Source organism: Pinus tabuliformis, chromosome 2_2, assembly GCF_031772625.1.
Source record: "Pinus tabuliformis cultivar Carrire ecotype Pingquan chromosome 2_2, CPIR1, whole genome shotgun sequence".
Lineage (NCBI taxonomy): Eukaryota > Viridiplantae > Streptophyta > Pinopsida > Pinales > Pinaceae > Pinus > Pinus tabuliformis.
This window is the reverse complement of record NC_142300.1, coordinates 697697703-697841881: the sequence shown is the minus strand read 5'-3', so window position 1 is coordinate 697841881 and position 144179 is coordinate 697697703. Positions and strand designations below refer to the sequence as shown.

Sequence of the window (144179 nt, the reverse complement as noted above, 5' to 3'; positions counted from 1 at the left end):
ATCCTTCCTCTAATATTTTGCTCCTTGACTTTGCTAGTACCACCCTCGTGTCGATTTGGAGGAAGAAGATGTTGATAGATGGATTGAGAGTTTGGAGTAGGAATCAAACCAATAAGAGGATGAAGATGGAGTGATGTTTGTGGACTGGGGTGGAACCTTGAAGACGCTTAGCCATAACGATCTAGTTTCGATGAAGTTGATGGAAGAGAGTATGGGTAGGTGTTCCTATCCTCCTTTGGTAAATTGTATTGTAGAGAAGTATGAAGGGGTCATACGAGGTATGGGTGGATTCTTCTCGGAGACGAAGAGAGATGGCCATGTGATGTAGAAAGGGAAGTCGTATGACTTCCCCACACCACCATCTTTTTGAAGCTCATGAAGGAGATAGGCTCACTAGAACTTGCTTGAGATGGTGAGAACCCTGGGAGATTGAGATGCCATTGAATGGCACCTCATGATGAGCATAACTAGAGGAGAGATTGTGTGACAGGGAAGAGGTGACAATGGCTGCACATATTTGGGTGCATGTGTTCTTGTGGAGTTGATGCTACTGTCAAATTAGCTACCTAACTAGTCGATTACAAGAGGGGATCCAACACATGATATTCTTACAGGTTCCGGTACATGATAGACATGGTATTATGTTGGAGATGAGATTCTTTTGTATTGATGAAGACAGTTGATGTAGAGGTTGTTCATGATGAGGACAATCTTCGACCTTTGGTTAAGAAGTTTTTTAAGGGGTGCGTTGTCGAGGACGACAACCATTTTGAAGTTGGGGGGGGGCATATCAAGCCCTTAGGCTAGGCACTTGAGCATCCCTAATTTAGAGGCAATGAGTTCGGTGGAACGACCTAGTCGACATGAAGAGTGCGTTGAAAGTTGTAACTAGGTTCGGTCTTCATAATGACATGTAATTATGATTTTATGTAAAGAGATGTAAATAAATGAAAATTATTATATTGACTTGCTTCATGGGTTTCATGAGCAAGGATTTTGTTTTTGAGTCAAGACTCCCGTTGAGATTCTTAAGGATTTATTTGTCATCTAGTCATAAAATATAAGAGTCATTGTCATGTAAATGAAGTCATGTTACATTATGTAAAAGCTCATCTTGTCTATGTAAAGTATCCTCCAAAGAACTTGTCACCAAATCTCTTCAAGTCGACCTACAAACATCAAAGAAGCTACCAAGACAAGTTGGCCTACATCTCACTATAAAGTCGGCCTAAAGACCTAGAGAAGAGGCGTATAAGTAAGGGAAATCGCCGTCCATTCTAAGAATCAAGTTTGAACTCAATTCCAACAAAGAAGTGTAGATGGAAGTGCAAAAATGAGGTAGTAAGAAAGGGTTTTGTCTAGGATAAAAAGGAGACTCTTCTAGGGTATCGAAGGAAGAATCCTTTGGGAAAATCGAAGAAAAATATTTTGGGACAGTGAAGTAGATTCTTCTGGGACAACGAAGTAGATTCCTCTAGGGCAGTAGTATCTTCTAGGGCAGTGAATAAGGACTATTTTTGAAGGCAGTGAATAATTTTATTCTGGGATAGCGAAGGAAGGAATCCTCTGGAATAGTGAAGTAGAGATCGAGTTTCTCTAGAAGAAGCAAGAGAAGGAAGGACAAGGAAGACTAGGTTAGTGACAAGGTTCTTGAAAGAGGATACTAGGAGTCAAGGGTTAGTGGCATGGTCCTTGTACTTGTCAATTGAAGGTCTAGAAGAAGAGGTTTTGGCCCTGGCTGGAGAAGCCTATATTTTGTGTCACTTGTCTTTATTTTGGTAATTGTCTTGATGAAAAAGAACACACTAATAGACTAACAGAGTGAAACATCATAAGTAATTGAAGAACAAGCATATCACAAGCAATTATCATGCAGAGAAATTGTTAACATTGAATGCCCTAGATTTCTCAACAGAGCTCGCCCGAGAGGAGTTCGATGGAAAGAATTCGGTGAGACAAGCGCAAGAAGAACACACCCGAGATGAGTTTGGTGGAATGATTGGAACAAATTGGAGAATCAACACTACGAGGGTGCATAGTCAAGGTGCACCTGACCGAAGACAAGGCGTGGCTCGCCTATATGTGCTTGACCACAACAAGGTGTTCCCAACGGAGACGCGCTCGACTGACGACAAAGTGTGATCAGGATTTCATCCCGAGAACTTCTCACTTCAGAAATTCGATCTCTTGATCTCTTGGTGTGTTTTGCAAATAACCAACAGGATTCCTTAAATAATCTTCTTGTTGACATTCAACGACCCAGATTAAAAGCTAATAAATGGCTAAGATCATTTTAGCTTGATCCTTGTCTTCTTCTAGAAGTTACACCTACGATTAGATTAATACCCATTAATATTTTTAATTTCCTAAGTTTAGACTTAGGGGCCCATTGAAAATATTAATTATTTTAATAACATTGTTTTTAGGTGGAATTTCCCAAAACGTTTTCTGGGTTCTTTGGAATACATGTACCCGAGCCTCCTTGCAAAGTTTGAGGCCTAGAACACATTTGATGCTACCCCAAATCAACAATACCATGCCTTTAAGAGGGATATTGAGCCACTTGATCCTGAAAGACTTCATCCTTTGGGGGACGACTTTCTATCTTCAATGGTTTTGTGTACATTTGGCATACCTTGCTTATTATCTTAGTCTCCTTTACTTTGTGAATGAAAAGTGACTTTCTTGTAAGTTTTCTAGGCTTAGGAGTTGGTGTTGTCCTTGCCTCTACTTGAGCCAAACCAAAAATATTATTAGTGGAGGTATACAACTTGCTTCGACAATTAGATTACTATGTTTGAATTTTTATCATAGAATAATAGTCTCCCACTTCTGAATCATTCATGGAAATGGTGGGAATGTCTTTTCCATGTTTTCTTTGGTTCTCTCTCTATATTTTCTTATTTTGTCAATTCTATTTTTGGTCACCTCACTACTGATTGATTCCCTCTAAGTGATTGTCATGAGTGAGCCCAACTTGAGATGCCTCTTCCTAAATGGTTCTAGTCACCATGCTCGTTCCTCCTTGTTACTTCCTTGTAACGTTGGTTTTGGTTGTTTATCCTTTAGACTGCAACAATGGGGTTGCTTAATCATTTATCCAACACATCCTTCATCTAATATTTTGCTTCTTGACTTAGCTAGTACCACTCTAGTGTGGTAACCGATTTTCTCTCTTTTTATATCTACCTTTTTCTATAGTTTTCTTTCTTCTTTTCTCATTCGCTCATGTTACATATTTTTGTCTTCATTAGTATGTCACTAGTTCATCACAACTCACAACTTTGCCTGTTTTGTGATAGCATTGTCTCATGTAGCCTTTGCTTTTGCCTTTTGAAAGTCACTTCTTCTCATGCTAGAGCTACCATAGTGATCGTATTTCCAAATCTTGTCTTCATTGGTGCTTTACTAGTCTTTGTATCTCTTGCACCCTAGGTAGCTACAAGTGGGCATAACTATCTCGTAGTTTCATAGCTATTTCACGGACTTTGCCACTTTAGATGACCTTTATTTCTATATATTTTGCAATTGACGAGGTTGCTTGGATGATTATGAGGATATATTCTTATCTTGGAAACATCCTTGAACAAGCTCTAACATCAAGACATCTCTTTTTTTTAGTGAATTATAAGTATTGCAATTCTAACTATTCTTCCTTGGCTTTTTGTATTTCATATATACTTCTTGCTTAACACTACTATTATCTAGCTTGTTTAGCATGGACCCCATTTTATGTATTTGACATTTTTGGCTTGGGACAATGGGAGATGATTCTATGATTGTTCATGTGGCATCACATTTCATGGGGAATATCATAGTTGACATGGTAGTACACATATGCGACAACATTGGTCACTTCATTTAAGGACCATTTAGGAAAATTTTACATGCACGAGCATCCTCTTGATATTTCATGGTTAATATCCTTGAACGACCTTGGAATAGAATTCCCAACCCTTTGGGGACACATCTACTTGCTATTTCCGAACATGTAGCTTCGTTATTTTTGACTTGAGGGTCATTTCATAATTTTTGGAGGTCACTTTCATGATTTTTAGGATATGTTCTTATGTTCGAAACCTTTCCTTGAACTTATGAGCTATTTTGGAGGAGCGTTCAAGATATTTGGCCCTTTTCACTTGACACGTGTGGACCTCCCACCGTCAAGCACTCAGGCTTAGGCACTCGAATGTGCTCAAGTTAGGCCGAGTCGAATTTGGTCGAATTACTTGGACGACACGAAGAGTGCCCCGGGATGAGTTTGGTTGAACGTCTTTGGTGAGATGGGCACATGAAGAGCACGCCCAAGATGAGTTCGGTGGAACAATTGGAACAACTTGGTGAGTTAGCACGACAAGGGTACCCAGCCAGGGCACGCTCTATTGAAGAAAAGGCATGCCTAGCTGAAGATAAGATGTGCCCAATTGAGACATGCCCGTCCGATTTGCGAAGGCAAATGACCGAGGATCAAAGTGAAGAGGAGTATATTGCAGAAAAGTATGGAGGGTTCATACCAGGTATGGGTGGATTCTTCTCGGAGACGAGGTGATATGGCATTGTTCTGTGGAAAGGGAAGTCATATGACTTTCCTGCACCACCATCTTTTTGAACCTCATGAAGGAGATGGGCTTACTGTCACTTCCTCAAGATGGTGAGACCTCTAGATGCTTGAGATACCATTGAATGGTGCCTCATGATGAGCATATTCGAAGGAAAGATTGTGTGACATGGAAGAGGTGACAATGGTTTCACATGTTTGGGTGCATGTGTTATAGTGGAGTTGATGCTACAGTCAGATTAGCTGCCTGACTAGTCGATTGCGCAAGGGGATCCAACACATGTCATTCTTACAGGTTGTGATACATGCATAAACATGGGATATATGTCAAAGACGAGATTCTTTTGTATTGATGAAGACAATTGGTGTGAAGGTTGTTCATGATGAGGATACTCTTTCTGTTTTGGTTAAGAAATTTGTTGAGGGGTGTGTTGTTGAGGACCACAACCATTTTGATGTGGGGGAGGATGTCAAGCCCTTAGGCTAGGCACTTGAGCACGCCTGAGTTAGGCCGAGTCAAGTTTGGTGGAACGACTTGGTTGGCATGGAGGGCATGCTTGAGACGTTCAATGGAAAGACTTTGGTGAGATGAGCGCACGAAGAATGCGCCTGAGATGAGTTTGGTGGAATGATTAGAACAAATTTTAGATTCAGCATGACGAGGGTGTCTAGTCGAGGCGCACCCAATCGAAGACAAGGTGCACCTTGCCAAGATGCGCCTGACTGAAGATAAGGTGTGCCGAGATGAGACGCGTTCGCCCGAGTTGCAAAGGTACATGACCGAGGATGAGACGCGAAGGAACATGACCGAAGGTGAACTAAAGGAAAGTTTGTATGCGACAAATGATGCGATATTATTAGGAGTTTATGGTTGGCTCAAACGGTGGAAGGTCGGCTCGAATGCCAAATCGACATGTCTCTTGGAAGAGACATGACTGTTCATGGAGGGTGACTCATATATATAAGATGATAGGAAAGGAATTAGAACATCAATCAACCGAAGATCAACAACCTGTCATTGCTAGAAAATGAGACAACGAAAGAAGAAGAGAGTAGGATCTCATGAAGGTGCTCCTTCTCTAAAGAAAGTTGCGGAAGGAATTTGTTCAAGCTTGTGTATTGTTGAGAGTGGTACATCGTCGGGTATTTGTGTATTGAGGTTGTGTGTAGGTTGAAAGGCCACAACTTGGATATTTATTGGGGTTGGTTGTGTGTTGCTAGTTGAAGGGTTGTAACGGGGTTATTGTATATTTGTATCTGTGAGGGCTTGTGTTAGCGAATTGTTTGGATTTCTTCCCAATTGAACTGAAGTCCATTATAAAGAGAAATTTTTTGTACGGAAGTTTTGTAGTCACAGAGCAGTTGGGAATTGTTTTGGGAGTTCCCCCTCTCGTTTATTGAAGTGTTATTTATGTACATGATTCGTGTTTCTTATGAATGAATGCAATTATAGCTGAAATTAAGTTAATTGAAGTAAAATATAATTGAAGTTAAGCTTTGAAGTGGCTATTGTAGTGAGATTTAATTGAACAAGAATTTCGCAAGTATAAGATATCAGTATCGACATAGGGTACATGGGCTAGAGGCATAGTACGAGCATTAGTAAACTCAAGTTGGTTTCACCATTGAGGAGAAAGCGCGTTAGTGTCGCACACGTCAGGCGACTCAGGAATCTCATAGGTCAGAGGTGTGCCCTAGTGGTGTGACTCCTAGATTTTGAGGCTACTAATTAGCTTGCCTGAGGGAAGTTATTTCTAGGAGGGAAACCTCACCAGTAAGGACATTGACTTATTGTCACTTGCTCAAGATAGTGAGACCTCTAGAAGCTTGAGATACCATTGAATGGCACCTCATGATGAGCATAGTCAGAGGAAAGATTGTGTTACATGGAAGAGGTGACAATGGTTGCACATGTTTGGGTGCATGTGTTCTTATGGAGTTGATGCTACAGTTAGATTAGCTACCTGACTAGTCGATTGCACAAGGGGATCCAACACGTCATTCTTACCAGTTGCGATACATGCATAGACATGGGATATATGTCAAAGACGAGATTTGTCTGTATTAATGAAGATAATTGATGTGAAGGTTGTTCATGATGAGGACAATGTTTAGGATTTGGTTAAGAAATTTGCTGATGGGTGTGTTGTTGAGGACAACAACCATTTTGACGTGGGGGAGGACGTCAAGCCTTTAGGCTAGGCAACTGTGAACCCCTGAGTTAGGTGCAGTCGATTTCGGTGGAATGACTTGGTTGGCATGAAGGGCGTGCTTGAGACGTTCAATGGAAAGACTTTGGTGAGAAGAGTGCACGAAGAATGCACCTGAGATGAGTTTGGTGGAATGATTACAACAAATTTTGAGAGTCAACACGAAGAGGGTGTCTAATTGAGGCGCACCCAATCGAAGATAGGGTGCGCCTAGCCAAGTTGCCCCTGACTGAAGACAAGGCATGCCAAGCTGAGACACGTCCGGCCGATTTGCGAAGATACACGACCGAGGATGAGATGCTAAGGCACACGACTGAAGGTGAACTATAAGAAAGTTCGTACGCGACAAATGTTGTGACATAATTTGCAGTTTATGGTTGGCTCAAACGAAGGAAGGTCAACTCAAATGCATAGTCGACAAGTCTTTTGGAAGAGACACGACTGTTCATGGAGGGTGACTCATATATATAAGATGATAGGAAAGGAGTTAGAACATCAATCAACCGAAGATCAACAACTTGTCATAGCTAGAAAACGAGACAATGAAAGAAGAAGAGAGTTAGGTCTCACAAAGGAGCTTGCTCTCTAAAGCAAGTTGCGGAAGGAATTTGTGCAAGCTTCTGTAATGTTGAGAGTGGTACACCATGGGGTATTTGTGTATTGAGGATTTGTGTAGGTTAAAAGGACACCACTTGGATATTTATTGGGTTTGGTTGTGTGTTGCTAGTTGAAGGGTTGTAACTGGGTTATTGTATATTTGTATCTTTGAGGGCTTGCGACAACGAACTGTTTGGAGTTCTTCCCTATCGAACTGAAGTCCATTATAAACTGAATTTTTGTGTATGGAAGCTTTAAACTCACAAAGAAGTTGGGAAATTGTTTTGGGAGTTCCCCCTCTCGTTTATTGAAGTGTTATTTATGTACATGATTTGTGTTGTTTATGGATGAATGCGATTATAGCTGAACTTAAGTCAATTGAAGTAAACTATAATTGAAGTTAAGCTTTAAAGTGGCTATTGTAGTGAGATTTAATTAAACAAGAATTTCACAAGTATAGGATATTAGTCTCGGCATAGGGTACATGGGCTAGAGGCATAGTACGAGCATTAGTAAACTCAAGTATAGTACGAGCATTAGTAAACTCAAGTTGGTTTCACCATTGAGGAGAAAGTGCACTGGTGTCGCACACCTTAGGGGACTCAGGAATCTCATAGCTCAAAGTTTTGCCCTGGTGACGTGAATCCTAGATTTTGACGCTACTAAATAGCTTGCCTAAGGGAAGTTATTTCTAGGAGGGAAACCTCACCATGTTTTGAGGCTTATAACATGCCTTTTGGAGTGATATTGAGCCTCTTGATCCTAAAATATTTCATCCTTTGGGGGATGACCCTTTATCTTTGATGGTTTTGTTTACATTTGGCATACCTTTCTTATTGTCTTAGTCTCGTTTACCTTGTGGATGACAAGTGACTTTCTTGTGAATTTTCTAGGCTAAGGAATCGTAGTTGCCTTTGCCTCTACTTGAGCCAACCCAAAAATATTATCAGTGGATATATATAGCTTGTTTGGACAATGAGATTACCATGTTTGAATTTTTCGCATGCAGTAGTAGTCTCTCACTGGTGAATCATTCATGCCAATGGTGGGAATTAGTCTTTTCCGTTTTTTCCTTTTTGACTCTCTCTCTATATTTTCTCGTTTTTTCAACTCTATTTTTGGTCACCACACTAGTGTTTGATTCCCTCTAAGTCATTATCATGAGTAAGGGCCCAACTTGAGATACTTCTTCCTAGATGGTTTTAGTCAACATGCTCCTTCCTCGTTACTTTCTTGGAACATTGGTTTTGGTTGTTGCATCCTGTAGATTGCAGCTATGGGATTGCTTAATCATTTATCCAACACATCCTTCCTCTAATCTTTTGCTCCTTGACTTTGCTAGTACCACCCTAGTGTCGATTTGGAGGAAGAAGATGTTGATAGATGGATTGAGAGTTTGGAGTAGGAATCAAACTGAAGAGAGGATGAAGATGGAGGGATGTTCGTGGACCGAGATGGAACCATGAAGACACTAAGCCATAACGATCCAGTTTCGATGAAGTTGATGGAAGAGAGTATGGGTAAGTGTTCCTATCCTCCTTTGATAAATTATATTGTAGAGAAGTATGGAGGGGTCATACCAAGTATGGGTGGATTCTTCTCGGAGACGAAGAGAGACAACCCTGTGATGTAGAAAGGGAAGTCGTATGACTTCCCCACGCCACCATCTTTTTGAAGCTCATGAAGGAGATGGGCTCACTACAACTTGCTTGAGATGGCGAGACCCCTAGGAGAATGAGATGCCATTGAATGGCACCTCATGATGAGCAGAACCAGAGGAAAGATTGTGACAATGGTTGTGCATGTTTGGGTGCATGTGTTCTTGTGGAGTTGATGCTACTTTCGAATTAGCTACCTCACTAGTCGATTAGATGAGGGGATCCAACACATGTCATTCTTACAGGTTGCGATACATGAATAGACATGGTATATATGTTGGAGATTAGATTCTTTTGTATTGATAATGACAGTTGATGTGGAGGTTGTTCATGATGAGGACAATCTTTAAGCTTTTGTTAAGAAGTTTGTCAAGGGGTGTGTTGTCAAGGACGACAACCATTTTGAAGTGGGGGGGATATCAAGTCCTTAGGCTAGGCACTTGAGCACGCCTGATTTAGGGGCAGTCAAGTTAGGTGGAAGGTCCTGGTTGACACAAAGAGCGTGCCCAAGGGGAGTTCGATGGAAATAATTCGGTGAGACAAGTGCACGAAGAACACACCCAAGATGAGTTCGGTGGAATGATTGGAACAAATTGGAGAGTCAACACGAGGAGGGTGCTTAGTCGAGGCACAAGTGATCGAAGACAAGGCGCGATTCCCCTAGATGTGCCTGACCACGACAAGGTGTTCCCAGTGGAGATGCGCTCGAATGACGACAAGGTGTGCCCAGCTAAGACGCTCCCGTCTGGGTTGAAAAGGTATGTGATAAGGATGAGACGTGAAGGCACATGGCCGAAGGTGAATGAAAGGAAGGTTTGTATGTGACAAATGATGTGACATAATTTGGGTTTTATAATCAGCGTGAACGAAGGAAGATTGGCTCGAATGCCCAACTGACACATCCCTTGGAAGAGACATGACTGTTCATGGAGGCGACTCATATATATAAGATGAGAGAACAGGGGGTGTGCGAGCTTGTGGAATGAAGTATTGTTAAGGCTTATACCATACCTTTGGGAGGGATATTCAGCCACTTGATCCTAGAAGACTTCATCCTTTGGGGGACAACCCTCTATCTTCAATGGTTTTGTGTACATTTGGCATACCTTGATCATTGTCTTAGTATCCTTTACCTCTTGGATGACAAGTGACTTTCTTGTAATTTTTCTAGGCTGAGGAGTTGGTGTTGCCTTTGCCTCTACTTGAGCCAAACTAGAAATATTATCAGTGGAGGTATATAGATTGCTTAGACAATTAGATGACTATGTTTGAATTTTTATCATACAATAGTAGTCTCCCACTTCTGAACCATTCATGGCAATGGTGGGAATTAGTGATTTCCATTTTTTCTTTTTGCCTCTTTCTCTATATTTTGTCGCTTTTTCAACTCTATTTTTGGTCACCTCACTAATGATTGATTCCCTCTAAATCATTGTCATGAATGGGCCCAACTTGAGATACTTCTTCCTAGATGGTTCTAGTCACCATGCTCCTTCCTCCTTGTTACTCCCTTGGAACATTGGTTTTATTTGTTGCATTCTGTAGATTGCAACTATGGGATTGCTTAATCATTTATCCAACACATCCTTCCTCTAATCTTTTGTTTCTTGACTTAGCTAGTACCAACCTAGTGTGGTAACCAATTTTCTCTCTTTCTATATCTACCTTTTTCTATTGTTTTCATTCTTCTTTTCTCATTCTCCCAACATCTACATACTCATGTTAGATATTTTCGTCTTCACTAGTATGTCACTAGTTCATCACAACTCACACCTTTTCTTGTTTTGAGATAGCATTGTCTCATGTAGCCTTTGCTTTTGCCTCTCGAAAGTCACTTGTTCTCATGCAAGACCTACCATGGTGATCGTATTTCCAAATCTTGCCTTCGTTGGTGCTTTGTATCTCTTGCACGCTTGGTAGCTACAAGTGGGCATAACTATCTCGTAGTTTCATAGCTATTTCATGAACTTTGCCACTTTAGATGACCTTTATTTCCATCTATTTTGCAAATGATGAGGTTGCTTGGATGATTATGAGGATATATTCTTGACTTGGATACATCCTTCAACAACCTCCAACATCAAGACATCTATTGTTTTTAGTGAATTATAAGTATCGTAATTCTAACTATTCTTCCTTGGCTTTTTGCATTTCATTTATGCTTCTTGCTTAACACTACTCTTATCTAGCTTGTTTAACATGGACCCCATTTTATGTATTCGACACGTTTTGGCTTGGGACAATGGAAGATGATTCTATGATTATTCATGTGGCGTCACATTTTATGGGGCAATTTCATAGTTGACATGGTAGTACACATATGTAATGACATTGGTCACATCATTCAAGGCCCATTTAGGCAAATTTTGCATGCATGGACATCCTCTTGACATTCCATGTTGAATATCCTTGAAGGACCTCCTATTTCATCATCTTTCAAACTATTTTGCACTAGAATAGAGCTCCAAACCCTTTTGCGGACACATCTACTCGCTATTTGCAACCATGTGGCTTCATTATTTTTGACTTGGAGAGGGTCATTCCTAATTTTTGGAGGGCACTTGCATGATTTTTAAGATATATTCTTACGTTCGAAACCTATCCTTGGACTTATGAGCTATTTTGGAGGAGCTTTCAACATATTTGGTCCTTTTCACTTGACGCGTGTAGACCTCCCATTGTCAAGCCCTCAGGCTTAGGCAGTCGAATGTGCTCTAGTTAGGCCAAGTCAAGTTTGGTGGAACGACTTGGACGACATGAAGAGTGCGCCCGAGATGAGTTCTTTGGAACAACTTCAGTGACATGGGCACATGAAGAGCTCGCACAAGATGAGTTCGGTGGAACAATTGGAATGACTTGGTGAGTCAACACGACAAGGGTACCTAGCCGAAGCACGCTTTATTGAAGATAAGGCACACGTAACCGAAGACAAGGACGAGATTATTTTGTATTGATAAAGACAGTTAATGCGAAGGTTGTTCATGATGAGGATAGTCTTTAGGATTTGGTTAAGAAATTTTCCAAGGGGTGTGTTGTCGAGGACGACAACCATTTTGACATGGGGGACGATGTCAAGACCTTAGTCTAGGCACTCGAGCGCGTCTGAGTTAGGCTGAGTCGAGTTCAGTGGAACGACTTGGTTGGCACGAAGTGCACGCCTGAGATGAGTTCAATGGAAAGACTTTGGTGAGACGAATGCACGCAAAACGCACTTGAGATGAGTTTGGTGGAATGATTGGAACAAATTTGAGAGTCGGCATGACGAGGGTGTCTAGCCGAGGCGCAACTGACTGAATACAAGGTGTGCTGAGCTGAGACACGCCAGCCCGAGTTGCGAAGCTACACAATCGAGGATGAGATGCAGAGGCACACAACCGATGGTGAACTGAAGGAAAGTTTGTATGCGAAAATGATGCGACATAAATGTGACTTTATGGTCGGCTCAAACGAAGGATGGTCAGCTCGAATGCCCAACCGACACGTCCCTTGGAAGAGACACTACTGTTCATGGAGGGTGACTTATATATATTATAGATGATAGGAAAGGAGTTAAAACATCAATCAAACGAAGATCAACAACTTGTCATCGCTAGAAAAGAAGAAGACAACAAAAGAAGAAGAGAGTTGGGTCTCATGAAGGAGCTCGCTCTCTAAAGGAAGTTGCGGAAGGAAGTTGTGCAAGCTTGTGGAACATTATGAGGTATTTGTGTAGATCGAAGGGCCGCAACTTGGATATTTATTGGGTTTGGTTGTGGGTTGCTAGTTGAAGGGTTGTAACTCACTTATTGTATATTGGTATTTGTGAAGGGTTGTGGCAACGAAATGTTTGGAGTTCCTCCCAACCAAACCAAAGTCCATTATAAATCAAAGTTTTGTGTATTGAAGTTTTAGAGTCAAGGAGAAGTTGGGAAATAATTTTGGGAGTTCCCCCTCTCGTTTATTGAAGTGCTATTTATGTACATGATTCGTGCTGTTTATGAATGAATCTGATTATAGCTGAACTTAAGTTAATATAAGTAAACTGTAATTGAAGTTAAGCTTTGAAGTGACTATTGTAGTGATATTTGATTGAACACCAATTTCACAAGCATAAGATATCGGTCTCGACATAGGGTACATGTGCTAAAGGCATAGTACGAGCATTAGTAAACTCAAGTTGGTTTGACCATTGAGGAGAAAGTGCGTCGATGCCGCACACCTCAGGGGACTCGGGAATCTCATAGCTCAGAGGTGCGCCCTGGCGGCGTGACACCCAAATTATGAGGCTAGACATTGGCTTGCCTGAGGGAGGTTATTTCTAGGAGGGTAACCTCACCATGTTTTGAGGCTTATATCATGCCTTTGCGAGAGATATTGAACCTCTTGATCCTAAAATATTTCATCCTCTAGGGAACGACCCTCTATCTTCAGTGGTTTTGTTTACATTTGGCATACCTTGCTTATTGTCTTAGTCTCCTTTACCTTGTGGATGGCAAGTGACTTTCTAGTAAATTTTCTAGGCTAAGGATTTGGTGTTGCCTTTGCCTCTACTTGAGCCAACCCAAAAATATTATTAGTGGAGGTATATAACTTGCTTGGGGAATGAGATTACCATGTTTGAATTTTTAGCATGCAACAGTAGTCTCCCACTTGTGAATCATTCATGATAATGACAAAATTAGTCTTTTCCATATTTTTCTTTTTGCCTCTCTCGTTATATGTTCTCGCTTTTTCAATTCTATTTTTGGTCTGCTCACCAGTGATTGATTCCCTCTAAGTCATTTTCATTATTAGGGCCCAACTTGATATACTTCTTCCTAGATGGTTCTAGTCAACATGCTCCTTCCTTCTTGTTATTTCCATGGAATGTTGGTTTTGGTTGTTGCATCCTGTAGACTGCAACTATGGGATTGCTTAATCTTTTATCCAACACATCCTCGAAAACATTATATATATATATAAAATAAATTCCTCCTTATAGAGTGGTATATACATTTAATGAAAATAAAAGATAATTGTGAAATTTTTTATAGAGAAGTTTGTTTTAAAAAAGAATTGGGAAATTTTCTTTAAAATTTTCAATATAATTTAACATAGATTTATATCATGAATGTTATGTGGTTCTTGTAGAAAATAGAATCGACTAGCATTCTAGGTGGATTTTTTAAAGTTTGTATTAGTGTATTTTTAAAACAACATCAACAATTGTGTCGATTTCTATTTGTGTTACCCAAAGTTTGAAACATTGGTTGATTCTTGCCATATCTAGAGGATAACATAACCTTCCCTAGATAGCCTTTCTCTCATTGAGGCAAAACTAGCATAGCCATCTTCTCTATAACCTTCTTTTTTATACTACTATGATGGATGAGTTAGCAGTTTTGAAGAAGGTTGTTGGGAAGGGTTCGTTCAATAATTTTGTCCATGTGAAAGTAAAAGAACCAAAATCATACGATGGTGCGAGGAACACAAATATATTAGGCAACTTTGTTTGGGATATGGAGCAGTACTTGGACTGATTCGAAGTGAGTTCAGAGGGGGGAAAAATAAGAATTGTTGTATCATCCTTAACAAAGGATGTGACGATGTGGTGGAGAAGTTGAGCAAAACAAATTGCTTTTGGTAACATGACAGAGGCCATCACCACATGGGAGAAGATGAAGGAAGCCTTGATAGCTCGTTTTGGACCACAAGATGAGACTTGGGGTGTGAGAGTGAAGGTGAAGTTCATGAAGCAAAGAGGGACCCTGCAAGCACATGTGAGGGAGTATTCAAGTATGATGTTGGTGCTTCTGGATATAGCTGAGAAGGATAGGTTGTCCAATTTTGTGATTGGGTTGCAACCTTGGGCTCAAGTTGAAGTAAAGAGGCAGAAGGTTTAATCTCTTGAAGAAGCCATCACTGATGCAAACAAGCTTCTAGATTACCGTGAATGCAAGACATAAGGGAAGGAGCAAGGTGAGAGGAAGAAATCAGATAAAGGGAAAGAGAAGCTTTCGAAGGAAGATGGAATGAAGTTGGGTGGCTTTTTGAAGGGGGAAGAAACCTCTTGTGTGTTGGTTGTGCAGTGAAGAGCCCATGACTAAGCATTTTCCATTAATGCAGAAGGCGACAACTTTGCAACAAGTCGAGAAGGAAGAGAGAACAAGGTTCTCGTGCATTAGGAGTTATGTAGGTTTTAGGAGCATCTACGGTGAAGGAAGCTACCTCGAAACATGATCCGGAAAGGAGGAAGCTAAATTTCGTGAAGATGGTTTTAGTTGGGAGTCCAATGATGGCTATGTTGGATAGTGGAGCATCTCACAACTTCATGAAGGAAGATGTGGCTAGGAGATTGGGACTGAGGTTCGTTCCAACCATGCATCTTTTAAAATGGTGGATTAAGAAGGAAGCATAGTCCTTGGGATAACGACAACTGTTTTGATGAAGACTGGAAGTTGGCAAGGAAAGGTGGACTTCACTATCATTAGGATGGATGACTATGAAGCTGTACTTGGCATAGATCAGTTTATGATTAAGTAAGAGGGTGTGCCAGTACTGCACTTGGGGAAACTATTCATTCATGTAGGAATGACAGAGCCAACGATCGTTCCTACCATGGGAGCTATGGCAGGAGAATGCAAGATGATAGCCATTCATGTGGAGGTAGGAGAACAGTAATATGAGGTTTGTGAGAGGAGCCATTTTTGTGGAGGTAGGAAAACTAGAATATGAGTTTCATGAGAGGTTGGATTGGGTGGAGTCCATGCTCATGGTACACTCAAAATTGATAGCAGCATTATTATATGGTTTTCTAAGTTCATTAGATAGGCCAAAGATGATGGATGCAGGGCCTTGCACTAGAGAGTGCAAGGCTGTTGACGCCCAAACTTCTACTGTTGAAGAGTGTAGAGGGTATGAGGATCAACATGAAGAGGAGTATGTCGATTTGGAGGAAGAAGATGTTCACAGATGGATTGAGTGTTGGGAGTAGGAACCAGACCAAGAAGAAGATGAAGATAGAGGGATGTCCGTGGGTCGGGATGGAACTGTGAAGACAGATATACTAGGCCATAATGATCCTGTTTCGATGAAGTTGATGGAAGAGAGTATGGGTAGGTGTTCCTTTCCACCTTTAATAAAGTATATCATAGAGAAGTATGGAGGGTTCATACTAGGTATGGTTGGATTCTTGTCAGAGACGAAGAGAGATGGCCTTGTGATGTGGAAAGGTAAGTCGTATGACTCCCCCACACCACCATCTTTTTGAAGCTCATGAAGGAGATGGGCTCACTATAACTTGGGATGGTGAGACTGCTTGGAGCTTAAGATGCCATTGAATGGCACCTCATGATGAGCGAAACCGGAAGAAAGATTGTGTGACAAGGAAGAGGTGATAATGGTTGCACATGTTTGGGTGCATGTGTTCTTGTGGAGTTGATGCTACGGTTAGATTAGCTACCTGACTAGTCGATTGCACGAGGTGATCCAACACATGTCATTCTTACAAGTTGCAATACATGAATAGACATTGTGTATATGTTGGAGATGAGATTCTTCTATATTGATGAAGACAATTGATGTGAATGTTCATGATGAGGAGAATCTTCAAGATTTGGTTAAGAAATTTGTCGAGGGGTGCGTTGTCGAGGATGAAAACCATTTTGAAGTGGGCGTGGGGATGTCAAGCCCTTTGGCTAGGCACCGAAGCATGCTTGAGTTAAGGCAAGTTGAGTTCAGTGGAAGGACTAGGTCGGCTCGAAGAGCGTGCTCGAGATGTGTTCGATGGAAAGAATTCAGTGATACAATTGCATGAAGAGGGTGGATTGATTGGAACAAATCGGAGAGTCGACATGACGAGGGTGCCTAGTCAATGCGCAACGGACGACAAGGTGTGCCTAGCTGAGACGCGCTTGCTTGAGTTGCGAAGGTACATAATCGAAGATGAGACGTGAATGCACATGACCGAAAGTGAACCAAAGGAAAGTTTGTCTGCGAGAAACAGTGCAACTTAATTTGGGGTTTATGATCGGCTTGAACGAAGGAAGGTTGGCTCGAACGCCCAACTGACACATCCCTTGGAAGAGACACGACTGTTCATGGGGGGTGACTTGTATATATAAGATGAGAGTAGAGGAGTTAGAACATCAATCAATTGAAGATCAACAACCTCTCATTGCAAGACAAGGAGGAGACAACGAAGGAAGAAGAGAGTTGGGTCTCATGAAGGAGCTTGCTCTCTAAAGCAAGCTGCGGAAGGAAGTTGTGTGAGCTTGTGGAACGAAGTATTGTTGAGGGTGGTATGCCATGGGGTATTTCTGTATTAATGTTTTGTGTATGTCAAAGGACGACAACTTGGTTATTTTTTGTGTTTCGTTGTGGGTTTCTAGTTGAAGGGTTTGTAACTCAGTTATTGTATATTTGTATTAGTGAAGGATTGTGGCAGGGAACTGTTTGGAGTTTGGCCCAACCGAACCAAAGTCCATTATAAACCGAATTTTTGTATATTGAAGTTTTATCGTCAAAGAGTAATTGGGAAATTGTTTTGAGAGTTCCCCCTCCCGTTTATTGAAGTGTTATTTCTCTACATGATTCGTGTTGTTTATGAATGAATGTGATTATTGTTGAAGTTAATTGAAGTGAACTGTAATTGAAGTTAAGTTTTGAAGTGGCTATTGTACCGAGATTTGATTGAACAGTAATTTCGCAAGTATAAGATATCGATCTCGCTAACAGGGTACATGGGCTAGAGGCATAGTACAAGCATTAGTAAACTCGAATTGCTTTCTCCATTGAGGAGAAAGCGCATCGCTGCCGCACACCTTAGGGTACTCGGGAAGCTCATAGCTTGGAGTTGCGCCCTGGGGGCATGACAACCACATTTTGATGCTAGACATCGGCTTGCCTGAGGGAAGTTATTTCTAGGAGGGAAACCTCACCATGTTTTGAGGCTTATACCATGTCTTCGGGAGGTATACTGAGTCACTTAATCCTAAAAGGCTTCATCCTTTGGGGGACTACCCTCTATCTTCGATGGTTTTGTTTACAATTTGGCATACCTTGCTTATTGTCTTAGTCCTCTTTACCTTGTGGATGACAAGTGACTTTCTTGTAATTTTTCTAGGCTAAGGAGTTGGTGTTGCCTTTGCCTCTACTTGAGCCAAACCAAAAATATTATTAGTGGAGGTATATAGCTTGCTTGGACAATTAGATTACCATGTTTGAATTTTTATGATACAATAGTGTTGGAATAAATTCAAAATTAGGGTAGCTTATTATTTCATTTTCCATACATGACATTTATCTGTGATATTTAGTTCTTCTTTATTTGTTTATTATGTTTATGTTCTTCATCAAATAAATGTCAAAATAATGCTGATCACAACCATAAGAGGGAGACACCAGAAATAGGCTCCAAGCCATGTAAAAAACCCTCCACAAGGGGAAAACCCACGAGAACTTATTCTTATAGAATCAAATCAAAGGAGACTTCCAAGACCAAAGGCTACACCTTTGCTTCCATCAATCAATCAACCAGACTTCCTCCACAAGTTCTCCAAGGATAGCGAAATTAGGGCTCTCTAAAAGAACGAGTTGTAGTACTTCCTTAACCTCAAACCTGAGGTAACCCTGGATACTGCATATGTAGAGTAGAACTTACCTCCTTTGCAGACCTTTTTGCACCTTCGCACCTCCTTTTAGCCGCAGACCCAAAACTCTTTCTTATGCGAGTTTCTTGTCTGCCTAATGAAGGTCAAATTGGTAGCTTTATATAGCCTTTACATGAGGCCTTCGAGCCCTCATAAGGCCGACTAATACAATTATGAAGACTGACACTAGTTACATTTGAACACTCCCTCTTAACTAGGGAGGTATTCATAATTAACAACAGGTACAAGGACAATACTTCCATTGAAAAGTTCTCATAAGAAGAGCCAGATTGGTAACACATTTGTATAGCATCATATCACATAGCAAGGCCTTGACTAACAGCTCTATATCTCCACAAGATCGCAACACAATGCTGGCGAGACCAATGATTTATAGACAACTTCAAAAGTCTCTTGAGGAGCATACCCCACCCGGGTGTTCACAAGGTATGTCCTTTTAGGACTATTCTTATCTTGGATTTCCAGTCCTCAAAGAATATCTGTCCTCTACGACTACTCTTATCTTGGATGCCCTACCATATCCTCAAAGAGTATTGGATGCTAAATGCTTACCTGATCGTCCATTCTTTTCTTCCCAAGTGAAGACAAGAATGACGTGTCTATCTCTCCCTCTCAAGTAGGGAGGATATACCCATTTCAATGAAGGAATATACCCATTCCTACAAAAGGAATGTACCCAAGTTCCCTGTTAACCAGGGACTTGTCCCAACTCCCTCTTAGCTAGGGACCTGTTTCCAGCAATGATTCTTAATTCATTGGTGGAGATCATGGGATCTTCAGCTATTTTTAGCACTCCTCCATTTGATGTCATGAATTTCATTTTCAATATTATGGAGCCTTCATGTTTGGGACTTCTATGTAGGGCGTCGACCATCCATCACTTTCCTTCTAGCATCAGGGCAGTCATGTCATCCTTCCTTTCATCGGAGAGTGATCTATTGGACCATATATGGCTTTTCCTCATACAACTACCTTTTTCACTTCATGTCTTCTTCAGGATCTTCTATCCTTCCACATGAGTGTCAGATGTAGATGACATCCACTGTTCTCTTTTAGGTAGCCTTGTATTATCCCATCCAGATATTACTCAAAAATCTGAGATGAACATCAAGTCAAAAATTACCTTTTGTGATGGCCCTTCCTCATGACATCTGCTTGCTGCAACATCAACATCCGACATATATATTGACACATCTCCAAGATATTCATTTGTCAAGGGTCTCCCCCCCCCCCCTTTTTTTAATAAGACTTTTCCAAAGTCTTCATATCTTTCCCATGGAGGTATCATAGTCAATCCTTCTAGTCATAGGATGTTGATTGCCTTCTCCATAGTTGCATCCTTTACGATCTCATCTTTTCTCTTTATTCACATATTACTTCCCAGGAACTCCCAACCATAGTTCCTTCAATTCTTGTCAACCACCTCATATACCATATGAGGACATATTATGTTGATTTCATCTAGTTAATATGTGACCCATGCCTTTATGCATCCTTCAATTATTGTCAACCACCTCATATACCATATGAGGACATATTATGTTGATTTCATCTAGTTAATATGTGACCCATGCCTTTATGCATCCTTTTGATGAAAGAGATCCTTTTCCCTTGATCATGCTCATGAGGTAGAGCTTGCATCCTTACTATCTGCAACTAGATAATGACATGCCCTGACTCATTGAACATATGCATACATACCTTTTTTCTTCTTTGGTCATCTAGGCTTCCTTCAACAACTTCCTGTCCTTGATTGAGAGTGCTTCAATCATATTTGACCTGTTGCATTCCTTTGTCATCATACCATCATTCTTCTAAACAATGAACCCCATCCCAAGTGGAATTCTTAGCGATGCATCTTTCAAGAGATGAACCCTCTAAAGACGATTCTAGCAGAGGATCTAATTATCCTCATCTTGCAGATGCTCCTTCCCAATGATGTATGATGAGATTCATACTAGATGATTCTCATTTTACCCATAAGTTCTCCTTATGCTTCTGATGAGGTTACCAAGAGCTACTTCTTTTCTATTGGGATGACTGCAATAATCATGTAGACTTCTATTTCAGCAATCTTTCGAGCTCTTGCTTTAATCGTATGCTTTTTATGCCATTTCCTCAAGACGGGTTCCAAGTCATCCATCACTCTGATCTTGTCTTTATTCATGAATGCATTATGTCGAGCCTTTCCAGAGTGATCATAGTTTGAAAGTGATCTTCAAACTTTTGACCTTTAGGTTATCTTCTCGTGTTGCTACCTATCAGCCCCAACATGATCACTTCTTGACTTTACAGTTGCCATGTACTAGATGGTTACTTTTCTTCAACAATCCATTTACTCGGTGGAACTTGCCTCAACTGTCATTTTGTGTGTACCTGTAACATCTTTTTAGGTCCGATAACCAAAAACAGAAATAGAAAACTTACCTCATGATGAACATCTTCAGCATCCATCCTACATAAGTCTTCTTTCATATATCCTAGGGCCCAAGGATTCAACTTGATTATCAAGTTATCATTCTCTTCCATCATGCTTATCATTACCAAATATAAAGATTGCCTTGCTTATTCATCCTTCTAATTCCTCTTTTTTCATTATGTACCTTTTTGGCTTTCACTGTAGTAGACTGCCTCATCTAATATAGACTAGATGCCTTTCTTCTTACTGATGGAAGATTACAATGTTTTCCTTTGATGTTGCTTATGATGCAATACCTTCTTCTTTGCCTTCAAAATTGAAACTTCTCAAGCTTTTACTACAAGAGATATCCTGAAGCCATGTGTTGGAGATATTGAGCCTCTGATTAGGGTACTTCGAAACACTAAAATATACTGGATGTTGCTCAGAATTTGGGATTCCCAGGGAGAAGAGACAACTGATATATACCGATCAAGAAGTGCTGCTCAAGATGCGAGCCTTTCAAAACAAAGTAATATCGTTGACAAACAATGATGGGATTTTTGTCACTGAATGTGCTTAGAACGATGTAAAGAAATACTCATCTTCTTTTATGTGACAATGCACAAGACTGCCTCCTTTCTTAGTTAGTGCTACTTCTTATTACAAGAAAGCTTAAACTAATTTTAACTTAGATATCTGAGGCTAGAGTCTCCTTAAATCACAAGGGTCGGCTTCCTTACGACTACTGGGAAGATCTTCACATGTCAGCTCCTTGCCTGATGATCAAGCTTTCTTACTATATTCATAGATTTCAAAACTACATTCTGGCTACAATTCTTTGCCTTGAATACGAATTAAAAACATGTATAGAACTACTTGTGATATTTTTCAAGCATGACTTGAGGAAAATACTATTTCGATTCTTCTTCTATGGATGGCAAGCTTCAAATTATTTGATCTTCAGATTATTTTAATGAATAGGCCTGGAAAGGATCTCGGCCCTTTCACGTTGTGACTATAGCTATATCTAAGCTTGTCATACTGTACTTATGCCCAGAGATATGGTGGGGGTCTTGGCTCCTTTTACAATGACACTGTAGCTTTACATTAGGCTCCTTCCTGGGTACACATATGCCTAGAGCCTTTCAACGGAAAACTCGATTCTTCTTTTCGAAGCTATTTTAATGACATTGGAGATCTAGACTCTTCGTTGGCTCAAAAGAATCATAACTATATGCTTAGTGGAATTTTGGATCTAAGGGGGCACAAAGATTCTTAATAATAATTTCAGCCCTTAAATAAAGTTCCCAGAACTTCGATCCTTATGATGAGGGACTCAGTCTTCTTTTAGCTTGACGGTTAGCCCTTTAGAGAACAGAGCCTCACCTTACCTTGTGAAGCTTGCGGTCTTATTTTTGTGGATAGGACTAACAAACGTGCTTAGAGCTTCGATCTTTTCTTCAATGAATTTTGTCTTGAAAGGGCTGCTTCATCATATATTCGGTCCTCTTAAATGATCTCAAAACCTTTGTTCTTTTCTCGTTTTAGATCTGCGACCTTAACTTAGTGACTAAGACTTCTAGATGTCCCCAAAATTGTAAAACTTCTTTTTCCGAAGGCTCGATCTTAGGATATCTTCTTATTTGACACCTTGAAGCCTTGATGTGACCCTCTATTTGCTCTTAAGTCAAAGAACCAAGCTCTGATACCATGTTGGAAAAAATTCAAAATTAGGGCAACGTATTATTTCATTTTCCATACATGACATTTCTCTGTGATATTTAGTTCTTTCTTTGTTTATTATGTTTATGTTCATCATCAAATAAGTGGAAAAACAATGAAGATCACTACCATAAGAGAGAGACACCAGAAATTGTTAAATTGGCAACTAGGGCCAAACTCCATGTGGGTTAGCTTATTTATGGCAGCTGATATTTTTATTGGATCCCTCTCGTCGAGAGGTGTAGGATTGATCCAAAGATCATCTGATTCCGATAAGTATTTATGGAGATATGAATTTATTTTGTTTATGTAATTATTATCAAGCCGACCAACGCTTATGTAGGCTCTAGAAGCCCAACCGACGTGTCTATTCAACCTCTGCGCTTTTAGTATAAATAAGAGAGGATGTGAAGTCTTTTAGACACACTCTTCATGTGATCTCCTCCTCACCACGTCTTGGGTTTTTGGTGATGGAGAGACACACAAGAAGTTACATTGGATGATGCCCCAACTCATACGTGAAAGATGCCCTAGCTCACACGTTGTTCAAGAAGCCCTAAACATCTCAACGCAGTCATGAATTCCAACGCAGATATGAAGACATATTTACTCGCTGATCAGGGAGACAGTTATACGTTGTTCATGTAGAGATATGTACGCTGCTCATGGAGACATATATACGCAGGACATGAAGACAGTTACACGCAATACAACGTAGTCATGGTAACATCCTAACGTTGTTCATGAAACTCTTATACACTGGGTAGCCGCAGGCACTTATACGCTGTCATAAAGGGAAGCCGCAGAGGTATTGGGTCAAGGCATTAAGCCATAGCCAAGGTATGAAGCCGCAGAGAGCTGCAGCCACTCTAAACGCTGTTATAAAGACTCTAATACGCACAACAAGGAGACCTAATACGTTGGTCTTTGAGACACTAATACGCACAACATGGAGACCTAATACGCTGGTCATTGAAGACATCTAAACGCAGTCTAGAAGAGACTTAATTCCACTAAGAAAGGAGGTTCTAAATGCAACCATAAGATGCCCTAAGTCACAGCAAAGGGAGGCTCAATATGCAGTCCATGAAGGCACAGTAATTAGATTCTTATACGCTGTTCTATATGTAGCAAGAAGAGGGACTTTGCTGTCCCTATAGACACAGTCCTAGGAGACCCTTTAACGCAGGTAAGAAGATGCCCTAGGTGCAGTTCAGTGGGTGTCCAATCCGCAGTCATAATGTGCCCTAGCCGCAGGCTTATGAAGAATCCGATACGCTACATAAAGGAGGTCTAAACACTGGCAACGGAGACCTAATCTTATGCTGTCCTTAAGTGCCCTAAACGCTGTCCTGAAGGAATCATGTAATCATCTAGCCGCAGTCAAGGAGGATGTATATACACAGCTAGGACAGACCTATATATGGTGTTCTAAGCCACAGTAAGAAGGACTAGAAGACTCAGACTTGAAGGTGCTCTTATTTGCAGTCACAACTACAACTATCTAAGGGAGCTTCTATACGTTGCCAAGGAAGTTGAGCCGCAACATAAAGAAGACACATATCAGCGTAAAAGAGCAACATGGAATACTGCTATTCTAAGGCATGAATAAGTTACGTTTGGGAGCAGCAGTCACTAGATTAGAAGACAAAGGGCAACGCTGCTATTTGGGATCTTGTTTAGGCTTGTTGAAGAAGTCTACAGCTACAACTGGCTGCTTTGCTAGGCTGCAAGCCATAGCAAGCAGCTAAGGCTGTTCCAAGGCAGTACTACAGTTTACCTTGAGTTCGGATGCCAGCATGGATTAGGAGAAACTCTCCTAGGAGGACTTGAAGTCATGAGATCTTGTGCATGGGCAGCACAATGATACATTAGCAGGGGCAGCAGCGTGATGATGATGCACATTAGTTTGTGCAAGATCATGGACATGGACAGCCGCATGATGTAGTATGTAGTGGTGCAACTAGAGAACCAGAGGCAACATGATGATAGGTATCAGTTGAAGCAAAATGTCTTCAACTGATCTCATTGTTATAGGAGATGATCTATGCTTAGATCTAGATAAAGTCAAAGTGTTGACTTCTGTTGCAAATGTACTCTCTCTCTCTCTGCTGAACTTTGAAGATAAAAGAAGATTTGATCAAAGGGTTTCCCCACACATTGTGGGGTTTGTCCCTGGCTCGCGCCATATCTTGTGTCCTCTTGTCTTGGCTTGTCTTCTGCGTTTTATATTTATGTTCTATCTGCAGTTTATCGTAATGCTGATGTGATTGCTAACTGTGAAAATTTAAATAAATTGCTCTAGCATAGAACATACCTAATATTAACATGGTATCAGAGCTGAGGTGAAGACAATGCCCAAGCAAGAGTGAAAGAGCAATCACCGAAGACAGTTGGGACAAGACAGAAGGATCAATGGGTTCTTCGTAATTCACCTAAGGTGAAGTCAAAGCAGAGAATGTTATCAGAATGGCGTAGCGGAAGATTCTGATGGTCCATCTTAAGATCACTTCATTGGGAAGTTCGGATCTAAGGGTGGAAGGAAAGGCGGATGCCTTGTTGAAATAAGTTCAGTCGTTATGCGAAGGAGTGTCCGAGTGGCAGAGACACATCTCTTGATGAAGATAACAATCATTCCTGGGACATCTTCAATGATCAAAAGAATGGCTGGTAATGTAGGTCATCAAGGAAATGGTCGGCTCTTCCACGAAAGCAAGGAACCCCAAAATCTCTTTTATGTACCTGATCGAACCTGGTGTCCATCTCGGAAATGGAAGTCAAAGGTTACAGGGTGGCACTTATCGATGGAAAGGTACGTGTTTGAAAATAGATCTTTTAAAGATGTTTTTGAATTCAGGGTTGTATCAAGGTGCAGGAAGTCCACTAGGGACCATGTCCATTGACTCAGCTTCGGAGGACTGTGAGTCAGATGGTGACTAGGATGCCTTAATTCAAAAAGAAGCATGAAGGTACATGTCTGAAATGTACTGAAGGAAAATATTATAATGGGACCATTCCCCTCATGCAGCAGGTTCATAGGTTTGGAACAACCCAAGGAGTTTGAGAATCATGATCAAGGAATGTCATGTATATAGGTGGAAGAAAGCCCTCTATGACTTGAAGAAAAACACCTCGGGCATAGTATGAGAGGATTGATAGCTGCTAGGAGTGAAACCAATCCAAACCATTTCTCGAAGGTTGTGGATGATAAACCTCTCGTACCGGCACCTATGTCTGACAGGTGCAGACCCTCTCATTTATAGGAGACAGAGGGAGTTGGATTATGAATGTGGGAAGATAAGTTGCAAGCTTGTGGCTGCCTCGAGGATCTTAACTTTCAGAAGTTATATGGTAATGATGTCGGACCAGATTTGGGAAATGCCTTTGAGTTTCATAAACTCATTCGCGTTGATGTTCTTGGAGAACCTCCATCCGGACATCTGTGTTGCAGTTAGCATGGTGAGCTCATATTTGGTTGAGCCTCACTAGATTGGTGCCAAGAATCTTCTAAGATATCTTCAGGGCACAATCTCTCATGAATTGAGATACACTGCCGCAAATATGTAACCACATAATTATTTGAATGATGAGTGGGCAGGCAGTATGGAGGATCACTAGAGCACTTCCCAGTGTTGTTTCTCTTTGGAATCTGCCTTGGTATCCTGGATGAGTAGGAAGCAGAAGTCGGTGACTCTGAGCACCACCAAGGCAGAATACATTGCTGATAGTATGGCCTTCTGTGAGGCAGTCTGGTTGCTGAAGCTCTTCAGTGAGCTGTTTGTACACATGATGAATACCACTATGAATCTCTGTGACAACCAGAGATGGGATTCGATTATTGAGGAATCCCGTATTTGACAATTGCTCCAGCAGATAGACATCAATTACTGCCTTATCTGGGATATGGTAAGTCGATGATCAAGGAGGCTCCATCACACTGAGATGATGTACAGGACAGAGCCCTGAGGAAAGATCAAATTTGTGATTTTCCCGAACGACTTGGAGTCGTTGAGAGACCTTTGTAAAAGGGTCCTCCATGCTGCATACATTGAGCTCTAGGAGCTTTGGGGGGCTTGCAGTTCTATTGGAGCAACATACAACCACAAGGTGACTCACCCTCCCCTGGTGGTGCGCACTGAAACAAGATGATTCGCTCTCTTGTGGGACAAGATGATTCGCTCTCTTGTGTAGCAGGATGATTAGTTCTCCTGTGAGGCCTGGATTGATGTGTTCTCCATGGCGATTGTAGCAGGATTGATGTGTTCTCCTGTGAGGCCTGGATTGATGTGTTCTCCATGGCAATTGTAGCAGGATTGATGTGTTCTCCTGTGAGGACAGGATTGATTAAGTTCTCCTGTCGAGGCATCCTACCCATGCAGTCTGGGACTCATGGGAAGTACCTCTCATCTGATCAATGAGCAGGGAAATGAAGTTAGGGACCATAGTAGTACCGATGGACGCATCGTTGTATCTACTGTACTCCCTACGCTAGGATGTCCTCCATTGATCTGGGATCAATGATATTGGTCTGGGACCAGTGGTAGGAGTTGTACATGCTATGACGCTGACTTCGGGTCGGCTGAGACTGGTCTGGGACCAGTGGTACATACTCCGAGACTGACTTCGTGTCAGTACAGTACTGGTCTGGGACCAGTGAGAGTGGTACATACTATGACGCTGACTTCGTGTCGGTTGAGACTGGTCTGGGACCAGTGGTACACTCTCTGAGACTGCGATACTGGTCTGGGACCAGTGGTAGGAGTGATACTTACTATGAAGCTGACTTCGGGTCAGTTGAGATTGGTCTGGGACTAGTGGTATGCACTCTGAGACTGACTTCAGGTCAGTGGAGAATGATATGACTCATTCTTGATCAATTCTTCTTCTTCATAGTTCAGCGGAGATGAGCAGAGCAGAGCAGAGCCAACAGAGCAAAGCTAGCAGAGCTGAGCTGAGTAGAGCAGAGCCAGTAGAGCTGAGCAGAGCAGAGCCAGCAGAGCCAGCAGCGCTGAGCAGAGTAGAGCCAGCAGAGCCAGCAGCGCTGAGCAGAGCAGAGCTAGCAGAGCCAGCAGCGCTGAGCAGAGCAGAGCCGAGCCAGCAGAGCTGAGCAAAGCAGAGCAAAGCCAGCAGAGCTGAGTAGAGCCAGCAGAGCTAGGCAGAGTAGTGCAAGGCACTAATGGCAGAGATAGTACAGTCGTACATATGGATCAGCGGATGGAGTTCTCCCTAGTTGAGAGGGAGTGTTAAATTGGCAACTAGGGCCAAACTCCATGTGGGTTAGCTTATTTATGGCAGCTGATATTTTTATTGGATCCCTCTCGTCGAGAGGTGTAGGATTGATCCAAAGATCATCCGATTCCGATAAGTATTTATGGAGATATGAATTTATTTTGTTTATGTAATTATTATCAAGCCGACCAGCTCTTATGTAGGCTCTAGAAGCCCAACCGACGTGTCTATTCAACCTCTACGCTTTTAGTATAAATAAGAGAGGATGTGAAGTCTTTTGGACACACTCTTCATGTGATCTCCTCCTCACCACGTCTTGGGTTTTTGGTGATGGAGAGACACACAAGAAGTTACATTGGATGATGCCCCAGCTCATACGTGAAAGATGCCCTAGCCCACACGCTGTTCAAGAAGCCCTAAACATCTCAACGCAGTCATGAATTCCAACGCAGATATGAAGACATATTTACTCGCTGATCAGGGAGACAGTTATACGTTGTTCATGTAGAGATATATACGCTGCTCATGGAGACATATATACGCAGGACATGAAGACAGTTACACGCAATACAACGTAGTCATGGTAACATCCTAACGTTGTTCATGAAACTCTTATACGCTGGGTAGCCACAGGCACTTATACGCTATCATAAAGGGAAGCCGCAGAGGTATTGGGTCAAGGCATTAAGCCATAGCTAAGGTATGAAGCCGCAAAGAGCTGCAACCACTCTAAACGTTGTTATAAAGACTCTAATACACACAACAAGGAGACCTAATACGTTGGTCTTTGAGACACTAATACGCACAGCATGGAGACCTAATACGCTGGTCATTGAAGACATCTAAACGCAGTCTAGAAGAGACTTAATTCCACTAAGAAAGGAGGTTCTAAATGCAACCATAAGATGCCCTAAGTCACAGCAAAAGGAGGCTCAATATGCAGTCCATGAAGGCACAGTAATTAGATTCTTATACGCTGTTCTATATGTAGCAAGAAGAGGGACTTCGCTGTCCCTATAGACACAGTCCTAGGAGACCCTTTAACGCAGGTAAGAAGATGCCCTAGGTGCAGTTCAGTGGGTGCCCAATCCGCAGTCATAATGTGCCCTAGCCGCAGGATTATGAAGAATCCTATACGCTACATAAAGGAGGTCTAAACACTGGCAACGGAGACCTAATCTTATGCTGTCCTTAAGCGCCCTAAACGCTGTCCTGAAGGAATCATGTAATCATCTAGCCGCAGTCAAGGAGGATGTATATACACAGCTAGGACAGACCTATATATGGTGTTCTAAGCCACAGTAAGAAGGACTAGAAGACTCAGACTTGAAGGTGCTCTTATCTGCAGTCACAACTACAGCTATCTAAGGGAGCTTCTATACGTTGCCAAGGAAGTTGAGCCGCAACATAAAGAAGACACATATCTGCGTAAAAGAGCAACATGGAATACTGCTATTCTAAGGCATGAATAAGGTACGTTTGGGAGCAGCAGTCACTAGATTAGAAGACAAAGGGCAACACTGCTATTTGGGATATTGTTTAGGCTTGTTGAAGAAGTCTATAGCTACAACTGGCTGCTTTGCTAGGCTGCAAGCCATAGCAAGCAGCTAAGGCTGTTCCAAGGTAGTACTACAGTTTACCTTGAGTTCGGATGACAGCATGGATTAGGAGAAACTCTCCTAGGAGGACTTGAAGTTATGAGATCATGTGCATGGGCAGCACAATGATAGATTAGCAGGGGCAGCAGCATGATGATGATGCACATTAGTTTGAGCAAGATCATGGACATGGACCGCCGCATGGTGTAGTATGCAGTGGTGCAACTAGAGAACCAGATGCAACATGATAGGTATCAGTTGAAGCAAAATTTCTTCAACTGATCTCATCGTTATAGGAGATGATCTATGCTTAGATCTAGAAAAAGTCAAAGTGTTGACTTCTGTTGCAAATGTACTCTCTCTCTCTCTGCTGAACTTTGAAGATAAAAGAAGATTTGATCAAAGGGTTTCCCCACACATTGTGGGGTTTGTCCCTGGCTCACGCCATATCTTGTGTCCTCTTGTCTTGGCTTGTCTTTTGCGTTTTATATTTATGTTCTATCTGCTGTTTATCGTAATGCTGATGTGATTGCTAACTGTGAAAATTTAAATAAATTGCTCTAGCATAGAACATACCTAATCTTAACAGAAATAGGCTCCAAACTAGGGCAAAAGCCCTCAACAAGGGGAATACCCACGAGAAATTCTTATAGAATCAAATGAAAGGAGAGTTCCAAGACCAAACCCCAGACCTTTGCTTCCATCAATCTATCAACCAAAGTTCCTCCACAAGTTCTCAAAGGACAACAAAATTAGGGCTCTTAAAAAGAACAAGTTGTAGTACTTCCTTAACCTCAAACCTGAGGTAACTAACCCTAGATACTACATATGTAGAGCAAAACCTACCTCCTTCGTAGTCCTTTTTCCACCTTCACACCTTCTTCTAGCCGCAGACCCAAACTCTTTCTTATGCGAGTTTCTTGTTTGTCTAATGAAGGTCGAATTGGTTGCTTTATATAGCCTTTACATGAGGCCTTTGAGCCTTCATAAGGTCGACTTCTTAACTTGTCGGCCAACTTGATTTATTAGAGCATCTAGATATTTCTAATATACAAAATACAATTTTCTTCTCTCGATATATGAGCCCTCCAAGGGACTTTGCATCATGAACTTGACTCTGACTTTTTCTTCATAACCCCTAGAGCACTCAATGGGCGCTTTGACCTAGGACAAATAACCATGGGCAAGAAATTCATTTTTAAATAAATATTTTTTTTTCTTTTACAAAAATATATATATTTTTTCTTTCTTTTGACAAGTACAAAGATTACATCAAGTCATGATACAATTATGAAGACCGACACTAGTTACATTTCAACAAATAGTAGTCTCCCACTTCTGAATCATTCATGGCAATGGCGAGTCTTTTCCATTTTTTTCATTTTGCTTCTCTCTCCATATTTTCTCGTTTTGTTAACTCTACTTTTGATCACCTCACTAGTGATTGATTCCCCCTAAGTCATTGTCATGAGTGGGCCCAACGAGATACTTCTTCCTAGATGGTTCTAGTCACCATGCTCCTTCCTCCTTGTTACTTGGAATGTTGGTTTTGGTTGTTCCATCTTGTAGACTGCAACTATGGGATTGCTTAATCATTTATCCAACACATCCTTCCTCTAATCTTTTGCTTCTTGACTTAACTAGTACCACCCTAGTGTCGTAACCAATTTTCTGTCTTTCTATATCTACCCTTTTCTATTGTTTTCATTTTTCTTTTGTCATTCTCTCAACATCTACATACTCATGTTAGATATTTTTGTTTTCACTAGTATGTCACTAGTTCATCACAACTCACACCTTTGCTTGTTTTGCGATAGCATTGCCTCATGTAACCTTTGCTTTTGCCTCTCGAAAGTCACTTCTTCTCATGCTAAAGCTACCATGGTGATCATATTCCAAATCTTGCCTTCATTGGTGCTTCACCAGTCTTCATATCGCCTGCACCCTAGGTAGCTACAACTGGGCATAGCTATCTTGTAGTTTCATAGCTATTTCATGAACTTTGCCACTTTAGATGACCTTTATTTCCATCTATTTTGCAATTGACGAGGTTTCTTGGATGATTATGAGGTTATATTCTTACCTTGGAAACATCCTTCAACAAGCTCCAACATTAAGACGTTTTTTTTTTTAATATATTCAGTGAATTATAAGTATCGTAATTCTAACTATTCTACCTTTGCTTTTTGCATTTCTTTTATGCTTCCTCCTTAACACTACTCTTGTCAAGCTTGTTTAGCATTGTCCCCATTTTATGTATTCAACAAGTTTTGGCTTGGGACAATGTGAGATGATTCTATGATTGTTCATGTGGTATCACATTTCATGGGGCAATTTCATAATTGACATGGTAGTACACATATGCGACGACATTGGTCACATCATTCAAGGCCGATTTAGGCAAATTTTGCATGCATGGGCATCCTCTTAACATTCCATGTTGAATATCCTTGAATGACCTCCTATTTCATCATCTTTCTAGCTATTTTGCATTGGAATAGAGCTCCAAACCCTTTGCGGACACATCTACTTGCTATTTGTGAACATGTGGCTTCATTATTTTTCACTTGGAGAGGGTCATTTCATAATTTTTGGAGGTCACTTGCATGATTTTTAGGATATATTCTTACGTTTGAGACCTCTTCGTGGACTTATGAGCTATTTTATAGGAGCTTTCAACATATTTGGCCCTTCTCACTTGACGCGCATGGACCTCCCACTGTCAAGACCTCAGGCTTACGCGCTCGAATGTGCTCGAGTTAGGCTGAGTCAATTTTGGTGGAATGAATTGAACGACATGAATAATGCCCATGATTATTTTGTTGGAACGACTTTGGTGAGACGGGCACATGAAGAGCGCGCCTAGCCAAAGATGTGCGTAACCGAAGGCGTGCGTAGTTGAAGACAAGCTGTTCCCAGCCAAGACACGCCCATTCGATTTGCGAAGGAAGACGACCAAGGATCAACGTGAAGAGGAGTATATTGTAGAGAAGTATGGAGGGTTCATACCAACCTCCAGGTATGGGTGGATTCTTGTCAGAGATGAAGAGAGATGGCCTTGTGATGTGGAAAAGGACACCGTGGCATGACACCCAGATTTTGAGACTACACATTAGCTTGCCTGAGGGAAGTTATTTCTAGGAGGGAAACCTCACCATGGTTTGAGGCTTATACCATGCCTTCGAGAGGGCTATTGAGCCTCTTGATCCTAAAATATTTCATCCTTTGTGGGACGACCGTCTATCTTCGATTTTTTTGTTTACATTTGGCATACCTTGCTTATTGTCTTAGTCTCCTTTACCTTGTGGATGACAAGTGACTTTCTTGTAAAGTTTCTAAGCTAAGGAGTTGGTGTTGCCTTTGCCTCTACTTGAGCCAACCCAAAAATATTATCAGTGGATGTATAAAGCTTGCTTGGATAATGAGATTACCGTGTTTGAATTTTTAGCATGCAATAGTATTCTCCCATTTGTGGATCATTCATTCCAATGGTCGGAATTAGTCTTTTCCATTTTTTTCTTTTTGCCTCCCCCTCTCTCTATTTTCTCGTTTTTTCAACTCTATTTTTGGTCACCTCACTAGTGATTGATTCCCTCTAAGTCGTTGTCATGAGTAGGGCCCAACTTGAGATCTTCCTCGATGGTTCTAGTCAACATGCTCCTTCCTCCTTGTTACTTCCTTGGAACGTTGGTTTTGGTTGTTGCATCCTATAGACTGTAGCTATGTGATTGCTTAATTGTTTATCCAACACATCCTTCCTCTAATTAATATAATGACCTGCACCCTTAACCCAATTTACAATATTGCAAGTGTTTGATTAGGCCCAACCCACATGTTTCGACATGCATGATATAAATTCTACATGATTTTTTGCAAACATAAAGAGTGCATCTACACTTTTTCACTTTCCTAATAGCTGATAATTAATGCAAGCATTCATCACTTAAGAGACACTTATTTTTTGGTCAAATTGACTCTGGAAAAACCACATAGTCTCTTGGGGAAAACCAGTCTTCAAAGGAGGATTTTATTGCATTTTAAAGAAATAATTACACAGCGGAAATAAATGACTTATCTCCCTTTTGTTTCCTTCTCAGAGGTTCCTGTCAATGTAATTTCTGGGATGATGTTTTCTTCTCATAGTCCTCTCATTTCAGTGAAGAAGTCAACCTCCTATCAGCTCAAAGTACACAGGTATTTGTATTTCTGAATAGGCTCCTCTTCACTTAGAAACTCAGTCTGTCTGCATGGCTTTCACACAGGCTATTAGATGGTTGTTCTCACACAAACACTGAGCTAAAACGCATTTAGAAACAACACACAAAAGCCTCGTCGAGTTTTGCGCTGACAATCCCGAAATTTTCGGGATACTAAGAGTCCCAAAATTTTTGGGAGCTTGAGATTTACGTTGCCCAAGACCAAAATTCTCGGCCTCTTATCTGCTGACAAATGGGTGAGAGGAATAAACTCTGTACGCTGCCTCTAGCTCAGAAATTAATTTGACTTGGGTGCTGAAGGTTAAGAAGCTGCTCCCTAGATATTCGAGCCTCCTCCAAGGCTTAAGCTCAGCCTCTTGAGATTCGAACGACAACTAAATTCTTTGTTGTTCAATTTCCTTCACACAAAACCCTTCCTCCTTTTCTCCTTTCTACTGCACAGTCTCTTCTCAATGCTCTCTCAAGTGTGTAGTGAAGAATGAACTTCCCTTTTCCTCTTTTGTCTCCTTGGAAAAGATTGAATCCCTAAACCTAGGATCCAATGGCTGAGATTTCATCCTCAAATCTCAAGATGTGTGGTTGAGATCATTTCTCCCAAATGACCCCCCGCATACATTGACCACATCACTTAAAAGTCTCCTAGTATCTTTTTTAAGTTGTGTACCTTTATAATTTCTCTCATAAAGTGATTTTTCTCCTCACTTTAATATTAGAAAAGTACACTTAGTACTTTTAACATAAAGTCACTCTATAAAGTACAAGTGAGTTTAACATTAGAAAAAGTACATGGTACAACACTTCTAAGTACTTTTTCCCACCATGACATTAATATAACTGATAAATGTCATCAAGACAAAAGCCATTAATGTGCTCACTAGGCGAAAAGGGATAAAATGCTAGTAACACTTCTCATTGGTACTATTTTCAACACTCCGTCTTACTGAGGAAGGTGTTTCTCACCACTCCCATCCCATCTTTGAAAAATATATGCTTTCCCCTTGGCAATGATTTGGTGCGAATTCATGCTACTTGTTCATTAGCGGATATATACTCAAGCTTCACTGCCCCTCGCTGAACCTAGTCTCTAATGAAGTGATACTTGATCTCAATATGCTTTTACCGGTCATGAAATACTGGATTCTCAGAGAGTTTGATACAACTCTGATTATTACAGTATATCGTAGCTGGTCTCAACATCTGGTCAAATAAACCAAAACGCATCTTGCGAAGTCACAATGCCTTGCACCCTGCCTGACTAGCTACCATATACTCTGCCTTTGCACTACTCAATGCCATTGACTTTTGTTTTGCCCTGAACCATGATACAATTATTGAACCCAATGAGAAACAACACCCAAAAGTACTCTTCTGGTCAATAACACTACCACGCCAATCTGAGTCTGTGCAACCAATCAATCTAACTCCATCAATCTTGACATAGGCCAAACTAAAATCCATTGTGCCCTGTAAGTACCTCAACACATGTTTTACAACCACCCAATGTACTCTCCTGGGATCCATCATAAACCGACTCAATGTGTTGACTGCAAAAGTAATATCCGGTCTGGTGTTGACCAGATACATCAATGAACCGATCAGCTGTCGATACAGAGTGGGGTTCACCAGCCTAGAATCTAAAGCATGCAACTTCTTCCAGTTGGTGATCATAGGAGTAGCCATAGGCTTGCAACCCTCCATACGAAATCTCCTCAAGATATCACCTGCATACTTTCCCTGGCCCACGAAGTTATGCCCATCCTACTGCTAAACCTCGAAACCCAGAAAGTAATGCATCAACCACATATCTGTCATATCAAACTTTGAAGCAAGATCTCTCTTTTAGTGTTGGATGAGTCTGTCCTCCCCTATAATAACAATTCATCCACATAGAGAACCAGAATGAGTGGATTTTCACCTGCCATGATAAAGTATAGGTTCGGATCTGCATCACTCTTCTGGAAACCCATTTGCTGCAGGTAGGCATCTATCCTCTCATACCATGCCCTTAGTGCCTGCTTCAGTCCATACAAAGGTTTCTTAAGCCTACACACATGAGACTCCCTCCCATGCAACTCAAAGCCCTCAGGCTTCTCAATGTACACCTCCTCCTGTATAACACCATTGAGAAAGGTAGTCTTCACGTCCATTTGGTGAATCCTCCATCCCATCTTAGCTGCTATAGATATCACTGCCCTAATGGAAGTATAATGAGCAACCGATGCAAAGTTCTCCTCATAGTCAACTCCCTCTACCTGTGAGAACCCCTGCACCACATATCGAGTTTTGAACTTCTCCACGTTGCCATCCGCAACATGTTTGATCTTATAGAGCCACCTGGAAGTCACCATTTACTTCCCCTCCGGACGTGGCACTACCTCCCAGACATCATTATTCATGATAGAGGCATACTCCTCCACCATGGCATCCCTCCAGATCTGCTGACTGGCGGCCTCCTCAAACTAGTTGGCTCTGTCTGCCACAAAGCCACCCCACCTCTCTGGTGGTCTGTTCTCCCTCACTGACCACTTGGGTCTCCCCACTGCCTCCTGAGCCTCCTTCAGGGTCTCTCGGGGCCATTTTGGCTTGCTCTTCCTTGTAGTAGTCTCCTGTGGTGGTATGGGAAAATTGTCAACTGGTGCCTCTCCTCTTGACGAGGAAGGCTCTTCTATAACCAATGGAGATACTAGACTCTGAGATCCTGTGCCTGATGAGACTGGACCAGGTGATTCTGAACCAAGTGAAACTGTACTTTGTGAACCTATCACCCCTGAAGAAGGTGAACCTCCTAATCTTGATGCACCACCTAATGCTCCTGAAACCTGTATTGTGGCCCCCTTCTAAGGATCATGCTGCTCTACCTGATCAACCTCTCGAGACCTCCTCAAAGCCCTCTCCTCCTCGAATCTCACATCCCGCCTCAGGACAATCTTCCTTTGTGCAGGAATATATATACGGTAGGCTCTGCTGGTCTCACTGTAACCCACTAGGATACCCTTCTCTGCAGTGGGTTACAACTTCGTCCTCTACTCCTCAGGGACGTGTGAATAAGTAAGGCACCCAAATATCCTAATGTGCCCAACTTTCGGCTTCCTGCTGGTAAACACCTCCTCAAGAATCTTGCTCCCCAAGACTCTGTGTTGACTCATGTTCTGCAAATATACAACAATGTTAATGAATCAAATCAAGGATACCTGCCTGTCACTGCTCGGGAAAGGTGTCTTGGTGTACTTTCCCAAAGCACACCCCCTACACACATCATGATGCTTTGTGCTGAAGTCAGGGAAACCTATAACCAACTGCCTCAACATCCTGAAAGCTCCATGGTGCAAGTGGGTCATCCTCATGTGCCATAGCTCACACAACTCACTGCTATTGGTCTACGCTACCATAGCTCTAAGAGGATGAAACATAAGTCTGTATAGTCTCCCACTACGATCTCCAACCACACGAGCATATTTGATACTGGATCCTCTGGGATATATCAACACTTGTCCTTTTCAAAACAGTACCTCAAACCCCTTGTCCTCCTACCTAGAGACTGATATCAAAATCTTCAACCCCAGAACACAAAGAACATCTGTCACCTTCAAAGGAGGTGATGACTCCCTCTGAAATGAAACTGTCCCCACTCATGTCGCTTTGACTTTGGAGTTGTCTCCAAGCACAACCTCCAATTCTACATCATCCTCTAAAAGGCTCATGAAGTGCTCTCTCACTCCGGTCATATGGAAAGTTGCTCCACTGTCAATGAACCATGCACGGGAAGATGTAATATGAGTGGCTAAACTAACCACCGATGCATACTCTGAATCAAATCTAGCCGCAAAATCATCCACCTCAGCTGAAGTTGCAACTTCCTGTTTCTTCTTACTCTTCTGTTTGGGACATTGTACAACATAGTGACCCATCTTTCTACAAGCAAAGCATTTCACTTTACTCATGCCCTTGTCCTTAGCCTTCTGCTTCCACTTCTCCTGCTTTGCTCCACTAGTAGAACCCTTCTTGGCCTTCTTCTTTCCCTTTGCCACAAGAGCAACATTCTCCTTTTCACCTCCTCCACCACTCTTGTTGCCCTTTGCACTCCTTTTGGTCTCCTCCTGGATGAAATCGTCCCACATCCTCCAACCAAGAAAATGCTCTCTAGCCGCCATGCCATGGTTAAAACCATCCCACTTCTCGTGGAACCCATCCAAATCAATTCTAACCAATTGTTCATCTGGATTAGCCTCTCCAATGGCAGCTAACTCATCCTTCACTAGTGAGATCCTGGTGAGATATGAGGTCACACTGTCCATCTTGGTCATCTTGGTGTTGCGTAGCTTTTGTCTAAACACCATATTCCTGTTCTCATTAGAACTCTAGTGTAAAGAGACCAAGGACTCCCACATCTGATAGGCAAATCTCATCTCGAACACGAGGGAATAAATGGTCCTTGATGGCATCTAGAAGGATCCTCTTTCCCTTCACATTATTCTTGTTGAAATCCACCAACTGAGCTAGATCAGTGGGTGTTTGCACAACTGCTTCAACAACATCCCACACTTCAACTTCCTCCAGTAAAATCATGATTCTCTCCTTCCATGGGCCAAAATTTTCAGACCTTGCCAATTTGTTCTCTACTCTCAACCCTGTTGCCATGACCCCACAGTGAACAATTTGGAGCAAATCTGTGAGCTAGAGCCTTCTTCCCTCTGAACTGCTGAAGTCTTTGGGTTTCTGACAAATTTTCAAAAGGTTTTGGTTCACTGTTAGCAAGATTTAATTCTTGCTTCCCTCTTTATCAGCTGTATGGAATTTTAGATCTGAGCCTTCAACCTTTCTCTTATATCATGTAGAAAATTTAATGAGTTGCACCCTTAACCCATTTTACAATATTGCAAGTATTTGTTTGGGCCCAACCCACGTGTTTTGACATGCTGATATAACTTCTACAAGCATTTATTGCAAACATAAATAGTGCATCTACACTTTTTCACTTTCCTAACTACTGATAATTAATGTAAAATTATTGCAATCATTCATCACATAAGAGACATTTATTTTTTGGTCAAATTGACCCTGGAAAAACCCCACAGTCTCTTGGGGAAACCAGTGTCCGTATTAAGTTGGCAAATTCTGCTTTAAAATATCACTGTTTGAATTTTGAGCATCGATTTTATTATTCTTTCGAAATTAGGGCTATGAGTCAATTAAAAGTCTCGATATATTTTCTGGAATGGTTTAATTTAATTTCTAAATTTAGGGCTCAAATTTTACATATCTGGTTAATTTCTAAAAATGGGTATCACAGTATTTGTGTATTGAGGTTTTGTGTAGGTTGAAGGGCCGCAACTTGGTTATTTATTGGGTTTGGTTGTTGGTTGCTAGTTGAAGGGTTGTAACTCAGTTATTGTATATTTGTATTTGTGAAGGGTTTGTGAAAATTCCTACATTCAATGAACCCCTACTGCAGCAAACTGAATTTACTTCTACTTGATTTTAATATACATTATCAAGTTATTTTCTGAATAATATTGAAGTAAATTATTTTTGTAGCCTACACCAATTTAATTTGATTACATGAAACAATAAACTGAGCAAAGAACAAGATACATAGGACACCGTTATTTTTGGACAAAATAATCCCCGGAAAAACCCAATGCGGGAAAACCAGTGCAACAACTCTGAGGGTTTTATATTATTAAGCAGTAGTTCTGAATACAATGCTGCATGCCCTCTTGACAATCCAATTATAGAGAAAAAATATAATGGCAGAAAATTGAGTGAGATTACATCACTTCACTTGGCAGTTTCCAGCTGATCTGACAGTAGAATTGGCTAACCCTGGCTATCTCTGCGCTGGCCCTATGTCAGCCTTACAGACTCTGCGTCAGCCCTGCGTTGTCTCTTCTACCTCCTGGAGCTTCTGCCTCAACCTCTCCCTGCTGTTCCGGTAGCTCCCCGTCTGAATTCCGAATTTCTGTGTGAGGTCAGCTTCTCCTCTGCGCTGGCCCTTCTGGCTCTGCGTCAGGCTTGCGTGGGCCCAGACTGGCCCAGCGTCAGTCCCTCTAGATGTTGCGCTGCCTCCACTAGTGGCTCTCTGCCTCTCTACCTAGTATTCCCGAACTATCCTTGCCTCTCTGCTGTAGAATGATCACCTAGTTCGAATTTCTCATCTTCCTAGCCCCAAAAATCGAACTCCAGATCAATTCGTTCTCTCCGTGTGTGTTTCTAAGTGAACCCCATGACTCTTTCTTATACTTTTCTTTTTGAGACTTTAATGGCCGAGATTAAGTCTCTAATCAACAACTAAGATTAAAACTTGACTTGATTCGCTTTCTAGAACATTCTCACCCATATTTTGATTAATGCCCATTAATACTTTAATTTCCCTAAGTTTAGACTTAGGAACCCCATTAAAAATATTAATTATTTTAATAAAATACAATTCGGGTGGAATTTCACCAAATGGTTTTTGGGTTCTTTAGAACTCATGTGCCTTAGCCTCTCCACTGATTTTCATGGCTAGAGCACATCCAATGCTACCAAAAACTAACACTCCCTCTTAGCGAGGAAAGTGCTCTAGCAACAATGTTCAATTGCATGCTGCTTTGTCTCTGAAGCATCTCCTCTCCACACTGTTGCTGCCACCAACATTGTGTTGTTGCTACTATACTGCTGCCTATGACACTGCCACTGCCACTGCCGCATCTGTACTACAACTCCCTCTGCATCTGCTGCTAACACTGCCACTGCTAGCTCTGCACTGTGTCATTTTCTAATTGCTACTGCTCAGCAACGAAAAAGCATCAAAAATTTCTGAATTAACTGTGTTTAGCATAATACCATGTGAATGTTGGAATCTCACTGCTACTAGTCTCTGACCCTCTGAATCTTCTGCGCTGCTGTTGACTTTTGCACTGTGCCATCTGCATTGTTGCCAACCTTGCTCTGCGCTGATCAATCTCTGGTCTTAGGCTACTGCATCTATCTCTCCAAACAACCCATTGCATCATCTGACACTAAGTCCGTCTCACTACTGCTGAATCTCGGGCTCTTGTAGCAAGGAATTGATCCAAGGGGTGGACTCCTCAAGGATCTTGCCCACATGTAGTCCTCCCTACTAGAGTTCAATATCACCCCATTTCCCTCCCAGAGATGCATGGGCATTCATGGCAAACTCATCTTCGTCATTTTTTGCTGGAGTAGCCTTAGGATCATGTTTCTCATCCTTATCCTTTTGTTTCAAAGGACATTGGGATGCAAAGTCGCCCATCTCGCCATATCTGAAACATTTCACCTTCAAAATGTTCTTCTTCCGCTTCTACTTTTGCTGTCCCTTTGATGCTAGAGCTGCGTTCTCTTCCTCCTCCTTGGTCTTCGTGCCACTCCCACTACTGCCATTGAGGTTGACCTTAACCAGATCCCTCCTTAATTCTTCCTGTTGAAGGGCTGCCCACATCTCCTCCCAGGAAGGTAGTCTTTCCCCGCCTAATATACTTTGGACGAAGACTTGCCATTCATCCGAGACTCCATTTAGGGTCGTCCTTACCATTGCGGTAGACTGAGGAGTAGACCCCACTGCAACAAGCTGGTCTCTGGTGTCCTGAAGACGTTGAAGATAGGAATTAACCCCTTCCCCCTTCTGCATCAATGTCCGCTGCAGCTTTTGTTCTAAGTACATCTTCCACTGTTCGAAAGAACCTTCATACAATGAAGACAAAGCTTCCCACATTTAACGGGCTGTATCTTTGCCCTGCAAGTGTGAGACCACATGATCTTGAACTCCATTGAGTATGAACCTCTTTGCCTTTCTCCGCTCTGCCTTGTACTTCTTCTTCTGATCATTGTCTGTGGGAACAACCAAAACACTCTTGACGTAGGCTTCGAGATCGTACTCCTTCAGAACAACTGAGACTCTTGCTTTCCATATGACATAGTTGGAAGCTCCTTCCAACCTGTCTTGATCTCTGAGCCCATGTGATGCCATCTCACCCAAATTGTCGAATTGACTCCTATAGTCACTGCACACCACTGGTCTGCTACTCGACAAGTGAAAAATTTGGACTTTTGGCGAGAAAAGTCCTCTTAGGAGAAAATTCCCCTTCTATGTGTCTTTGCTCTTTTTCGACAGGTTTCTTCCCCGGCAGAAACTACGCCCTTCAAGCACTACGCTGAGGCTCTACGTCACTCCCTATGCCTCTGCAAGCTTACGAACTGGAAATGGTACCTCTCTATCGACTCTCTCAGAGAGGGATTTCCTCAGAATCTTTGCTTTCCCGGCAAGGACTGCGCAATCCCTTCAAGGGGATTCGAATTTCTGCCAAACACAGCTATTGGTCTCTTTGCTCAGCGTTGTATCTACTCTTCCTGTTTCAAAATCAATGCTCCAATACCATGTGAAAATTCCTACATTCAAGGAACCCCTACTGTAGAAAAACTGAGTTTACTTCTCCTACTTGATTTTAATATACATTATCAAGTTATTTTTTGAATAATACTGAAGTAAATTACTTCTGCAGCTTACACCAATTTAATTTGATTACATGAAACAAGAAACTGAGCAAAGAACAAGATATACATAGGACATCGTTATTTTTGGACAAAATAGTCCTCGGAAAAGCCAAATGCGGGAAAACCAGTGCAACAACTATGAGGGTTTTATATTATTAAGTAGTAGTTTTGAATACAATTATGGATGCCCTCCTGACAATTCAGTTACAGAGAAAAAATATAATGGCGGAACACTGAGTGAGATTACCTCACTTCACCCGACAGTTTCTGGTTGATCGGCAGCAGAACTGGCTAACTCTGGCTATCTCTGCGCTGGCCCTGCGTAGGCCATGCGTTAGCCTTACAGGCTCTGCGTCAGCCCTGCGCTGTCTCTTTTGCCTCATGGACCTTCTGTGTCAACCTCTCCCGGCTGTTCCGACAACTCTCCGGTTGAATTCTGAATTTCTGCGTGAGGGAATTTTCTCCTCTGCACTGGCCTTTCTGGCGTTGTGTCAGGCCTGCGTGGGCCTAGACTGGCCCAGCGTCAGTCCCTCTAGATGATGCACTGCGTCCAGTAGTGGCTCTTCGCCTCTCTGTCCAGTATTCCTGAACTATCCCTGCCCCTCTGTTGCAGAATGATCACCTAGTTCGAATTTCTCAGCATCCTAGCCCTAGAAATTGAACTCCAGATTAATTCGTTCTCTCCGTGTGTGTTTCGAAATGAACCCCAAGCCTCCTCCTTATACTTTTCTCATTGTGACTTCAACGGTCGAGTTTAAGTCTCTAATCAACGACTAAGATTAAAACTTGACTTGATTCGCATTCTAGAACATTCTCACCCATATTTTTATTAATACCCATTAATACTTACCCCATTATAAATATTAATTATTTTAATAAAATATAGTCCAGGTGGAATTTCACCAAACGGTTTCTGGTTTCTTTAGAACTCATGTGCCTTAGCCTCTCCACCAATTTTCATGGATAGAGCACATCCGAATCTACCAAAAACTAACAGGGTTGTGGTAGTGAACTGTTTGGAGTTCCTCCCAATCGTATCGAAGTCCATTATAAATCGAAGTTTTGTGTATTGAAGTTTTATATTCAAAGAGCAGTTGAGAAATTGTTTTGGGAGTTCCCCCTCTCGTTTATTGAAGTGTTCTTTATGTATATGATTCATGTTGTTTATGAATGAATGCGATTATTGTCGAACTTAAGTTAATTGAAGTAAAGTGTAATTGCAGTTAATTTTTGAAGTGGCTATTGTAGCGAGATTTGATTGAATACCAATTTCGCAAGTATAAGATATATGTCTCGGTATAGGGTACATGGGCTAGAGGCATAGTACGAGCATTAGTAAACTCAAGTTGGTTTCACTGTTGAGGAGAAAGCGTGCCGGTGCCGCACACCTCAGGGGACTTGGGAAGCTCATAGCTCAGAGGTGTGCCCTGGTGGCATTATACCCATATTTTGAGGCTAGACATTGGCTTCCCGAGGGAAGTTATTTCTAGGAGGGAAACCTCATCATGTTTTGAGGCTTATACGTGAAGAGGAGTATATTATAGAGAAGTATGCAGGGTTCATGGCAGGTATGGGTGGATTCTTCTCGGAGACGAGGAGAGATGGCCTTGTGTTGTGAAAGCGAAGTCGTATGACTTCCCCACACCACCATCTTTTTGAAGCTCATGAAGCAGATGAGCTTACTATCACTTGCTCGAGATGGTGAGACCGTTGGGAGCTTGCAATTCCATTGAATGGCACCTCACGATGAGCATAATCGAAGCAAATATTGTGTGATATGGAAAGAGGTGACAATGGTTACACATGTTTGGGTGCCTGTGTTGTTGTGGAGTTGATGCTATGGTCAGATTAGCTACCTGACTAGTCGATTGCAAGAGGGGATCGAACACATGTCATTCTTACAGGTTGCGATACATGCATAGACATTGGATATAGGTCAGAGATGAGATTCTTCTGTATTGATGAAGACAATTGATGCAAAGGTTGTTCATGATGAGGACAGTCTTCAGGATTTGGTTAAGAAGTTTGTTGAGGGGTGTGTTGTTGAGGATGCCAACCATTTTGACGTGTGGGAGGATGTCAAGTCCTTAGGCTAGGCTCCCGAGCATGCTTGAGTTAGCCCAGATCGAGTCCGGTGGAATGACTTGGTTGGCACGAAGGGCGTGCTTGAGAGGAGTTTTATGGAAAGACTTTGGTGAGACGAGCACACAAAGAACACACCTGAGATGAGTTTGGTGGAATGGTTGTAAAAAATTTGAGAGTTGGCACGATGAGGGTGCCTAGCCAAGGTGCACCCGATTGAAGACAAGGTGCGTCTATCCGAGATACGCTTGAACAAAGAAAAAGCTTGCTTAGCTAAGATGCCTCCTCCTGAGTTGTGAAGGTACACGATCAAGGTTGAGATGTGAAGGCACACGAACGACGTTGAATTGAAGGAAAGCTTGTATGCGACATAATTTGGAATTTATGGTCGACTCGAACACCCAACTGACACGTCCCTTGGAAGAGACACAATTGTTCATGGAGGGTGACTCATATATATAAGATGATAGGAGGGGAGTTAGAACGTCAATCAACCGAATATCAACAACTTGTCATCGCAAGAAAAGGAGACAACGAAGGAAGAAGAGAGTTGGGTCTCATAAAGGAGCTTGCTCTCTAAAGCAAGCTGCGGAAGGAAGTTGTGCAAGCTTGTGGAATGTAGTATTGCTGAGGGTGGTACACCTTGGGGTATTTTTACTGAGGTTGTGTGTAGGTCGAAGGGTCGAAACTTTGTTATTTATTACTTTTGGTTGTGGGTCTCTAGTTGAAGGGTCGAAACTCGGTTATTGTATATTTGTACCTGTGAAGGGTTGTGGCAGCGAACTGTTTGGAGTTCCTCCTAACCGAACCAAAGTCCATTATAATCTGAAGTTTTGTGTATTGAAGTTTTATCGTCAAAGAGCATTTTGGAAATTGTTTTGGGAGTTCCCCCTCTCATTTAGTGATGTGTTATTTATGTACATGATTCGTGTTGTTTATGAATGAATGTGATTATAGCTGAACTTAAGTTAATTGAAGTACACTCTAATTGAAGTTACGTTTTGAAGTGGCTTTTATAGTGAGATTTGATTGAACACCAATTTTGCAAGTATAAGATATCGATCTCAATATAGGGTACATGTGCTAGAGGCATAGTACTGACATTAGTAAACTCAAGTTAGTTTACCATTTAGGATAAAGCGCGTCGATGCCGCACACCTCAAGGGACTCGGGAAGCTCATAGCTCAAAGGTGTGCCCTGGTGGCGTGACACCCTTATTTTGAGGATAGACATTGGCTTGCTTGAGGGAAGTTATTTCTAGGAGGGAAACCTCACCATGTTTTGAGGCTTATACCATGCCTTCAGGAGGGATATTGAGTGTCTTGATCTTAAAAGATTTCAACCTTTAGGGGATGACCCTCTATATTCGATGGTTTTGTTTACATTTGGCATACTTTGCTTATTGTGTTAGTCTTCTTTACCTTGTGGATGAAAAGTGACTTTCTTGTAAATTTTTCTGGGCTAAGGAGTTGGTGTTGCTTTTGCCTCTACTTGATCCAACCCAAAAATGTTATCAGTGGAGGTATATAGCTTGCTTGGATAATGAGATTACCATGTTCAAATTTTTAGCATGCCATAGTAGTCTCCCACTTGTGAATCATTCATGCCAATGGTGGGAAGACATTCTTTTCCATTTTTTTGTTTTTGCCTCTCTCTATATTTTCTTGTTTTGTCAACTCTATTTCCGGTCACCTCACTAGTGATTGATTCCCTCTAAGTCATTATCATGAGTAGGGCCCAACTTGAGATACTTCTTCATAGATGGTTCTAGTCAACATGCTCCTTCCTCCTTGTTAGTTCCTTGGAATGTTGGTTTTGGTTGTTGCATCCTGTAGACTGCAGCTATGGGATTGCTTAATCATTTATCCTACACATCCTTCCTCTAATATTATGCTCCTTGACTTAGCTAGTACCACCCTAGTGTCATAACCAATTTTCTCTCATTCTATATCAACCTTTTTCTATTGTTTTCAATCTTCTTTTCTCATTCTCTCAACATCTACATATTCATGTTAGATATTTTTGTCTTCACTAGTATGCCACTAGCTCATCGCAACTCACACCTTTGCTTGTTTTGTGCTAGCATTGTTTCATGTAGCCTTTTCTGTTGCCTCTAGAAATTCACTTCTTCTAATGCTAGAGCTACCATGGTGATCGTATTTCCAAATCTTGCCTTCCTTGGTCCTTTACCAGTCTTTGTATCTCTTGCACCCTAGGTAGTTACAAGTGGGCATAGCTATCTCGTAGTTTCATAGCTATTTCATCAACTTTGCCACTTTTGATGCCCTTTATTTCCATCTATTTTGCAATTGAAGAGGTTGCTTGGATGATTATGAGGATATATTCTTACCTTGGAAACCCCTCAACTTGATCTATGAACACTTTTGGAGGAGTTGTCGTCCTATTTATGTTAAAATTGGCAACTAGGGCCAAACTCCATGTGGGTCATCTTATTTGTGGCTGATAATATTTTTATTAGACTCCTCTCGTCGAGAGGTGTAGGATTGATCTAAAGATCATCCGATTCCGATAAGTATTTATGGAGATATGAATTTATTTTGATTATGGAATTATTATCAAGCCTACCAACAACTCATGTAGGCTCAGAAGCCCAATAGTCGCATCTATTCAAATATCATCAGATGTGTATAAATACAAGAGGAATTTTTCTCATTTGGACTCACTCAACTCATCACATCTCTCTCTCTCTCTAGCGCAGTAAAGAGTCTCAACTCATCACATCTCTCTCTCTCCAGCGTAGTAAAGAGTCTCTTCTCTCCTGCGCAGTAGGTGACTCTCTCTCACACAAGTGGAAGGAAGGATGCAGAATTTAGTGCTGCAACTGCAGAACCAAAGTTTGACCAGCATTGACCAGAAGATCCCCTCCTTAGAACTGCGTTGTAGGTCCATCTAGACCTCCTCTGAAGGCCACATTTTTTGGTGGTGGAATTAAGCCGATCCGACGGTCGGTTTGCGAGATATCGACTGCCCTAGTTTTGATGATGAAGCCACTAATGCTGATGCTGCTAATCTAGGGTTTGCTACTACTGATATAAATCAGATTTTTGTACTATTTCTCTCTGCTGAATTATTGAAGATAAAAGAAGATTTGATTAAAGGGTTTCCCCATATTGGGGTTTGTCCCTGGCTAGCTGCCACATCTTGTGTCTCTTGTCTTGGCTTGTTTTTTGTTGATTGTATAATGTTCTATCTGCACTTTACTTATGCACATGTGATTGCTAATCTGTGAATAATAATAAGAAAGAGAATTAAATTGCTCTAAGCATAGAACATACCATAAATTAACATGGTATCGGAGCTAAGGTGAAGACAAAGCCCGAGTAAGAGCAAGAGAAATCACCGGAGAAAAGATTGGCAAGGCTATCCTAAAAGAACTATGGGGTCCTCAACACTCTTCCCTGCCGAAGACAAGCTCTGTGAGAAAACTGACTATCACAGATGGAAGATGTCTATCGATCTAACCTTAGAAGATCAAGGAGTGTTGGACCATGTGAGAGGCAATATTGTTGAGCCTCCATCAAATGCACCCACTGCTGCGAGGAACAAATGGAAAACCGGCAAAGTCAAAACAAAGAAGATCATCCAGGACTCTATCGACAAGCGCTTGGTGGCCTACATCTCCGATCTGAACACCTCCAAGGAAATCTACGATAGACTGGTGAATTTATTTAAAATTAATGATGCAAATCAAGTTCTGTTTCTTAGAAATAAGCTAAAGGAAATTAAGAAGGGCAAAGATGAGAGTATGCAAGCATACTTCTTAAGGATCACCAAGATCAGGAACGATCTCCTATCTATTGGGGAGATTATTATCGATAGGGAAATGGCACTCACAACTCTTGGAGGATTACCATCCGAATGGTACGTGTTCAGGACTACTCTTTTGAACAATAATGTAATTCCTGGTTTCGAGGAATTAATGGCTAGATGCATTCAAGAAGAAACAAGGGTTGAAGAGCAAGAAATGCCCATGCCTAAAGGTCCTCCTGCTGCCTTTTCTTCTCATGCTAAGAAAAGAAATAATTTCGGGACTAAACCAAAAAGAAAGGCTGGACCTAAGGGTGGAAGAAAAGGACGATGTTACATTTGCGATAAACCAGGACACTATGCGAAGGAGTGTCCTGATAGAAAGATCTCACACTGGGACAATGATCAAAATTCCTCTCATGGCAATCAAAGGAATGGGAAATCTAATAGCAAAGGTAAAAGGAGCGCTGGTAATCAAGGAAGAGGACAACCATTCAAGAAGGCTAGAAATTCCGGGTATGAATCTAACATTGTTGAAAATAAGCAGGATGAATATTATTTACCAGCTGCTCTATCTACCTCTGCTCCTTCAAACTCAATGGGAATTTGGCTCATTGATAGTGGTGCATCAAGGCACTTCACTGGTTACAAAGAAGTTCTCCATAATCTAATAGAGAAGGAAACTAACCTGGAATTTGTCCTTGGAGATAATATGAAATATCCCGTGAAATGTGTAGGCAATGTCTCTCTTAAATTGAATCAATGAAATACGATCCACTTACAGGATGTATTATATGTACCTGACCGCAAGAAGAACCTGGTGTCCATCTTAGCAATGGAAGACAAAGGCTACAAGGTGACCTTCAGCGATGGCAAGGTATGTATATGGAAAAATAATGTTAAAGATGCCTTCACTCTTGGGTTTCGAGTTGATTCATTATATCAAGTCGGTGGAAGTCCGCTAGGTGTCATGTCTTGTGACACATCTGTTCAGTCTGAACTTTGGCATTGAAGGTTTGCCTACCTTCATTATAAAGCTCTACACGATGTAAGACAAATGGTAACAGGGATGCCCGAATTCCGAGTAGAGAAAGAAGGTGTATGTCCGAGATGTGCCGAAGGAAAGCTCAAAAGGGGACCATTCCCCTCAAGCCAAAGCAAGACCTCTGATATATTACAACTGGTTCACTCAAACATATTTGGTATGATGCCTGTGAACTCCTTGGGAGGATATTTATATTATCTTACTTTTACAGATGACTATTCTCGAAAGACTTGGATATACTTCTTGAAAAAGAAGGATGAAGTGTTCTCTTGGTTTCGACACTTCAAAGCCCTAATCGAGAATCAAACCAAAAAGAAGATCAAGATCTTAAGGACTGATAATGGGCTGAATATGAGTCTAACGAGTTTCATGACTTTTGTAAAGAGGCTGGCATCAAGAGGGAGACTACTACACCATATAATCCTGAACAGAATGGTGTAGCAGAAAGGAAGAACCATACCATTGTGGAAGTTGTCCGTGCCATGCTCCATGATCAAAGACTTCCGAAGTTTCTATGGGCCGAAGCTGCAAACACCGCTGTATATGTACAAAACCGATGCCCTCATCAAGCATTGGGTTCCAAGACTCCTAAAGAAATGTTCATCAGTAAGAAACCTGACGCATCTCATTTTAGAATTTTTGGAAGCCCTGTATATTTTCATGTGCCGAAATAGAAAAGGAATAAATTGGGTGCATCTGGAAAGAAAGGAATCTTCGTGGGCTATGGTGAAAATACTAAGGGCTATAGAATCTATGTTGCCAGTCAAAGGGAAGTCGTGATTAGTCATGATGTCACCTTTGATGAAGATATAGCCCTCAGCAAGGTGGAAAATCTTCCAACTTTAAGGAACTCTCAAGAAGCCGACACTAGGGAACCGAAAGAGAAAGATGATGAAATAATGCCTGATGTGGAAGAACCCATGGATCCTATTGATCAACCTAAGCCCTCCTCTTCTAGGAAGAGGCCCTCTTGGCTTAGGGGGCTACTCGATGATGTTGAATGACACACTGCACCCCGAGGAACCTTCCGTGAAAGTAAGAAACCCAACAGGTATCAGGGATACCTGACCATCATGAGCACGATCATACAAAATGAGCCTTCATCATTCTCAGATGTCGTCAAGCATCAAGTATGGAAGGATGCTATGACTGAAGAATATGAGTCTATTATGAAGAATGATGTCTGGGAAGTAGTTCCCAGACCCCAGGACAAGACAGTTGTCACTTCTAAATGGCTTTACAAGATAAAGCATGCAGCAGATGGAAGTACCAAAAAATATAAGGTTCGTTTTATCGCTCGTGGCTTCTCCCAGAAGGAAGGTATAGATTATGACGAGATATTTGCACCTATTGCCAGATATACCACCATCTGCTCAATTATAGCCCTTGCGGCTTCACAATGATGGAATCTACATCAGATGGATGTCAAGACAGCGTTCTTACATGGTTCGATCAAAGAAGAGGTCTACATGGAGCAGCCCGAAGGATTTGAGATTCATGATCAAAAATCTCATGTGTGCAGGTTGAAGAAAGCTCTCTATGGGTTGAAGCAAGCATCCCGAGCATGGTATGAAAGGATCGACAGCTACTTGATGAAGTTGGGATTCACTAGGAGTGAAGTCGACCCTAACCTCTACTTCAAGGTTGAAGATGACAAGTCTCTCATACTGGTATTGTATGTGAATGACTTCTTATTAACAGGTGCAAACCCTCTCATTCACAAATGTAAGAGGGAGTTGGCTTCTGAATTTGAAATAGAGGACCTAGGACTGATGCACTATTTCCTAGGACTTGAAGTCTGGCAGAAGCCAAGGGAAATTTTCCTATCTCAAGGAAGATATGCAGTGAAGATATTGGAAAGATTCAGTATGGTAGACTGCAAGCCTGTAACTACTTCGATGGAGCTTGACTTTAAGAAGCTAAGTGGTAGCGCTGCTGGACCTGTTTTACGAAATGCCACTGAGTATCATCAACTCATCGGAGCATTAATGTTCTTAGTGAACCCCTGTCCAGATATATGCTCCGCAGTCAACACGTTGAGTCAACATATGGTTGAACCTCACCACATACATTGGATTAGTGCTAAGAATCCGTTGAGATATCTTCGTGGCACAATCACTTATGGGTTAAGATACACTGCCAGAGATGTGAGACTACTTGGATACACTGATGCTGATTGGGCAGGCAGTGTGGTAGATCGTAAGAGCACTTCCGGGTGCTATTTCTCCTTGGGATCTGCTTCGATATCCTGGATGAGCAGAAAGCAGAAGTTGGTGGCCCTGAGCACCGTCGAAGTAGAATATATTGCTGCTAGCATGGCATCCTGTGAGGTAGTCTGGTGCGGAAGCTCTTCAGTGAGCTGTTTGGATTTACACTGGATACCACCGTGATCCTATGTGACAACCAGAGTGGGATTCGTTTGTCAGAGAATCCTGTATTTCATGATCACTCCGAGCATATCAATATCAAGTACCACTTTATTCGAGATATGGTGCAGTGGGGAGCTATCAGGCTCCAACATATCGGTACAGATGAACAGGTCGCCGACATTCTGACAAAGCCCCTAGGAAAGGTCAAATTCTTGACTTTCCGAGAACGACTTGGTGTCGTTCAGAAATCCTCTAATGAGGGTCCTGTATGATATATTGAGCTTTGGGAGCTCCGGGGGGGCGCAGGGTACTTCTTGGAGCGACATATGACGACAGGGTAAAAGAATCAAAACCTTCCTTATATCACCCCGTGGCGACTATGTAGCAGGATGATTAGTTCTCCTGTGAGGTCTGGATGATGTGTTCTCCATGACAAATTGTAGCAGGATGATTAGTTCTCTTGTGAGGACGGGATTGATTAAGTTCTCCTGTCAAGGCATCCTACCCATGCAGTCAGGGAGTCATGGGAAGTACCTCTCATATGATCAATGAGCAGGGAAATGAAGTTAGGGACCATAGTAGTACCGATGGACGCATCGTTGTATCTACCGTACTCCCTATGCTAGGATGACCTTCATTGATCTGGGATCAATGATACTAGTCTGGGACTAGTGGTAGGAGTGGTACCTACTATGACACTGACTTTGGGTCGGTTGAGACTAGTTTGGGACCAGTGGTACGCACTCCGAGACTGACTTTGAGTCAGTGGAGGATGATACTGGTCTGGGACCAGTGGTAGGAGTTGTACTCACTATGACGCTGACTTCGGGTTGGTTGAGACTGGTCTGGGACCAGTGGTACATACTCTGAGACTGACTTTGAGTTAGTATGATGCATCGTCGATCATTTCTTCTTCTTCATAATTCGGACAAAAGCAGAGCAAAACAGAACAAAGTAGATCAGAGTAGAACAGAGCAGGGCAGTACAGATCAGTACAGGGCAGAACAAGACAAAGCAGAACAGGCAGAATAGAGCTGAGCAGGGCAAGGGTCAGGCTGTACAAGGCAGTGCATTTGATGGATGAATAGTAGCGACTGACAGACAGATTGCATATGGAGTTCTCCTTAGTTGAGAGGGAGTGTTAAAATTGGCAACTAGGGCCAAACTCCATGTGGGTCATCTTATTCATGGCTGATAATATTTTTATTAGAATCCTCTCGTCGAGAGGTATAAGATTGATCTAAAGATCATCCGATTCCGATAAGTATTTATGGAGATATGAATTTATTTTGATTATGGAATTATTATCAAGCCTACCAACAACTCATGTAGGCTCAGAAGCCCAACAGTCGCATCTATTCAAATATCATCAGATGTGTATAAATACAGGAGGACTTTTCCTCATTTGGACTCACTCAACTCATCACATCTCTCTCTCTCTCCAGCGTAGTAAAGAGTCTCTTCTCTCTTGCACAGTAGGTGACTCTCTCTCACACAGGTGGAAGGAAGGACGTAGAATTTAGTGCTGCAACTGCAGAACCAAAGTTTGACCAACGTTGACTAGAAGATCCCCTCCTCAAAACTGCACTGTAGGTTCATTTGGACCTCCTTTGAAGGCCGCATTTTTTGGTGGTGGAATTAAGCCGATCTGACAGTCGGTTTGCGAGATATCGACTGCCCTAGTTTTGATGATGAAGCCGCTAATGCTGATGTTGCTGATCTAGGGTTTTCTACTACTGATATAAATCAAATTTTTGTACTATTTCTCTGTGTTGAATTATTGAAGATAAAAGAAGATTTGATCAAAGGGTTTCCCCATATTGGGGTTTGTCCTTGGCTAGCCGCCACATCTTGTGTCTCTTGTCTTGGCTTGTTTTTTGTTGATCGTTTAATGTTCTATCTACACTTTACTTATGCACATGTGATTGCTAATCTGTGAATAATAATAAGAAAGAGAAGTAAATTGCTCTAAGCATAGAACATACCATAAATTAACAATTTAGCCCCTTTTCACATCACACATGTTGACATATGAACTTATAGGGCCAGACATTGGCTTGGTTGAGGTAATTTATTTCTACGAGAAGAACCTTACCATGTTTTTTGGCTTATACCCTGCCTTTGGTGCTTCACTAGTCTTCATATATCTTGCACCCTAGGTAGTTACATGTGGGCATAGGTACCTCTTAGCTTCATAGCTATTTCATCCACTTTGCCACTTTAAATGCCCTTTATTTTTTAATATGGAAATTTCTGCCTTTTATTTTTGATGGTGTTAAAGCAATGTCAATATGCCCCTTGTTTTCTCGTGTCCTTGTCACGGAGTCAGTGTCACCTTCTACCCTCTTAAAGGTAAAACTCTAACATGACCATTGTCGGATTATAACCTATTTTGGTAGCGATGTTACCATTTTCACATCTTTCGCATCCTTCAAAATGCTGCAAAATGAAGACAACTCTTTTGTTAAATATAAGTTTTGTATTTGTTTCTCGAAGGCTGTTCTTGGCTGCGAAACTGCCCCGAGAAACCAACTCAACCAACTTTAGGTTCAAGTTGGTCCTTGAACTAGAGGGGGATCCCTCAAGTGTTAAAATTTAGCGTAGTTATTCACACTGAACACTTAGACTAGCTAATAAGATCAGAAAGCGTGAAGAGACACTCTCAACAGCTAAACAAAATACATACAAGAAATGTTTAGATAGCGACAATCTTGTGATGTTGAGGCATCAACAGTGACACACTGTCATTCTGATTTACTCATTAATGAAAATAACTTCATGGTGGGATTTTGGGGGGAGGGGTGATACTCAACCCAACCTTTCCTGAATACCAACACACCCCCACATGTATGCAAAAATAAAGATATGGAATTATAGGAAAGAACATACATTTGAAACAAATTCGGTCATAAAACTGAAGCCAAAAACCTTTGATTGAAAATTTTGAAGTAGAAGTCTTTACAAAAAATGTCAGGGTTTTGGCATCAAATTCCAACCCCCACATATTACAAATCAAATAATATATGATAATTACATCTCAAAGCTATCACTAGCTTTCTGGAAATAAAATGAAATAATAAATTAAAATAAAACTAAATCTAGAAATTGATTGTATAATCTCTCAAATTATTGAACTGCTTGAGTCAAATCCCTTGGATCTGGAATTATTTTCCGCTGTTGAAAATGTGAATACACAGATCTTGATGGCCAAGATATGCTCAACTAACCCTCTATTGCTGATTTTCTGACATTTGTCTTTGACTGATGATTTTTTGCCTTAAAATCTAGGGTTATTGAAACTATCCCTGGAGATCTGTCAACTTTCCTTCCAACCTGGAACTACTAGTTTCGTTTTCCTCCTAAACCACAAGATCTCTTGTTCCTGATATGATCCTCGAACCCTAAATGGATTACTCACTGTTTGGTTCTCTGCTTGAAATCCGAAAGCAATCTTTTGATTGCTGATATAACTCTTGGAAATCTGGTATCTTGCTTAGGCTAGTTGGCTTGATCCACGTCAAAGCAATCTCAACCGTTGATAAATATCAAATGATCTTTTAATCATTATTGTTGAAATAAAGTTACTTTTTGAGGAAATTCGACTTTCACTTTTAATTTCCTTTTAATTAACTAAAAATGATTATTTTGAGTTAATTACCTCAAAAAGTTGACTTTGACTTAACTACTATGGTCCAAGGGTCCAAAATATCTTGAAATTTTCAATACTCCCTTGGTCGGGGACCTCCAAAAATTAAAAACTTTAAAACGCATGAATTTTAATTGTTGGAGAATTTAATTTTTCATAGGACCTAAATTAATTAAATTTCTGGCTTTAGCATTTTAATTTATTTTAGCCAGAAATTTAATTAATTGACTCATGAGGGGATTATTAATTTTTCCAACCCTCTAATACTTTAGCATTATAGCTAAAATATTTTTTACATGAAATATTACATGTCTAACTCATGAAGGGGGAACACCCGTTCCTTACAGACCCTGAACATTTACCCATTTCCGCGACACAAAATATGATCTAGTAGACTAAGTGACTTGTAATAAAATAATGTAACCAAATAGTTAGAATTATTCTCAAATCACTTTTACAGAGCCTCGATAAATAACACTATGACTCATTTAAAATCCTGACGACAAAATCCACCTTAGCTTTGGGGTGAGGCTCGAGGGAAAAACTCTGCAAATCATCTGTGTTTTAAAGCACACATGAATCAATTAGACAAAAAACCTCCTATGATAGAAATCATCATGAGAAAAATAAATTTACCTAGGTTGTTACATACATTTGTCTTACTAGGATCATTTACGTTACAAAATGCAGAATGGATTTACAAAACTCCAGTGTACATATCGCTGATAATGATGAATTTGTGGATCACCTGAGTGCTTGGATATGATGGAAATCTATGCACGAAAAAATGCACAGCTATGGGGTAGTTGACATGGAGTGGTCAACATGGCTCTCTCTATATATTTATTCTTTTTGTCAACTCTAGTTTTGGTCACCCCACTAGTGATTGATTCCCTCTAAGTCATTATGATGAGTAGGACCTAACTTGAGATAATTCTTCCTAGATGGTTCTAGTCACCATGCTCCTTCCTCCTTGTTACCTGGAACATTGGTTTTGGTTGTTGCATCCTGTAGACTGTAGCTATGGGATTGCTTAATCATTTATCCAACACAACCTTCCTCTAATGTTTTGCTCCTTGACTGAGCTAGTACCACCCTAGTGTCGTAACCAATTTTCTCTCTTTCTATATCTACCTTTTTCTATTGTTTTCATTATTCTTTTCTCATTCTCTCTATATCTACATGCTCATGTTAGATATGTTTGTCTTCACTAGTATGTAACTAGCTCATCACAAGTCACACCTTTGATTTTTTTGTGCTAGCATTGTCTCATGTAGCGTTTTCTTTTGCCTCTTGAAAGTCAGTTCTTCTCATGCTAGAGCTACCTTGGTGATTTTATTTCCAAATTTTACTGTCATTGGTGCTTCACCAATCTTTGAATCTCTTGCTTTATAGGTAGCTATAGGTGGGCATAGCTATCTATTAGTTTCATATCTATTTCATGAAATTTGTGTTAGTTTTTATGGTTGGGTAGCATGAAACAAGTATTCTAGTCCTGACTTTGATCAGAAAGGCTTGGAAACGCTAGAACTCCATAAACCATAAAAAAATTTAGGAGAAAACAACTGGAAATGGCTCAATCAAGTTAATTAGTCAATAATTAAATATTTCCAAAGTCTAACTTGGGAAAAGTAATTAATTAACAAGAATTAATTGAGAAGGTGAGATTTCTCTAGAAACTCACATGGATTGACTTAGAGATGATTTTAACTGTGGATGAGGATTTAATCATGGTTGTTGGTGAGCCAACGAGAGATTATAAGAGGTTGATGGGGTTGGAGGAAGAGACACTTGAGATTGATTTTCTTTGGCAGATTGAGTTATCCAGTAGCAACAGCTGAATAATTAAGAGAAGTTCGAGCCAGAAGGGAAGTAGAGTCAATGAGGGGTGTTGTCGCGCGGATTGGCACGACAACGCTCAGACCGGGGGCTGTCACTCTGATCCCCGATCCCTCCGTTTAAGCCTGTCTCCCGCGGCTAAGGGGGGTAGACCCTGTGAGGTGATGGAGGCCAACTGCCAAACAGTTGGGCTGGGAGACGAGATGCACTAAGATGATTTTATTAATTTGATAGATCAGTGCCTTAAGAGATTGGTGCTTAAATGATTACTAGCTAGATGATATAAGAACATGAACCACAGACAGCAATCATTTATCATCAAATAAAGAGAACAATGCTTTAAATATCCAGTAAAACCACAAAGCTCTTCAAATAACGATATCCAGCAAACTAAGAGAAATAAATTGCTTTAAACAACAGCGAAATTAAGAGTCATTAACCAGATATCAATTTCATATCCCGACTTTGGAAATTTTAGGTCTCAGCATGAAAGATATAGCATGAATAAAAAGACTGGAACTGGCAGAATAATTTCCCACAAAAAAGATTTTTATACTTTTTTTTTTTTTTTTTTTTTTTTTTTTTTATTTAGAGTTTTAATTTTTAATTTAGCTTAGAGGGCAAAAATGTTGCTAGATCTCACTTAAAATATTATTATTTTATTATTTTAGGGTTTTTGCTTTTTTTTTTTAATTTTTTATTATTTTTTCTATTTATTTCATTTTTTAATTCATTTTAAAATGGATCATCGAACTAAGCCTTCGGAAACATCACCTAGGACCTAGGACTTAGGACTCATGAGGGGATTTAAAACATTTTTCGACCCTCAAGACACATTTCATGATGACTTTTACAAATTTACATCTTAAGGGGGAAAACCCCTTTAATACAGACCCTCACAAATCACCCAGTTCTGCGACACAACTATAATCTAGCAGATTAACACACTAGGATTCTCCTAAAGTTCTAATGACAAAATCCATCCCGGCTTTGGGGTCAGGTTTGAAGGAAAACTCTGCCGATACATGGATCGGTGAGACAAAAAACCTTCCGGGACGTAGATTACCACTAGAAAGTTAGGTCCACCTAGGCAATTTACATACATGACTCATGTTTGCTAAGATTATTTACAATTAATACATGCAGACTGGGTTTTCAATCAAAATGATTAAGCTGCTGATGACTGCAGGATGGCACGGACACGCTGATCAGGTGCTGCCCCTTTTTGCAAAGAAAAGGGGGATGTACTGCATGGGTAGTTGACCAGTAGAGGTCAACATCTGGCTCTACTTGGGGACACTTTGCTGCTTGCAGGAATGTGAGAATCCAGAATCTGCATCCATACAACACAAAAATAAGTAGCGTCCATCCAAAAATCAGCATATACATTAAGCACAGGAAAGAAAAAAGCTCTTCATTTATTAACTATCTAAAGCAGAAATGAAAATGCGAAAAAACAAAGAGTAGGGTTAGAAATACGATACAAAAGATGCCCCATGGCATCAGATGTGTTCAATAAAGTGCATACTGAGCATTTGCCTGCTTTCAGGCAAATCTGTTGGCTGCTTGTCGGATGTGCCATGTCCAATTTTGCATATGGTAGGACTTTTTCCTATCCGAAAATCAAGCTGCTCGCGGCCGTCTGATGAGTCAAATCTTCTTCTTATTTTCTTTCTCTTGCGCTTTTTCTTTCTGGCAGGTCGAATTACTGATGACCTGGAACTTTCTGTTTCGAAACTATCAGATGAAGTGTGTAAGATATGCATGCTAAGTCTTTTTGTGTCTTGCATCTGATTTTTATCGTTTTTAAGCTTATCTGAATCACCTTCAATTAACCATTTTTTATTCGAACCAATGACCTTCTCATAATAAGATGGAACTTGTTGCAGCAAATGAGAAGGCTCCTGGTTTCTCTTATCATCTGACCATTGTTGAATCTTTTGAACTAAGACACCGGCAATGGTATCTTCAGAAGCGAAAGAAAAAATCATGAAATCCTTGGAGTAATTAGGACTAACCAGGACAGGAGCTTTTGCAATAGCGGACTTGATTTCTTGGAAAGTCCTTTTGCCCTCTTTATTGACGGTTGTTTTGGGCTGTGCAGAAAACATTTTCTGAAGGAATTTTGTGGGCGTTCGGGGAAGTTCTCGGCTGAACCAGCCAACTCCCGCAAGCATTTTTTGCTGAGCCCAGTTGGATTTGATCCTGGGTCTATCATTCGGTTTATTTTTCAAATTTGCTTGAGAGATTTTCTGAAGTTCTTCACAGTGAAAACTTTAAATTTTTATTTCTTTAAAATATTCCTGTGCTCATTGCTTAATCTGGCTGTTAAGGGGCCAAAAATTTGTACATTAATCAGCTGTTTTAGGGTTTCAAAATTTTCTGATCTAGGGTTTTGTATGTTTGCTTTACACAGATTTTTCATTAGGGTTTTGTTTTTCTTTTGCGTTTGCAAGTATAGGATTTTGTCTCTTTGCAATTGCAGGGCCGCCGTCAATCTCCTTGCCCACTGCACCTGTAAATGATAAACGCCAATCCGATCACAATGTCTGTGTATTTCCGTTAATCGATTTGAAAGTCGGGAAATGTTTCTAAGGCGTGGTTCGCTCAGTGTATGTATCTGCGTGAGATTTGATTTACACAACCGATCTAAACCCTATGCTGTCGAAGGTATACACGGACAGGGTTCAATTCTCAGCGTAAATGAATTCTGGGTTTGATGGTACGTTCGGAGATGTAAAGCTAAAACGCCAGGGTCACGTGAGAAGCTCAGATCTAAAAAAAAAAAAAAATCGAATTTATCCTGCATATTCCAGAAATTCCTCAGCTCCAAATCACATTCATCATCGTTGTATGGAGGTCAGATGTTCCACGAGGTTTGACGCAAGATTATCTGCCATCGGCTCAGGTGCCTGCCAGAGTCTCCATGAGATTCGCGACAGTGTAATTGAAAGCTTGAATATCATGGCTGCTCTTAACATTCTCAAGAGCATAGGAAACTTTGGTATCGAGATCAGAGGCGAAACTGTAATTCTCATAGCGAATGAAGCAGAATTCCAACTGAACACGAGCGCCTATGGCGTTTGGGCAGTCTTGATAAGCCATTTGTGAGGCTGCAGCGGAACAGCTTTGGCAGTCGTGGTGAGAGACGTCGGGCCTGCATTGCACAAGGCCGTAGACTCCACCATAAGTATATGTTGCCAATCCGCCATTGTGGGCGGCCGTTTTCACGACGGATTGCAATACCATATTGACGTTGCTCTCGTATTCACTGCCATTGCTGTATTTATTTACGTTGCAGAGACCGTAAATAAAAGGATCGGATTGCCCATCGACAGGTAAATCGCCCCTTTTTTTTTGTTTGTTGTGGTCTTGCGTGGTTAGGTAGGTTTGGATTTAAAATTTGTATAGTTTTGTCTCATATTTAAAATAGTTTTTAACTATTCCTTAGATTTTAATTTTAAATCATTTTTCTTTTTTTTGAAAAAAGTAGCATTTAGTTTTTTTTAATCGTTATTTTTAGGATTTTGATTTTATAATTTTAGATTAAAATAGATTTTAAGTTTAGACTTTTATAGTTTTTTTTAGTTTAGATTTTAAAAATATATAATATATATATATAAAAAAAAAAGATCAATTTTCATTTAGTTTAGATTCAAAGTTAGAATTTAGATTTTATTTCTTTTATTAGTTATGTTATAGTTTAAAAATTAGCTTTTTCATTTACGATTAAATTTTGTTAATCCTTTTTTGTTTTTGACTTAGATTTTATTTTATTGGGATTTATTTTATTTAGATTTTAATTTAGTTTTATTTTAAAATCATAAAATAAAAAATAAAAAAAATAAAAAGAAGATTTTTGGTTTAGTTTAATTTTTTATTTATAGTTTAGTTTTAGAATAGATTTTAAATTTTAAATTTTTAGATTTTAAATTTTCATTTTTATAATATTGAAAAAAAAAAATTGAAAAAATATAAAAATATTGTGGAAATTTTTAGATCCAGTTATTTTCGGGAATTGTCATATCTTTCATGCTGAGATCTAAATTTTCAAGTCGAGATGCGAAATTGATATCTGGTTAATGGTTTATGATTCGTGGTGGTTTAAAGCATTCATTTTTTTTGAAAATTCTCAATTGCTGGATATCGTTTTGGTCATTCTAAGAGCATTGTGATTTAGCTGATGATAGATGATTGTTGTTCATGGTCCATATTTTTATATCATTTAACAAGTAATCGTTTTAACCACAATCTCTTAAGGCACTGGTCTGCTAAATTAATCAAATCCATCAAGTGCTTTTTACATCGTATCTCGTGTCTCCCAACCAACTGGTCGACAGTTGGTCTTATCATCTCACAGGGACTACCCCCCTTAGCCGCGGGAGATAGGCTTAAACGGAGGGATCGGGGATCAGAGTGACAGCCCCCGGTCTGAGCGTTGTCGTGTCAATCTGCGCGACAACAAGGGGTAGAGACATTGATTCTGTTGGAAATTCCAATTTTGGATATTAAGTTGCAGGAGAGAAGAGTTTTCCGCAGTGAGGCTGTGCAGGGACTACGTAAACAACTTTAAAGGAGGAGTTCGATTCAACTGGAGTGAGGGTTGATTTAGTTGTTGGATGCCAGGAGAAATTCCGTAATGCCAAGTGAGTCATTCTCATAATGTGAGTTGGGCTGGACATCTTGATTAGAGCAACTTCCAGGCAGTGCGAGTTTGGCCTGCACAGAGGCAGCGCAGAGGCTGACGCAGGGGCAGTTCGAGTGGGCTGTTTGTGCTAGTTTTGGAGTTGGATCAGTGTTAGGTGAGACAAAATTTGCCACACTAATTTTTGGCCAGATTATCTTGTAGAGGATTGCTAGTTTTCGACGTCCAGATTATGCTCAGATTATTTGACTACTGCATAATAATAAAACCCTCATCTGTTGCACCGGTTTTCTTGCATTGGGTTTTTCCGGGGACAATTGTCCAAAAATAACTATCAATGTTACTGTGTGTGTGCATTTATATCTCTTAGTTCCTGTTTATTTTCCGCAATGTTTTATTTGTGAAGAATTATAGTGAGATTTATTCGTTGTTTGTTGTAGCAAATAAATTGCATAATTAATCATTTAGATGAATAAATTTCCAGTTGCTGAAATTTAAGGAAAATTTCACATGGTATCATAGCAAAGTTGATTAGATTAGAAGGTCAGAGGCGGAAGAGAGAATTCGTGCAGATTCAAAGGGAGTCTAGCAGATCGATTTCCAAATTTGCGCAGAACCAACCAAGCAGTTCAAGTTGTTGAGCAGAGGGTTCAATTTTCTAGTGGCGGGTTCCAAGAAAAGTTTGAATTACCCAGGAGCAATTCTAGTAGGCAGTAGGTGAAAAGATTAGTGTTTTCGTAGAGCAAATTCTTCATCTAGGTATAGTTGATTTTGCAGCAGATTTGCAGGGTAGGATCAATCCTGGGCAAGGAAGAGAAAAGGCACATATCAGAGGAATTTATCAGAGGGTTTTCAAATCTAGTTTACTAGAGGAAATCTGTGATTTCTAGTTGCAGGAGAAGCAGGAAAATCTATGCATTCCAAGAGGGAGTGCGAGTAGTAGTGCTAGCAGCTGAGCAGGAAGGAGGAGATTCCTGTTTATTTTCCCAGTTGTGAGTTTTGCAGAAAATGTCCTCAGTAGGACTTCGAGTATAGGATAAGCTAGATGGAGCCTCGAATTATTGTATTTGGAAAGCCAGGATGACTTTCCTCCTAGATGATCATGGTCTGAAGATGTACGCAGACCCATAGTAGCTAGAGAACTACAATAAGGAGATGGCCAAGGCGAAGTGGTTGATTCGCGGTGGTGTTCGAGATCATGTAGTCTGACACATTGCGGTCAAGAATACCTCCAAAGAAATGTGGGATGCTCTTGTAGCACTATACCAGAATCCTTTCGAGAATCGAAAGATGTTTCTGACGGAGAAGCTGAGAACCACTAGGATGTAGAAGGGAGGAGTTACCCCATACCTCACCAGGATTCAGGATATCTGGAAAGAGCTTGCCGTAGTTGGAGAGATGCCTCAAGAAGCTGAATTGTTGCATGTAGCTATCAATGGTTTCGTCGAGGAGTGGGCTATTTTTGTCCAAGGTATTACTGGACGAGATCAACTACCTAGTTGGGATCGATTGTGGATAGACTTCACACAGGGGTAGATGCGACTTGCTCTAGTCAAGAGTAGTCTTTGTGGCAGCAACAGAGGATTGAAGAGTGTGAAGGAGGAGGAGAATTTAGTCCTTGCATCAAAGGGAAAGGCAAAGAAAGGTCCCATTCAGAGACAAGGCTCACGGGGAGGAGAAAAGAAGAATAAAGATTTGTCGAAGATCAAATGCTTCAGGTGTGGTGAGTTTGGTGACTATAGTTCTCGGTGTCCTCAGAGGAAGAAGGACAAGAAGAAGCAAGAGTGGGCAATGGCTTCGACAAATATTAACTAGTTGTCATCCAAGTTGGAGGAAGGTTTCACATTGTATGCAACTATACCTTCAAGAGAGAGATGGGGAGACGTTGAGCTCTATACTCTAGAGTTGCGTAGAGATGGGCAGGATCCTTTGAGAGCATCGAACAAGTGTTTCCTCTTGGATCAATACCCTCGCTGCAGGGTCCCATAGTATTCAGTAGTAGATGGATCAGTGTTAAGGATGGCGCCGTAAGTTCTTGAAGGACAGTTGCAGTACTAGTTAGAGTCAGATGTTGAGTGGTGCAGAGCAGAGAAGTTGCAACGCAAACAGTTATTCAATGGACAATGCAAAGGCTAGTAGCAGCGAGAGACTCAGGAAGTAGTTGTAGAGCCACTCCAGTGGCACATTTGATTCATAGATTTGTTCTCAGTTGTAGTAGTTGCAACAATAGGAGATCAATTGCAGCGAAGAGCAGAGTTGGCAGTTGTACAGGTAGTACAATACAGTGTCAGCAACAACGCAAATGCAGGGTGATTCAACTCAGTGTAGCAGATAAATTAGAGTTTCCCAGTAGTTGGTGGCAAGTGGCAGGTTGTCACAGTTGTCCGACATCAACAACGTGAATGGGAGGATGTTATGAGATCGTTTAGAACACCTTCCTCGTTAAGAGGGAGTGTTATTTTTGATGGTTGGATAGCATCAAATAGGTGTTCTAGTCTAAACTTTGGTCAAAGAGGCTTAGAAACACTATAACTCTAGAACCCAGAAAAAGTTTCAGGAGGAAACACAAAGAAATGGCTTAATTAAGTTAATTAGTCAATAATTAAATATTTCCTAAGTATAACTTAGGAAAAGTGATTTAATTAATAGGAATTAATTGAGAAAGGTGGGATTACTCTAGAAACTCACATGGATCGACTTAGAGATGATCTGAGTCGTTGATGAGGATTTAATCATGGCCATTGGTGAGCCAACAAGAGATTGGAACAAGAGATTGGAATGATTGGAACAACTTGGTGAGTCGGCACGACAAGGACACCCAACGAAGGAGCGCTATATTGAAGACAAGGCACGCCCAACCAAGGACAAGGTGCAACTAACCGAGACATGTGCGCCCGATTTGCAAGGCACACGATTGAGGACAAGACGCAAAGGCGCATTGCTGAAGGTGAACCAAAAGCAAGTTTTGTGAAAAACAATACGACGTAATTTGGGGTTAATGGTGAGGCCAAATTAAGCAAGGCTGTCTTGAATGCCGAACTGATGCGTCTGTTGGAAGAGACGTGACCGTTCATGACAAAGGTTGACTTGTATATATAAGATGAGGAGGAGACGAGTTAGAACATCAATCAATTGAAGATCAAACATTTCTCATTGCAAGACAAGAAGGAGATAGAAGGAAGAAGAGGGCCTAGTCTCACGAAGGAGCTTGCTCTCTAAAGCAAGATGCGGAATGAAGTCGTGTGTGCTTGTGGAACGAAGTATTGTTGTGGGTGGCATGCCGTGGGGTATTTCTGTATTGAGGTTGTGTGCAGGTTGAAGGGTCGTGACTTGGTTATTTATTAGGTTCTGTTGTGGGTTACTAGCTGAAGGGATGTAACTTGGTTATTGCATATTTGTATTAGTGAAGGGTTGTGGTAGCGAATTGTTTGGAGTTCGGCCCAACCGAACCAAAGCCCATTGTAAACCAAATTTTGTTGTATTGAAATTTTATAATCGAAGAGCAGTTGGGAAATCGTTTTGGGAGTTCCCCCTCCCATTTATTGAAGTGTTATTTCTGTACATGATTTGTGTTGTTTATGAAAAATGTGATTATTGTTGACGTTAAGTTAATGGAAGTAAACTGTAATCGGAGTTAAGTTTCGAAGTTGTTATTGTTCTGATATTTGATTGAATACTAATTTTGCAAGATATTGGTCTCGCCACTGGGTGCATAGGCTAGAGACGTAGTTCGAGTATTAGTAATGTTGGAAACACTGAGAGGGGTGTGAATCAATATATATTATTTTTCACAATTGGTTAATTCTTAAAGACAATTTAGAGCATCATCATAAAACCATAAAACGTATCACATGAAGAGCAGTACACAAGGGATTTGGCTTTAACAAAGTGTTGTTTTATGTAGTGTACAATGTAGATACAATACTTTACCAGGAAGACCTGGAAGGAAGTGAAACACTCCCAAGAGTTTTCCAGCAAGCTAGAAGGAAGCAAAATTGCTCCCAAAGGGGTTGGGCTCTCGTACCAGGGATAATGGCCCAAGTATACTCAATTGTTGCCACTACAACTTCCACTGCTTCTGCTTCTGCCACGCTGCCACTGTTCATTGCTTCTTTATACTGACACATTTGCTCTACACTGTCCCACTCCTGTCCAAATATTCTGCTGCTACTGTTGTTGTTCTCACTGCCTCTGTGTCTACACTCACTATACTGTTGTCCACATACTCTGTTGTTGTTGTTGCTTCTCTTAGTGTCTTTGTGCTGGTGTCCAACCTCACTGTACTGATGTCCTCTTACTCTGCAACTGTTATGATTGCCACTGCTGCACAATGTTAAGTTGGAGAACCCTAACTCTCACTGTCAAACTTGTCTCTATCACACTGCTCTGTCATACTTGCCACATTAGTTCCCAGTACTGCTTAATTGTCTTCCATTTCCAATGTTGCTACACTATAGTCATCTACTGCTCCCACAGTTCACTGTTATTCATTGTTGCTGCACTTCAATGACTGCCATACATCATATTGTACTGTCATACGTCTATGGCATACATTAAGTCAAGGGTTACTTCCAAGTTGTCACACCAAATCTCCGCTCTATGGATGCCCTAGCTGTATCAGCAAAAGCAGACTGTATTATTTCTTCTATACTTTCTCAGCTGCCAATCTCTGCTCCATTTTCAAGCAAATGTCACGGGTTCATCATCTTATGCAAAATCATCACTGTCATTAAGTCATCAAGTTTCATGGACAGGTCACTGTCTTTGATATAAGGTTATTGTCATACACTAAGTCGCCTTCTTCCAAATTGTTGTTATGAGTTAGGGACACTGTAATAGTGGCACAGTCAAATCAAATATTATTACTATCACAGGAAACAAGGTTACTCTCACTCTATCATGTATCACATATCTGTCATATATAAGTCACAGTCATCAAGGGTCACTTTCATATAGGTAAGGTTCACAAGGTCACAATCATGTCATGTATTGTCATATAAGGTTATGCATCAGAGATCACTGTATCCATGTTATTGTCACAACCACAGACACTGCCATATTAAATCCATCAAGCTAGAAGCTTATAGAGTAATATAAGAGCGAGCTATGTCACAGTTCTTACGAGAATTCTTTAGTATGAGAATGTCCAAGTACCTTGTATGGATTATTAATACCTCCATAGTTAAGAGGGAGTGTTGAAAAGTGTAGCTAGGTTTGGTCTTCATAATGTCTAATGTAATCATGATTTTATGTATTTGATGAAAAGAGAAAATGGAATTTTATTCTTATTATTGTAGCATGGGTTTCATGCTCAAGATTATTTTATTTGTAGTTTAAGCACCCATTGAGTGCTTCTAGGATTTGTCATTGAGTCAAAGAAGTCAATTGAGTCATTCTAATATGTATAAGACCCATTTGGGCATCATGTATCAAGTCAAAGAAATTTATTATAAAGTCAAAATGTCAAAAGATACCCTCCAATACAAGTCAGCCTTCAAGAAGAGATGTTGACCTACAAGAAGTGACAAGTCGGCCTCAAGATAGGGCTATTCGTCCACCAAAAGAAGACTATATATAAGGAAGCACTCGAACTCATTTAAGACTATCAATCCAAGTTCGATTACCAAGAGAAGAACATCTAGAACCAACGAAAAAAGAGAGAAAAAAAGGAAGAAGAAAACGAATTTTAAGGAGTGTTTTTGTGCAGAATCTCTCACACGTGCGAAGGAACTAGGGAAAAATTCTATTGCAGTCACCACAAAAGAGCCAAATCTAGTGTCAAAAGGAGTCAAGTTTGCAGTCCAAATTATCAAAGAGGGGAAGAGGCTAATCAAGCGAAGGAGAAAGAAGGCAAGTCTCACCATTATTTTCTCACACGTTCTAGTCTAGGCCCTAGGGTATCTGCAGTAGAAGCTGAAATTGCAGTATTGAAACAAGAAGCCGAAATTCCGAGGAAGGGTCGAAATCTGAAGTATTGGAGCAAGCTTCACTGGCGTTGACTTTGTAGAAGAGAAGCTCATCAAAGGAAGGTTTGACTTGGTCTTGGAGGGGTCTTGTCAAAGGTCACAGGTATTAGAATTCGTCATCTGAACATTCTATAAGAACGGAAGAATTCTTGTGGGTTTTCCTCCCAAAAGGAGAGATTTTGGCCCTGGCTAAGAGCCTATATTTTGTGTTTTCTTCTCTCTTTGATCTTCAAAGTTTGGTAGTTGTTTGATGATAAGAAAATAATAATAATCAAGTGAAAGAAGAAGCTAATCAAGTAAAAGAACTTCACAAGCAGTTATCAAAGTAAGAGAAATCACCTAATCTAGCTACCCCTAGATTTATCAACACCCTCTATATTCGATGGTTTTGTTTACATTTGGCATACCATGGTTACTCTCTTAGTTTGCTTCACCTTGTGGATGAGCAGTGACTTTCTTGTAATTTTTTTAGGCTAAGGAGTTGATGTTGCCTTTGCCTCTACTTGAGCTAACCCAAAAATATTATCAGTGCAGGTACATAGCTTGCTTGGACAATGAGATTACCATGTTTGAATTTTTAGAATGCAATAGTAGTCTCCCACTTGTGAATCATTCATGGAAATGGCGGAAATTAGTCTTTTCCATTATTTTCTTTTTGCCTCTCTCTATATTTTCTCATTTTGTCAACTCTATTTTTGGTCACCTCACGAGTGTTTGATTCCCTCTAAGTCATTGTCACGAGTAGGGCCCGACTTGAGATACTTCTTCCTAGATGGTTCTAGTCAACATGCTCCTTCCTCCTTGTTACTTCTTTGGAACGTTGGTTTTGGTTGTTGCATCTTGTAGATTGCAGCTATGGGATTGCTTAATCATTTATCCAACGCATCCTTTGTCTAATATTTTTCTCCTTGACTCAGCGAGTACCACCCTAGTGTCATAACCAATTTTCTCTCTTTCTATATCTTCCTTTTTCTATTGTTTTCATTCTTCTTTTCACATTCTCTCAACATCTACATACTCATGTTAGATATTTTTGTCTTCACTAGTATGCCACTAGATCATTGCAACTCACACCTTTGCTTGTTTTGTGCTAGCATTGTCTCATGTAGCCTTTGCTTTTGCCCCTCGTAAGTCATTTCTTCTCATGCTAGAGCTACCATGCTGATCATATTTAGAAATCTTGATTTGATTGGTGCTTATCTAGTCTTCGTATCTCTTGCACCCTAGGTAGCTACACGTGGGCATAGCTATCTCGTAGTTTCATAGCCATTTCATGAACTTTGCCACATTAGGTGCCCTTTATTTCCTTCTATTTTGCAATTGATGAGGTTGTTTGGATGATTATGAGGATATATTCTTTACTTGGATTTTATTAACTTATTGGGTATTTCCATTTCATCTTATAGGTTGAAGAAGTTATGGAGGGCCAAGTTACCAAACTCGTATCTGGCATATTACAGTGGTATCATTGCCTTAATCTTGGCTCAGCTATGGGTTGTTGAAAAAAAGAGCATTTTTCTGAACAATTGTTGGCAAGTTGACAAGCTTACACATGAGCTTGAGACTACCCAAGAGTCCTTGAAGAGCACTCAGATGGCCCTTTAAGAATCAGAGTTGTAGGTTGAGCAACTTTGTATGGAGTTAAGTTATGTGCGTTTTTCATCCTCCATAGCAGACAATCAGTTAACTATGGAAACCATCACACAAAAGGATGTTAGAGGCACTCATGATTTGATAGAGGAGCCTCTAGTGATAGTGGAGCACGAGGAGCACCTGGATGAACTGGCACTTGCAGAGAGGTATGTTCCAGAGGTTTATGATTATACACTCATGGGATGCGGAGACACATATTTCACATTGGGATACATCCTTTGAGAAAATTTCATCTAACACAACTGGAAATTATTTTTTTAGTTGTTAATTTATTTAACAATTTATCTATTGTTTGCTATGAAAAATATCAAATAACTCACACTTTGAATTTCACAAATAAACCGTGGAAAACAACAGCGTTGGAAACTGAGAAAATCTAGCACACACACATAAATATGACACTGTTATTTTTGGACAATTGTCCTTGGAAAAACTCAACTTGGGAAAATCGGTGCAACAGTTGAGGGTTTTATTATTATGCAGTAGTGAGAAATTCTGAGTACAATAATCTGGATGTCGAAATCCGGAAATCTTACAAAGAAAATACTAGCAAAAATAACTAAAGGGAAATTACCCTCACTCCGGGCAAATCCGACACTGGACTGCCTCTGAAAAGCAAGTCGTCCAACTGGGCTTGCGCAGGCTCTGCGTCAACATGATGTTGCCTACTACAAATGTTGCCCGAACTGACTACTAGTCTCGTCGTCCTGCCTGCTGCTGACCGGAAAAAGGTTTGTTCGACAATTTGGAACCTTTGCACGACCTTTGTAATTGAAAACGTCTTCCTTCCCAGCAAATCGAATTGCCTTCTTGAGGCTCTGCGTTGCCTCTGGGCAACCTCTTGGAGAAATCTCGGCCTCTAGAAATGCACTTGCTGTATATGGAAAACTTCCTCCAGTCTCACTGTCCCTGATTCCTCACTGAAGCTCGAACTCTCTGGCAACTCACTGCTACTACTCTGGAAAATTGAATCTCCAAGTGTCTCTGGTGTGTTCTCCATCTACCCATCGACTTTTTATAATCCTCTATTGGAGCACCAACGACCAAGATTAGAACTTATTCAAGGGCCTAGATTAATTCCCTCTCGATCTGTGTGAGTTTCTAGAGAATTCTCACCTTGACTTAATTAATTCTGATTAACTAACCAGTTTTCCTAAGTTTAGACTTAGGATACATTAAAAAATAGGTTAATAACCTAATTAAGTCATCTCTAGGTGAATTTTTCAGAAACGATTTCTGGGTTTTGGAGTTCTCATGTATTCTAGGTTCTCGACCAAGTTTCATGACTAGAACACAACCGATGCTACAAAAACTAACATCCTTTTGGGATCCAGGTTCAGTTGACATGAGTGGAGTGTGGATACTAGAGACCCTGTGTAAGTGGAGTTGTATCTATGTGGAGTTGTTGACATGCCTCCAAGCATGTAAATTTTGTGGTTCCACCCACTTTCCCTACTTTAGACCTAGAAACATATTTCCACAATGGGGTTTGTGTGAAAATTCCTAGACTCTAGGAACCCCTACTGTAGCAAATTTGAATTTACTTCACCTACTTGATTTTTAACATACATTAACCAAGTTATTCTTCTGAATACTGAAGAAAATTACTTCTGCAGCCTACACTAATTAAATATTTGATCTCATGAAACTGAAAACAGAGCAAAGAACAAGATACATAGGACACACTTATTTTTGGACACGATAGTCCTCGGAAAAACCCAATGCAGGAAAACCGGTGCAACAGCGCTAAGGGTTTATACATTAACCAAGTTATTTTTCTGAATATTGAAGAAAATTACTTCTGCAGCCTACACTAATTAAATAGTTGATCTCATGAAACAGAAAACAGAGCAAAGAACAAGATACATAGGACACACTTATTTTTGGAAAGAATAGTCCCGGAAAAAACCCAATGTGGGAAAACCGGTGCAACAGTTCTGAGGGTTTATAATTATGCAGGAGAAATATCTGAATACAAATCTAGGATTCTCATCTAGCAATCCTTTACAGAGAAAATAATGGCGGAAAATCTGAGTGAGTTTTACCTCACTTCAGCTGGCAGAATTCTGGCTGATCCGGCACAAGACTGGCTAACCTTGACTATTTATGTGCTGGCCCTACGTCAGCCCCGCGTCACCTTCTCTTCCCTTTGCGTCAGCTCTCCCGGTTGTTCTGGCAGTTCCGATTGTTCCCAGCAGTTCCGGCTGTTCTAGGCAGTTCCGACTGTTCCAGGCAGTTCCGACTATTCTCGATAGTTCCGACTTCTGCCCTCTGCGTCAGCTTTCCCGGTTGTTCTGGCAGTTCCTGACAGTTTCGACTATTCCCAGTAGTTTCGGCTTCTGCCCTCTGCGGCAGCTGTTCCCGGCAGTTCCAATAGTTCCAGCTGTTCTCGGCAGTTTCGGCTTCTGCCCTTTGCGTTAGCTTTCCCGACTGTTCTGGAAGTTCCCAACAGTTTCAGCTGTTCTCGGCAGTTCCGGCTTCTGCGTGACAGGCAACTTTTTGGCTCTGCTGGCTCTCTCTGCCTCTTTGTCTGTATTTTTCGGAAAGCCCTTCTCCCAGATTCTCACTGCCCCTCTGCTGCAGAATGATCACTTAATTCGAAATCCTTAGCAAACCTTGCCTTAGGAATCGAATTCTTGATCAACGCGTTCTCTCCGTGTGTGTTTCCAGATGAACCCCAAGCCTCCATTTTATACTTTTCCTGTTGAGTCTTCAACGACCGAGATTAAGTCTCTAATCAATGGCTAGGATTAAAACATGACTTGATCTGCCTTCTAGATCATTCTCACCCATATTTTGATTAATACCCATTAATATTTTAATTTCTCAAGTTTAGACTTAGGAACTCCATTAAAAATATTAATTATTTTAATAAAATACAATCCGGGTGGAATTTCACCAAACGGTTTCTGGGTTCTTTAGAACTCATGCGCCTTAGCCTCTCCACCAATTTTCAAGGCTAGAGCACTTCCGATGCTACCAAAATCTAACACTCCCTCTTAGCGAGGAAAGTGCTTTAGCAACAATGTCCACTTGCATGCTGCTCTGTTTCTGAAGCACCTCCTTTCTGCACTGCTATTGCCACCAACACTGTGTTGCTACTACCACTGTATTGCACTGTTTCCCATGACACTGCCACTGCCATTGTTGCATCTGTACTACAACGCCCTCTCAAACGCTGCATTTGTTATCCTGCTAGCACTGCCACTATTAACACTGCATCCGTACTGCAACTCAGTTGCTGAGAGAAGAAACTAAAAAACATCCAAAATTAGTTGAACTTAATTGTGTTCAACATAATACAATGAATGTTGGAATCTGACTGCTGCTGATTCTGACCCTCTGAATCTTCTGCGCTGCTGCTGACTCTTGTACTGTGCCAACTACACTGTTGCCAACCTTGCTTTGCGCTGACCAGTCTCTGGTCCCCAGCTACTGCGTCTATCCTCCAAACACTCCACTGCATCATCTGACACTAAGTCCATCTCGCTACTGCTGAATCTTGGGCTCTCGTAGCAAGGAATTGATCCAAGAGGTGGACTCCTCAAGGATCCTGCCCACATGTAGTCCTCCCGACTACAGCTCAATATTGCCCCATCTCCCTCCTAGAGATGCGTGGGCACTCATGGCAAACTCATCCTCGTCAATCTTTGCTGAAGGAGCCTTAGGATCATGTTTCTCATCCTTGTCCTTTTTCTTCAAGGGACACTTGGATGCATAGTAGCCCAACTCCCCACAACTGAAACATTTCACGTTCGAAATTTCTTTCTTCGCTTCAGCTTCTACTGTACCTTCGATGCCAAAGTTGCGTTCTCCTCCTCCTCCTTCGTCTTTATGCCACTCCCACTGCTGCCATTGAGATTGACCTTCACTAGGTCCCTCCATAACTCCTCCTGTTGAAGAGCCACCCACATCTCCTCCCATGAAGGTAGTTTTTCTCTACCCAATATGCTTTGGATGAAAACTTGCCATTCATCTGAGACTCCATTCAGGGCTATCCTCACCATCGCGGTTGGTTGAGGAGTGGAACCTACTGCAACAAGCTGGTCTTTGGTGTCCTGAAGACGCTGAAGATAGAGGTTCAACCCTTCTCCTTTCTACATCAAAGTCTATTGTAACTTTTGCACCAAATACATCTTCCGTTGTTCGAAAGAGCCTTCATACAGAGAAGACAAGGCTTCCCACATCTCTCGGTCTGTATCCTTGCCCTGCAAGTGTGAGACCACATGATCTCAAACTCCATCGATAATGAGCCTCTTTGCCTTCCCCTGTTCAACCTTGTACTTCTTTTGATCGTTGTCAGCAGGAACAACTACAACACTATTGACGTACGCCTCAAGATCATATTCCTCCAGAACAGCTAAGATTCTGGTCTTCCATATGACATAGTTGGAGGCTCCGTCCAACCTGTCCTGATCTCTGAGCCCATGCGATGCCATCTTATCCAACTGTCGAACTGAATCCTCTAGTCACTGCTTAGCACTGCTAAGCTACTCAACAAGTGAGAAATTCGAACTTTCTGGCGGAAAGTTCTTTGAGGAGAAAATTCCCCTTCTACGTGTCATCGTTCTTTTCCAGCGGACTTTTGCCCCAGCAAAAACTGTGCCCTTCAAGCATTGCGCCCTTCAAGCACTGCGCTGAGGCTCTGCTTCACTCCCTCTGCTTTTGTAAACTCACGAACTGGAAATCGTACCTCTCTGTTGTCCCACTTAGAGAGATTTCTTCGGATTTGCTTCCCAGCAAGGACTGCGCAATCCCTTCAAGCGGATTCGAATTGCTGCCAAGTACAACTTTCGGCCTCACTGCTCAACACTAGATCTGCTCTTCTTGTTTCAAAATCAATGTCTTTGATACCATGTGAAAAATCCTAGACTCTAGGAAACCCTATTGCAGCAAATCTGAATCTACTTCACCTATTTGATTTTTAACATACATTAACCAAGTTATTCTTCTGAATACTTAAGAAAATTACTTTTGTAGCCTACACTAATTAAATATTTGATCTCATGAAACAGAAAACAGAGCAAAGAACAATATACATAGGACACACTTATTTCTAGACACAATAGTTCCGACTTCTACCCTCTGCGTCAGTTTTCCCAGCTGTTTCGGCAGTTCTGGCTGTTCTCGACAGTTCTGGCTTCTGCCCTTTGCGTTAGCTTTCCCAGTTGTTCCGGCAGTTCCGACTTCTGCGTGACAGGCAACTTTTGTGCTCTACTGGCTCTTGCCGCCTCTCTATCTGTATTCTCCGGAAATTCCTTCTCTCGGATCCTCACTGCCCCTTTGCTACAGAATGATCACTTAATTCGAAATCCTTAGCAAACCCTGTCCTAGTAATCGAATTCTTGATCAATTCATTCTATCCGTGTGTGTTTCCAAATGAACCCCAAGCCTTCATTTTATGCTTTTCCTGTCGAGTCTTCAACGACTGAGATTAAGTCTCTAATCAACGGCTAAGATTAAAACATGACTGGATCCGCCTTCTAGATCATTTTCACCCATATTTTGATTAATAGCCATTAATATTTTAATTTCCCTAAGTTTAGACTTAGGAACTCCATTAAGAATATTAATTATTTTAATAAAATACAATCTGGGTGGAATTTCACCAAACGGTTTCTTGGCTTGTTAGAACTCATGTGCCTTAGCTTCTCCACCAATTTTCAAGGCTAGAGCACTTCCGATGCTACCAAAAAATAACAGTTTGGTCTGCTTTCGTCTTTGTGCCTTCATCAAGTCCACTCTCCTCTTCCTCCTCCCCAAGGTACTCCTCCTCCTCTCCAGGTTTTCAAATCCACCAAAACCCAAGTCCTCACCCTCTTCATCATGATCAACCCTCCTTCTACTCTCGAACACCATAATAACAAAAAAAGGAACCAACATCAAGAGAATGCCAATCCATATGGCCATGATGTTCTTTGGTGGAGTTATAGTTTCTTGCCTGCAATAAAATGGAGGAATGGGAATGGGAAAGTGAGAAGAGAACTTTTTCATTTAGCAATGAACATATAAAAAACACAAATGCTAGATTAGAGTCTGGATCCTACCTCTTTGGCCTTCACTCCCAAGCTCCAATCTCCCTTGCAAGCTCCTCAAGCTCCAATTCCAAAAGGCCTTTCTTGCTCTCTCATTGTGAAAATGGTGAATAATGGGAGGGGATGAGGGTATTTTATCTCATTTTTTCCTTCCCCTTCCTTGCTTGTTTGTTGCGCGCCTTTTTCGGCCACGAGAGCGATTTTTTTTAAGGCAGGAGTGGTCGGGAGTATTTGCTCCCCGATCGCTCCTGCCTTAAAAAGATCGCTCTGAGAGTGGTCAGGGAGCGAATGCTCCTGAATGCTCCCTCGTTCTCTCCTTAAAAACCAGGGAGCATAAATTTTTTTAGGGAGCGCGCTCTCGAGGTCACTCCTGAGCTGCTCTCGAGCAAATCGCACTTCAGGAGTAGTTTGAGGGGGAGGGACGTTCCCCCGCATGCCCTGATAGGAAAAATTTAGATGGGATGACATTTGTATGGCACACGATAGAGCAATATATGGGGATGATGTCCTTCCACTGATGTATTGGGCAAAAGAGCCACCAAGGATCAGCATAGCAGTGACATCCCCATTAGCATGTGAGGATTCATGCCACTTAGGTCTACCAGGACGGAGAAGGAGATATGACTCACATCATAGTGGGCCCAATAGAAATGTGGCAGATACATTGTGCATGTGGGATACGAGACAATATGGGGTATGTCTGTTGTAGGCGGTGATACCTAATGTGGTACAGGGATATGCCATGGTGTGTAGAGGCATGTAGAGGAGTACGAGGATGCATGGTTTTATGCAGTGGTGTATGGTGCTGCACAACAAGATCTTGGAGCATTGCTTCTGGTGAGACTGATTGGGACATCAGGTATACTAGTGGGCCTAGCTTATCTAGGTTCAATGAGAGGATGGATGAGCATCAGGTAGCATTGCATTCCTCAAAGATTGATCTTCGATTGGAACATCACCTGAACAGAGAGTCGAAGGGCAGGATACTCGCAGGACTACCCTTGCGGATCCATATGGGTTCTTGATCACGCCCTTGGGATTAACCCATGCTTCTATCACTTTGCAACCCTACATATTGTTGCAGAGGCTTTTATTGTCGTTCGTTGATGCTCTCAACACATATAGCAAGACACATGGGGGTCACTTGAGACAGTTGGGTGAGACATCGTGCATCGTGGATAGGAGAGTGACTTTCCAGTTGAGGCGTATGTTCAACATATGAGTTGGCAAATACAAGATTAGGAACGACATGACCTATTGTAGAGGCACCATATGTTCTGCCCCTGAGCACGCACTTGGGGAGATCATCATGAGGGAGCTGCATGACCCACCTTTAGTAGGACATTTCGAGGCTTTGTATGAGGATGGAGCACAATGGATGGTAGACCTCTTTTACGGGAGGGCTTGTAGGCTCTAGGTAGTATTTGGGTTTGTCATCAAGAGATGGGATAACTTAGAATGCTCCACATTGACTCATGATACATGACGTTCGTTTATTGGTTGCGTACAAGGATCAGAGATGAGGCATGGATGGGCTCTAGCAGTTAGTAGTACCTCACCGCAATAGTCAATTATGACCAGAGTGGCACAGCGACATCACGGTAATTTCTTCTTGAAGTTAGCATGTGACCTTGACATTATAGGGCATGACAACTCAACTACCATTATGGGTGAGTTGGTCTTTACAGGGGAGGACCACTCAGATCTTCCATTGGATTTTAGTTTGGAGGAGGGCGTTTCACTTCTCAGTGATTCGCTATTGCATTAGAGGTGACAGTGTTTGGTTTATGTGGGCAAGGACGCTTTTCAGCAGGAGTTGGATTGTACTTCTAGGAGTTCACCCTTGAGGTGCATGAGGTTGGTTTTCCGATAGAGCAACTTCTTGAGGAGATGGCCAAGATTTTTCATTTTCAAGATGCTCTACTTATTGGCAGTGTGCAGAGGGCGTCTGGTATCTATGCCTTGTTGGGGAGTGCGTGGGGCGAGGAATGGTTCATGATGATCAGGATGGTTTGGGATCGTGGTATTATTTTCGATCAGATTGTGGGGAAGCAACATGCGATGACATTGCTTGAGGACAAGCAATTTTGGGGAGGGGAGACTGTAATGTACCCAAATTTTGGATTACCAAGTTTTCTAGAGCTTGTGTCAACCTGGTCATAGGAGCGGGATTACTTCATTGGTGGGCCCGAAGGGTTTTAGAGGAGTATTATGGGTTCAGCTGGGATCGCTTACCTTATTTCATTATCGCGATCAATTCCACATGGTTTGTTCTTGGTTCCGTTGCATTCTGATGATTTCCGTAAAACGATGTTATTAACAGACATATTTTAATTAATTACGTTTAAGGTGTTGTTTTGGGCTGATTACTTGGAGAAACACCTTAGTGTAATAGCTCGTTGGAATGGGGGCAAAATAAGCTACAGGGAAGCATGATAAAAAGAGGCTTTGGGTGGCCAGTGTGACCACAAAGGCAAATTAAGCATTTTCTGACATTAAAAGTGACTTTAATTAGTTTATAAAAGTCACTTTATTAAATAAAGAAAGAAAAAGTGCTTCTAAATATGAAATTGGAGGGAAAAGGCAAGTGAGTTATAAAAAAGGGAATTGAGGGGGTCTCTCATTATTCATTCATGCATTTGAGTTTTCAGAGAAAGAGCTCTTGGAGAGAGTTTGAAGCAGAAACATAGGGAGACTTCAGTGTTATAACTAGACACAGTTTGGATTTTGAGAGTGAAGTCACCCAGATTTCACCTCCGAGCTTCAATGGAGAACAAGATTTACAAGAAATACTGAGGTACCCAGGTATTATCGGTTGATTTTATTAGCTTATTGGGTATTTCCATTTCATCTTATAGGTTGAAGGAGAAGTTATGGAGAGCCAAGTTACCAAGTTTGAATCTGGCCAACATTTGTTTAAAGAGAAAGACCCGAACCAGTGAGTTAGAGGTTCAAATCCCTCGAGGTAGAAATGCTAATTCTAGGCTTCTAATAAATGGTTTCTCTCTACTGGAAAAAGGGACGAAATACCATTTTCATACCCTAGGCGGGTTCTGTGAGATAATACATTCTGGAGATTGAAGGAGGAAGCTGAATAGAGGTTGAGTCCTTAACCAGAGAAGTCTGCACTCATTTTATTTGGCTGGACGTGGATTTTGTTCTTGCTGGAGGTCATTTCTTTGCTGGGGTGGCTATGTATCTGTGTTGGAGAAGCTGTGGACACTTATCTCTCACTGTTGGGTGCTATTTAGAAGAAGAATGGCAACGGCATACTTGAAAAAGTGACTCCTCTTCACTGACTGGACCTGAGGCATTCTTCCTGAGTTTAAACCGATTTCTGGGCAAGAGATTCGAACCAGTGATAGCTGGGAAGTTTTCTGAGTGATTGGGGAGCTGATATAAAGAGTTGGGCCTGCATGTTATCTCCTGGCAGCGTATTTGTCAACCCAAGTATGAGACTATCATTTCAGGCTGAACTATAACTGCTGTATGTATCTTATCTAAATGCTGTCATAAAAAATCAGGTTCCATATCTCTTAGTCCCTTACTGTATATTATGATTTTAATGAGAAATTATTCTATGGGCTGCCTTATCATATATAAGTGATGTTACGAATTTCTGAGTGCATATAGTGAATGTATATATGTTATTTCTTGGATTCTGGTTGGTGCATGTAATGTTGAATGCACTATTCATAAAACAAAAATCACATAGAGCACCTACAGGAGGTGTAGACCATATGTTGAAGGAATTTGTTACTGAAATAACTCAAATCAAAACCCAGAAATTTTGAGATAAACTGGCAGTTTTCCCAACTGGAATATTATAAAGGACAAGGCAGTAGTCCAAGTCTTTGTAATCAAACTTAAACTTTCTCCATAAGCTTCTCCTCTCAAATTCAGTCCATTTAAGGCTAGAAATAAAAGCTAGGGCTTGGAGCCAAATTTTAAGGAGGAGGCTTTTTGGTGGTTTGAGAACCTAAACATCAAAAGGTAGGTCTAGGCTATGTAATTTATCAAGTTGGTGGGCATGCACTCAAATTTCATTTTTAAAATCTCTTTCCATAGGTGTTGCTCCAAGAAGGAAACCCTAGTTTCTTCTCCCTAAACTTGACTTTCTGGAGGGTTTCATGAGCCTTGGATTAGTTCAATATCATTGTAAGAAACCCTTTCTCTTGGGCCTTGACCTTGTGAATACCTATCACGATCGAAAAACCTCAAAACCCTAGGTCTTGAGCCTTCTTTTCTAGGGCTTTTCTTGGAGAGTGATTTGCTTCTTGGAAGCCTTGTACCATTATTGAGCCTCTCTTTTGAATGAGCTCTAGCTTGATCACATTGTGCCTTGTACCTAGCATATCCATTCTAAGTGATATCTTTCCAACCTGGTCCCTTTCCATCAGTGTAAGTATGTAAAGAGCAGGGGGTTTTGGCTGAGGTGACATTGGGCCTTTACCCAATTGTTAGCACTTTCTCTAGCTTTTGTCTTGTAGATTTTCCCTCTTCAAGGGATGCTAGATTTTTTTATAACATTTTTGGCACAGTTGCCAGGAAGACGCGAGTCCACCTTTATGAAATATTTACTTTCTTCCGTAACAACAATATAGATGGTTATTTGGCAAGTCCATTGGAAGAGTGAAGCCCTTGTTCTTGATTGAGATTCAAGGTTTAATGCTTGTAGGGTGAAGCAAACATTCTTTAAGGCACTTGAAATTCACCCTGGCGACTCTGCATTTGGTTATGCAAATTTAAAAAAAACGGATCATATGAAGGATGCCTAGGGGGATGCTTGCGTGGAAGAGATGATCCCTAATTTGCCTTGTAATAACCAAGATCTAGTTTAAGTTTTAAATCCCAAAACTCTCCAAATACTTGAAGAAAAAGTGAATAAATATTGGGAGCTTTGCAGCCCAGTAGTTGAAAGATGCATCGATAAAAAATTTATGTTGAATTTATGTAGCAAGCATGGAAAGGAGCTCTATGAGATGCGACACGAATATGAAAAGAATCCTACAAACACCCTTCTTGTAGACCTCATTTACAAGCATTGTGTAGTCAACATCTTATGTGATACTGTACAAGAAATACATTGTAGCTCACAATAGGGCCATTGACAATGTTACCCCAACCCTAAAGAAGTCCTAGAGCTCGATGTGCCAAAGGAGGGTTGGGATGACCCAAACGAAATCACAGGTGAAGAAGGTAATTGTCCCTTAGCTGATCAATCAAATGAGGAATCTATGGAAGAGTTTTGGGTTGCTAGTTGGCGAATTGGTTATAGTCATAAAAAGAAGAGTATTCTATAAGAACACCAAAAGTTGATGACTAGGTTAGTCAACATGAGGCATCTCCACATGCACCAAATCCTGAGTTTTACCTTGATGAGTGGAAGGACCTCTTCTTTACGTTTCAAAGTGATGTCTAGGCCACCTCAACTGTTGAAGAAGAGTTTGGAGACCATCTTGGGCAATCAACGGATGGCCTTCATATAGCATGGATTGATAAGGACCCTCAACCCCATGATATCAATGGTAAGGTTTTTTTTTCATGTTTGACGAGCATACCCCTCAGTGTACCATTGATGATGATGATCATGAGGAGGCATGTAATGAAGCTCACCGCGTAGTTTGAATGAATAATTAATCTCTATACTTGAAGAAAGGAAATTGTGGTTCTTCCCAAAGTATGATGATGATACCATGCCTTTCTCTTTCCATGATGATCAGGATGATGTAGTTGGGCCACCCTTGGATCATTCTGTCGTCATAACCCATTGGAGAAATATTGAGAATGATAAGCATGTGATCCCTTTACAATATTAAACTTACACTCAACAATCTCATTATTATTATCTTCCACCCCCGCCCTTTTCAATATGAGCCTAGGGCCATCTAGTAGGGTTCCATATGTAAGGAAGCTTTTTAGACGAAATTGTTAAGCTTGATCACTAGGTTCTCCATTTTTAGGGTTGAATGAATGAGCCAATTGTTGGTCTTCATTAATGTATTTGAGTCATCATATAATCTACTTGTCAAAAGAATAAAGAAAATAATTATTATTATTATTATTATGACTTATTAAAGCATGGGTTTCATGCTTGGGTCATCATGTTTTAGGTCAAAGTCCCCATTGAGGACTTCTAGGATTTATTCTAAGTTAATAGAGTCATTGTACTTTTAAAGAGACCCTTCTTGGGCTTTTGAATCATGTAAAAAGGTTTAGTATTGAGTCAAAAATGAAATATGTTGCCTCCACACCAAGTCGGCCTCAAGGAGGGCTATTCGACCTCACCCAAAGGCTATAAAAGAAGCAGTTCGAATTCATTTGGAGGAGATGATCTCAAGCAAGTTCGATCTCTCTGGAAGCTGGGAAAAGTTTGAAGTGAAGGAAGAGGGCTAAAGAAGTGTGAGTTTGATCAAGGTGAAGGAAGAAAGGAAAATCAAAATTTTGGTGCATCTCTCTCTCTCATGCCCTAGATTGGAAGATCAAAGTTCTCTTGTTGTCGTCGCTGTAAATTGTTGCATGTTGTTGTCGCTAGAACAATTATAGGTTGAGGTTGTTGTTGTTGGGTGACGCTGCCTCAAGATGTTGTATTGGGCCAAGATCGAAGTTCCTAAGTCAAGATCGAAGTCTTTCAGCCAAGATCAAAGTCTCCCAAGCAAAGTCGAAGTTATTGGGTCCAAGAAAGTGCTACTACTGCTGCCAGGTCAAATAGGATCATCTGCAAAGGAAGAGAAAGGCTGATTTGGTGTGAAGGAAAGTTTGTGTCAAAGTATAGAGTCTTGGTTTATCTCAGGAAACTATTGAAGGAAGAATTACTAACTGGGTTTTCCCCTAGAGAGGGGTTTTGCCCTGTTTGTGTGCCTATGTCGGGTGTCCATTGATTTATGTGCTATTGCTTTGGTAATTGCTTGACGAACTAAAAGGAAAGAAGATATAAAGGAAATCTAATAAGTGTTGAAGTTTCTAAGTTTACTTAGTTTATAAACCCTTTACTTAGTTTAGAAACCCTTCATACACCTTTTCTGATTTATTCCGACCTACTTGTTATTTTTCTTTAACAAATTATTTACAAAGTAAATACTGAAAATAAGCACCAGTGCATGCTCAACATATTACAAATCAACAACTAAAAGAAACAAGAACAAACGCACCACATGACACCATTATTTTTGGACTAATGTCCCCGGAAAAACCCAATGCGGGAAAGTCGGTGCAGCTATCTGATGGTTTTCTTATTAAGCAATATCAAACTACAATCCGGGTGCCGTAACTGGCCTACACAATAGAGAATTTCCTTAGCAGCTATACCTCACAGTTTGAGAGAAATCTCTTGGCTGAAACCTCGGAAAATCCTTCTTGCAGCTCCTCAGCACAAAACTGCTCTGCAACCCCAATGTCTGCCCAATCTGGATTGTGTCAGACCCTCTCTGTCTCACACTGGCCCCTGCGTTAGCCTTTCTTAGCCTCCTTCAGCCCCAGGAGGCCCTGCGTCAGCTTTCTGGGCCTCTGCGTCAGACACACTGGCCTCTCTGGTGCTCTGCGCAGCACTTGGCTGCCTCTACGTGGCCCTGCGTGAGCCCTTGTTGGCTCTGTGTCAGTCTTCTTGCCTGTTGCACTGCTCTCCCGGCACAATCTCTGCCTTCTCTGTTTCTCTGTACTCAATGCCCCTCAGTTGCTCTCTCGATCACTGATTCTATCTCTCTTAGCAAACCCCGCTATAGAGAATAGAATGACTGATCACTTTGGTGTACTCTCCAAGTGACCCTCAAGCCTCCTCTTATATGTTTCCTGTTGACATCTCAACGGTCGAGATTAAGTCCCTAATCAACGGCTACGATTAGATATAGCTTGATCCATGTCTTTTGGACCACTCTAACATGGATTCGTATTAGTACACATTAATATTTTATTTTCCCTAAGTTTAGACTTAGGGACTCCATTAAAAATAATAATTATTTTAATATCTCCTGATTTGTTTAGAATCTGCCCAAACCCTTTCTAGGTATTGGAGATCTCATGTGCCCCAACCTCTCCACCAAATTTTGTGGCTAGAGCACATCTGATGCTACCCCAAATCAACACTCCCTCTTAGCGAGGACTGTGCTCTAGCAATACCCCTCACTGGGTATTACTCTGATCATTCGACATCGGTACCTGTGCTGATGCTAGGCCTTCTTGCCCACCATCCTCTGCACTGTTGCCTCTTGTACTGCTGCCCATGGTTTTGCCACTGCCACTGCTGCATTTGTACGATAGCTCGCTCTGCATCCGTGTTGCTGCTGGTCCTTTCTCCCAGCGCTGCATCCGCACTGCACCTCCTCTCATCATGCTGCATCGTGCTGTCCACTGATGCACTGCAACTCAGTTACTGAGAAGTAAGTAACTGATCTCCCAACTGAGCTCCCTATTGGGCTAGAAACACCCACTGATGTTGAAGCTCCCTCTGCCGCTGACAAGCGCTCCCTCTCTGACCTCTGCGCTGCTGCAACAACTCCCTGCATCTCGCACCGTTGCACACCTCTTTGTGCCTTCTTGCACTGGTGCAACACTCCTGTGCCTCTCGCACTGCTGCAACCTGCTAGCTCTCCGCTGTCTCGAGACTCCTGCACTATAGCTGTCTCTGCCGCTTCATCCACATCCGTCTCTACCCACTCAGCCAGTCCTGCTACTTCTCGTCGGGGCTCCCGTAGCAAGGTCTAATCCAAGAGGCTGGGTACCTCAAGGATCCTGTCCCTCATTGCCTGTAGTCCATCTGACTGCAACTCGATGTCTCCCCACTTTTGCTCAAGTGGTGCGTGTGCACTCATGGCACTGTCATCATCTGTCAAAACTTCCTTCTCTGCCCGTGCTGGCGTTGCCTTAGTCATGGAAGTCTCTCCCTTACTCTTCTTCCTTGGGCATTGGGTCGCATAATGACCCATCTCCCCATAGTGGAAGCACTTGATCTTGGAGAGATCTTTCTTCTTTTGCTTCTCCTGCTTTCCCTCAGATGCTAGGGCCATATCCTCCTTTTGCTTGACCTTGATACCTTTGTTGCTGCTACCTGTCTTCGACTGTCGTCTGATCTCTTCCCAGCGAAGAGCTGCCCACATCTCGTCCCAAGGTGGGAGAGTCCCTCTGCGCAGGAAACTCTGGACAAACACTTCCCAATCTTCTGAGACAGCATTCAGGGCTGCCCTCACCATAAGTTCCTGATCTGGTGTCGCTCCTATAGCAGTGAACTGGTTTCGGATCTCATTCAGTGCTCCGAGGAAGGTGTCAATCGATTGACCCTTCTTCATTTGATACGACCTCATTTGGTTCTCGAGCAGCATTCTTCTCTGCACAGAAGTATGCTGGTACAGGTTCTTGAGAGCCTCCCACATCTCAACTGCCGTTTCCTTCTCGGCTATATGTGGTACCACATGATCCTTGACCCCGTCAAGGATAGTGCGCTTGGCCCTCGCCATGGCCTCTTCGTAGTTGTCGTTATCATTGGGGTTGACTGGGATAGCTATAACCTTCAAGGTGAAGTTCTTGACGCGATTCCTATCAAGCACTGATAAGATTTTGGCCTTCTAGACTGCGAAGTTCGATGCTCCGTCCAGTCTATCCTGGTCTCTTACCCCGTGTAGTGCCATGACGCTCCTCTACTTCCTTCCTGGAAGTTCTCTGTTCGACTCCTCTGAGTCTTTACTTCCAGGTTCCTCGGCTAGAAATCCTCGGTAACAACTCCTCTGGCCCTGCTCTGTCAAGTACGGTTCTGACTACAGTACCTCACCAACTCCACTCTGCAATATTTCTGCAGCCTTCTAGACTCGAGCAACTACCTCTCTGTGAACTACATCAGCCCATCTTTGCCTCAAGCTGGCTCTGCGTCACCGCAGATGGGTCTGCGTCAGCAATGCCGGCCTCTTTGAGGCTCTGCGCAGCTCCCGACTTCTTCTACGTGGCTCTGGTTGGCTTTGCGTCACACTTCTTGGCTTCTACGCTGCTAGAAACAACTTGTCACCTTGGGACAACTGTTTTCTGATGCTATTGCTCCGCTCAAGTGATGTCTCTTAGTCCTCTTGTGATCTGCAATCACACTCTGATACCATGTTGAAGTTTCTAAGTTTACTTAGTTTAGAAACCCTTCATACACCTTTTCTGATTTATTCCTACCTACTTGTTCTTTTTGTTTAACAAGTTATTTACAAAATAAATACTAAAAATAAACACCAGTGCATGCTCAACATATTACAGATTAGCAACTAAAAGAAACAAGAACAAACACACCACATGACACCATTATTTTTGGACCAGTGTCCCTAGAAAGACCCAATGCGGGAAAACCGGTGCAGCTATCTGAGGGTTTTCTTATTAAGCAATATCAGAGTACAATCTGGGTGTCGAAACTGGCCTACCCAACAGAGAATTTCCTTAGCAGCTATACCTCACAGTTTGAGAGAAATCTCTTGGCTGAAACCCCGGAAAATTCTTTCGGCAGCTCCTCAGCACAAAACTGCTCTGCAACCCCAACGTTTGCCCAATCTGGACTGTGTCAGCCCCTCTCTGTCTCACGCTGGCCCTTGCATCAACCTTTCTTGGCCTGCGCCAGCCCCAGGAGGCCCTGCGTTAGCTTTCTGGGCCTTTGCGTCAGACACGTTGTCCTCTCTGGTGCTCTGCGCAGCACTTGCCTGCCTCTACGTGGCCCTGCGTGAGCCCTTGCTGGCTCTGCGTCACTCTATGTGGCTATTGCACTGCTTTTCCAGCACAATCTCTGCCTTTTCTGTTTCTCTGTACTCAATGCCCCTCAGCTGCTCTCCCAATCACTAATTCTATCTCTCTTAGCGAACCCCGCTCTAGAGAATAGAATGACTGATCACTCTGGTGTATTCTCCAAGTGACCCTCAAGCCTCCTCTTATACTTTTCCTGTTGACATCTCAACGATCGATATTAAGTCCCTAATCAACGACTAAGATTAGATCTGGCTTGATCCATGTCTTTTGGACCACTCTAACACAAATTCATATTAATACACATTAATATTTTATTTTCCCTAAGTGTAGACATAGGGACTCCATTAAAAATATTAATTATTTTAATATCTCCTGATCTGTTTAGACTCTGCCCAAATCCTTTCTGGGTATTGGAGATCTCATGCACTCCAACCTCTCCACCAAATTTCGTGGCTAGAGCACATCTGATGCTACCCCAAATCAACAATAAGAAACCAAGAACATCACAAGTAATTATCAAATATAAGAAATATTTTTGCCTTTTTGGTTTTCTAACATGATATCAGTGCTTTGGTGAAGAAAGAAGAAAAAGGCAGTCTCAAGTACTTGATCAAGGAATCATTCAAAAGGATTATTCAAGGGAAGAAGTCTACTATCTTCAAGGACAATGCCTAACACAATCAAAGGAGAGAACAAACTTGAAGGAGCCTCAAACTACAGGTCTTGGAAGAAGAGGATTGAACTCATTCTTGGATAGAACAAGGTACTAGACTTGGTCAAAGGAAAAGTAAAGAAGCCTACAAAAGACTCCAATGATGCTGATAAAGTGAAGTTCATAGAATTAGAATTAGTGGCCAAGACTCTCCCAACCTTGTCCCATTCATAACCAACATTAACCATGCTCAAGAAATCTATGAGGCCTTGTCAAAGTTATTCCCTATTAAGAACATTGGTCAAGTAGCAAGCTTGAAGAATGAACTAAGGACCACAAAGATGACTAAAGAAGACATAGTGGCCTCCTTCTTTGTGAAAATAGCAAGAATCAGAGATGATCTTTTGGCCATTGATGAAATTGTTCCACACAAGGAACTTGTGATCACCGCTCTATTAGGATTGCCACCTACTTGGGGTCCTAGATGCGGGCATCTATTTTGAACATACACAACGATGTTGGTAGCTTCTCCCCATAAGAACTTCGACAGGTCTTGGTCATGAAGCATGGCACAAGTGGCTTCTATGATAGATCGATTCTTCCTTTCGGTAACTCCATTTTTCTTAGGAGTATGTATAGTAGTGGTCTCCCTCTTAATGACAACTTCTCTACAATAGTCATTGAATTCATTTGACTCATATTCGGTTCCATTATTGGCCCTCATTATTTTGATCTTCTTCCCTGTTTGATTCTTGACCAAGACTTTGAAAGAGCAGAACCATTTGAACACTTCATCCTTATTCTTCAAGAAATAGAGCCATGTTTTGCGAGAGAAGTCATCCATAAAAGTTGCATAGTATAAATATCCACCCAAAGATGTTACGGGCAACATATCTGATAGATCAGAATGGACCAATTTGAAGAATATCGATAGTTTGACTTTGACTTGAGGGGAATGGTCCCCTTGTATGTTTTCCAGCGGCACAACCGTGACAAAATCCTTCCTTATCTAAGTTGAATTCGGGCATACCTGTGACCATCTTCCTTACATCAGGTAAGGCTTTGTAATGAAGGTGAGCAAATCTTCAGTGCCATAATTCAAATTGAAGAGAAGTATCGCAAATCATTGCTCCCAACGGACTTCCTCCAACTTGATAGAGACCATCAACTCTAAATCCAAGAGTGAATGCATCTTTCGGGTTCCTTTGCCGAACACAAACCTTCCCATTAACAAATGTCCATATCTGTTTTATTTTCAATCAAGTTTGAGAGGGCCTCCTTGTACTCAATGAAGTGCCTTAAGGCACCACTATCAATCAACTAATGATCCAGTGTATTCGGAGGAGAGGCGGTGGTAAGTGCGAAAATAAGATAAAATTCTTTCTTCTTTTCTACGACATTAACTTCTTCATACTTGTAGCTTCTCGACTTCTTGGGAGGATGACCATTTCCACATTGAGCAGCGGGAGCATTCCTCTTTCCTTCGTTGTTGAACCTGTTGTTCCTTTGATTGCCATTGCCTTTGAAGTTGTTGTTATTGTTGTCATCATCTCTTGGAGTATCCTTCTTGTGAGGACACTCTCTAGCGATGTGGCCATTTGATTGCCATTGCCTTTGAAGTTCTTGTTATTGTTGTCATCATCTCTTGGAGTATCCTTCTTGTGAAGACACTCTCTAGCGAAGTGGACAAATCTGTTGCAATTGAAGCATCTTCCTTTTCTTCCATCTTTGAATCCCAGCTTGAACCCTTGATCTCATCTTTTTGGACCAGCATTGTTTTTCCTTTTAGCATGAGCGGAGAAGGCGGTAGGATTGTTTCCATTTGAAGGCTTGTCTCTTTCCATCATCCTTATTTCTTCTTGAGTGCATCTAGCCAATAATTCATCAAATCCCAAAATCCTGTCATTATTGAGGATGGTAGTGTTAAACACATCCCATTCTCTTGTAAGGCCTCCAAGTGCAATAAAAGTGAGCTCCCTGTCACCAATAAATTCTCCAATAGATAGGAGATTGTTAATTTTAAGTATGTTTTATGCTAGAGCAATTTATTTCAATTTTCACAGTTAGCTCATGATCTTTTCTAGATTTAGCAATCATATCAGCATTAAAGTAAACTGCAGATAGAACATAAATATAAATCGCAGAAGACAAGCCAAGACAAGAGGACACAAGATGTGGTGCTAGCCAGGGACAAACTCCAATGTGGGGAAACCCTTGATCAATTCTTCTTTTATGTTCTTCAAAGTTCAGCAGAGAAAGTGAGAGAGATAGTACATTTACAATAGAAGTCAATCACTTTGACTTTTGATGTCGGCATGAGATCAGTTGAAGACATATTGCTTCAACTGATTCTCTAAGGTGACTCGTTCACCTATCATGGTGTTGCATCTCATCTATTTGCTGCACATTACCGTGTGACACCTTGCTGTACTGTCACACGTGTTGAACCTTGATGACTAAGTTGCTCTCATCTTCATGCTGCTCATCATGCTGTGTCTTCCATGGTCTTATTCATTATCAAGCTGCCCATGCTCATGATCTCTTTCATCATTATGCTGCCCATGCTCATATCATCATGCATCATTATGTTTCCCATGCTCATATCATCATGCTGCTTATTATGCTACCCATGATCTCATACATCATGTTGCCTTTCTTCGGAGACAGATGCTCTGTCTGTTTCGGCAGTTCTCGGTAGTTCCGACTTTTTCGGCAGTTTCGGCTTTTCCAGCTTTTCCAACATTTCCGGCTTTTTCGGCTTTTCTGGCTTTGCCGGTCTTTTCGACTTTTCCGGCAATTCTGGTAGTTCCGGCTTTTTTGGCTTTTTCGGTATTTTCGACTTTTTCGGCAGTTTCGACTTTTCCGGCTTTTCCGGCAATTCTGGCTTTTCCGGCTTTTCCGGCAGTTCCAACTTTTCCAGCTTTTTCTTAGGATCTCTCCTCTTACTAAAACCCAAAGACAAGTAGAGAGAGGAAGAGATCCAAGTGTGTGTAGAAATGACTTGAAGTCCTCTTCTATTTATACTAAAACATAGAGGTTGAATAGACATGACTGTTCGGCTTCTGAGCCTACATAAGTTGCTGGCCGACTTAACAATTTGCCCATAACATAAATAAATTCATAACATCATAAATACTTATCGGAATTGGATGATCTTTAGATCAATCCTACACCTCTCAATGAGAGGGATCCAATAAAAATATCAGCTGCCATAAATAATATGACCCACTTGGAGTTTGGCCCTAGTTTGGCATCATAGCAAATACTCTTAGCGTTTTCTCCTTCTCCAAAAACCTAGACGTGGAGAAGAGATCACATGAAGAGTGTCAAAATGACTTCAAATCCTCTTCTATTTATACCAAAATGTATAGGTTGAATAGACATGACGTTTGGGCTTCTTGAGCCTACATAAGTTGCTGGTCGGCTAGATAATAAATCCATAATCAAAATAAATTCATATCTCCATAAATACTTATCGGAATCAGATGATCTTTAGATCAATCCTACACCTCTCGATGAGAGGGATTCGATAAAAATATCAGCTGCCCTAAATAAGTTGACGCACATGGAGTTTGGCCCTAGTTGCCAATTTAACAGAGATCATTCTTGATTTCGGTAATCCTCATTAAGTAGGATAGGATTGAATGGATTCTCCTATTTGAACATCCCAATCAGCTTGCCATACATCTCTTTAGACGTTTCCAAATCAGAAATATAGTCAACCAAAGGCTTGTGAATAGAATCAACAAAAATTTTCTTAGCTTTAGCCTCACTTTTCTTGTACTTTCTTTGTGCAACAACGGATGCATTTGAAGGAGGCTCCACGATAAAGTAAGCTACATATGGTAGTGTGGAGAAGCATAAGGCCAGGTTTGTGGCCCGTGGCTTTTCACAGGTAGAGGGGATTGAATATGATGAGACATTTTCTCATGTTGTAAGGTACATTAACTTAATCACATTGATAGTAAATGCAGATTGAACATAAAAACATATGCAAAAAACAAGCCAACACGAGGACACCAGATTTGGCTGATGCCAGGGAAAAACCCCAATGTCGGGAAAACCCTTTGATCAAATTTTCTTATTATTATTTGATAGTTCAGCAGAGAGAGTATAATAATCAAATTCACTTGCCCAATACACAGTCAAATCGGCTCTGTAAAATTCTGCAACCAACTCGGTCAATTTCAGCCCTAACCAGAAAGTCAACATTGGTCAAATGGCAGCAAAACATCACCAAAGTAGCTCGATCTTCCTTGGTCAAACTTGGCGTGAAGCGGAGGTCAAACTCTGTCCAAAACAACTTGATCAAACCAGTCAAAGGAGAGAGAAAATTTGTTGTGATTTTCTATGGTCAAAACAGAAGTCAACCTAAAGTCAACATTGGTCAAATAGTGCCAAACACCTCAATTTATGTGCCAAAAAATGCAGCCTCAAGAGAGCGAAATTATGCCCTAGAAAACGCAATCAAACTTGGTCAATGAAGCCTTGGTCAACGCTGTCCTGAACTCTGAAATTCGGCCTGAGATTTGACCCAGAAAATTCGCCCTTCATCCACCTGTGAGAGAGAGAGATGATCACCAAGCTGTATGAACCAATCAGATAAGGAGAGAGAAGAAATGATGAGTGAGTGATGTCCCAATGAGGAGAAAGGTCACTCCTATTTAGACAATTCGTTGAGGGTGAAAGGACACATCTATTGGGCTTCTTGAGCCTACATTAACTGAGGTCGACCTTAACAATTTGTGCATCAGAGAAAATAAATTCAAAATTCCACTTCTGCTTCTCCAAATGAGATGATCTACAATTTGTGCATCAGAGAAAATAAATTCAAAATTCCACTTCTGCTTCTCCAAATGAGATGACCTCTCGAAAAGAGGAATCCAATGCAATAATCATCTCCATCATATGAGCTGTCCTAAGGTGGAATTTGGCCCTAGTTGCCAATTTTAACACTAGCTAAAACCAAATAGGGTCTCTAACTAGACAAATAAGGTGATTAAAGCGAGCCTTGAAAGAAACAAATGCATTATAGGATTGAAGCTATATGACTTTCTCTTCATTCTCAATTCCTTTTTTACTTGGCAATTCATAGGATTCTTCCATCTTGCCAATTCATACAATAATGTGACTTCTACAAAGGGTGAAACAATTTCGAATCCATTCTCTTGGGGTTAAGATCCATCATTGTCATATCATGAAGCTGCATGGTTTTTCACCCTACTTTGTCATGCTGGTTTGAGGTGGAGGTCCCACACATGTTTGTTCTCCTATACTCATGATAGGTGTGATCACTTGTCTAGTGGCCACTTGTCCAAGCTTTGCTACTTTATAATTATCTCATTACCCTAGGCATCAACATTGGTGTATCTAAGATTTACCCTCAAAATAACCTAAGAATACAACAACTAAAAGGAACCTGATCCTTTATCTGACAAAAGAAGGGAGATAAAATGTTAAAATTGGCAACTAGGGCCAAACTCCATGTGGGTCATCTTATTAATGGAAGCTGATATTTTTCTTGGATCCCTCTCATCGAGAGGTGTAGGATTGATCTAAAGATCATCTGATTTCGATAAGTATTCATGGAGATATGAATTTATTTGTGTTATGGGACAATTCGTCAAGGTCGTCCAGCAACCAAATAACCCCCTCTTGTGCTCTACGTTTTAGTATAAATAGAAGAGGACTTTAAGTCATTTGATACACTCACTCTTGTGATCTCTCTTTATCCTATTTTTGGGTTTGATGAAGATGAGATCTAGAGGGAGTGCCCTAGGATATACACTGGCCTAATGATGCCCTAATCAGCTGTAAAAGGAAGAAGCCTCATGATGCCCTAATGCCCTAAGGAAGATCAAATCATAGCCATGGAAGGAGATACTCTAGAACATTGTCAAGAAGGTGAAGGATGATCCCATTACGCTTCAAGGAGAGACCTATATGCTAAGCAACCTAACGCTATCTTAAAGGGGTCATATCCGCAGAGAAAGAAGACTCCTAGGCCGCAGTCAATGAGGGTTTCATTGGCACCAAAAGGAGGCATGTATTCGCTGTAAAAAGAAAGGCTTGACAAGCTCTAACCACAGTCCAATCAAGTGTCACAATCTGGTGCCCTAAACGCAGTCAAGGGAGAGATGCACACACAGTCAAGGAAGAGAGTTATACGTTGTCCAAGGAAGGGATTTAATCTGCAGTTTTAACGCAGTCAAGAGGCACTATTACGTAGCCCAATCTAGGAGCCCTAATTTGTGGTTTGATGAGGCTCCTATCTACCCTAACAACAGTCCAAGAAGGAGGTTCAAGCCACTGCTAACAAGGTTCCTAGCAGGTGTCAAATTGTCCATTAAACCACTGTCCAAACAAAAGTTTAAGATGCGTTCCGGTATGCCCTCATCCGCTGTCAAAGGAGGGCCGTTGTTGCCCTTAGTCACAGTCCTAATGGAGGACATCCTGGCTGCAGCAAATATAGGAGGAAAACCTTAATTGGAGGAGCCCTTATCTATGTATGAAAGGACCCTTAGACACAACAAGGAAAGTGGATCTAAAACTATAGAAAGAGTTATTGTATTACAACAAGATGCTTGGACATGATTTGGTCCTAGGACTGTTTACTTGGTTGGTGAATCAAAGTGCTGACAACAAAGTCAAGTATAGCAAATAGCGTTGTAACAAGATTATGTCTGGATATGTATAAAGGGTTCATGAGATCTGTTGGAAGGTCATGAGATCTGTTGGAAGAATCTCTTGCTACAACTAGTTGCTTTGCTAGGCTGCAAGCCATAGCAAGCAGCTAAGGTTGTTCCATGACAGAGCTATAGTATTGCCATATGCAGCATGTAGGTGACAGCAAGACAATAGTGCAACTGATGATGAAGTGCAGCATAGCAGTGATTGAGTACAGACAAGGTTAATTTTAGGGGCGAATAATAGCCCATTGGCGAAATTTAAGGCTTTTTATATTTTAATGGGGCGAATTTTTAATTAAAATAATATTTTTTTTTTTTATATAATTAGCCCATATTTTATTTAAAAATTAATTTATTTTTTTATTTTAGCCCAGGGCAGATAAACTAACCGAATGGTATTTGATCAAAATAGCCCCATTTTGATATTCGCAGAATGGTATTTGATCAAAATCGCCCCCATTTTGATTTACAGTTTGGGTTTTCTGGTTTGGGAGTGGTTTGTGAGGGTCGATTTGGTCCCGGGAGTGGTTTGTGAGGGTTGATTTGGTCATGGGATGAGGGTCGATTTGGTCATGGGATGTTAGATTTATTTTGAAATGGAGGGCGGCTCCCTGTTTTGACGGATTCAGCCCGCTGTTTTGGTGTATATGGCTCCCTGGGTTCCTGTATAAAAATGGTTTTGAAATAGGTTTTTTCATCCTAGTTCACAAATCTAGCAGCAGCAGTTTCGGTGGGATATTCTTGCATTTTCAGATTTCAATCCGCTTATTCTTCTCTGGTTTCGGTATCCATTGTTTCTTGGATTTGAACGGCTCATGATTTCTTTTCTCAGGGATTGCAATTGCTTTCCGGAAGATGGGGTATACCTGTTCATGGTACTTCGTAATATTCATTTGTATTTGTTGATTTTATACTCATGGAACTTGTTTCTTATTTGCAGCGGTTTATAATTCACCAAGTACTCGGTATAACCCACGCATTCGTGTACAAACCAGTGTAGACGAAATAACACGAATATCTCCGGTAGTCAGTCCATTTCCATCAGCCGGCCGGTGGGAGCGGTAAGTGTCTTTTGGTTTCTTTTATGTGATAGCTAGTTGATGTTCTGTTGATTGTTTATCGATGGTAGTCTAGTGGATTCAATCTCTCTAGTCAATGAGATGGTCTGATCAGATGTAAGTGATGATTTTAGAGTTGATGTAGGTTTGCTCTTTCAAACCAGCAGCACCCAGCCGGGATAGCCTTTCCTTAATGCTTCTTCTATGAAGTGCCAGGACACAGATATAGGGTTGGTTTTAGGGCATAGGAAGTGAAGATCTGAGATTGCATTACATTATCAATTTTATTTCATGACTTGTTATTAACTAATGCAGGATGTACAGGACATGTGACCCCATAAAGATGATATTTCCCATTTTCTGAACAGATTATATAAACGTATTTGAAAGGAACAGAATTTCCTGATTTCCAAATAAACCTGGACTTTGACCTTCTGAGGATATATTTGGGGATTTTCTGTTTCAGGTCTCCGCAACATGGTTTCGGTTTCCTCTCAGTGCATAGGTCCACATTAGTATTGTTCTAGTAGTGGGCATGTGTTCATGAGACAAAATTGTCTGGGGTCAGCTTGTTTAAATGCATCTTTCGGGCAATGGCATTTTTGAATGTGCAAGATGCGTAAAAGTTATATTGCAAAATAGATATGGCTCGTCTTTCAAGCTTGATGAAGTTCCTTAAGAAAATTGCAAATAATACTATCCCATGTGTTACTGGTCACTGAATAAGTACTGGTTAATAAAGTCGGAGGATATTTCTAAATTGGGATATTGAAAATTGCCCTATTCCTGGGGAAGTCCATCCAGCGGATGTAGCAGGTAATATTAGGATGGCTCTTGGGTTGCATCCAATGGTTACAAGTGTTGTCACTATGCTCTCGGCATTATGGAGATTTTAATAATTTTCCTCCAAGACTGAGAGAAGGCTGTCAAAAGACTGGAGTCAACCTCATTGACCTTCCCAATGGAAGGAAAGATGCAGCATATAAATCGATTTTAGTGTATATGTTTTCATTTTCTCTTGATAATCATCTTCCCTCTACCATTTTATTGATTTCATGAGATGTTTATTTTTCTCTTGCTTTGCACAAACTAGGGAAATGGGGGTATACAATTGTTCTTGCATTTCCAGATGGAGTGGGTGTCTCTTCTTCACTACACAATGATGGTCGATTTGTGTGGGATTAACCATGTTTGGCTTGAGGTGAAGGTCTTGTTCCAGCAAAATCCTTGTCTCTAGCACCCGATTTCACTTTTTATCATGTTGGTTGTCTTTCAGGTGATGACTCTGTTGTGCAAAATGATGAAGAATCTACTGTCTATAGAGGGAGCTCCAAGAATGGATACAATATTGGAAATGCTCCAAACCAAATTTATTGTATAAATCCAAAGCATGTTTCGATGGATTGGACAAAAACGTCTCATTTGGTTGGAGAATATAACCCAAATTATTTCATAAGAAATGACAATAATGTTATAGGAATGCATTCATGGTCAACACAATATCCAACTCCAATTTCAAGGACTCTACCCACCCATGCAGGTAAATCTTCTTCATTGCAAAGGACTCAAACATCTAGTGTCATATTGTCTGCACTTGATAAGCCTATGCAGACATTATCTGTCACAGATTCTGGTCAACATAGAATGCCTTCTAATGAAACAAATTCAAGACAAACTTCATATTTTTGGGTCCAACCTAGCGATATTCAAGGTTTAAAGAGACAACTTGTCCACATTCTCAATATATATAGAGGAAGTATGCTTCTTGCACATGTTCCATCTGAATATCAAAAGGTCTTTGGCAGACCTCTATCTTTAGTGGAGTATGGTTCTTATAAGCTAGTTAATTTGATAGAAAAGATGCATGATGTCTTCACCATTGAAGGAAACGGAAACAATAAGTTTTTGTTTTTAAGAGAGTTATCAAACAAGTTCATGCAAGGTAAAATATAAATGAACTCTTCTACCAATGATTCAACAGATGTGATTAGGAAGAAAGAACATAATGGAAAGTTAGAGAAGGGAAAAGTTTAAAGGATTCCAAGAATTCACAGATCTAGGTGCTTGTAATGACCTACGTGATGACTTTGATCCATATGACATAGAAGTGAACATGACTTCACATTCAGATGAAGGTTCATATGATGGAAGTTGAAGTGAACAAGATGACGAAGATGGGGATGGAGAGATGATCCTCCAAGGAGATGTGAATGTTGATGAATATGAAGCATAAGCAAGCCTAGAAATATTCAAACAAGAACTGCAGGGGCTTTTGGTAAGCCATGCCTGTGCAATTCTGCTGGAAAAATTTTCAACACTGTACCGACAAAGATACACCAAAGATCTCGGTTACCAGGTATTTGCTGTTAAATAACTTGAAGCACTAATTCAAAAATTTAGAGATGTTACAATTGTGTTGGAGGAACGCGACATTAAATACCTGGTAGTCTAGTGGATTCAAACCAGCAGCACCCAGCCGGGATAGCCTTTCCTTAATGCTTCTTCTATGAAGTGCCAGGACACAGATATAGGGTTGGTTTCAGGGCATAGGAAGTGAAGATCTGAGATTGCATTACACGATCTAAAAGAGCGAAAGGCTTCCTAGTGGGCTCGGGTTCCTGGTATAGGTATAAGAAAGCCAGTAGAGCTAAATAGAGAATGGCTGGAACATAAGGTGGCCTGTCTGCTTGAACCACCTCCTATCTAGTAACATTTGCCTGCCGTTGTACTCAGTTCTTTAGTGCTCTCGTTCTCCTTTTGGACCAGTTGTCCATTCTCCTCACATGCAAAGCATGCATTCACATAAAATTCACCAATTTTAAAAATAAAAGGTTACCTGGCCTCTTCTGATGCCTCCAACATCAAATTTTGTCTTCCTTCCATGCTTTAGGAAGGTACTCCTTCTCTTTCTTCTATTCTTATGACAACTATGAATGATTGTCCCTCTTGAAAATCCTTATCATCTGCATCTATACACATAGCATCAGTATCATAATCACCAAGCTCTTTAGCCCCATATGGTATATATGTTAGTGTTATGAGCACTTCTAGCTAACCTCCCATGAGACTTTCATTTATTGTCTCATCGACATCCTCTTTGTGTAGCTCCCTCTACTGTTATGATGCTTTTTCCACCATATCTTCTATCAACAAATCCATATGTTGATTTGAACTCTTTATGCAGTCCATGAGACTCTCTGATAGTCTCTCTTCAACATCTTCCTCATCATCAAGGACTATTCCCTGCTCTGGTTCAAAATAGTGAACTAATTCAACTTTAGGCTCAACAGGTGCTTCATCTTCCTCCCTAGCTTTCTAGCTTTAGGGGGCTTCCTCTTAAAATCTTTTTTCTGACAAGTAATTTGGCCTTCTTCCTTAGGTCCCATCTCTACCTTTGGTATTCTCTTTCAAGCCTCATTTTGACTATGTTGAATCTCTCCTTCAACTCATAAATCTCCTTTTCAATTTCTTCTTTACTCATGCCATTTTCCTTGGCATGCTTCTCCCTTTTGTTATGGCCTCTCTTTGAATTATGTCCATCAGTAGCCATCTTCTTTCCTCCTTTCTTGTGAGCTTTCTCTTGCTCATTGTGAGCTACACTCAAGCCCCTTTAACAATTCTTCTCCATCACTTGTTACCCAATATCTCACCCACTTCACCTCAACCTAGGCTTTTGGTATTCCTCTGGTTCCCTCCTCTGGAACCCACTTGAGCATGCTCTGGTCTTCTATGGCTTCTACACTTTTCTCACCTTTTGAGAACTCCACTTGTTCTCTTCTCTTTGAGGACCTCAGCTAGAAACCTTCTATGTTTTGTTTTGTAGCCTATTTGTCGTAAGTTTCTTGCCATACACTTTAAGAACTTTATTGGTCCTCTGTTACCACTCCTTCTACTATTACCACTGTAAGGATTAACTCCTTGTATACATTTAAAAAAAAATACAAACCAGTTACCTACTAGTTCCTTAACCTCTGAGGTCTCAATATCTCAGTTCTTCCTAGCTCTACACTTGGTTTGTACTTCTTTAATATGCTCCAATCCTGTATTCCGTTCTCAATCTCTTTCTCTCCTCACTTTTTTTCTTAGGTTCCTCTTGCCCAAAATTTTCTTGGTTTCTTTGTCTCAACTTTGATGTCTCTTCTTCACGAGCAAGCTTGAGGTTTGGCAGTCTCAGAATTCAGTCATACATTTTAAGGACAGAGTTAACTGCATATATTTTAATACAAAGAGCTTGGGGCTGGCCACAAGGTGAGGATGCACAGGAGACATGAGCTGCATTGTAACCAGATATGTCAAAATAGAAACTGAGCAACCATTTGAAGCTGGTTTTTCCATTTGTGTTTCCAAAGTAAACATGGTGGCCATTGTGTGTTGAGTGAATTGAAATTATCCTTGTTTGAACAGTCTTGGATGGTTTGAATATTTCTCTCTGTGGGAAGAAAATAAAATCTGTGTAAGAGTTATATAGTGTTTCCTCTATATGAAAGATGCTGCCTATAGTCATTAATGCTTAATGGTGAATTCTCATGTATAGCTATGATTGTTCCACTCAAAATTTTATTATCCATTGGTAATTGATAAATGCCAACATCTCTCTATTCTCCACCATTCATTTTTCTTTGAAGTTGAAGATATAAGGTTGCCATTAATTAACTGTTACAATTAGTTAGTAGGTTTCCTAATTTCTTTCCACAGAGCAGCAAAGTTAGAAGCCTGAGACCGTTGGTATCCCATACCCACTTGCACGCTAAGGAATGCACTTTTGTGAGGCCATATGCCTCAAATCTATTTATCCCTAGTGAGGCCATCCACTGTCTCTGGTTGTTCTTTGAGCCTATATGCATGCCGTACAACCGTTGCTTGGTAGGCATCTTCCTCATCCCTGAGTGCGTAGGATTGGTGGCTGGGTGTTGTTTCAACTTCAATTTGTTGGACAGTGGACTAAGGTAGTTCATTATAGATTGGTCAGGAGGAATCACACCAGTATTTAATTGTTTTCTTTGGCAAAGCATTGATATGAAGATGTTTGTCTTACTCTCACATTCCGGGACAGTCATCTCTTATAATTCAATTAAGACTATCTCTCATATGTTTAAATAATAAACCATATTTAATTGTTTTCTTTGGCAAAGAATTAATATGAAGATGTTTGTCTTACTCTCACATTCCGGGACAGTCATCTCTTATATTTCAATTAAGACTTTCTCATATGTTTAAATAATAAACCATTTCATATACATGATTTGTTTAACTGCCAACTCATATGTGTGGTTGAATTGGTTTTTAATGAAGATGTTTGTCTTACTCTCACATTCCGGGACAGTCATCTCTTATATTTCAATTAAGACTATCTCTCATATGTTTAAATGATAAACCATTTCACATACATGATTTGTTTAACTGCCAACTCATATATGTGTGGTTGAATTGGTATTTAAGTGAAGGGATTTGAGATAAGTATAGGAAATCTTGAGAAGAGAAAGATATTCCATGGCATTTAGCATTGTGGTTTTGTCATATTTCATATTTCATTTAGGGATAAAAGGAAGACGTGTTGAAGCCAATGCTGCCATTGGAGTTTGATTCTTGAATATCATGGAGATTAAGAAGAATTATGTTCCATGCTCAAGGTTAATTACAGTAACGTTTTATGTGCTTACTCTACAAATGAATTTGAACAAGTTTTTCATGGAAACCTTTCGAAAAGAGAAAAAAGACCTTGCATTATAGTTAATTGGTGGATTCCTATATTTTCTTGGTTGTTGTTACATGTTGACTATTGGAAGATTTGTTTATATTACTGAGAATCTTTCACCTGAAAATGGAGCAGTAAAGGACATATTAACTGTTATACGCTTTTGATTTTTCTGCCTTTGAGAACCTTGTGAGTTGTATGTCATTGAAGGGTGACTTGGTTTGAATAGTTAGCTTTGGAGAGCAGTTAGAGGAAGAAATAACTCAAACCCAAACTCAACAATGGAATTTTTATCAATGTGTCCATTCCAATAGATTATTATTCTAAATCTGGATGATGTGGCAACAATAATTATATATTTTTTGGAATGTACCTCAGTGAATGATCACCTTTTGTAATATTTTAAGTGCCGCTACATAGAGATGTTATTTCTATGCTTAATTAATTGCATTGATGTGCCATAGAGCAATGCAATGCATCTGGATACTTGAAGTCTTGGAATTGCAGAGCAGCATTTGCTTGATTCCTTGGTAGCTGTTTGAAGATCCTAACCAAACTGATGTTTCTTTCAGAATTGTGGTTCTTTGTCATAGTAGTATAGTACGCTGTTCCTGAGATTACCTTTGGTTCTGTTCTGAGATCTGTAGAGAATTGTTGAGCAAGGGGGAGGATAGCTTCATCTTAAAGCATCCCTCTACCCAACGTTAAGCTTGATGGGAAGAATTATCCTATCTTCAAGTGAAGGGTGCTAAACATATAATTGAAGAATTGATTGTTAAGACTTGTGGAGGGTAAGAAGACAAATTGCACTGTTGCTAAAGAATTAGTAAAGCTATAAGACAAATTGCACTGTTAATTATCTTAAACAGTGAGACATTTTATTATGATATTGATTTTAATATAATTATATTTGATCTGCTCTTTGTTTTTCTTCTAGTTGAACATTGTTTTCAGCACCAAGCTTGTGACTAGATTTAGGGAATGGGAAGTATCGTCCTCTCGCAACCTTCCCAAATAAACCCTGTAGGTTCTATGGTTTAAATTAATTGTAGTGGTCACATTAGTTGGCAGAGGTTTTTTATAAGAGGTTGGCTAACCCCATATCATTCCAACTCGGTACATAGCGTGGTGATGTGTCTCTGGAAACCTTGGGCATAGTTAGCATGGAGAAAACACCTATGGAATCCCTGTTGTCTAAAGGGTGTAGATTTTGATATTTGGAGTCCCCTTTTCATGAAAGGGTGGATAAATTTCTCCCTAGAATCTCTTACTATGGAGATACATATCTCTAGAGTACCACATGGGTTGCAGGGTGGAGGAATCTTTCCTTTGGAACCCCTACACCAACCTCTGACTAAATACCTTACACCATGAGGATGGATGTCAGATTAGACCTCTGGAATCCCTATAGGTCTAGGAAATGGAACAAATTACACAAGCTAGGGGGTGACAGTTACACAATTTCCAGCATGTCAATGGTTGGGAGAAGAATTGTTGATTTTATCCCAATACCCATCAATGAGATACATAGTGCTTAGTGCCTTATTAATTGTGATGTCCAAACTATGCATGGATTGATCACAACATACCCATCTATTTGTGATCCTCATATTGTTGTACTGAGTGTGGAACTTCTATTGGTCCTATTTTTTGGAAGTAGCTTTCTTGTACTCACTGTCTTCCTAACCAAGAAGATGAAAGATACTATGATTATAAATAAAGTTTTGTGTATATTGAAATCATTCCTCTTCATTAAATGATAATTACTCTAACTCCTTTCTTAGGAGATGGGAAGTAGCTAACTATGTGAGAAATTGTATAGAAAATCCTTACAGGACCTGGAAAAGTACACGATAAATTTACCAATAGCCTATTTCATCTTTGCAGCAATGCCCATCGCACAAAGCCTCAATTGTGCCGAATTCACATTATCCATGTGAAAGGAAAAGAAGGAAAAATTGAGTTCATAAAATGGGTGCTTCTTCTTAATCTAAACCATACATCATCGTCATTGTTGCCATGAAACGTTTCATGGCCTCTTTTGCACTTCGATGACTTTTTATTGTTTTCTCAATATCGTACCATTTTGGATCGAGGGGTCATAATATCAATTACATGCATCTATCTTTGTAACCACATGGAATATTGTTTTAATGTATTCTTATCTGTTTCTTCTAGAGGTTACAGTATACATGCAAGTATGCATGTTACTGCAAGGCTTCATCCTTGTAACATCTATTAGTGACTCACAATTTCTAACCATATCTACCTAAAATTACATGTTCAAAAACCTATTAGAGTCTGTGCCTATGGTAATATTCAATGTGTTCGAGTACGTACAATAGATTTGTTGTTTTATATTACATTAGCATCATATCTAATCTGTAGGTGATGGTAGCCATGAATAAACAATGAGTGGATGCAACCTTAAATTTTCCTTCTATTAGTTAGTGTGCATGTGTGCACGAGTTTTCTAGACTAGCTCTCACAAAGCATTTGAGTTGTTCCTGTTCCTGGTTGGTTTTTTTATAATTTTATAGACAAGTTCCATGTCGTGGAAATGTGAAAAAAGATAGTGATATTGCCACCATGTGGCTCTTATCATATATGGTTTTATACTTCTTCAAAAAATTCTCTAAGAGTTCACAATGCTAAAATTCACTAGGACTTTACAAAGTTTTATTATTTAGTGAAAGACTTGCCAAGTTCTTACAAGATTTTATAATTGAGTAAAATATTCGCCATGCCTGGTGAGAGATTCGCCAGAAAATTATATATACATATTATATTATTGATAAAATCGCCTTCCATTTTTCCTATATACCATGGAGATTCGCCCAATTATTATATTTATAAATTTGGGGGGGGTTCTTAAAATTTTCCCTGAGTACAGATCAGTGATGGTGCAGCATTGAGTGCAGATCAGCGATGAGTACAACATTAAGTGCAGATCCGTGATAAGAGCAGCTCAATGATTGGAGCAACGTAGTGACAGGAGCAGCAACATGAAATGCATAGTATGGTCATTAGGTCCAACACTGTGATGATAAGTGCAGCATGGTGCAGCACAGTGAGGTGCAACAAGAGGACGAGATGTAGCACTATGATAGGTGAAGAAGTCACCTTAGAGAGTTAGTTGAAGCATGTCTTCCACTGATCTCATGTAGATATAGAAAGTCAAAGTGTTGACTTCTGTTGTAAATGTACTATCTCTCTCTCTCTCTGCTGAACTATTGAAGAACATGTTAGCGCTTGAAATTTCACCTCAGGCTGAGAAAGGTAAACCTCAAGGCTACATCAAACCATTCAGCCTCGTAGCTAGCCCTACGGGGCAGGAGAAGGCTCTCTCCAGTCAATCTCGATAGATCTTCAATGGGATGAGATGACCAACAAGGTAACACTAATATTAGGCTAGTAAACTGATTAAAAAGGTTGATTTGGGGTTTTTTGGGTTTTAGGTGGCAAATTGAGGAATTGCAATTTTGGGTGCGGGGATTGGGCACAGTTTCTGTAGGGGGTTCCTTGGGGCGAGGTAGGAAACAGTATTGATGCCTTAAATCAAGATGGATGATCAGGAAGGAAAGATGAGGAGCTAAAGAGAGCAAACAATGACTTTGAATTCCCTTTAGACAGTAGAAAACATTGAAATTAAACAAATTTAAAAGCAGAGCATGGCTAGCATGAATTCATACTTTAACACTTCATTTGTTTAATGTGCAGCAGTAAAGAAAGGAAATGAATCACATAACAAAGCTTACAAGAACATTAAGAAACACCATCAACACATGAGTCCACAAGAATCCCAAAGATGACTGCAAAACCCTGGTCTTCCTTAGCCAAAATTGCAGAGATACAGTGAAATAATACAATGATAGCTTCTCCCTCAAGAGTCCAACCATGAAAATGAGCAAGAAAGTACATAATATAGATGATCTAACCTCTTTCCCTGCCTCCATGGGTCGAGCTTACTATCCTAGGAGCTGTTTCAACCACTTCTAAACTAAGCACTACAAACTAGGCAGTCAAAACAACTTGCCTCTATAAACTTGGAAATTAATTCATACATTACATATTTACCCATTACATGAACGAATCTTCTAGAAGTGTTAAACAAGAGTAAAAGTATCTTAGAGTTACAAAAATTACATCAAAGATAATCATCCTCAACCCCAAAAAGTCAAACCAAGTCAAACTGTGCTTTTCCGAGCTGTACAGTGAAATCTGGCAAAGTTTGCATGACGGGTCGCGCCCCCCTGCCTGACGGGTCGCGCACCTTTGGAGCTCTGTTTGAGGCACTTGCAGGTGTCAGAATTGGGTGCAGGATAGCTCGTTGGAAAGGTCTGTGAGTCTACTTTCCAACCCAGCTGGAATTTTTGGATTTGGAGGTCATTTGCCCTGTCAAAACTTAATTCTCCCAAGACTGGTTTCTGCAACTCAAAAAAGGGGCAGAAAGTCAAATTTTGCCCAAAACTCCATAAAAACTCAAGTCCATCCATAGGCATATGTAACTTTGCATGACAAATCTAGAAATGCTGAGTTTTTGCAAAAAGGCGCTGCCATGACAAAGGGTCTCACGGGGGGTGAGACCCGTTGAAGAGCAAAAACCTGTAAATTACCAAAAATTGCCAAAATTACCCAAAATTCTCAATTTTTTTTTGGGATTTGAGCTATGGCTAGGCTATTGAGTGCCATGATCCTTGAGTGAAGCCTCAGCCAAGATACGGAGGGGATTTGGCTTCTTTCTCCGTTTTAGAGCCTCGGTCAAGCGCCTTTGAAACATTTTCATTTTGGCCTTGCACACATGCATCCTTACCCAATAATGATTTTTCATATTCCTCTACAACTTTTTCTCTTGGTTGGCCTTAGCCAACAGCCTCTCTAAGTGTGCATTCACCTGGATGAGCATGGACTCTCGGTCAGCAGGCAATGGATCACCGGGTCTTCTTCGGTTCAAGACTCGGTCACTACGAATCCTCCATAGCTCATCAAGTACTTTCTCCTCCTCCAATTGTTTGTTGCGCTGCTCCAGGTAAGTGATGGTCCATTGAGCACCCTCAATTCTCTTCTGCAAAGCATCATTTTCAGCTCTGAGATGCTGAATGATCTCCTTTGCCTCTCGGCTAGGAGAACTGGCCTCAAGATCAATGACCTCGGTGTTTGGGACTCCTGATGGACCCTCATGGATCATGGGCTGTTTGCCCCTCTGTGCTGCCTGTGCTGATGAAGAGAGCGAGGCCCCTTCCACCTGATGTGGAGATAACACTCGCTGAGCTGATGACGAAGGCGAGACCCCTTCCACCTGCTGTGGAGATAGTACTCACCTGGCTGCTGCAAATAAGGCCCTTGGGCCTTTCTGATAAGTGACCAGAGGTGTGGAGTTGACATGTCGGGTGACCGGAATATCAGGCTGCTGAGATGGTCCTCCCTCCTCATGAATGACCTCATGATGTGGCTGGGATGGCACTGTGAAAAACTCACGAGAGATAAACTCCTCCCATGAGATACCCTGCTGTGTCAATTGATGCAATACTACTAGCTGAATCAAACCATAATGACATAGGCTCCTGTACTGCTGGGCCGGGGTCTTCCTCTGCAACATGGGCACCATCTTCTAAATGTTCTGAAAGAAGAAAACTGGGATGTTCATCATCCTCACTCGGGTGAAGTGCATCAAGAGGCGAATGTGATATGAGTACACCTGTGAAAATCTGCCCTCACAGGTAAAATAGTGCATAATAAGCCTCATGATGGGAGCATATTCGCTCTGGAGAAATCTGAATGGAAAAACACCCGCTAAATGTCTCAAGAATGGTGGCCGCACATAAGGCTCAAAGTGAACAGTATCTAGCAACTTGCGCTTTGGCCACACCTCACCAACATTGGGTATCCCTGTAGCATGTGAGATCACCTCGGGTATCAATGTAAAGTCCACCCCTCCAAGGTTGACATGTCCATCATGCAAATGTAAAACGAAGAGGCGGGCCAACTCTCTGTGATGTTGAATCTGGGAGATCCTCTCACAAAACTGATAACAAGACATGTACTGAAAACAAGTGACTGGCATAGGACAAGCCTGTAATTCTGCCAAAGAGGTGGGCTCCTCTCGCTTATGATGTCCACCCTTACCACCCCTACGAGGCCTCCTCTGTACCTCAACCTCTGTAGATGATGAATGGTCATCACTTTGCTCATAAGTTTCGGTTTTTGACATGGTTTAGGAGCAAAGTGGACAAACTGAACTGCTGTCTCTGCCTGCAAAAAGTGCTGAACTCTATGTTGTTTCAAGGGCAAAAAGACATGAGGGAAATGTTAGGGGAGGGATCTTTTAACAAGGAATGGGAATATATAAATATAACAGGGAATTTTTAAGGGAAATGTTGCAAATCATTATGCATATAGGAATACATATTTATAATTGGGAAATCATTTGCAAAGATCATTGCATATGGGAAAAAACATGTATGAAAGTGAACATGGGAATATGCATACATGTATTAATAGGGGAAATAGGGAAACTATGCACAAAACATGCTGACATATTTACCAACATTTTTTGTTTTATTTACACATGCATATGGTGGAGGGGAATTAGGGTTTGAATTTTGTTTTTTGATGCTTTGGGAGAGGGATAGGGTTTTCATTTTTAGTGATTAGGGATGGGGAAAGATTTGCATTTCATTTGTAAAATAATATGGGAAAAGAGATGAACATATAAGTGTGAGTGAAAGGGAAAGGAGGGAAACAAACCAAAGGGAAAAATAGCTTGAAACAACACAAACCCTAGCACAGTTTGCTCATTAACATTGCAGCCATATAATGTCTTTTCACTTGCATGATTTGAGGTTAAAATACAAGCATGAGAGCTTACATTCATCACCAACCACAAAAATGATGTGTAAAGAGCCTACCTCGAACAAATTTGATAACTTGGAGGAAGATTGGGTAATTTGTTTGAAGTTTGCAGCAAGACGGTTCAATGGGTCGCGCACCACGCCCAACGGGTCGCGCCCCTCTGACGGGTCGCGCGCACCCAACGGGTCGCGCACCTGGCTCGACGGGTCGCGCCCCTCTCTGCTGCCCGAAATCGCTCCGCCTTTGCTCCTTTCTCTCAGTCACTCTCTGAAACTTCTCTTGCAAGCGTTAGGATGCACAATGAGAGTGAAAGGAGGGAATTTGGGCTTTTATAAGTTACATTTGAAAAAATTTCATTCATAAACCCACTTTCTAAAGTTTTATCTTTGACACTTTTATAACACTGACTTTTGGTTTCCTTTATCCTGAATTTGACTCATTGAGTGCTTTGACTTGATTCTTTTTGCAGGTAGATCATCCGAGGGATCTTGGCAAGGGGACCAGGGCTGCATTTTGTCGGCTGAAGACTTTTGAAATTTCATCACTTATTTACAAAAACTGAGAAAATGACCTTGGCTTTAAAAACAGAGTTTTAAGGTGAAAGTTCACTGTACAAGATAAAAATATCGAAGAAACATGTTTACAATCCTCCCTCTGGCTTGCTGAGTACTCATGGATTTTCAAAGACATGACCTTGCAGAGATAAATGACCAAAACCCTAGACCTAGGACTTTGACCTCAAGACAAATCAAGACAAGCTTGAAAAACTTAATGACTGATATGACCTGATCCAACAAAGCCAAGAGGGGTATAAATAGACCAGCTCCTCCATTAGGGTTATGGCATGCCTAACGGGATGCAAAATTTGACACTAATGAGACACCTACTAATGCAAATGCAAAGAGCTTTGATCGCTAATGGAGGGCTTTCAAGACCGACACTAACATTGGCTCCAATGGGGATGGTAGCTCCTTGGAGGTACCAAGAACCTTAGACCTCTGGGAGAGCAGACCAGTGCTTTATTCATTGGGCAATGGAGTCAACTTATTCATATGTGACCAAATTTAAAACAACTTTATTTGACTTGGCCAATTGACTGAAATCCTAGACCAACTTTGACACTAACTCACTTACTTTATGCAGAAAATGAACTGACATGAAACAACTTGTAAAACTCACACCAACTAATCACCATTTTCAGAATTATAGCCTTCACCGCGGGCCCCAAACTGAAGATGAGAGATCAGTTTCACACTTGTTGCAGAATGAAAATAAAATGGTAATTACAATGAGAGTGATTAGAGCAGAAAATGCTCAAGCATGATACCTTTTGAGCAGCCGGCCATTCACAGACCCACCAAGACATTCATCACCATTCATTTCTTTGAGAAGAAAAGCATTTGGACCACGGTATGCTGCAATTTTGTAAGGACCCTTCCATAAGTTGTCGAATTTTCCATGCTTCCCTTTATCTTCATTGCGGGCATCCCACCGCAACACAACATCATCAATCTGAAACTCATCGGCTTTGGCCTTTTTGTCATAGATTTTCTTTATGCGCTCCTGCAATTTAAGGGAATTCTGATGAACCTCTTCTCGTGTCCGCTGTAAATGAATCATTTGACTGATCCGTCGCTGCATAGGATCCTCCTCACCACTAGCTTCTTGAAACAACTTGGCTACTGGAACACTAAGTGAAGTAGGAAACACTGCATCTACTCCATAAACAAGTTCAAAGGGTGACATACCAATTGACTTCTTTTGACTTACCCGATCAGCCCATAATGCATTTATTAATTTCTTGTGCCAGCTCTTTTTATTTATTTCCAGCAATTTCTTTATGATGTTCACTAGGGATTTGTTCGAAGATTCAGCCAGCCCATTACCTTGCGGATGGTAAGCGGTTGAATGCCCCAAGCTGATGTTATACTTATAGCAAAAATCAACCAACTTCTTCGATTTGAATGCTGCTGCGTTATCTGTAATCAACTTATGTGGACAGCCGAAACGTGACAAGATATTATTTTCAAGAAAAGAAATAATTACCAAATCCGTGGCTTGCCGGGTAGGAATGGCTTCTATCCACTTTGTGAAGTAATCTGTGGCGGTCAAGATCCATCGATGCTGCCCGGAAGATGCTGGGTGGATTTCGCCAATAAAATCCAAGCCCCACTGCTGAAATGGTGCGCTGATTTCAACCGGCTTGAGAGGCAATGGCTGTAATTTCTGTTTTCCTTGAAAAATTTGACATTCATGACAGCTCTTTACCGCTTTATACACATCAGAAAATAAAGAAGGCCAATAGAAACCAGCTCTCAAAATTTTATTAGCCGTGGTCTTCCAAAATAAGTGACCCCCACAGTCACCTTTATGGAAATCATCTACTGTTGTCTTAGCTTCCTCTTCGACCAAACAGTTCAGCAAGATGCCACCGGGATCTTTCCAATAAAGTGCAGATTTGATAATGCAAAATTTGGCAGCCTTTAGCTTCAATGTTCTAGCTTTGTTTCTAGGCATTCCAGGAGGTGAAGATAAATTTTGAAGCACATAAACTATATCAGCATACCAAGGAGAAGACACAAAGATATCGGACACCTGTAGAACTGAATTTTCTTCATCTTCATCGGACAAGGCAGCAATCAAATTGATATCAAGGACATGAAGGTTTGCTTCAGCCATCAACTTAGCAAGACCTTGACCTTTAATCAACTTGGTAGGTTTAATTTCTACATCATACTCTAATAATGCAGCGATCCACTTACCCCTTCTTCCTTCCGGTTCCGTTTGCACTAAAACATCCTTAACAGCTGCATTAGGAACATATGCTAAAATATGAGAATTCAATATGTAAACCCGGAAATCTTTCAAAGCTTTGATCAGCGCCAATGCTTGCTTCTCAATGATATTATAATTCAGCGCTCCGTCTCTTATGATGCGGCTGAAAAAAGCTATGGGCCTCTCAACTCCATCTCTCTTTTGCATTAACACGACTGCCAATGTATGCTCAGAGGCAAATGAAAACAAAATGAAATCCTGTGTATAATCCGGGCTGATCAAAGTTGGGGCTGAAGATAAGATTACCTTTATCAAATTAAAAGACTTCACCGCCTCTTCGGTCCATTTGAGCTCGCTGTCCTTCTTGAGCATATTGGTTATCTCTCTAAGATGTTCAGCAAGATTGGGAATGAAACGACGCAGAAAATTCAATTTACCATTGAAGGACTGAATTTCTTTCTTGCTACGGGGCTGCTCCACTTGCTGAATTGCTTCCACTCGTGCAGGATCTATACGAATGCCGTCTTTAGAAATGATATGGCCCAGCAGCTTGCCTTCGCTCATAGCAAAAAGGCTCTTTTTCGGATTCAATGAGATGCCATATTTTCTGCACTTTTGAAACACCTTAGTCAAATGAAACAAATGCTTTTCATCTGATTTAGAAAACACGGTCAGATCATCAAGATAAACAACTAAAAAGACATCTTTCTGATTTGCAAAGGCCATGTCCATTGCCCGCTGAAATGTGGCACCCGCATTCTTCAATCCAAACGGCATCTTGGCATAATGAAATGTACCCCATGGAGTAGTAAATGCTGTCTTGTCACGATCATCTTCGTGCACCAACATCTGATTATATCCAGAGTAACCATCAAGCAATGACATTCTAGATGCCCCCACAACCCGCTGCAATATGTGGTCCATTTTGGGCAGCGGATAATTGTCCTTTAATGACACCTTGTTCAGATTTCTGAAGTCTATGCACAAACGAATCTCATCGGTCTTCTTTCTCACGGGCACCAAGTTTGAAATCCAATCGGAAAATCGGATTGGCACTATGATTCCGGACTTATACAACCTATTGACTTCCTTCTCAATTAATGGTAGCAATTTAGGATTGATTCTTCTCAACTTTTGGCGGAAAGGCTTTTGATTTGGCTTTATGGGTATGGTATGCTGAATGATACTTGTATCATAAGTTTTCAAATCTGAATAATCCCATGCAAAAACATTAGAATACAGAGACAATAATCTGATATACTCTTGCTTTACCTTAGGCGGCAATGCTTTTGAAAGCTTCACCAACTTTGGATTCGCAGCTGTCCCAAGATTTACATCTTCAACTCCTTCATCCGTAGGCCTCAAAGTTGGCTTGCGGGCCACATCATCTTGATCGAACAATTCTTCCAAAGGAATCAATCCTTTAGGAATATGATTGTCCTTGAGCTGTAACACATCCATCTGGTTTATTCCTTCAGCTTCCGTATCTATTGAAATGTCTTCAAATTTACCCTCAATTTGCAGAAAATCTTTGATCTCCTCATCATCTTGGAAAACTTGCCAACACCTTTGATTATCTAGAACTGTAGGACGATGTTTCACATAGATTTCAAACTTATTGCTGGAATTCATGGGTATTCTCAGATTACTTGCTGCCTTAGCCAATGCATCCGCAACACCATTTTGAATCCGGGGCACACATGTCAAAGTATGTTCAGAAAACCTCTTTAAGATATCTAAAACAGCATTCCGACATGCTCTCATGCGAGGATGTTTGGCCTGAAATTCACCTTTCACTTGCTTGATAACTAACTCGGAGTCGCCATATACCGCTATCTTCTTTGCTTTCAACTTCCGAAGGATCTTCAGACCAGCAATAAGAGCTTCATATTTTGCCTCATTATTTAAACAATCAAATGCCAATTTATAAGAACATACCCGTACCTTGCTTGGAACTTGATTTTGGGCTGAAAATGGACTTCGAATCCACACACCTATGCCAGCACCATCACTGCCCACTGCACCGTCAAAATCCATGGTCCAAAGACCATCCTCATCATCTTCTAAGTGCTGAAAATCTGATTTTGATTCATGTTCTGTTTGCTGCCCTTTTATTTCAGCAATCGGCCTTATGACAGCAGACCTTTCTTCACTTTCCTTTCTTAAAACTTCCCTGAAATTTTCTGAAATGTCTGGTATATCTTCTACTTGAACTAACTGACTATCTACCTCATTGAAATTTTCCGCAAACAAAACAAAAGATTCTAAATCTGTTTGTACATAATTTACAGGATGATTTACGGGCTTTTCCTTACTAGTGATCATGTATTTCATCTTTTATTCCCGATATAATTTCCTCATTTGACCGAAAACTGGAATTGTAGCATAAGAACAATCAAGCTGAATTGTACCTTTGAGCTTGGCTCCCCATGATCTCGACAACAACATGCCAAACCGCGGAGGAATGTCTGCCACCACCACATCCATTAAAACATTCTTCGCTGGAATTTGATCTAGACTCACCACCAAGTCTTTGATCAAGCCAATACATCTTACCCGGCTAGAATCAAACGAATACAAATCATGATACTTCCTTGTGATGTCAAGTCCTAGCTTCTCCATAATTGTTTTCGGCATCAAATTATGGGAAGCTCCCGAGTCAAACATGGCATTGTGCAACACAAACTCATGCAAACGCAAACTGATATAGAATGGAGGAACATCACTTTCGGGAGACTCACCATTTAAAGCTGGCCCAAAAATCAATTCCGGCTGATCATCTTGTACATTTACCATGTCTAGCATTGGATTGAAATTCAGCGATTTGGAAATTTGGCCTCGGTAAGTACTGTTCTTCATGACCTCCGTCAAGGGAATAGATATTTTCAACTTAGCAATCTCATTCTCCAAACTGAAAACTGGAAGCTTCTCACCTTCTTTTGCCGGATTATCTCTTTTTTCAGCGTTATCTTTTGGTGCATTAGATGGCTGGTCTATCTTTGCTGCTGGTGATGTTTGAGTTGTTGATGGACCGACTATATCTTTACCTTTTGAGGAAACCGAATCATTCTTTGCTGCGATGTCTTTCCTTTTCTGCACGGGATTTATAGGAATAGCTCGGCTTCTCAATTGCCTTTGCTGTCCTTGCTGAGCTGATAAAGCATTTAAGTACCCTCTTTGATATTCTTCAGATTCTTCTTCAAGTATTGCATCGTTTGACAAAATATAATGCTCATCTTGGGGAAAGACGGAATTACTCACCAACTCATCTTCTTCCGTAATATATGTGGGCATATCATCAGGAGTGAAGAAATGATTTTCCTCTCCGACATTATCACCTTCATCTTCAGATTCTTGGCTAACAAAATTCTGCTGAAAGGGTGGTTTCATTTGCTGCTGTGTCTTGTGCCTTTGTTTCGCGTTGCTTGATCCTATATTGTTGCCGCTGTTGACCTCTGAAATTGGGATTACGAATCTGAGGCTTCGACTTGTCAATAGTAACCTTTTCAAATGTCCTTCTAAGCTGCTCAAGCTGTTGGAGAACAACCTGATTTGATGTGGATGCTTCCTCCTTGATTGTGACTTGCTTTTCTGCCTTCATCCTTGCTCTTTTGTCATTCAAATTTGCCTCAACGCTGACAGCAATTTTTTGCATTTCCTCCAAGGTAGGTGGATCTCTGTCTCTCAATGAATAAGCCATCTCCGGATCAAAACCATCCGGGAACTTAAGAAGTGCTGACTTTCTAGATGGCCTCAAATCATCAGGAATAACATTATAAACTGTATTGAACCTGATTATGTAATCTTGAACAGACTCACCCGGATTACGCTTGAGGTTGTTGTATTCGGCATTAATTTGAAGCGGATCCTTTCTGATTTCCCACCGATCTAAAAACTGATTCTGAAGTGCTTCCAAAGTAGTAATGCTGTTAGCTGTCAAACCTCTGAACCATTTTCTAACTTCTCCTGCAAATGTTTGCACGAACAACCGCATGGTGACATCTTCCTCATCTAACTCATATAGATCAAAGAATGTGGTCATCTTGTCGATATGCTGCTGAGCTGTAATACTTTGTGGAGTGCCATCAAACATGGGGATTTTACTTTGATAATCAGCTGGCATATCATGAAGATTTGCAGGCAAAACCAGTGGGGCAAACCGAGCAGCCATTGCTCTAGGAGGGGGAGTAGGATGGGTATGAGGAGGTGGAGCTGTGATAGCAGGGATTATTATAAGAGGAGGTGTAGTTTGTGGAGTTGGGGGAGTCGGAGGAGTAGGAGAAGAGGGAGGAGAACCGACTGTTGATTCAGGATAAGTGATTATAGGTGAGACTGAAACATAAGGAGGATAAGCTTCTTCGCGAGCCGTGATAGTAGATCCAATGTGATCAGAGATATTCTCAACAAAATCAGCAAGGGTAGTAGCTTGAACACTTGACTGAAGATGTCTTAAGATGAAATTTTCAACCAATTTATTATGTTTCTCAAACTCAATAGCAGCTGCGAAATCAGGGTCAAGGACTAAAGAATCGAGCGCACTTTCAGACTTAGCTTTGAACAGAGATAACTCAAAATTTTCGTCAAAATCTAAATCTTCAAGATAATCAAAGATAGCTGGGCACGAATGAGATCTGAAAATGGGTTTAGGATCTGTAGCCAACTTGTTTTCTCAAAATGACTAGGGAAGAAAAAGCATTCAGCCTGTGAAAACTCTCAACCTATCATCCACGGTTCAGAGTTAACAATTATACTGGGATAAATCGTCAATGAAGCGCTACATTCACAAGCTCACAGAGATGGACTGAAGCAGCGTTTATCTACTTGCGCTGATGTAAAACAAGAGCGTTTTCGAAGGCTCCGTCTAAGACTTATGAAATAACACGTCAATGAGCAAAGGATTAGATGTTCTCCCCAGTATGGTCGCCAGTATGTTAGCGCTTGAAATTTCACCTCAGGCTGAGAAAGGTAAACCTCAAGGCTACATCAAACCATTCAGCCTCGTAGCTAGCCCTACGGGGCAGGAGAAGGCTCTCTCCGGTCAATCTCGGTAGATCTTCAATGGGATGAGATGACCAACAAGGTAACACTAATATTAGGCTAGTAAACTGATTAAAAAGGTTGATTTGGGGTTTTTTGGGTTTTTGGTGGCAAATTGAGGAATTGCAATTTTGGGTGCGGGGATTGGGCACAGTTTCTGCAGGGGGTTCCTTGGGGCGAGGTAGGAAACAGTATTGATGCCTTAAATCAAGATGGATGATCAGGAAGGAAAGATGAGGAGCTAAAGAGAGCAAACAATGACTTTGAATTCCTTTTAGACAGTAGAAAACATTGAAATTAAACAAATTTAAAAGCAGAGCATGGCTAGCATGAATTCATACTTTAACACTTCATTTGTTTAATGTGCAGCAGTAAAGAAAGGACATGAATCACATAACAAAGCTTACAAGAACATTAAGAAACACCATCAACACATGAGTCCACAAGAATCCCAAAGATGACTGCAAAACCCTGGTCTTCCTTAGCCAAAATTGCAGAGATGCAGTGAAATAATACAATGATAGCTTCTCCCTCAAGAGTCCAACCATGAAAATGAGCAAGAAAGTACATAATATAGATGATCTAACCTCTTTCCCTGCTTCCATGGGTCGAGCTCACTATCCTAGGAGCTGTTTCAACCACTTTTAAACTAAGCACTACAAACTAGGCAGTCAAAACAACTTGCCTCTATAAACTTGTAAATTAATTCATACATTACATATTTACCCATTACATGAATGAATCTTCTAGAAGTGTTAAACAAGAGTAAAAGTATCTTAGAGTTACAAAAATTATATCAAAGATAATCATCTTCAACCCCAAAAAGTCAAACCAAGTCAAACTGTGCTTTTCCGAGCTGTACAGTGAAATCTGGCAAAGTTTGCATGACGGGTCGCGCCCCCCTGCCTGACAGGTCGCGCACCTTTGGAGCTCTGTTTGAGGCACTTGCAGGTGTCCGAATTGGGTGCAGGATAGCTCGTTGGAAAGGTCTGTGAGTCTACTTTCCAACCCAACTGGAATTTTTGGATTTGGAGGTCATTTGCCCTGTCAAAACTTAATTCTCCCAAGACTGGTTTCTGCAACTCAAAAAAGGGGCAGAAAGTCAAATTTTGCATGTATTTTGACCTTCTGGAGGCCCAAAACTCCATAAAATCTCAAGTCCATCCATAGGCATATGTAACTTTGCATGACAAATCTAGAAATGCTGAGTTTTTGCAAAAAGGAGCTGCCATGACAAAGGGTCTCACAGGGGGTGAGACCCGTTGAAGAGCCAAAACCTGTAAATTACAAAAAATTGCCAAAATTACCCAAAATTCTCAAATTTTTTTTGGGATTTGAGCTATGGCTAGGCTATTGAGTGCCATGATCCTTGAGTGAAGCCTCAGCCAAGATACGGAGGGGATTTGGCTTCTTTCTCCGTTTTAGAGCCTCGGTCAAGCGCCTTTGAAACATTTTCATTTTGGCCTTGCACACATGCATCCTTGCCCAATAATGATTTTTCATATTCCTCAGCAATGTTTTCTCTTGGTTGGCCTTAGCCAACAGCCTCTCTAAGTGTGCATTCACCTGGATGAGCATGGACTCTCGGTCAGCAGGTAATGGATCATCGGGTCTTCTTCGGTTCAAGACTCGGTCACTACGAATCCTCCATAGCTCATCAAGTACTTTCTCCTCCTCCAATTGTTTGTTGCGCTGCTCCAGGTAAGTGATGGTCCATTGAGCACCCTCAATTCTCTTCTGCAAAGCATCATTTTCAGCTCTGAGATGCTGAATGATCTCCTTTGCCTCTCGGCTAGGAGAACTGGCCTCAAGATCAATGACCTCGGTGTCTGGGACTCCTGATGGACCCTCATGGATCATGGGCTGTTTGCCCCTCTGTGCTGCCTGTGCTGATGAAGAGAGCGAGGCCCCTTCCACCTGATGTGGAGATAACACTCGCTAAGCTGATGATGAAGGCGAGACCCCTTCCACCTGCTGTGGAGATAGTACTCGCCTGGCTGCTACAAATAAGGCCCTTGGGCCTTTCTGATAAGTGACCAGAGGTGTGGAGCTGACATGTCGGGTGACCGGAATATCAGGCTGCTGAGATGGTCCTCCCTCCTCATGAATGACCTCATGATGTGGCTAGGGTGGCATTGTGAAAAACTCACGAGAGATAAACTCCTCCCATGAGATACCCTGCTGTGTCAACTGATGCAATACTACTCGCTGAATCAAACCATAATGACATAGGCTCCTGTACTGCTGGGCTGGGGTCTTCCTCTGCAACATGGGCACCATCTTCTGAATGTTCTAAAAGAAGAAAACCGGGATGTTCATCATCCTCACTCGGGTGAAGTGCATCAAGAGGCGAATGTGATATGAGTACACCTGTGAAAATCTGCCCTCACAGGTAAAATAGTGCATAATAAGCCTCATGATGGGAGCATATTCGCTCCGGAGAAATCTGAATGGAAAAACACCCGCTAAATGTCTCAAGAATGGTGGCCGGACATAAGGCTCAAAGTGAACAGTATCTAGCAACTTGCGCTTTGGCCACACCTCACCAACATTAGGTATCCCTGTAGCATGTGAGATCACCTCGGGTGTCAATGTAAAGTCCACCCCTGCAAGGTTGACATGTCCATCATGCAAATGTAAAACGAAGAGGCGGGCCAACTCTCTGTGATGTTGAATCCGGGAGATCCTCTCACAAAACTGATAACAAGACATGTACTGAAAACAAGTGACTAGCATAGGACAAGCCTGTAATTCTGCCCATAGTTTTAAAAACCGCTCAGAAAAACCGGTAACTAGTCAAACCGGCCGGTTAGCTAGTTGGCCGGTCCGAACCGGCCTAAAAACCCGGTCAGACCCTTCATTTGCCCGATTTTTGGCCCTAACCGATGAAAACCGGCCGGTTTAGGACAAAACCGGCCGGTTTTGTCCTAAACCGGCCGGTTTTAGGCACAACCACCATAAAGTTAAAAAAACATGTTTTTGACTGTGTTTGAGGGGTTTTGGGGGGGGACTAAGGGTGTTTCAACCCTAACAATGTTGGCAATTAATGGTAATGTTAAATTCTTAAAGTAAAAGTGACATTTCTTTTAATTTTCATTTTCATCCTTTTACTTAAATTTTAAACATTACCATGAAATGACTCAGGATGTTTGAGAGTGGTTTCGACCTCATTGGATTTCATATGGAGAAACTAGAATTTTAGATTTCACTCAAAATTCAGCAGACTTAATGGTTTTCAGGATTTCATGGTTTGGGGGTAAACAATAAATGCAATTAGAGCTCCAAATGATAAGAAAAACTCCTGATCTAGATCCCATTGTGTTGGACGATATTGATCCAACATTAGAATGGGTGGAGGAGACTGAAGAACCTGTGTTTGAGGCTGATTTTGATATCGACATGGCTTTGGCGGGGGATGAAGCAGATTATGTGGTGGCATCAGAACCAGGATCAATAGCGGCATCAAGGAAAGGCAAGGAACCAATGGAAGGCACTAGTCATGCAGGTCGACAAACTCGTGCTTCCATTAGGTCCACTTCTATTGTCATTGGTGGCATTGATACTGAGGTTGCAGATCAGGCCGAGGCATCCTCAAACTCTGAACCAGATGATGTCTATGTAGCTCCTGATGATGATCTTGTGTCTACTACTAGCAGTGGACTGTGGTAATGAACTTGATGATTGATCATGTGTATACTGTAGACTTGTAGTAGGCCAATGGCCTCATAGCTTGCAGCAATGTTTTTGGACTTTATAGGCCATTGAGAGCCTCATTTGTTATGTATTTTTCTATTTTGTTGATGATATGTATTGCACTCGGTGCCATTTTGATGTATTCACCTTTACATGGTATATAAATGAGCAAACTTTGCATATTTTGTCTCTATTGGCTTGGAATCATGGTTTTACATCTTAAAAATAGTTTTGTTTCATTAAAAATTAATTATTTAATGTATTTTTTTAAAACCGGTTCGTTTAGACCAAACTAGTGCTGGTTAGACCGGTTCCGGTCGGTAAACCGGTTCATTAGGTGGACCGGTCCGGTCACCGGTTCCGGTTTTAAAAACATTGATTCTGCCAAAGAGGTGGGCTCCTCTCGCTTATGATGTCCACCCTTACCACCCCTACGAGGCCTCCTCTGTACCTCAACCTCTGTAGATGATGAATGGTCATCACTTTGCTCATAAGTTTCAGTTTCTGACATGGTTTAGGAGCAAAGTGGACAAACTGAACTGCTGTCTTTGCCTGCAAAAAGTGCTGAACTCTATGTTGTTTCAAGGGGAAAAAGACATGAGGGAAATGTTAGGGGAGGGTTAACAAGGAATGGGAATATATAAATATAATAGGGAATTTTTAAGGGAAATGTTGCAAATCATTATGCATATAGGAATACATATTTATAATTGGGAAATCATTTGCAAAGATCATTGCATATGGGAAAAAACATGTATGAAAGTGAACATGGGAATATGCATACATGTATTAATAGGGGAAATAGGGAAACTATGCACAAAACACGCTGACATATTTACCAACATTTTTTGTTTTATTTACACATGCATATGGTGGAGGGGAATTAGGGTTTGAATTTTGTTTTTTGATGCTTTGGGAGAGGGATAGGGTTTTCATTTTTAGTGATTAGGGATGGGGAAAGATTTGCATATTATTTGTAAAATAATATGGGAAAAGAGATGAACATATAAGTGTGAGTGAAAGGGAAAGGAGGGAAACAAACCAAAGAGAAAAATAGCTTGAAACAACACAAACCCTAGCACAGTTTGCTCATTAACATTGCAGCCATATAATGTCTTTTCACTTGCATGATTTGAGGTTAAAATACAAGCATGAGAGCTTACATTCATCACCAACCACAAAAATGATGTGTAAAGAGCCTACCTCGAACAAATTTGATGACTTGGAGGAAGATTGGGTAATTTGTTTGAAGTTTGCAGCAAGACGGTTCAATGGGTCGCGCACCACGCCCAACGGGTCGCGCCCCTCTGACGGGTCGCGCCCGTTGTTTTTCTGAACTGTGGGAGACCCTCTGACGGGTCGCGCACACCCAACGGGTCGCGCACCTGGCTCGACGGGTCGCGCCCCTCTCTGCTGCCCGAAATCGCTCCGCCTTTGCTCCTTTCTCTCAGTCACTCTCTGAAACTTCTCTTGCAAGCGTTAGGATGCACAATGAGAGTGAAAGGAGGGAATTTGGGCTTTTATAAGTTACATTTGAAAAAATTTCATTCATAAACCCACTTTCTAAAGTTTTATCTTTGACACTTTTATAACACTGACTTTTGGTTTCCTTTATCCTGAATTTGACTCATTGAGTGCTTTGACTTGATTTTTTTTGCAGGTAGATCATCCGAGGGATCTTGGCAAGGGGACCAGGGCTGCATTTTGTCGGCTGAAGACTTTTGAAATTTCATCACTTATTTACAAAAACTGAGAAAATGACCTTGGCTTTAAAAACAGAGTTTTAAGGTGAAAGTTCACTGTACAAGATAAAAATATCGAAGAAACATGTTTACAATCCTCCCTCTGGCTTGCTGAGTACTCATGGATTTTCAAAGACATGACCTTGCAGAGATAAATGAACAAAACCCTAGACCTAGGACTTTGACCTCAAGACAAATCAAGACAAGCTTGAAAAACTTAATGACTGATATGACCTGATCCAACAAAGCCAAGAGGGGTATAAATAGACCAGCTCCTCCATCAGGGTTATGGCATGCCTAACGGGATGCAAAATTTGACACTGATGAGACACCTACTAATGCAAATGCAAAGAGCTTTGATCGCTGATGGAGGGCTTTCAAGACCGACACTAATAGAACATAGAAGAAGAAATTATCAAGGGTTTACCCACATTGGGGTTTGTCCCTGGCTAGCGCCACATCTTGTGTCCCCTTGTCTTGGCTTGTCTTCTGCGTTTTATGTTTATGTTCTATCTGCAGTTTACTTTAATGTTGATGTGATTGCTAATCTGGAAAAGATATTGAGCTAACTATGAAAATTGAAATAAATTGCTCTAAGCATAGAACATACCTAAAATTAACATGGTATTAGAGCTGAGGTGAAGACAATGCCCAAGCAAGAGTGAAAGAGCAATCACCGAAGACAGTTGGGGAAGGACAAAAGGATCAGTGGATTCCTCATCCCTCTTCAAATTCACCAAGGGTGAAGTTGAAGCAGAGAATATTATCAGAATGGCGCAACAGAAGTTTCTGATGGCCTACCTAAAGATCACTTCATTGAGAAGTCTGGATCTAAGGGTGGAAGGAAAGGCATGCCTTGGTTGCAATAAGTTCGGCCATTATGTGAAGGAGTGTCTGAATGGTAGAGACACATCTCTTGATGAAGATAACAATCATTCCAGGGACATCTTCAATGATCAAAGGAATGACAGGTAATGCAGGTCATCAAGGAAATGGCTGAATCTTCAAAGAAAGCAATGAACCCCAGGTATGAAGAATCAAATGTTGTTTTTGATAAGTTAAAGAAGCGTTATCTTGTATTGGCCCTCTCCTTCAGATTCTTTGGGAATTTGGCTTATTGATTGTAGTGCTTCAAGGCACTTCATCGGATAGAAGGGTGATGTCTCTCTAATTTGGTAGAGATGGAAACATTCGTGAGATAATACTTGGAGCCGATGCCACCTATTCCGGAAAGGGTGTTACCCCTCAATTGAATGAGGGTAACTCGATTCATCTACAGAATCTCTTTTATGTACCTGATCGCAAGAAGAACCTGGTGTCCATTTCGGCAATGAAAGTAAAAGGTTTCAAGGTGGCATTCATCGATGGAAAGGTACGTGTTTGAAAATAGAATTTTCAAAGATGCTTTTACTCATGGGTTCAGGATTGGCAATTTGTACAAAGTTGCAGGATGGTCCATTGGGGACCATGTTAGTTGACACATCTCATCTATAGCACCTGAGGTCTATTATGGGGCCCTACCCGATGTGAGTTAGATAGTAACAGGGATGCCTGAATTCTAGAAGAGCATGAAGGTACATGTCTGAAATGTATCAAAGGAAAATATTACAAGGGGACCATTCCCCTGATGTAGCAGGTCCATAGGTTTGGAACAACCCGAGGGGTTTGAGATTCATGATCAGGAATCTCATGTATACAGGTGGAAGAAAGCCCTTTATGGCTTGAAGCAAAACACCCCGAGCGTAGTATGAGAGGATTGATAGCTGTTTGATGAAGCTGAGACTCACTAGGAGTGAAACTGATCCACATCATTACCCGAAGGTTGTGGATGATAGATCTCTCATATCGGCACCTTATGAGGACGACCTATTTCTGACAGGTGTAGACCCTCTCATTTGCAGAAGTAAGAGGGAGTTGGATTTCAGATGTGGAATGATAAACTGCAAACCTGTGACTACCTCGAGGATCTTAACCTTCAGAAGTTATATGGTAGTGATGTCGGACCAGATTTGGGAAATGCTTCTAAGTTTCATAAACTCATTCGCGTTGATGTTCTTGGTGAACTTCCATCTGGACATATGTTTTGCAGTTAGGATGGGGAGCTCATATTTGGTTGAGACTCATTGGATTGGTGCCAAGAATCTTCTGAGATATCTTCAGGGCACAATCTCTCATGGATTGAGATACACTGCCGGAAAGATGAAACTGCATGATTATTCGAATGTTGACTGGGTAGGTAGTGTGGAGGAACACTAGAGCACTTCTCAATGCTGGTTCTCTTTGGATTCTGCTTTGATATCATGGATGAGTAGGTAGCATAATTCGGTTGTTATAAGCACCGCTGAGACCGAATACATAGCTACGACTATGATCTCGTATGAAGCTGCCTGGTTGAGGAAGCTCTTCAGTGAGCTTTTTGTACATATGATGAATAACACTGTGATTCTTTGTGATAACCAGTGGGGATTTGATTATTGAGAAATCTCGTATTCGATGATTGCTCCAGCAGATAGACATCAGATACTACCTTATCTGGGATATGGTAAGTCGATGAGTGAGGAAGCTCCATCACATTGAGATTGATGTATAGGTCGCATACACTTTGTCAAAGCCCCGTGGAAAGATCAAATCTGTGATTTTCCCAAACGACTTGGAGTCGTTGAGAGACCCTTGTAAAAGGGTCCTGCATGTTGCATACATTGACACCCCGTGGCGACTGTGTAACAGGATGATTAGTTCTCCTGTAGGCCAGGATGATTAGTTCTCCATGGCATCCATTGGACATGATGATTCATTCTCCTGTGGACAGGATGATTAGTTCTCTTATCGAGGCATCCTACCCATGCAGTCTGGGACTCATGGGAAGTACCTCTCATATGATCAATGAGCAGGGAAATGAGGATAGGGACCATAGTAGTACTATCGATGGACGCATCGTTGTATCGACCGTACTCCCTATGCTAGGATGACCTCCATTGATCTGGGATCAGTATGAGCAGTTTGAGACACTCTCTTGTGATATTGATCAGGGATCAATAAAACTGACTTCGGGTCAGTAAGAGTGATGTGACACACTCTCTTCAGATAAAACTGACTTCGGGTCAGTAGAGAATGGTATGAGACATTCTCGATCAATTCTTCTTCTTCATGGTTTAGCAGAGTAGAGCAGAGCAAAGTAAAGCAGAGCTTAGCAGAGCAGAGCAATGCAGGGCGCTGATGGCAGAGATATTATAGTCGGACATATGGATCAGCGGATGGAGTTCTCCCTAGTTGAGAGGGAGTGTTAAAATTGGCAACTAGGGCCAAACTCCATGTGGGTCATCTTATTAATGGAAGCCGATATTTTTCTTGGATCCCTCTCATCGAGAGGTGTAGGATTGATCTAAATATCATTTGATTCCGATAAGTATTCATGGAGATATGAATTTATTTGTGTTATGGGACAATTCGTCAAGGTCGGCCAGCAACCAAATAACCCTTGTCTATGTATGAAAGGACCCTTAGACACAGCAAGGAAAGTGGATCTAAAACTATAGCAAGAGTTATTGTATTACAACAAGATGCTTGGACATGATTTGTTCCTAGGACTGTTTACTTGGTTGGTGAATCAAAGTGCTGACAACAAAGTCAAGTATAGCAAACAACTTTGTAACAAGATTATGTCTGGATATGTATAAATGGTTCATGAGATCTGTTGGAAGAATCTCTTGCTACAACTAGCTGCTTTGCTAGGCTGCAAGCCATAGCAAGCAGCTAAGGCTGTTCCATGACAGAGCTACAGTATTGCCATATGCAGCATGTAGGTGACAACAAGACAATAGTGCAACTGATGATGAAGTGCAGCATAGCAGTCATTGAGTACAGATCAGTGATGGTGCAACATTGAGTGCAGATCAGCGATGAGTACAACATTAGGTGTAGATCCGTGATAAGAGCAGCTCAATGATTGGAGCAGCACAGTGACAGGAGCAACAACATGAAATGCATAGTATGGTCATTAGGTCCAGCACTGTGATGATAATTGCAACATGGTGCAGCACGGTGAGGTGCAGCAAGTGGACGAGATGCAACACTATGATAGGTGAAGAAGTCACCTTAGAGAGTCAGTTGAAGCAGAATGTCTTCAACTGATCTCATGTAGATATAGAAAGTCAAAGTGTTGACTTCTGTTGTAAATGTACTATCTCTCTTTCTCTCTCTCTCTGTTGAACTATTGAAGAACATAGAAGAAGAATTGATCAAGGGTTTCCCCACATTGGGGTTTGAACTTGGCTAGCGCCACATCTTGTCTCCTCTTGTCTTGGCTTGTCTTCTACGATTTATGTTTATGTTCTATCTGCAGTTTACTTTAACGCTGATGTGATTGCTAATCTGGAAAAGATATTGAGCTAACTATGAAAATTGAAATAAATTGCTCTAAGCATAGAACATACCTAAAATTAACATAAAAGCATGCAACAAAAACAAAAAATACGTAAGAATATTGAATCCATTACTTTATATCCATTCTAAAACCTTATCCACATGCACTTGTTATGATTCTTCTCTTGTGCCACTCCACTTAGTAATTTGACTTCTACCATTAATGTTGGTGGAGAGGAAATAACCTATTTTTGATCCTTCTCTTTGAGGGTTAAGGTCCATAACCCTCATATACATAAGAATATTGAATCCATTACTTTATATCCATTCTAAAACCTTATCCACATGCACTTGTTATGATTCTTCTATTGTGCCACTCCACTTAGTAATTTGACTTCTACCATTAGTGTTGGTGGAGAGGAAATAACCTATTTTTGATCCTTCTCTTTGAGGGTTAAGGTACATAACCCTCATATCGTGAGGGTGCAATGTCCTTCCCCTACATGATTGTGTTGGTTTGAGGTCGAGGGGCCACATTTATTAGGGTTAAGATCCATAACACTCTTGCAATGAGGGTGCATGGTCCTTCCCCCTTGTGTGGCAGAGTGACCACATTTATTGGGGTTAAGTTCCATAACCATCATATAATGAGGGTGCATGGTCCTTCCCCCTTGTGTGATTGTTCGGGTTTGAGGCAATGTGACCACATTTATTTCCTCTCACCCATGACATTTTTCAAGCAAACAAATCAATTATTCACAATGAACTTGGTTGTAAGTAAATTAAATATTAAATAAGGCCAATTAAGAATTTCACAATATTAGTTTATGATGTTTCATTATAGACATTTTTGTATGGTGACATTTTCAGTCCCTCCCTCTAGCCAGGGACTATAATTTTTGCGTAGTAGTCAAAATCCATTGAATGTATATTAATTTGCTCAGTTTCATCATATTTATTCCAAGTCTCATTAAATTTTAATATTTATTTTATTTATTTAGAAAAAATCAATTTATTTTTATATTTTTGAAATTTGAAATATGCCTTTTCCATGGGTTCATTCTTACATGATTTGACTTAGATCTCCCGACTTGACTCGGATCTCTTGACTTTGTGATCTATTTATATTTAATTGTTAATGTTGTTTTGGGGTAGCATCGGATATGCTCTAGCCATGAAGAGATCTCTGTGATTTATTTATATTTAATTGTTAGTGTTGATTTGGGGTAGCATCGGATGTGCTTTAGCCATGAAAATTGGTGGAGAGGTTAAAGCACATGAGATCTCCAAGACCCAGAAATGGTTTGGACAAATTGTACCCGGTTTGGGAGATATTAAAATAATTAATATTTTTAATGGAGTTTTTAAGTCTAAACTTAGGAAAAATAAAATATTAATGGGTATTAATATAAAACTGGGTTAGAAGGTTCCAAAAGTCATGGATCAAGCCAAATCTAGTCGGATAAGATTAGAGATTTAATCTCGGCCATTGAAGGACCAACGAGAAAAGTATAAGAAGAAGCTTGAGGGTCAGTTGGAGAACACACCAGGGTGGTCAGTGATTCATTTTGCTAGAGTGGGGTTGCTAAGCAAAGTTGAATTAGTGATCAACAACAAAGGGCAGTGAGTACGAGGCAGAGAGGCAGAGACAATACTAGGAGACTAGCACAGTAGTAGAAAGAGCGAGAATAACAGCCAGTCCAAGCTACGCAGAGCCCAATAGAGGCAGCATATAGCCCAGAGAGACTGCGTCATCCATGCAGAGGGCAAAGGGAGTGACGCAAAGGCTCCCAGAGGTTGCGCAGTGCCTCAGAGGGCTGACACAGAGGGTCTTGGGGCTGATGCAGGTCAGTGGGAGGCTGATGCAGTGGCCAGAAGGGCCAACGTTGAGCTTCAGTTGTGCCAGAGAGGGTTTTGTGGGACAAGTTTTCTGAATACCTGTTTCCAGATATAGAGGTATTGTTGTTGTGTATTTTTCTTTGTCGGGTGAGTTGGTTAGGCACCCAGTTGTACTCAGATAGACTGCATAATAATATGACCCTCTGGATAGCTGCATCGGTTTTCCCACATTTGGTTTTTCCGGGGACATTGTTCCAAAAATAATGGTGTCACTTGTGTGCTTGTTTTCTTTCAGTTGATGATCTGTAGATGTTGTGACTGTATTGTGTTTATTTCAATGTTTAATGTATTAAATAACTTGTTCGATTTTAAACAAGTAGAAGAAATAAACCAACAGAATACAGATTAATTTTCTAACAGATAGACTTAGAAAATTCAACATGGTATTGGAGTGTGGTTGCAGATCACAAGAGAGCTGAAGGCACCAACTGAAGCAGAGCAATTGCAGTAGAAACAACTATCTCGAGTGACAGAAGTTGTTCCTTGCAGAAAGCGACAGAAGAAGGGTTGACGCAGAGGGATTGCGTCATCAATTTGGGCTAGAGAGAGGCAGCGTAGAGGCTGAGGAGGGCAGAAACAGGCTAGTGGGTTGACGCAGTTGGCTGAGGGAGCTGTTTTGCCGGTGCCAAGATTGCACAGAGCCAAGAGGCTCAATCCTTCAATTGATGGGGCATAGGAGGCTGTGGGTAGTTTGTGGAGTGAAGATGGTGGGGTACTGTTGTCAGAACAGTACCTAACAGGGCAAGATCAAGGTGGAGGGAGTTGCTGCTGAGGCGGATTGAATCCAAATCAGTGTTGCAGTTGCACAGGTGATCGGAGTGGAGCAACTTGATGTTGGCAGAAGGATTTCGAGGAGGGAAATCAAGATTCAGAGAAGTCCAGAAGAGAACTTCCAGACGAGAAGTAGAGAGACTCAGAGGAGTCGAAAGAAGAGCAGCGAGATGCCCGTGAATGGGCTGAGAGATCAGGATAGGCTGGACGGAGCGTCAAACTTTGTGGTTTGGAAGGCCAAGATCTTGTCCATTCTAGATAGACATCGCATCAAGGGCTTTCCCTTGAGAACGATGGCTATCCCAGTTGACCCGGTAGCAAATGATAGGTACGAGGAGGCAATGGCTAAGGCAAAGTGCATCATCCTTGATGGTGTCTCAAGGATCATGTGGTACCACATATTGCCGAGAGGGAAACAACAAAGGAGATGTGGGACACTTTGAAGACATTGTACCAGCATACTTCCGTGCAGAGGAAAATGCTCCCAGAGAATCAGCTAAGGGCATAACAGATGTAGAAGGGAGAGCAGATAGATGTCTTCCTCGGTCGGTTGAAGGAGATCCATGACCAGCTAACTTCTATAGGGGCCACGCTGGATGAGGAATTGATGGTGAGGACCGCACTTAACGCAATTTCTGAGGATTGGGAGGTATTTTTTCAGAGCATACTGGGCAGGACGAGTCTTCTAGATTGGGAAGAACTGTGAGCGGCTCTTTGTCAAGAAGAGATTAGACGGCTGACCACGATGGGGAGTAGCGGCAAAGGGGTCAGGATCAAGAAGGAGGAGGAAGAGGATGCAGCTCTAGCATCTATGGGAAAGTAAGAGAAGAGGAAGAAGAAGGACCTCTCCAAGGTCAAGTGCTTCCATTGTGGGGAACTGGGTCATTTTGTGAACCAGTGTCTGAGGAAAAAGAACAAGGGAGAGTCTTCTGAGTCCAAGGCAGCGCCAACAAGGGCGGAGAAAGAAGTCGAGGAGGATGACGATTGTGCCATGAGTGCTCATGTGGCACTTGAGAAGAAGTGAGGAGACATCGAGCTGTAGTTAGGAGGACTACAGGTGATAAGGAGAAGGATCCTTGAGGTACCCAACCTCTTGGATTATACCTTGCTATGGGAGCTTCGAAGAGAGAGTAGCAGGACTGTCGGATGTCAATAAAGATGGATGTGGATGAAGCAGCAGAGAGTGCTACAGTGTAGGAGAACTCGGGCAGTGCGAGGCTAGCATGCTGCAACAGTGCGAGAGGCATGGAGAGTGTTGCACCAATGTAGGATAGCACAGAGAGGTGTGCAACGGTGCGAGATGCAAGGAGTTGTTGCGGCAGCGCAGAGGTCAGTAGAGGGAGCACTTGATAGCGGCGGAGGGAGCTTCAACATCGAGAGTGTTCTTAGCGTGATAAGGATGTCAGAAGTTGGGTGGATCAGTTACTTACTTCTTAGTAACTGAGTTGCTGTGCAGTAGAAGTATGCAGTAGCACGATGCAGCATGATGAGAAGGGGATGTAGTGCAAATGCAGTGTTTGGAGGATGGACCAATAGCAAAATGGATGTAGAGGGAGTTGTCGTACGGATGCAGTGTTTGGAGGATGGACCAGCAACAGAACGGATTCAGAGGGAGCTGTCGTACAGATGCAGTAGTGGAAGTGGCAGAGCCATGTGTAGCAGTACAGGATGCAGCAATACAAAGGATGTTGGGCAGAGAGACCTAGCATCAGCACAGGTATTGGTGCCGGATAATCAGTGTGATGCTTAGTGTGGAGTATTACTAGAGCACAGTCCTCGCTAAGAGTGAGTGTTGATTTGGGGTAGCATCGGATGTGCTCTAGCCATGAAAATTGGTGGAGAGGCTAAAGCACATGAGATCTCAAGACCCAGAAATGGTTGGGACAGATTGTACCTAATTTGGGAGATATTAAAATAATTAATATTTTTAATGGAGTTAATGGGTATTAATATAAAATTGGGTTAGAAGGTTACAAAAGTCATGGATCAAGCCAAATCTAATCTTAGAATTGATTAGAGATTTAATTTCGGTCGTTGAAGGACCAACGAGAAAAGTATAAGAAGAGGCTTGAGGGTTAGTTGGAGAACACACCTGAGTGATCAGTCATTCATTTTGCTAGAGCGGGGTTGCTAAGCAAAGTTGAATCAGTGATCAACAACAAGGGGCAGTGAGTACGAAGCAGAGAGGCAGAGATAGTACTGGGAGACCAACACAGAAGCGGGAAGAGCAAGAACAACAGCTAGTCCAGGCTACGCAGAGCCCAGTTGAGGCAGCGTAGAGCCCAGAGAGACTGTGTCATCCACGCAGAGGGCAGAGGGAGTGACGCAGAGGCTCCCAGAAGCTGCGCAGTGCCTCAGAGGGCTGACGCAGGTCAGCAGGAGGTTGATATAGTGGCCAGAAGGGCCAGCGCTGAGCTTCAGTTGTGCCGGAGAGGGTTTCGTGGGACAAGTTTTTTGAATACCTATTTTTGGATATAGAGGTATTGCTGCCGTGTATTTTTCTCTGTCGGGTGAGATGGTTAGGCACCCAGTTGTACTCAGATAGACTGCATAATAATATGACCCTCTGAATAGCTGCACCGATTTTCCCACATTGGGTTTTTCCGGGGACATTGGTCCAAAAATAACGGTGTCACTTGTGTGCTTGTTTTCTTTCAGTTGATGATCTATAGATGTTGTGACTGTATTGTGTTTATTTCAGTGTTTAATGTATTAAATAACTTGTTCGATTTTAAAGAAGTAGAAGAAATAAACCAGCAGAATACAGATTAATTTTCTAATGGATAGACTTAGAAAATTCAACAGTTAGGAATCATTAATCATTAAAAAATTGATTTTTGTATTGGTCAATATGTAGGCTTATTAAATAATTATGAGGTTGTAGAGCTCCATGCAATTAATGCTTTGCAATTCCTTGTATTCCATGTTGTTGGTGAGGCGTTGCAGTCTTATTCAAATTGCAGAGTTTGCTACAACTGATGCTTTATAGTTCATTGCAATGGATGGGGTGGGTGTGTCAATCCTGTAACAATTTGTGATACTTGGTAGCGCATGGATGACATTCCTCCACCACCTCATAGGTAGACCATCAATTGACTTGTGAGTAAGTTCTAGCGTCATCCCAGGTGTCTAAGGCATATTCAAAGCCATAAGCAGAGGAAAAGGCACGAGAGTCAACATTCCTCCTCATTCCACCTTCTTTCTTGGTGGAAGCATCCATTACAGTTCCCTAATTTCCCAACATTTGGTTTAATCTAGGTATATGATTTGGCTTGCACTGAGACATGCACATCTACAACAATAGCTTTGGTGACTACATATGCTCAGGGTGAGGGAACAACCTCCAACTTCTACAAGAAGAAGCATAATTGAAGATTCAACTGAAAAAAATGAGAGTGCTATTTTTAATGTGGTGATTATTGTTGAAGAAACAATCGAGCTAAGTTTTCTTCTTTGCAATTGCAATTGCATTGACTGTCCGAAAGAGACTGAGAAGAGTTATACCTCCTAATAGAGATTCACAGGCCCCAGACTAGGACTCATGTTAACGACAAACAAGGGAGGGAAGGTGCAAGACGTGAAGAGGGGAAGGAGGCTTTAGAACAAGAGGAACGAAAGGGGGAGGACTAGAGGTTACCACAAGATGGATAAGGTGGTTATGGATACTACTTGCCAGAACTATTCATGCATGCCACGACGTAGATTGAGGTGAGCACATTGAACTGCCACATCAATTATGTATCATCCCTGCCCCCCAACTAGACAACACTTCTAACCCAGAAACTAAAATTCCCCAAAAATTCCTACAAAAGCACATAATTACCAATTTTAGATATTAAACCCTGGCTCACTGCTAGAGCCCTTGTAACTCTGTGCAAACCCCACAGTAATTTTGTCACTTGGGTATTAACCATATCATTGAATCCATTAAAAACATGTATAATTAATGAGTAATTAACACAATGCTTTAGCACCTGGGTATTAACCATAACATTCAATCCATTAAAAACATGTATAATTAACGAGTAATTATAACAATGCTTTAGCCATTAACATTCACATAGTAATTAGGGTTTATGCAATAATTTAGTCATACGCAACAAAGTATATTTAACTCATAAAACCCTATTTAGTAAAACCCTATAAGCACATTACCAATTACCAATCCACACTCCACCAACTAGGGTTTATGCACAAGAAAATTAGGGTTTAAATACAACATATTAGGTTCATGCGCAATGGAACACATATACATAAATACCAAACCCTCACTAGGGTTTCCAACAAGAAAACATGCAATTATAAGCATGGCACATAAATATAATAAATTGTATAGTAGAAACTTATTTACAATTGAAATCCAATTGGTTGTGGGCTCTCCATGTTCTAGCCAACCATAGATTGTGTGGTTCATAAATCTCAACCACGGGTCACCCTCGAACCGAGGCTGCAACTCCACGTGCAACGGTGAACACCTAATAACAAACACATATCCTCGGATGAACTATTAACTTAGCAGACACTGCTCCAACCACATGCTTCCACTCTCGTGAACCTGTGCCTAAGTGGCACACCCCTTCTTTGTGCCCTGCCAGTCTTTGGTGCTGCCCACCTCTTCAAGGTGCCTTACAGTGAGCCAGAGATGGTCTCAACTCTAGGCTTACACGAGATCGTGCTACTCTCTAGGCACCTTTCCAGCCATAAACCAAAATAGCTTCTAGCTGATGTCAGTTTCCAAGCATAGGGCTCACTAGCTGGTCGCACAAAAACCTAGTTCACCAGAATGATGGATAATGGATGTTTGAATGAATGCCGGAATGAATGAACGTGTTCCAGAATTGCCCTCTTAGATAAACATACACCTTTAAATATGCATGGCCCCACTCTGCCATATGACACCCCTTGAGACCACGTGGGCCCCAAGTGTCCATTTTCACCAACCATAGCTGTAAAATAGAATGCCACCTAGCACCAATATTATTGGAGGAAAATATTAAATTCATTATTTAGTGGGCATTGTTTAGATATTGTGCATACTGTGTTTTAATATGAATTAGCAGTTTCGAAACATGTAATTTTATTCAGGAGCAGTCAACTTATGTTCCATTACCATCTATGAATCTGTCCCTATGAAAAGAAATGGCTCCTTTTTGTTGTTGATTTACCATTAAGTGCCCACTTCAACTTCAATGATAAGTTGATCTAAGGTAGCAAGACTGGCAGCAGACAGAAGGTTATTCAGCATAATTAATTTAGCTTATGTAATTCTGGTAAAACTTGTTTGCTTTAATGATTATGTAGTTATGCTGGCAGCCAGGCACTTATCTGGTTAATATTTCAATGAATCCGTCCCTATGTAACATATGGCTAACAGTTGTCAAGTTGGTCTAGGATTTACCCTTCCGATCCTGCTGCAAGGCAGTGTTTTCATTTCAAAGCACTGCTGCTACTGCTGCTTTAGATATTGTAAAGAATGAGGATGGCAGCTGCTCCAGCTTTGCTTTCAAACCTCTTGCCAGTTCCAACCTTAGTTCAGACATGCAATCTTTGGGAAACCTGGTAATCATCATGCAACTCTTTGCCTCTGGCTTTTCGGAAACACAATTTGTTAACGCCATAGTAAGCTTTTTGTTTTTGAACAAGATTGTATTTGATGTTTTTTTTGCTTTCCATGCCTCTGTAAAATTCAGTCTTGATTAGACTAGAATAGAAAAGAAACGGCAAGATGTAATGGATGCTGGGCTAGATTGAAAAGTAGGGATCAAGCTAGAAAAGGGAAATCCAATTTGAGCTATACTTACAGAATTAGAAATGTATTTCTATTTGGATTTGTCACCCAATTCAAACAATTTCAATTTATAGGGGATTGTTTCAGCTGCACACACTAATAGACTTATATGGGGCTACAATGAGCATGTTGATCTTGAGCTTACTGGAATCCTCTCTCTATAGTTTTATAATTGATTGATTTTTCCATTTTAGCTCTCTCTAGATTTTATTTCAAGTTAGTAACATTGGAAGTTGGAAAAGTAACAGTTTTATGGGTCTTATCTTGAAGTCAACTTTTGTTTACAACCACCACCAGTCTCTAAAGGGGTCCAGGATGATGCTCAGATGTGGACTTCCCCAATCTTTAGCAAGACAAAAGAGCCTGTGGTAGATTCTTCATCTGAACCACTAGCTTCGGGCTGTTCCTTCACAGGCAGCTTCTTTTGAGGAGCAGCAACAAAGGCAGCTTTCAAGTTTAACCAAACTGCAATAGTTCCTCCTACTGGAATTGAAAGGCCTTCTGACGATGGGCGCAAATATGGGCAAAAGCATGTTAAAGGTAGTGAATATCCTCGGAGTTACTACAAGTGCACACACCCTAGTTGTCCAACCAAAAAGAAGATTGAATGTTCTCTGGATGGACATGTAACGGAGATTGTGTACAAGGCTGTTCATAACCATAATAAAGAGGGACAAAGTACCGAAGGCCGTGGTTCTCTTGTCAAAGTTGAAAGTGGGTTCTCTTGGGAAAACACTAAATTAGGGCTAATGAAAGTTAATGATGCTTCAAGTTATTCCCAACAAGGAAAGAGTGAAGGTCTTGAAAGGTCCTTATCAGCTTTTGTTGTTACTGATCTCTCAGATCCATCGTCTACTCCACCGCGAAGGCAAAACTCTAATCACCTGGAGTCACTAGGTACACCGGAGCAATCATCAATTTCTGCAAGTGAAGACGATGATGGAAGGACACAGGTGGACAAGTTCTCTGGTGATGAAGATCTTGATGAAGAAGAATCTGATTCAAACCACAGGTTACTTCTATTAGAATTCATATTTATTTGTTATTTGATCATTTTTGCAGATGTAACTAATTACTTGCTCTAATATGTGTCAAATGCTTCTCTGAAAATTGACAGGAAGAAAGAAACCAATACGATGGACATCATAGGGGTAACTAGAACTATTCGGGAGCCTTCTTGTTGTACAAGCAACCAGTGATATCGATATCCTTGATGATGGGTATCGCTGGCGCAAGTATATGGACAGAAAGTAGTAAAAGGCAATCCCAACCCAAGGTATCCTAAATTATTCTTTTCTTCATACTGTGTTTTCTTTGTACTTGATGGTCAACGTCTGTAATTTCCTTGAAATTTTAAATTGTCATGTGTATTTAAAAGTATTTAATAACAGTCAGATGAATTCTGGTAAAGTTTATGCGTTTTGTTTTTTCTAGTACATGTCCTGTAAGTTTATGCTGCCATTTGGTATTTAAGAATGTTGCAATGCTTGGAACATGGAGTTTGTAGATTGTTAACACATCATAACAGTAGAAAGTAAGTCAAATTAAGTCCTGTCAAAGTGGATATGTCTGATACAGAACTGTCTGACGTGATAATGCTAGCATAATTTCAGCAGAATACTTGGAAAAGAGGATAAGGACAGAGACAGAAAACTGCAAAGTATAAGCTTAACGTAAGTCAAGCTTTAGAAAGTAAAAAAGATGCTATGTTCCTGTGTAGCATAGATACTAGATAGGAGAGTTGGAAGATATTTGTGGTTGAAAGTTTGCAAAATCATGGGGGTGATACATCTAGACCCTCTCCAAATCTTCTGAGAGAATCTGCACTTTGCCTCTCTGAGAAATCACAGACCTGATTTACCCATCATGTGTTTCCTTGTTAGGAGTCTCCTCTTTTACCTGGAGCACTGAGTCCACTAATATTTCACGATAGATTTTTCATTTTAGGACATATCATAGATACTAGATAGGAGAGTTGGAAGATATTTGTGGTTGAAAGTTTGCAAAATCATGGGGGTGATACATCTACACCCCCTCCAAATCTTCTGAGAGAATCTGCAATTTGCTTCTTGGAGAAATTACAGACCTGGTTTACCCATCATGTGTTTCCTTGTTAGGAGTCCCTCCTCTTTTACCTGGAGCATTGAGTCCGCTAATATTTCAGGATAGGTTTTTCATTTTAGGTTATTATGACTGTTTTGGAGAGATAAAGTTTAAACCTCTCAAAGAATCTGAGTTTTACTTGAATCAACAAGTAACTAACCCTCTTCTATTATGACTGTTTTGGAGATATAAAGTTTAAACCTCTCAAAGAATCTGAGTTTTACTTGAATCAACAAGTAACTAACCCTCTTCTATTATTACTGTTTTGGAGAGATAAAGTTAAACCTCTCAAAGAATCTGAGTTTTACTTGAATCAACAAGAAACTAACCCTCTTCTCGTAGTTTTTCCTTAGATGTTTTCCGTTCATTCTTATATTTATTTGGATTGTGTTTTGGAACTTCAAAGGATTTGCCTTGATGCCCAATGCTTTGACTCTGAGAGGTTTTTAACTTGATTTTAGATGAGGCCTTGCTTGATTTTTGTTTTGGTACTTTAAAGGATTTTCTTTGATGCCCATTACTTTGACTCTGAGAGGTTTTAAACTTGATTTTAAATGAAGCCTTGTTTCCATTTTATATTTTGTGTTGCAGAACATTAAGCCTATCTTTAGATAGAGTTTCTAGGAAGTTATGATCATACAATAATGCTAAAAATTCCATGTTTACATCCTCCATTTTCTCATAAAGGATTATGATTCTGTCTCCTCGTCAATCTCCTGCTGCCGTGTCTCCATTACATCTCAATTCACCTGGTACCTGAATTACAAGTTTAACTTGATTTTAAGCTATGAAACCGGATTCGTCCTATAGGCCCCACGAATCCCGAATCCATCGTGTCCGACGCGATTCTCTCCAGATTCGTGTCCAAAACCCATGACACGTCGAATCCGACCGCGTGTCACGATTTTCTCAGCGTGTCACGATTTTGGGAATCGTGTCCTATTTTCCAGGACTTGCTAAGCTCAAAATGTGACCTGCGCGGGTATGAAAAGGTCGCATTTGGTCATTACAGCCACGCATATTTTCATTTGGCAAGCGTTTTGGCAGCTTCATGATCAAGTCTAGGCCCTAGTATTGATATGCTATTCATGGTAATGTTAAATTCTTAAAGTAAAAGTGACATTCTCCTTTTTTACTTAAATTTTTAACATTACCATGAAATGACTCAGGATGTTTGAGAGTGGTTCTGGCCTCATTGGATTTCATATGTAGAAAGTAGAATTTTAGATTTCATTCAAAATCCAGCAGACTTATCAGTTTTTCAGGATTTTAGGATTGGGGGATTGCAATGTTTCCATTGAATTTTGTCATGTATTAGGGTATGGAACTCGTATTTAATCAAGAGCACCAAACCAGGAGCTTCTGAAAATGTCACTCCCGCTCCCGTTTTCACTCCCGCTCCCCGCTTTCGCTCCCGCTCCCAAGTAACACTGTTCTTGATGATATGGGTCTGGACACCAGTGTTGAGTTGGCATTGGCCAACATGGATCTCAATTATCCAGCGCTAGAGCCTATTAGATTTGATGACTTAGAGGGGTCATCCTCCACACTAGCAGATGCAGAGGCGGCTATGGATACAGGGGAGGAGGAGGATGCAGAGGAGAGCAGTGGGGACCATGATGATGAGGACATTGATGCCGATTCTGATGCTGATTGATGCCTTGAGGCTTGTATACCTGTAGTTGTTTTATATTTTCTATTTCTATTTGCCATTGGCATTGCACTAGCACTACCTATGTAACACATTTTGATTTGATGACTTAATGAGAAAACTACAGTTGTCAGTGTGTTTATCTTACTATCTTGTAGTTGTAAGTTGTCTTTCAGTTATGAATTATGAATCATGATTTATGTGACCAGTACCACTGACATGTATTTGAATTTTGTATGTACTATGCATGCTAATAGCTATAGATGAAGATCTATGTTTGAAATCAATAAATATGTATCATTAATTAAAATTTGTGTAAGAAATATCTAATTTTTAATATATATATATATATATTTTAATAAAATAATATATAACGAATCCTACGTGTCCTATTCTGGGGGGTCAACGTGTCCGAATCCCGAATTCTACGAATCCTGAATCCCCATGTCAGGTGACTTAGATTTTAAGTGAGACCTTGTTTCCATTTTGTATTTTGTGTTGCAGAACATTAAGCCAATCTTTAGATAGAGTTTCTAGGAAGTTATGATCATACAATAATGCTAAAAATTCCATGTTTACATCCTCCATTTTCTCATAAAGGATTCTGATTCTGTCTCCTCATCAATGCCCTATTGCCGTTTCTCCATTACATCTCAATTCTCCTGGTACCTGAATTACAAGTTTGACCTCCCTCGATCTCACTATCACTGATGGTTGAGGGCAAGAGTCTCGTGTTAGCCTGCTTGGTTCAGAAGTTTGGGAAGGGGAATTGTGATTTCTTTATTATAGCTTTGTTGGAGATTTACTTGAACGTCTCCATTTGTCCAAGTCTCACTGGGAAGGGGAATTGTGATTTCTTCATTACACCTTTTTTGGAGATTTACCTGAACATCTCCATTTGTCCAATGCTCTTTGCTTAACTCTCTGTTCTCATTCATGTTGTTTAATATTTTTTTTGTTAGGGTTTGGTTTGAGAAGGGTAATTGTGATTTTGAGATTCCTTGTCCTAGCTTTTTTGGTGATTTACTTGATAAACTCTATTTTTTGGAGTCTCAGGACTCACTTTCTTCAGCTCTTTGTTTCTGATTCATGTTGTTTAATGCTTTTTGTTTGTTTGTTAAGGTTTGTCTCTTGATCTTCCTATTTCTTTCTGATTTGTTTTGATATGTTGGATTTAGATTTAACCTCTTTGAAACCATCTCGATCAGTTTCTGGTTTATTGAGCAGTCCCACACCAGGTGCCTATGGTTATGGCAAGTTTTGCCTCCAAAGGGTATCTGCTTGTCTATATTTTGTACCCATTCTCTGTAATGTGAACTAATAATGTTTGTCTTAATATGGTATAGATAAAATAAATAAAGTGCTAGCCTTCTTTGGGTTGCTTGGTGTACAAATGCACCTTGCTGGCATATATAGTTCTTGCTCATATTTGCTTCCTTGTTTCCATTTTTTTCAAGTTCTCTGTTTATACTCCATATTTGCGCTATTTAAATTTTAAACTACTTGTTCTCCATTCATGGGTTTCACTTAGGAATTGCCCATTAGCAGCCATAATCTATGTGGGTTGTGGCAGCAGATGGAAATAAACCTTTGCACATTTGTTGCATCTTTGAACAAATGTGCATGTTTGAACATGAGGCTTTCTAGGCCACCTCTTCAAAGTCTTGAATTTTCAAATCTCCCTTCCATACTTTTCCTTTATGAAGAACTCTACTGACTAATGTCTTTCATTGAGACCTTTTGTTTTTACATATTAGAAAAATAAACAATATTACTAAGTAAACTGAGCTTGAGCTGTCAGGATAAACCAATTCATGTGTTGATTTTTTTGATGATTTGCTGATTTTTCTTTCTCAAGCTTCACAGAAAAGCATATTTTTGATAAGCTTTTCTATGATATCAGTGAATCTAGATAGTTCTTATGATATATTTATAGCTGTACAACCTGGCATGAGGGGAGTGTAATGTATACTTGAAGTGAAGGATAGGGTTTGGGTGTACCTTGCCACTGCCTTCATTGTCACAAGTTGCCTGCCTTTATATGTTACTTAAAAATGAGTAGCATTACATGGCAGCAATGGGATCCTCTTCCCAGACTTTCTTATATGGTGCAAATGTCCTCGCATGATGGGTCTCATAACAACAGTGAAGGAAACATAAGATCTTTGCTTATTAAGAGCTTAGTAGTTTTTCTTTCCTGCAAATAGAACTTCTCCTCTAAGTAGAACCTTTTTTCCAAATTCTCTTATTGCATGTAAAGTGAGTTATATTGATTTTGGGATAATCATAACCCTTAGGGAGGCAGGTAACTTCAGTGTTGCAGGATTTCATTGGAATTTGAGCAGATATAGAGGTAGTTTTGACTTTGTCAGCTTCTTTCTCTTTTTCTTTTCCATTGATATATAATTGTAAACAAATTTTATCTCTGGTTTAGGAATTCCACTAGTACTGCTCAAAGCCGTCCACAATTTCTTTGGATTCACAAAGAAACTCCTAGCCATTAGCAGAGCAGGAACAATTTCTCAGTGGAGTGCACACATCTGTACACCCTATTAGAGGTGGAGATCAGTGACCATATCCACTTTTTTCCTCTACTTTCTTTAATTCTATGAGTGTTTCAAACATCCACCAAGGTAGAGAGATCACCATCAGTTTGGGGATACAAAGAACCCTCATAGGGAGGAGGTGAGGGGACCATCAACCTCGAGCCAACTCTGAGGTGATATTATTAAGAAAAGCTTTCTTTTGGGTATTGGAGTTATTTCTATCATTGCTTGTCTTTTATATTTCTATTTCTTTTGCTGCATTCCTTCATTGCAGATCTATAAGTAGTACAGGAACGTATGTGTTGTGAGTTGGTCTGGAGAGAAATTTTGAAGCGAAGATTAACACCATAGGAGCATGGGAGACCAGAGACGACAGCTGAATTAACGTTGGGGAATGGGAATAGACACTCTTCAGGCAACTGCAAACTGCCCTCCTCCCAGGGGTGGTGGAGGCCAGACCTGCTAACTTCTTCACTTCTCTGCAGCAACTAGGGGTTGGTTTCCCCTTCACGTCAAATATCCAACACACTGAGTCAGATCTGAGGTCAAATATCCAACTGTTTATGTTTCTAAGTTTACTTAGTTAGAAACCCTCCATGCACTTTATCTGATTCATTCCTACCTACTTGTTATTTTCCTAAACAAGTTATTTACAATGTAAATACTGAAAATAAACACTAGTGCATGCTCAATATATTACAAATCAACAACTAAAAGAAACAGAAACAAACACACCATATGACAACATTATTTTTGGACTAATGTCCCCGGAAAAACCCAATGTGGGAAAACCGGTGCAGCTATCTGAGGGTTTTTTTATTAAGCAATATTAGAGTACAATCTAGGTGTCGAAACTGGCCTACCCAACAGAGAATTTCCTTGGCAGTAATACCTCTCAGTTTCTAACAAATCTACTGGTTGAAACACCGGATAATCCTTCCGGCAGCTACTTAGCACCAATCTGCCCCAGAAACCCCAGCGTTTGCCCAATCTGGACTGCGTCAGCCTCTCCTAGCCCAGTGTTGGCCCTGCGTCAGTGCCAGGAGCCCTGCGTCAGCTCTCTGACTCTCTGCGTCAGCTACGCTGGCCTCTCTGGTGCTCTGCGCAGCACTTAGCTGCCTTTGCGTGGCCTTGCGTGAGCACTGGCTGCTCCTGCGTCACTTTCTCTTGGCTGCTCTGCTGCTCTCCCGACACTATCTCTGCCTCTCTGTCTCTCTGTGCTCAATGCCTCTCAGCTGCTCTTCGATCACTGATTCCATCTCTCTTAGCAAACCCCGCTCTAGAGAATAGAATGACTGATCATCTGGTGTACCCTCCAAGTGATCCTCAAGCCTCATCTTATACTTTTCCCGTTGACATTTCAACGGTCGAGATTAAGTCCCTAATCAACAACTAAGATTAGATCTGGCTTGATCCATGTCTTTTGGACCACTCTAACACAGATTCATATTAATACACATTAATATTTTATTTTCCCTAAGTTTAGGCTTAGGGACTCCATTAAAAATATTAATTATTTTAATATCTCCTTTTCTATTTAGAATCTGCCCAAACCCTTTCTGGGTATTGGAGATCTCATGTGCCCCAACCTCTCCACCAAATTTCATGGCTAGAGCACATTCGATGCTACCCCAAATCAACACTCCCTCTTAGCAAGGATTGTGCTCTAGCAATACTCCTCACTGAGAATTACTATGATCATCCGACATTGGTACCTGTGCTGATGCTAGGCATTCCTGCCCAACATCCTCTGCATTGCTGCATCTTGTACTGCTGCCCATGGTTCTGCCACTGCCACTGCTGCATCTGTACGACAACTCCCTCTGCATCTGTGCTGTTGCTGGTCCTTTCTCCCAGCACTGCATCCGCACTGCACCTCCTCTCATCATGTTGCATCGTGCTGCCTACTGCTGCACTACAACTCAGTTACTATGAAGTAAGTAACTGATCTCCCAATCTAGCTTCCCTGTTGGGCTAGAGACACCCATTGATGCTGAAGCTCCCTCTGCCATTGACAAGTGCTCCCACTCTGACCTCTGCGCTACTGCAACAACTCCTGCATCTCGCACCGTTGCACACCTCTCTATGCCATCCTAAACTGGTGCAACACTCCTGTGCCTCTCGCACTGCTGCAGCCTGCTAGCCGCGCACTATCTCGGGACTCCTGCATTGTCACTCTCTCTGCCGCTCCATCCGCATTCGTCTCCACCCGACTTAGCCAGTGCTGCTACACTTCTTCGGGGCTCCCGTAGCAAGGTTTAATCCAAGAGGTTGGGTACCTTGAGGATCCTACCCCTCATCGCCTATAGTCCGCCTGACTATAGCTCGATGTCTCCCCACTTCTTCTCAAGTGGCGCGTGTGCACTCATGGCACAATCATCGTCTGTCAAAACTTCCTTCTCTGCCCATGCTGGTGTTGCCTTAGTCTGGGAAGACTCTCCCTTACTCTTCTTCCTTGGACATTGGGTCGCATAATGACCCAACTCCCCACAGTGGAAGCACTTGATCTTGGAGAGATCTTTCTTCTTCCACTTCTCCTGCTTTCCCTCAGATGCTAGGGCCACATCTTCCTCCTCCTGCTTGACTTTGATCCCCTCGCTGCCGCTACCCGTCTTCGATTGCCGTCTGATCTCTTCCTGGCGAAGAGTTGCCCACATCTCGTCCCAAGGTGGGAGAGTCCCTCTGCCTAGTATAGTCTAGACAAACACCTCCCAGTCTTTTGAGACAACGTTCAGGGCTATCCTCACCATCAACTCCTGATCTGGTGTTGTCTCTATAGCAGTCAGCTGATTTCGGATCTCATTTAGTCATCCGAGGAAGGTGTCAAACGGTTCTCCCTTCTTCATCTGATACGACCTCAACTGATTCTCAAGTAGCATTCTTCTCTACACAGAAGTATGCTAGTACAACTTCTTGAGAGCCTCCCACATCTCAAATGTCGTTTCCTTCTCGGCTATGTGTGGTACTACATGATCCTTGACCTCGTCAAGGATCATGCTCTTGGCCCTTGCCATTGTCTCCTCGTACTTGTCATTATCATTGGGGTCGACTGGGATAGCTATTACCTTCAAGGCGAAGTTCTTAACACGATTCCTGTCAAGTACGGATAAGATTTTGGCCTTACAGACTGCGAAGTTCGATGCTCCGTCTAGTATATCTTGGTCTCTTACTCTTACTCCGTGTAGTGCCATGATGCTCCTCTACTTCCCTCCTGGAAGTTCTCTGTTCGACTCCTCAGAGTCTCTACTTCCTGTTTGGAAGTTCTCTACTGGACTCCCTCTAAGTCCTAATTTTCCTCTTGAAAATCCTTCTTCCACTATCGAGATGCCCCCTACTCTGATCGTCTTGTGCAACCGCACCACTGATCCGGGTTCCTCGGCTAGAAACCCTCAATAGCAACTCCTCTGGCCTTGCTCTGTCAGGTACTGTTCTGACTACAGTACCTCACCAGCTTCACTCTGCAATATTCCCGTAGCCTTCTAAACCCCAACAACCTGAAGGTGAGTGCTCTTCGGCTCTGCGCAATCCCAGCACCAGCAACCCGACCTCCTCAGCCAACCGTGTCAGCCCTCCCAGCTACTGCGTGGCTCTGCGTGAGGCTTCTCTTGCCTTCCTTAGCCTCTGCGCTGCCTCTTCCTGGCTCACCCTTGATGACGCCGACACTGTGTCACCTTTCCTTGTTGCTGCTCTGCTAGAAACAACTTCTGTCACCTCGGGACAACTGTTTTCTGCTGTTATTGTTCCACTTGGCTGATGTCCTTTAGTCCTGCTGTGATCTGCAACCTCGCTCTGATACCATGTTGATGTTTCTAAGTTTACTTAGTTAGAAACCCTCCATGCACTTTATCTGATTTATTCCCACCTACTTGTTATTTTCCTTAACAAGTTATTTACAATGTAAACACTGAAAATAAACACTAGTGCATGCTCAACATGTTACAGATCAACAACTAAAAGAAACAGAAACAAACACACCATATGACACCATTATTTTTGGACTAATGTCCCCAGAAATACCCAATGTGGGAAAACCGGTGCAACTATCTGAGGGTTTTCTTATTAAGAAATATCAAAGTACAATCTGGGTGCCGAACCTGGCCTACCCAACAGAGAATTTCCTTGGCAGTAATACTTCTCAGTTTTTGACAAACCTACTGGTTGAAACCCTGGATAATCCTTCCGGCAGCTACTCGGCACCAATTTTCCCCAGAAACCCCAGCGTCTGCCCAATCTGGATTGCGTCAGCCTCTCTTAGCCCAACGTTGGCCCTGCATCAGTGTCAGGAGGCCCTGTGTCAGTTACGCTGGCCTCTCTGGTGCTCTGCGCAACACTTAGTTGCCTCTGCGTGAGCACTTGCTGCTCCTGCGTCACTTTCTCTTGGCTACTTTGCTGCTCTCTCGACACTATCTCTGCCTCTCTATCTCTCTGTACTCAATGCCCCTCAGCTGCTCTTCGATTACTAATTCTCTCTCTTAGCAAACCCTGCTCTAGAGAATAGAATGACTGATCATCTGGTGTACCCTCCAAGTGATCCTCAAGCCTCCTTTTATACTTTTCCTATTGACATTTCAACGACCGAGATTAAGTCCCTAATCAACGGCTAAGATTAGATCTGGCTTGATCCATGTCTTCTGAACAACTCTAATACAGATTCATATTAATACACATTAATATTTTATTTTCCCTAAGTTTAGATTTAGTGACTCCATTAAAAATATTAATTTTTTTAATATCTCCTGATCTATTTAGAATCTGCCCAAACCCTTTCTGGGTATTGGAGATCTCATGTGCCCCAACCTCTCCAC

General features: G+C 41.1%; 1 protein-coding gene and 2 pseudogenes across 2 annotated transcripts; 1 reads left to right on the top strand and 2 right to left on the bottom strand.

Annotated features, from left to right (window-relative positions):
- Positions 1-35049: 35049 nt before the first annotated feature.
- LOC149194590 (secreted RxLR effector protein 161 pseudogene) lies at positions 35050-35517 on the bottom strand (annotated as a pseudogene).
- Positions 35518-59469: 23952 nt separating this feature from the next.
- Positions 59470-60310, bottom strand: LOC149194589 (cysteine-rich repeat secretory protein 55-like). Its single transcript, XM_089407722.1, has 2 exons — positions 59974-60310; positions 59470-59576 (listed from the first exon to the last, which is right to left on the bottom strand). Exons 1-2 carry the CDS (start codon positions 60308-60310, stop codon positions 59470-59472), a joined length of 444 nt encoding a protein of 147 aa, XP_089263848.1.
- A 16940-nt stretch (positions 60311-77250) lies between these two features.
- On the top strand, positions 77251-134581 carry LOC149194588 (putative WRKY transcription factor 34; annotated as a pseudogene). The gene is made up of 4 exons (XR_016255095.1): positions 77251-77491; positions 133504-134086; positions 134192-134350; positions 134509-134581. The product of XR_016255095.1 is annotated as a putative WRKY transcription factor 34 (transcript).
- Positions 134582-144179: the final 9598 nt, after the last annotated feature.

Coding starts and splice junctions, on each gene's coding strand:
- LOC149194589 (XM_089407722.1), bottom strand. CDS start 60,310: ATGGTATTGCAATCCGTCGTGAAAACGGCCGCCCACAATGGCGGATTG. Junction 59,577..59,973: donor TCTCATGGAGACTCTGGCAG/GCACCTGAGCCG, acceptor TATCATTTACAG/GTGCAGTGGGCAAGGAGATT.